This window comes from Triturus cristatus, chromosome 7 (genome assembly GCF_964204655.1).
Source record: "Triturus cristatus chromosome 7, aTriCri1.1, whole genome shotgun sequence".
NCBI lineage: Eukaryota > Metazoa > Chordata > Amphibia > Caudata > Salamandridae > Triturus > Triturus cristatus.
The window spans coordinates 1,480,480,705-1,480,624,883 of NC_140590.1; the positions used below are offsets into that span (position 1 = coordinate 1,480,480,705).

General features: G+C 43.7%; 1 protein-coding gene across 1 annotated transcript; it reads right to left on the reverse strand.

The window, feature by feature from the left end:
* Nucleotides 1-18,716: 18,716 nt before the first annotated feature.
* On the reverse strand, nt 18,717-108,525 carry LOC146812217 (protein-glutamine gamma-glutamyltransferase E-like). The gene is made up of 13 exons (XM_085619246.1): nt 108,400-108,525; nt 84,402-84,575; nt 82,488-82,730; nt 71,785-71,897; nt 69,883-70,011; nt 66,440-66,614; nt 47,240-47,372; nt 40,744-40,847; nt 39,592-39,834; nt 35,318-35,632; nt 31,848-32,005; nt 27,510-27,643; nt 18,717-18,996 (listed from the first exon to the last, which is right to left on the reverse strand). Exons 1-13 carry the CDS (start codon nt 108,404-108,406, stop codon nt 18,846-18,848), a joined length of 2,079 nt encoding a protein of 692 aa, XP_085475372.1. The 5' UTR covers nt 108,407-108,525; the 3' UTR covers nt 18,717-18,845.
* Between the last annotated feature and the right edge of the window lie 35,654 nt (nt 108,526-144,179).

Below are 144,179 nucleotides of genomic sequence, written 5' to 3' on the forward strand. Positions count from 1 at the left end.
TCAGCCACCTAGGGTTCAAAGTGTTTAACAAGGAGTTCGAACTTACCAACAGATGCACTTGTTCGAAGAGCGTGAGGAGTTCGGTCCAGATCCGTTGGCATGATGGTACCTGAGGGGGGAGCAAGACTGCACGCTTGGAGCAGTCTTGGAGGTAGACCAGAGCGGACCATTTGTAGAAGCAGATATTGATGGTCACCCTACCACCTTTTTGGGTGACACTGGTGCTACCCGGTCTACTGTCAGATCAGCAGTAGTCCCTAGTCTACCCCTCTCGGGACAATCGATCCAAGTCGTTGGTGTAGCAAATAAGAAATTGACTAGCCCATTGACAGAGCCAATTCCTGTGAGAATAGGAACTTTACGAGATCGACATCAGTTCGTGGTGTGTGACTCGAGTCCAGTTTGCCTGTTAGGAAGAGATCTGTTGTGCAGGCTGAATTGCACCATCTATTGCACACTGAAGGGAGTTGGAGTGCAAACAAAGGATGATGATGCGACCTTTAAGGTTGCAAATCAGCGCGTGTGTATAGAAATGTATCCGGCGCTAACAGTGGAGGAGCTTCCACTCGACTTGAGGGATTCTGTGTCAATCGATGTGTGGGACCTCAGTGGAGAAGAGATCGGATTGGTCAAAGGTGTGGAGCCCGTGAAGATTCAGGTCAAGCCAAATGTAGAATTTCCTAGGACGCCCCAGTACAATTTGTCACCTGAGACAATTGCAGGGATCAAACCTTTAATTGAGTCTATGATCAAGCAGGGAATTCTGAAAATGATCATGGGTAGCCCATGCAATTCACCTATAATGGGACTACAGAAACCGAGTGGGAAATTCAGGATTGTGCAGGACCTGCAAAAAATCAATGAGATAGTTGTTCCATGTTGTCTGGTGGTACCGAATCCATCTGTGATCCTGTTTCAAAATCCATGTGAAGCTGAGTGGTTTTCAGTGATTGATCTGTGTCAAGCATTCTTCTTGATACCACTCCACGAGGAAAGCCAATTTCTTTTTGCTTTCCGGCTGGAGAACCTGGGTTAACGTGGTGTCGTATCCCACAGGGGTATACAGAGAGTCCATCGATCTTTAATCAGATCTTGAAGAAGAATCTTGAAAGTCTCGTGTTGCCGCAGAACTCCGTTCTGGTGCAATACATTGATGATCTGCTCGTTGCTTCAGAAACTGAAGACGCTTGCAGAATTGATACCATTGCTTTACTGAATCATTTGGCAAAGAATGGACACAAGGTGTCTCCGAATAAGTTGCAGTACTGTCTGAGTGAAGTGCAGTATTTGGGTCACAGAATTGAGAAGGGCAAGAGAAAGGTGTCACCAGATCGCATTGAGGCTGTTATGAACATGCCTGTGCCCACCACTCAGAGAGAAGTCAGAATGTTCTTGGGGATGGTTGGTTACTGTCACCAATGGATTCCCAACTTCTCCTTTGAAGCGAAGCCTTTGCAACGGCTGACGCACAAGGATGTGAGTGATCCGGTACCATGGGACAATGACTGCTTAATGTCATTTTTGCGGCTGAGAGAAGCCCTGTGTCGCGCACCAGCATTGGGGATGCCCAATTACAACAAGGCATTCACATTGTTCTGTGGCGAGAGGGAAGCTTGTGCATTGTCAGTCCTGACTCACAATCATGGAGGTGTCCGTAGACCAGTTGCCTACTTTTCAGCTACTTTAGATCCAGTAGCTTCTGCGTTGCCTGGATGTCTTAAATCCATTGCTGCAACAGGTGTCAGTATTGAAAGATGCGAGAGTATTGTAATGGGACATCCACTTACAGTTTATGTGCCACATTCTGTTGAACTGTTGATGACAAGGACTAAAACACAGCACCTCACGAACAACAGGTTGACCCATTATGAGCAAGTTATACTTGCTGCAGAAAATGTGGCTTTGAAGAGGTGTTCTGTTTTAAATCCGGCAACATTGATGCCTTTTCCAAATGCAGATGGTGAAGATTGTGAGGATCATGAAATTGCTCTGTGCTGCTTTGAATGTGGATCAGAGATTGCATTGCAGTTATCGACCAGAGGCTTCTGGGATTTTGGAACAAGTTAATGGGACTTTGAAAGCGCGGATGGCAAAAGTGTGTTCTTCGACATCCCTGACATGGCCTGACGCACTGCCCTTGGTCCTCATGAGTCTTCGTAGTGTTCCTGATAGGAGAACGGCGTTGTCACCACACGAGATCCTGATGGGGAGGGCAATGCAGTTACCAGCGATACCTGCTACTGCTTTAATTAGCATCACTGATGACTTGATTCTCGACTACTGTAAGGGACTGGCTGACGTAGTCCGTTCTGTGTCCCAGCAGGAGCAAGCAGCAACTGTTCCAGCCGCAAGTGACCTGTGCCACGACTTGTGCCCGGGAGACTGGGTGCTTGTGCGTAAACACGTGAGGAAGAGTTGCCTGGATGTTCATTGGCGTGGTCCATACCAGGTAATACTGGTCACAAACACGGCCGTGAAGTGTGGGGGACAGCCAAACTGGGTGCATGCCTCCCATACCCACAGAGTTCCAGCACCTTTGGAAGATACAGCCCCTCTCGTGAATGAAAATCCAGCTGAGGTGGCAGGGCCATCTGAGATGGCAAGCCAAGCTGTAAGGGTTGCTGATGCAGTTGGTTGTGCACTAGACCGAGCTGAAAGGGGTTGTGCAAACCGAAGCCCCGAATTTGACTCAGACGGAGAAAGTATTGCTGTGGGAGGAGTAGAGTCAAATTCTGCCAAAGAGGGAAGTAGTGCACAAGGTACCCAAAAGGAGAGCAGAAATGCCACGGAAGCAGAAAGAGTTTGGCCCGTGAGTCAGAGGCGGCTGAATTTGAGATTGGCTCCTGAAAGAGATCTTGCCCCAGTTTCTGAAACATCTGAATCTGAACCAAGTGACGAAGAGCAAGCTTAAGCTAGTCTGAGAAGATCCAGGAGAACGAGAGTGCTGTGTCAAAGATACACCTCACCAGAGTGAACATACGCTTTGACTGATGCCAGGAGTGTTTAGCTCAGAGAGACTGATGTCTTTGACGCTGGTCGGCAATTCTCCGAACCTGAAAGTGGATATGTTGCTGTTGGTTCCAGGGGTGGAGATCGAAGGAATACTGACTCTCAATATTCCGAATCCACCACTTCTGACCAAGATTCGTAAGCTGATTCTGGTGGGATTGGTCTTTCCAACCTTTGGTTATGTACCACTCCATCAGGAATTAATGGTACTTTGTCTTGAATTTTTCAGTGTGTTCTACAGATATTGGGAGCTGATGTTATTTTGGACTGAAGGTGAACTTTGTTGTATATAAAAGTCTAAAGAAGATAACCTAGGCCCGAGTAGAAGAAGAATACATTTATGGACTTTCCGTCAAGACGACGAAAGAGGGCTAGGGAAGTCTTTTTGTGGACTGTGTAAATAAGGAACTGAAAGTTGCAAGGGGATTTCCAGCTTTTGAAGCGTCGTTTGAACTGGTTGACAAGCAATATCTAGCGGAGAAAAAGACTCTTAATTGTTGCTGAAACTAAGAACTTTGAGAACTTTGCAAAGATGGCAAATGCTGGAAATACTCACCGTAGGTCTAAGTTAGTGATAGGTACACTTATAGGGTTGGTGATAGTTTCTATAGTCGTAATAGTTGTAGCCTCATATATCGTTTCACATGAGCAGGAGGGGGAGGTACAGGGAACACCTACACCTACCACTTCTAGCCAAAAGGAGGTCTCTGTAGGAGCTAAAAGAGCTTTACTAATCGAAGAGAGTCGTAGATTTCACATAGACATATCTAGAAGGGATTTTAAGCTTAATGCGCATGCAAAGCTATTGTACGAATATGTGGATGCGATGGATGCGAAAGATTGCTATGTGTACATGCAGTTACCTTCTTCTGTAGATGAGGGTATTAGATATCATCACCTTCCACTAACATATGGAATTTCTTGCAGTTTGTTGCTTAGTATTTTCTATGAAAGAGGTCAGTTTGAGTATTTCTTTTCCAATTACGATGCAGTACTTCCTGAAGTTCCAGCTTACAGGCATTTGAATAAATACGATTATTACAAGTCAAAGGACAGGCTCCAGAAGTATTTCATACCGTCTTCAGAATTGGATACGGCTTATGCTCACCGACATAATTTGACATGTTTATTGTCAGATACAGAGAAGAAGTTTGTAGGCCAAATAGAAGATAGATATAGAAAACTAACACAGACACAAAATACAGGAGATAGTCCAGTAGATTGGTCTGACGAGGAGAGATTACACAGATCTAAGGGGAAATATGGACCCATAGCATTGGACCAGGTGCAAAAGGGGAAGTTGTGTGTGAGACGTCCTCAGACCTATTATGAAAAGTTTTCAGTAGGACAAAGTACGTGTGATCATATCTTTACGATGAAAGATTCAGCTAAGAACTTTTTGCAAGGCTCGGTGCAAGTGATTCCAACTGTGTATTATGTGTGCGGAAGGAATGCCTATGTGAGGTTGCCCGCGAATTTGTATGGTACATGTTATTTGGCTATCATTTTTCCGAAAATCTATCATGCGGAAGATTTGGAGCTATTAGAGACTGGACATCATTCTAAAGCATGGAGAGCTGTGAGTGCAGGAGCAGTGATTGGTGATGTCTTTGGAGCAATGATACCGAGTTTGGGTGTGGTTTTGAATGATGTGAAGATAAGAAGGTTGGCGACTGTGGTTGATGAGTTGTCAATGAATACAGCAAGAGCATTGATATTGGTAGATGGAGAGATGTTATCGATAAGGACGATGGTTTTGCAGAATCGCCTTGCTTTAGATGTATTATTGGCAAAAGAGGGCGGAGTCTGTAAATTATTGAAAGTTCCGGAATGTTGCACGTATATTCCAGACAATAGCAAGGATCTGGAGACATATATAGACAACATTACTAAGATTCATCAAGAGATTGAGGATTTGACTGAAGAAGGTGTGTGGGAAAAGATTGGTAAAGGATTTGGTTGTGTAGGAAGTTGGTTTGCGAATTTGGAAAAGGGGTTCCTTGGGTTTGTGCTAAAACCCCTCATTCTTGTTGTGGTTTGTGTGATCTGCTTGTTGGGTTTCATTATGGCTTACAAGTGGTACAGAGGAAACAGAATTGAAAGAGCTCTCAGAGCGAGTGAAATCCGAATGGCTAGACTGCAGGACAGTCAATATCAGAATATCAAGAATATGGAGAGGTTCCGACGGGGGAGGATTAAAACAAGTACTGTTTAGGTCGGTTCTTTCTTCAAGGGAGTTAATTGTGTGATGGTGTGATGACATTTGTCATCAAAGGGGGGAACTGATAGAGCGTCATGTTATTCTGAAATTTGTAGGGGTGCATTGTATTCACCGTTAGTCAGCACCCGCATATTAATCGATGTAGGTTAAGTGTGCCATAGAAATGTATTACTAGAATTGTTTAACATAGAGGTGATTAGAAATGTAGCCATGCTTTTCATGACAAGTAATGCTGCAGATTATCGTGTATGTATTTTATTAAATGCATAATGATTAGTTTCATGTAATGCAATGTACTAGGTTAAACGTGTGCCATGTTAAAGTTGTACGTGCAAGTTTGCTTATTCACGTATAAAGAGTAATGAACTAATGCTTAGAGCGTGATTTAGTAATGTGTTTAACAGTGTAAAGGCCTGATCACATATACGTTTAAAGAGAAGGCCTGTTCATTTCCTTATGTTAGCTAAACGTTGTAGGCCGAAAACGATTTCCCTTGGTAAAGGCTTTGGGTTACAGGATGAAGGAAAATCATAGAGAAGTGAAACGTTTTTCGTTCCCATGTTTCTGTCGCAGGTGCAGGGACATTTAGCTCCTTAGTGAGACTAGGTCTTTGTTTTAGGAGTTAGGATGGTACGAGAAGCCAACAGGGGAGTACATTGGAATGTGCGGATGATACTTTCAGTGGAGAAGGTGCCTGGGACCCAAGGTCAAGCTAACTGTCGTTGGATGGGATACAAGTTTTAGTGGAAAAGTACTGGAAGAAGACCTGGCTGAAGAGGTGTGCCGAAGGGCGTGTTCTACGGTTTGGGGATTTTGTATTAGGGACAGTGCCCCGGGGGTTGAGCAGTTCAGTTTGAGATGGGGAGCTAGAAGGAGCATCTTAGAACGAGCTCTGACTAAGTGAATGTACTTCTAAGGAAGTCTTCACTTCTGACACCATTTTATTCTCTTGCCTGGGAAGGGAAATGTTAAGTAGGGATGTCATGTTAGAGATAGAGTAGGGAAAGATTAACTGATTTTCTTTTAGGCTAATAGTTTCAGATATAGAGATTGGACTAACCATTGTTTTATTAATTCTTTTGGAATTGATTATCCTTTTTAGTCGCATGAGACTCTTGCGTAGGATTTCTTTTGTATTAGTGCCCATTTATTTTCTTCACCTTGTACTGAGGTGTTTGTATGTGCATTTATTTTTGGTTGTAATAAAATCTTAAAAATCTAGATTCTGAGTCAGTGGTCCTTTAGAGAAGAGATTTGATATTGTTAATTATGTATTGAGATTTGAATTTCCTCCCCTCTACACTATTTAGCAGATAAAAAGAACCTGGCGACCTGAGAGGATTCTTGGAGATAATCAGGTAGACAAGAATCCGGTCCTATCAAGTTTTAGGGCCATATTATCATTAACGGTGATAACATTATCACCACTTTAGCGGCAGGAAACTGCAGTTAAAGCGGCAATAAGGGGCTTGATAATATGCCCTAGAGAATTCCAACAGAAGCCCAGGTATGATGTCCTTCACACCAGAACCTGGCCTTCTGTTGGAATTCTCTAAAATATGGGCGGGGAAATGGGCAGAGATTGTATGCCTAACCTTAATATAGCATGCCTGGCAGCAGCACATGCGCTTCGTAGGCTCGACCTAAAAAGGAAAGAAGTGTATGTCTTTTGTGTATGACCAAAAGCGAATGTACAGGTTACATGAAAACACATGATTAATGGGGTTAGTCCTACCATTTTTTCACTTTTTACCTGTAGACATTGTCTGGTAAGATAGGAATTTGAGGGACTGGCCCAGATTTCATATTCACCAACAATAGCTCCTTCCACTGATCTTAGATGAGAAACAAGAATTGGCATAGCCAATAGGTCTCGCCTTTGGGACCTTATAAGTGTTTAGCCATGCAACAGTTGCATAACTAAATACGTATAAGGTCCCAAAAGCGAGACCTATTGGCTATGCAAAGCGGCCGCGAAAGTGAAAGTGATCGCGATCACGATTAAAACATCAAAGCGGCCGTGCCGCCGCAAAACCGAAAGTAATCGCGGTAAAGCATGGCGCGCGCAGCCGCACACATGCACTGTAGCTCTAGGCTGGCCTGGTAGCACTTTTTGGAGCCCTCTCAATAAGTCTTGCCAGACCAGCGCATGCGCTGGGTCAGGCGAGACCTAAAAAGATACAGACATGAATTGGGACAAGGATTAAACAGACAAACATCTCAAGCACAGATATGGGGCAAGGACAAAGAATGACACAAAGAACAAAGCAAAGATCACGCTAATTGGATATTAGTGTGCATATGTCGATGCAGAAATTATTGCCACGAACACCACTTGGTGCCCCATACGTAGCCTTAATGAGCAGCCATTTGGGATGAAAAGGTTTATGTTTAGGAGACACAAAGTGCATTCAGTGTGGACTTAAAATGCAAGCAAGCGCTGAGTGAAGGGTGTTACAACAATGTACTAAAACAGGGGCATCTGCTAGCAGGGAAAAGTGGTGGGGTAGCGCAGGGGCAAAAGAAATAAAAATACAACTTACCTGCCGCCTCGCCATGCTCTTCATCTCTCGAATCCCGATGCACACAGGTTCCCAGAGTACCCTGCGTTAATCGAAACGCTGCTCTCATGCTGGTATTACCCAGCAAGAGAGAAGCACCGGGATTGTGCTGAATGGGCTGGTTTCACACTGCAGCAGGGACTGGGAGCCTGTGTTCCTGAGCCCTACTGATATCTCCAAGCAACAGCCTGGAGATATCTAAGTGCTCAAGTCGGTTTGGACGTCCTAAGATGGCCGGCCAAACCGACATGCACACTTGCTGCCCTGTTCCCACCACTCCTCCTTCTGCTGATGGCCCGCCCTCAAGATTTGGCTGTGGCTCAGGCTCCTACAAGTAAATTAAAATGATAATAAAGCAGCTTTACCAATTGCTTTATTATCATTTTATTTTGCATATTTTGACCTGGGGCGACCCTCTTCTGCCATAATGGAGGAACCGCCCATGACTATAAACCTTTTTTGTAAAAATGAATTGATAATTGTCATATCTCTTAATACTCAATGTAAACAAGCTTGACACTGTCATCACAGTTTCACATACAATTCCCCACCAATCTGAAAACAATAGAAGGATGATGCTAGGCAAAGTGGATGAGCTTGGACAGGAATAACTCACTGTCTGTCATCATCCAAGTTAAACTGGCACAGAATGCCCATGCAAAGAGATATGGTACCATGTGTTTTCCATATAAAGGAATATGGGAAGGATGTTATTAATGGATGGAGCACCTCTTGATGGTAATAATGCAATTGTAAAATTTTAGGAGGAATTATGAAGTTATCCTAGAATATCAGTGCCTATATTCATATAAATAACACTCTTATTGCTAACTGGACAGGCATATTATGAACTGCATATTAATAATTATAATACTATTAATAATAACAGAGGCTATTATTGTTAGTATTAATAATCAAATTATTAATAATGGTAAACACTGCACTTAAAGCCTGATATAGATTTTGGCGGATAGCGGTAAATCCGTCGGTATGGTGGAGTACTTTCCTCCTGCCATACCGAGTGTCCTTCACGCATCAAATTTAAAGATGTCACCTGGGCAGTTACATCTCTTAACGTTGGCGGGATCTGCTGTGGCAAAGTTTCCTGTCACTGTATTAAAAGTTTGACTGACAGTACCATCAATATAATGGTACAGTCAGTAAAAGTTTTATTTACGTTTGTATTTTCGAAAGCAAAATCCCAAAGCGGAATTCAGTTTTTTCAGTTACACATAATGGTGACCCCCCCCCCCCCCACACACACACATCAAGGGAGTTGTCTCCCATGGTGTGGGGGTCATTTTGCAGTTTTCACTGCCCCTTTCCGCAAGGGGTAGTAAAAGCTGGCCATTCAACCAATCACTCTGATTCGGTGTCAGGGACGGAGGTTGAGTAGTCCCAATCAAAGACGCATTTAAGGTCGCGCCGTATGTAAATTAGGCACGCAGACCTTCAGTTTGGTGGAGAGGGTACTCCATCACTTTTGTGACAGAGTACCCTCTCCTCCAAACTCTAAATATGGGCCTATGTGTACTCTACCATTAGACTCATCGCTTGGCACTGGGTATCTCACCTTCACAAATATTGGTGGCTTGCAGGCTTTGCTGCAGACCAGGTAAACCCGAGGCACAAAACTGCCACCATCCTTCGAGCTGAATTACCTTTGAAACACTGACCCCACACAGGTGTGCCTTGGATCTCTTTCAACATGTGCATCATTATTAGAAGCTGAGGTGACGGATTGCACAGCGTCAGGGCCTTTAACATTGGCCATTAATTCAGATGTTACAAAGAGCATGTTTTCATTTCATTTTGAGTGAGGGAGCGTGCCCGATCATCCACGCAAGTCACAAATTCTTAGGTTTTCCGGTGTATCTAGTTTGAAAAAATTCTGCGTAATTTTTATGTTTCTTGGGGTGCCTACCAAACCCAGAGCTGAGAGCTATATTCATACCCTTAGCCAAATTTTAGTTTAAAAAAAATCAAAAGCAGCTAACGTTCATACTCAAATTGTTGGCCTGATCCTCTGTCACGCAGTACGCCTGGCCACATATGTGGGGTGCAGTACACCTATCCACACATGTGGGGGTGCAGTAGGCCTATCTGCACATGTGGGGTGCAGTACGCCTATCCACACTTGGGGTGCAGTGTGCCTATCCACACATGTGGGGTACTGTTTTTATCAGTGGTAGTGTAGGAATGCTGATTGTGAGTACTTTTGCCATTGAATTTGAATTCTGGTGTTTACAGCAATGTAGATGTGGGGAAATACTGTTTGTCCCCAATCTTGAAAGATCACTTGTTGTTATGGGTAAAGAATGTTTGTGTGATGCCTCTAATTCCCCTCCTAAGAATCTCTTGGGTTTCTAAGTTTCAACAATGTTTATACTTGGTAGCTATGGACTGGCTCAACAGCACAGCTGTTGCCACACAATTATATGAGCATCACTAGAGAAGGGCTTTGTCTCTCTCAAATGTTGGGAGCAAGGTGTACATGGTTTGATTGGACATAAATTGTGTGCTTCTCCCAAAACTTGTTAGCCCTCCACACAGCTGTGAACATTTTGTTTATTTATCCTGTTGCCGGTGCTTGAACAGACATGCCACTTAAATGCAATTAAAGTGTCTTAGATAACTAGATAATTTATGGTGCTTTTCTCTGACGCAGTGCAGATGGGAGGAGAGCAGTCATTAACCTACTTTGATGTTTGGATCTGGTCACCTTTTAACTTTCAACAATATTATTCTACAGTTCTTTGCTTGCACACAAATACATATCCGGTTCCATGCTATTTTCTGACCATGCCTTACTTTCCCATACATTACTTTAAAGCCAGACCTATTGGCATAGCGAATGCTTGTAATGATTTGGCTTGACAGTGCAGCAGTCGCCAGACAATTATGTGAAAATCAGCAAGAGAGGGGATTTGACACTGCCCACATGTTGGGAGCCAGGAGTACATGTTTAATTGGGCAGAAGTTGTGTGCTTCCACTAATAAAAAGGGCTTGCCCTCCACACTGCTGTGATCATGTTGTTTATTTATCCAGTTGCCCGAGGGCACACCCATGACATTGTAATGCATTAAAGTGTCTTAGATAAATAGATAATTTATAGTGTTTTTCTCTGGCTGCAGCAAAGATGGGAGGAGGGTAGTCGTAAACCTATATAGATTTTATGTCTGGCAATCCCGATCTTTTAACTTGCACCAATATTATTCAACAGTTATTTGCTTCTACACAAATATATATCCATTCCCATGCTACCCAACTGGAAAGCTTGACAGTTCCATACAACATTTGTTTAAAGCCAGACCTATTGTTTTCTCTTGCTACCAGGTGACCCAAATTCCAGAAACCACCCTCTGTTCTAGGAGTCAAAGGGCCTGTCCTTCCACTACTGTTGCATTGCTGAGGGCATGACCTCCACAGGACCTCCATGCCCTCAGCATTAGAAGGGCCGGAGATCCACCTTGAAACAGAACCAAATACTGTAATTTCACTCATATGAGCATATTTACAAGGGCATTGCGCCACAGGAACGTCACTTTTGAAGGTGTTTTGTTGGAAATGGCCCTTTTTGCAGGGTTATCCCCAAACTTTTTGCCTCTTCCTCTTTATTTCTTCTGACCCGTGGTTGTTGGCAATAGGACTCTGGGTACTTTACCACTGCTGATCAGTGCTAGAGTGTATATGCTCTCTGTATAAATTGTTATAGTAATTGGTTATCCATGATTGACATATTTGTTTCACCTGTCAGCCCCTAGTAAAGTGCACTGAGTGTGCCAGGGCTGGTGATTCAAATGCTACTAGTGGGCCTGCAGCACTGAGTGTGCCACCCACTTGAGTAGCCCTAAAATGGTGTCACAGGCCTGCCACTGCAGTGCCTGGGTGCAGTTGATAACTGCCATGCTGACCTGACCAGTGTCCACACTGGCCAGGCCTAACCCTTCCCTTTCTGTACACATCGGACACCCCTATAGAAGGCCCTAGGTACCCCCCTGGGCAGGGTGCAATGTATGTGAAAGGCAGAGCATGTATTGGTGTAGGTGACATGCTCTGGTAGTGAATTACAGCCATTTTCGTTTTTCACTATTGAAAGGCTATCTTGCCCATAGGCTATAATGGGGAATGCTGAGTATAATGTTTACCTGCATATCTTCCCGTAGGAGCAAGATAGAAAGCTAAAGTCTGGTATCCCTGAATTCAGAATTTAATAACCCATCTTTTAGGAAGGATGGTTTTTAAATCCTGTGTGTGAAAACAGCACTTTTTAGAAGGTGGCTGTTTTCCCTTTCTGCCCTTTCTGTGTGCCTGGGCCTGTTTGTGAATTGACTGTCTGGTTTGTGAGTGACAGGGACAGGGGTGGCTCCCAGAGGCTGGATGAGTCAGCCCAGGGCTGAATAGGGAAATTCCCCTGTAGATGGGTGGGAGGAGTAGCGCCTGGGCCTGAACAGGGCTGTACCTGCCTTTCACAATGCTGGCTCCACCCCCTGCTGGGCGGCTGACGACCCTGCCCCTCTCTCTCAAAGGAAAGCAGAAACCAAGTAAACAGAGTGCTCCAGGACTGGCCAGAACTGGTTCTGACTAGGCCAAGGCCCCTCTGCCTGCAGAGGACAAAGGATTTTGGGGTATAAGTATTGGGACCCAGACTACAGAAAATTAGATCATCCTGGAATCAAGAAGGAACCTCTGCCAAGAAGAAAGCTGGAAGACTGAAGAGGAAGGACTGTCCTGCTGTGTGTTTGTGGGCTGACCTGCAGTTGCTTTGCTGCCAAGGAGAGGGGAAGGACTTTGCTGTTGCTGTGTCCCCTTGCTTGAAGAGATCTCCAAGGGCCTGAGAAGAGCTGGCTTCCTGTTAAGAAGTCCCAGGAACAAAAGGGCTTCACCCCCAGCTTCTCCCTGAACTCTGCTGAGTGAGTTCTGCCCTTCCTAGAGTGCTTGATCCAATTGTGGGGCCTCTGGAAGTTGTGCCTGCTGTTGGGAAGCTGACCAAGAAGAAAGAAGCAAAGGATCTACACTTTTTCATGCACAGCCGGCTTAGCAAGAAAATTTCCGTCGCTCCGCTTGTTAGCGGGCAAACTTTTATCGCTGCGAACATCGTCGCAGAGCCTGCTGCCGCTGAGCCGGATCATCGCTGGTGAAATCGTCGCCCCGCTCGTTAGCGGGCCAAATTTTGTCGCTGCGAACATCGTCGCAGAGCCAGCCCAGATCCCCGCTCCGCTGGTTAGCGGGCAGAATGTCATCTCTGCGAACTTTGTCGCAGAGCCTGCCGCCGCTGGGTGAGATCATCGCAGAGCCAGCCAAGATCATCGCAACGCTCGTTAGCGTGCAGAATTTTATCGCTGCGAACATCGTCGCAGAGCCAGCCAAAATTATCGCACCACTCGTTAGCTTGCCGAATTTTATCGCTGCGAATATCGTCGCAGAGCCAACCTAGATCATCGCTGGTGAAATTGTCGCCTCGTTCGTTAGCGGGCCGAATTTTGTTGCATCGTGCCTTAGCGAGTAAATTTCTACCGGAAAAGCTACGCCTTGAAATCCATACAAGTATCGCCTCACTCCCCATACAGACCAGATTCGTCGCCCACGCCCGCTGTGTGCAGCAGGGTTGTCGCCACGCCTCCCCAGGGTCTCAGGACTGACGCTGTTGCTTGTTTTTTCGACACCTGAGCGCCGCTAAGAACTTTTATCGCATCACCAGGTACTGTTGGCTAAAATTGACGCTAAGGTGAATGATTTTGTCGCTAAGCTAAGAACTCTTTTTGAAACCATATTCTTGAACTGTGTATGTTGGATTTTTGTCGTTTTGTTCTTGTGTAGTTTATATAAAAGTACTTTATTTATCTACACTGGTGTGGAGTCCATTTGTGGTGTTTTCACTGTGTTACTGTGAGTGTTGGTACAAATACTTTACACATTGCCTTTGATAAGCCTGTCTGCTCGTGCCAAGCTACCAAGGGGGTGAGCAGGGGTTATCTAAAGAGTGTATCCCCCTTACCCTGACTAGAAGTAAGGGTCCCTATTTGGACAGTGGTACCTACCTCTGCCAACTAGAGACCCCCAGATCTAACAGTGTTCCTGTGGTGCAATGCCCTACTCCATATTTACAAAGTGGCGTTAAGCCACTTTTTTTTGCTTAACACCGCATTGTAAATATGGAACCCTTTCACGCAGGTGACAGGGGCATGCAATGGGTGTTGCTGTGGGTGTTCCTCAGCAACATTCCATTGCTTTTTGATGCTGTCCTAGATTTACAAGGATGTGTAAATGTGAGGTAGTGCCAAAATCTAACGCCATTTATGAGCAGGCATTAGAATTGCAAAATGAGGAGAAATACTTTTGTTTCTCCTCGTTTATGCTTTTTCTATGTTTGCTGCATTCTGCAGCACACATATAAAGGGCAAAACACCATTAATGATTGCTTATGTGCAGGAAGGTGTCCCTTCCTACTCATCAACAATCATTAAATAATGATGATTTGCTACTTCTGTGTGCTGCATTCTGCATGCCAAATTTGGCGCCGCTCCGCGCTCCGACATTTCATGTGCCCCATAGTGTACAAATGTGGACAAAATCTATTCCCTCTATTTTATTCAATGCAATTTAATAATGTACATGCTTTAAAATTAGGTGAACACACAATGTCAAAATAGCATGTTTTAATACAGTTTCAAAATACTAAATTGGAAATCACAGATCATGTAACAGTTTTAACAAATGCACCTTAAAAGGGTGCTTCACTCAGAGTAGAAATACACATATGCCTACATCAGTCTGTGACTGTCCAGAGAAGTGGCTCATGAGATAAACTGTTTTTCTGTGGATGGACACTAATTTTGTGGGGGTGGGTGGACAGCGATTTTGTGATGGTGGGTGGACAACGATTTTGTGGGGGTCATGTTTGGCTGTGTTGCTGTTCCAAGTGGGTATTTAGACATCAATGAGAGATGTAGAGTGTCAATACTCAAGTCAGCATTATCTGATCATCCTCCAGTGGTGGTGGGATGATAAGGGGTTAGTGGATGTTTAGAAGTGTATGTATAAGTGTAGTATTATACAGCGTTATCCTAGCTGAAAAGGCCATACATGGTCAAAGGCAAGCATACAGACAATACGCAATAGGAAAGACAACTGGTTATTGGATTGCTATTGCATCTTGAAGAAGTGTTGGTTGAAGAGGTGAGTCTTCAACTCTTTCCTAAATGGCGTTTCGAGCGGTTCTGGTGGATATGGGGACATTGCTCCAGATCCTTGGCGCATAGGTAGGAAAGACCTGCTGGTTTGTTTTTTCTTTCAGGACAAAACAAGTAGGCTTGGCTCGAATGATCAGCACCAGTTCTTTTACCCCATCTATAGGATTTGTGTAAGACGTATTCTTGCAGTCCTTGCTTTGGTCACTTTGAAATCGGGCAAAATAAATCAACTGAATTGTGGCCTTCAGTTGTGGAGACCACTGACTTTTAGGAACTGTAGTTTCAAAATGTACCATTCAGACTACTGGCAATAGCTAGCCAAAGAACTGAAGCAAATGCAAGCAATTTCACTAGGGTAGACCTTTAGGTTTCCAAAAATCATATTAACTTGTGTCAGGGAAATAGCTGACAAAGTGATTCTACTAAACAATGAACAATGGTTTCTTATACTGTATGGCAGAGTTTAACAAGGTGGGGCAAATGGTCATTGGTAGAAGTGGAAATATAGGACTACCTGTTTAGGCGCAAGCAACAGTTGTGCCTCTAAGTGGAGAATTTAGTATAGGTAACTGGTGTCCTTCAATTCCATGCCCTGGAAGTAGATTGAAAGATAGTAGTCTCTGGGTGCAATGAGAATAATTTCTGTAAGTGTAGCTCTGACAGTGGCTGAATGGGCCTCATGGTGGACGCCTATGTTAGTCCTTTAAAGATGGTACTTTTAGAGTATGAGTATGTCAAAGTAAAGAATGCTAGAGAGAGGTCTTCCGGAGAAGGCCATAGTTGCAGAATAAAGTATGGAGGTGATGTGGGTGTTAGTCGACTAGGGGATGGGTACAGTCAATGTGGGATTTGGGTGCAGAAATTGCTGACATAGAGTAGGTGTGTGTGAAATACCATTTGCTACTGAAGCTTGTGCACATATGTAGTTGTATATTTACATACTTATTTCAGTGAATCAAATCAAATATCTTTATTCGGTTATAATAGACAATAACCATAAAAGCACAGTAAAATACATAGTTAAAATAGTTTCTGGGCCACCAAAGTACATAATTACAGATCACATTATCATAGTTTTCCAGAGATTAAAAACATTTTTAAGAAACACGATAACAGAGGCAATGGCATATTCATTTTCCAAAAGTTGCAGTACTAAAAATGCAAGTAGGCTATGTCTCAGTCCGAGATTCTTTAAGACAGGAATAATCCATCTCTTTCTAGGAATATCATAATATTTGCAGAAAAACTTTATATGGATAGTTGATTGTACTGAGACATCATCACACGGGCCTTTACACAAATCTCTAGACCAGTCATTTGCTGCAGGAAAACTTAAGGATCTATATAAAATATTCAATCTAAAACGTGTCAGCAAAAAACGGTCACAATCGCCTTCAATTAATAATATGTACGGCTGAATTGTTGGGGTCAAAAGGGTTAAGTGATGGGCTTGTGCCTTAGGCTTTCTCATTTCATTAGTGGCTCTAATTTCGCCCAGGAGACCCATACAGCTGGTTTTAAGGACTTTTCTGGGTACACTGCGCATACTTATTTCAGTGTTTAGGAAGGTGCATGCTGACAATATGAAATTAATAATGAAAGCATAATGATTTTTCTGTTCATAAATTGTATTTGCGTTCTGTACAAATTCACCATCGTAGTGCAGCACTCCACTTGCTGCTAAAAATTAAACACCTTTGAGCCTAAGTTGATAGAGTTGTCAGCTCCTCTCAAAAGGCACCTATGTAGTTGAGGGGTATTATAAACAAAAGTCCTCTCAAGCATTCCGAGAAAGGAAGGGAATGGCAATGCTTAGATTATTTAAAGTGGGCTTTGGAATGTGGTTTGTACATTTCATTTATCGAGGTGGGTGAGCACTTTTAGTTTAAGCCAGGCTCAAGCCAGAGGCCTGACTCTGGTGCAGCTCCAGGTCCTCTTGGACCTTCAAGCCCAAAACGAGCAGAGCTTTAGTGGGGCTTCTGCCTGCCACCCATGCTGTATCATCAGGCACAAAGAATTAAAAACACAACATAAACCTTTGGCGGAAAAATGGAAAGAAGGAAGAAGACATCTAGGGAGAATTGCATAATGTGAAGTCCTGGCTTCATCGCTTGTCCAAATTGTGTGATCATGGGCAAATATTTTATTTTACAAAACCTCCTTTTTCTTCATTTTCATATTTGAGTCCACCTTTTAATATGTGAGCTTAGGGTGTACACTGTATGAAAATAATCTGATGTGTTATGGTAAAGTGCTTCTGTGCGTTAAAGAAATAAGTTTTACTTTTTAGGTGATTATGATATTTTCACATGAGGTTTGATGGCAAATATAGAGCCCAGCCTCGGCTCTCCCTGGTATTTTGTTGGCTCACCCATCTTTATGCATTGCATGCTTCCATACGCAACAGAGAACGATTAGACCATATTATATATTATAAATAGTATCAAACATGTATGGAAGGCTCCGGCATCCTGCAAGGTGAGTGCCAAGCTTCCTGTCTGGTTGTGTAACCATTGTCAGTCGGGATGAATGCCAACTCTCTGCTGTGTGGCCTTTTGCACACGCAGATCTGTCTCTTCCTTTGAGAAGGAACAGGATGATTGACCTTGGATGTGTTGGGCTGCTGTGTCTTGTCTCTGGCCTCATCTGTAATTCTGTGGCAACAGCCGATGAGCATTGACTCCTACCGAGGCGCTGGGGTTACAAATCAGGCCCCAGCCAGGCCCTAACCTAAAAGCATGCCACTTGATCTATGCCTCTTCCCTCCCCTAGTGTTACAGTACATTCCAAGGACCAGCCTGGACTTTTCAAGACCCCCAACCCTATATTTGCCCCATAAAACCCAGGGCACAAAGACTCTGATGGGGTCAGCTTTCAGTAAAGGGCAAGACACACCTCTACATGGCCCAAGCGCCTCTCCAAGCGCGACAGAGCCCACACTCAAGCATAAGTAAGTTAGAATATCAGGAATGGAGTAAAGCTGCTTGTGTCTGCTCTGTTTCGGCTCCCTAAGCCCTAGTGCCAGACCCAGAAGGCTGGTATGTAGTCACATGCTCTAGTCGCAGAGACTAGGTGTCAACCCCTATGATGAAGCATGACACCTAGATCGGTGTGTGAGGATCTATTTAACCTTGTTTTGTTGTCATTATAGTATTGGGAGGCTGTTACCCCAGGTAGCCGTATCCTCTTCTTCCCTCATAATTATTTTTTGTAATAATTCCAATTTTAGCCAAAATAACATTTAATTGATTTATTTATTGAATGACCTCTAGTCCAGCTGTCCTTCCCTCTCCTTTACCTCTGTCCTGTTGACAACTCTCCATCTTTCCTATGTCTCCATCCTGTGCGTAGAGGTAACATTATGGTTGCGTTAGACGCTTAACGAACAACCTTTGACAGACCCCTAATGTTTCTAACCAAGGTTTTTAAATGATGTGTGGGGGCTTATGATTGGCTTCCGCCACTCTTTGAGAATGGATGCATGCGCCCTCAAGCTTAGTAGCACATACCACTGAGGGAACTCTTTAAAGTACATAAATGACCATCTCAACCACATTCCAAGTCCATGTGAATCATAGTTTAATTTCAATCCAGTGTTTATGCACCAGGATGTACCTGTGACAAAAGAAAAGTCTTCTGGAATTTCAAATGGGCTGCTCCTATTAGCCTTTGATATGTGAAATACATTTCAACCATTGACCACAGGCACAACCATTACAAAGAGGCGCATGTTTAAAGTAGGAAAATGTTTTATTTTGATACCCTTTCTAACATAATCAACAACATTCATCAGAAATTTACATAAAAGGTAATATTTTACATTCATATCGGCCAATCGACGTCAACGCTATAAGACAGACTTAAGCCTCAGATACGGTGATTTTCTGTGATCCCTTCACATCACTGAATTTGTCTGAAGAAAAGTCAACCAGCAGCTTCTTGTCCCCGCTCTTGTAGGGAAAAATTTCAAACCGGGCTACAGATCTTTGATTCTGCTTCAGAGGGCTCAAGCTGCAAAACAAGAGGACAGCACTGTTGGTTACTGCAGTTTGACTTTTACTAAATAGCAAAATTCAGTTTTAACCTAAAAGTGCAGATGAGTCCTGCCTTGATAAGAAAGTAAGCAAAGTATTTTAGATACATACATCTAACAGTTTTTCTTTTCATGTTTGTTCTCAGGATCATTAACACGACAAACGGAATCCTGGCCTAATACCTAAACTAAGTACTTTGCTTGTCGGGTTTTAGGTGCTGTTTGATGCAAAACATATTTTGAATTTGCCCATATTTATTAAATGTGTAGTTGCAAATGGTATATGAAAATAAATTATGTTATTATATGGGAAGAAATCTTAAATGTTATATTTCTCTACTGAACCTGACAAATTATAAACAAAGAGTGCTATCAACCAGAAAACCTCCATCCATCGAAGAAACTCACCCCCATTAAAGACATTATCACTCGCCCGAGATCCTGTAAAGGTCTAACTTATTTATCTAAGTTTTTGTTGAAGAAATGAATGTCATTCTTTCAGTAGAGGGATGCCGATCCCGGTTGCTAACCCCCAGAGGATCCAGTCTGGACCTCAGATCAGAATCATGGCCCGCCTCATCTGAATCCTCAGGATCCGGACGCCTCACCCGTGATGCTTGAATTTTGGCCATCACAGCCTTGGGTTAAAGTTCTCCTCTACACTAGCCTCCGGACGCCATACTTGTGGCGCCGGTTTGGGGCTGCACATCACACTTGAGCCAGCGGACCTCACTACACTACTGGCCTCAGCTTCCGGATGCTCACAGCCTGATGTCGGTTTTCCTTGCCTTGTGTGTCACACACAAACATCTGTGTGCTGACCTCCATTGATGTTTTCCCCACGCTGTTACTAGATACTCTGGCAGTGCCTTGTATACACTCCTGGGACTTAGAGCGGGCAGTTAATTCCTACGCCTATGCAAAATACAACCTTCCGCCGATTCTATCATCCTGATCCCGTCCCACATCAGCACGAACAAACCGGTCCTGAAGATGAACCTAACCAACTACGTGTCGAAACGCTGTTGACTTCCCAGCGCAACTTTTGGCGCTCTACTCTGGTTCACAAATTGCTAAAACCCTTCTGTAACTTGTGTAAATATTCATTTGGGAACCAAAAGTACCTTGTAAATATCTTCACTTTGCTCACTCTGCGCTGTTCATCGCTGTGTCACTTCCCATTTACGCCATCCACCTAATATGCCACGAGCAGATTCTTTCGGGTTACACCCACATTTAATGAAAACAGTGATGATACTATTGTTTCTTCTGTTTTTCCCATTACATGTTTTTTTGAATATATAGTGTCCTAGCAGAAACCTTCTCTATTTTGTGATTGTCTCTAAGGGATGAAGCCAATGACTCAATGAACAAGTAAAACCGAGATTGAGAAATTATGCACCATGTCTAGTTCCTCTCGCGAACAGAATTGACCCGTTTGCAAAATACTCATGCATTGTTCTCATAAATGTTGTTTGTCCCCCTCCTACAACCCAATGCCTTTTCAGCATCCACCATGATCGCTGTGATCGTCATGAGTGGATGGGAATCGGCTGAGGGAAACATCAATATCTGCTGTGAAATCCGCGGTCAGCCAGCTGTTGTCGTGCCAGAAAACCCTGCTGAACGATATGTATTAATGCTAGCAAGACTTTTTGAAAATATTTTCTTGACTGTACCTAGACGAAATATAGGTCTATATGAATTGCAAGATAGGCATCTCTAAATGGGTTTATTCCGAGTTTCACCTCAATCCCAGAAGGACCAGATGGTTTCCCTTTCTTACCCCGTCAATCATATCTGCCAGTTCATCCTTCAATAAGAATGTATCTAATTCCTCCTTATCTGGAGCAGTAACACTGGAAAAAAGTGACAGCCTTTCAGCACTTTATCTATGGGCTCTTAATAGAGCAAAGAATAGAGGTTGCTAAATGGATGTTCTACTCTCCTCAAACTTATATGTAATTTGACTTTCTGTACTCAGACACGTATATTAGAGATTTTGCTAAACATAGGACTGATGTACAAGGAGGTTCCCTGTTTTTTTTTAATGATCGCATATATATTCTCTCTTGATAAGTTTGTAAATCAATTGATCATTTATTTTAAGTCATCTCATAACATTCATTTTAATCCTTTTACATCCCTTTTTCTAGGTTTCTTGACATCCCCCCATTTGTGCCTCGTGATTTTCCATCTGCAGCCAGTGTTCAATATGCAGATAATCTCTTGATTTTTAGGAGCAGTAGCCGGGCTGTGTCATACAGGTGACAGGTATCGTTAATAGATTTGCCCAATTCATGGAGTACAAATTATTGTTTTACCAAAAAATGAATCAAATTACTCAGGATCGTTCTGCTTCACAAAACGTTCACTTTCTGTGCACGTTAAATATAATGGATTATTGTGCCTCCAAATTTAGATCTCTAATCGTTTAATTCCTAGAAAAAATGGGAAGAAATCACGAACTGACTGCACCAAAACAAAAATCTACTATCTCTTCTGATTGCTCGTGTTAACTATCTAAAAATGCTCCTTTTACATATGTTATTGTCCTTTGTTCTGTCTGGCTTCTACTTTACAAAACTTGAATTGAGAACTGATACTTCCTTCTGCCGATAAAATGTATCTAAACTTTCAAGGAGAAAGCTGGTTAGTCTGGTTGAGGAAGCAGGTCTCTCGTGCCCCACATTTTCATACTGCTAATTAGGCAGAACAGATGCTAACTGTGAAATTTCTACTAGCACTGAGTAAATGTTACACCTACTAGGACTCTTTGGTGGTCCATAAAGCCCCAATAGATAGCATACACAAATAAGTCTAAATTCTCTAAAAAGATTGAACTAAAAAAATGGTGATACTGCAGTGGTCTGCTGCAGCATTAGAGGGTATGGTCACAGAGGTGGGTGCAAGGGTAAAGGCAGAAAGTGGTATTACAGTAGTGGACACAACACCTCTCCCACTTGAATTGGTAATTTGCCTTTACTACACACCTTGCCAACCACTCCTTGTAATTTTGTTAATGCTTAACACACCCACTGCCTAAAGTCCCCAAATACATTTTACCCAGTAACAGTGAACTGCAGGCACCTAAAGACTTTATAGGAGATCATCCCGCTAAAAGATGTGGTGGCATATTCCTTACATTTCAGTCTATGGTGCAACCCAACACACATTTAGCAAACACATTGGTTGCATCCAGATTAAAGCCCTCTGCAAATGGAAAAGATAAGTCTGTGGCACTGACATTCTCTCACATTAGATAGACTCGACAAGACTCTAACACAATATGACTTTACAGCCTTCATTCAAATGTTGGTGGTCCTGACCACTCTCCTACTAGACTGATTTTTGTAAGATCTGGGTGTTGTTCATTCACATCAGGGACTGTGACTGACCACCAGTCAGCATATGACGAGACTACACCGTGGTAGCCTCCACAATATAGCAGAGCTAGCATCAGGCACCCTGTTTTGAACCACTCATCAGTTACTTAATGATAAATATTTTAGGGGATGGTAGAGCCAGTTTAAGAGAGACTCCATGATTGGGGCTGCGATCTTCTAAGTAATATGAGTCCATTTAAATATTTTTTATATCAGTGTGCATTGCCCTCTACTGGATTGTTTCATGTCCATTACTTTGTATGTGGTCCTGAAGGTAACAATGTTATGGACCTTGTACATGAGAACAGGCTCTCTGGAAGAGGCAAGTGTAGTCACAATTCAGTGAAACCATATTAGAACCACTCACCTTCAACAACTCTAGCACCTCTTTTGAATTCATAGGGCCCAGCATAGAGCACGCCCACAAAAATAGTCAGGCAAGTCAGGCAAAGAAGGGCATGCAACTCTTATCATCGCTACTTTCACAATTCTCATCATATACAACCACGTTCTTATCCCAGGAGATATTGACTTCGGGCTTGGAGATGAGTCTACCACCTCGTCAAACAATTTCTTGACCTCTGCAACAGTCTAAATATAATAGTCATGCCTACCAGGTCTTCAAACACAAACGAACATCGCAAGCATCCTTCACCACATATCAACATTTCTGCAAACTGGTTATTAAGTCTGATCACAAAACACTACCATTCACCCTAGCAGCCCCTGCCCAAGAAACACCACATAAAGAAAAGATAATTCAAAACCTACATCTTCTGCTCATGAGAAAAGGATCCCAAACACATTCAGATGGAGCGTAGCAAACAACCTCAACAATTTCAACATGACAGCCCATCCCAAATATCTCCTCGTTTTCACAAATGAAATATCTCAGACAGTGGTTAAAAGTGCATTTCCTCAATAGAGCAAACACTTTAAAAGCAGGCAGGATTTCTTGTCTCACAAGCCCACTCAACAGTAATAGAAGAGTTCTGGCAAAAAGTATATGGATGCTTGAAATACCCCAACCCTTCAAACATGCATGCACTGATTAACGCAAAGCCATCTATGAAGCCAAAAAAGACCTTCACTGAAAAGGTCACACATGCAGCAAATACTGCTGATAGTTCTTCGTAGTTGTAAAACACCTCATCGTCTCTCCTTTTCTTTGTGGAGTTCTTAGACAAAGTCTTGCAGATCTCCAGACATGTAAATATGAGTTTTTGGTAGAAAAAATGTGACATGGGTCTGGGGAGTGGTTTGACAAAGGGGATTGCTTACTATAAAATAGGAAGGGATTAGGGGTGCTCAAGATAGGTTTTGGGGGGTAGATGATAATGCAAACACCCACCCACAAAGAGTAAGCCCATTGCTAGTCACCAACTGCAAATCTGAACTTAGTACAGCCCAAAAGGCCAAAATTAAGTCATAGCATACTGCTGCCTAGCCTTGGAGTTCAAGTAACACACACAACCACTCACAGGTACTTTAGCACACTCCCATAGAAAGTAATGGAGGTAGGAACTTAAAATAGCTAATAGAAAATAATGTTCAATTAATTACATTATTTTGACCGTAATAGGGGCTTTGAGGAATGGAGTTAAATTTACTTACACAATATCTCAAGTGACTAGTACCATATTCGAGCTAAATATCAGTCTCTACTGGTCACATTATGAAATTGCATTTGCATTGTGTTGTGTATTTTGAAGTAAATTTAACTCGGTTCTTCAAACCCCTTACAACGAGAGACATACATTTAGCATAGTGGTCATAGCCCTCACTATAATGCCAAACACTCAAGGTACGGCGAAATCCAGCAGCTCTTGAGAAGACATACATGGTACTTGCTTCATGATCATTCCAGCATTCAGCAACCTAGTCATATCAGCATGATACAAAAGGATAGACGTATCAAAAATTAGCAGTGACGTAAAGTGTCGCAAAGTCTTGATATGGTATTCACTTTCCAGTATGAAACTTTTTTGAGCTGTAAATGTGCCCATTTTGTAGGATAAATAGCCCTTTGCATTGCTTTGACCTAACTTGAGACAAGTGGACATTCCATTAGTGGTACTTGGGCCTTACAGGGAAACCACCTATGGTTTTTGATGCAAAACCCTACCTATGTTTAATCCGGCTTTGTACCAAAAAATAATGCCTCCTTGAGGCACGCACAAAGTAGGAGAAATGTTTCAATTTATCCTAACATTTCACACATTGTTTGTTGCCTTGCTGTGCTGCATGACTGGGAAAGGGTGGGAATGCACTGTATTTCACACAAAACGGCACATTCATGCCTTTTCCCAGTGCTGGCCCATGATGTGCTACCTAGCGCCAACACAGTCACTCTTGCACCATGGTGCAGGTCTGTCTGTGTTGTACGCAGGATTGTTTTTGTGCAGGTGTCAGGATCCATCGGACTGCCCACCATCTTCCGCACTCAGGCAGCAGTGGGGGAACTATTCAGGGTGAACCTCATGGAGCTAGGTGCATTTCACTCACTTACATCCTACCTAGGAAGACTGCTTGTCAGGTGGGGGCTCCTAGCAGGTTCTCAACACATGCCTCTCGGCTCATCCCCTCTTTTACTCCCCGTATTCCCTGAGGAAGAAAAGTTGACATATTTCTTTAATTCTCTGCTCCGGTATGTGGTGGTGTTTTCTTTATCTTTGTTACCAGGCCACGCCAGAGCTTGACTCCTCAACCTCATGACTCAGCACCCTCCATGACTCAGCAAGCTTCTGTGACTCAGCAGCCTCCATGGCTCAGCAACCTCCATGACTCAGCAGCCTCTGTGACTCAACAGACCTCCATGAATCAGCAGCCTCCCTTTACTCAGCAACCTCCGTGACTCAGCAGCCTCCATGACTCAACAAGCCTCCATGACTCAGCAACCTCCATGACTCATCAGCCTGGCAAAAGGTATTTCACTCTCACCCAGGCTCTTCTTCAGTGCTTCGCATTGAGTTTCCTGTTGAAGATCCTGCAGCGTGATGACTCTTCTCTGCTGGTGCTGGTCAGACAAGCCCTGTACCATCCTTGCTGCTGCTACTCATAGATAAGTCTAAATCCTTTTTGGGCTACATTTAACTCTTGTGCTCAGTGAAATTCCATTGTTTTGACTCCCGGCTCATTTCTGGTTATCAGGGAGGCCTTGGGTAACTGCGCACAAATCTCTTCGCTGTCAGAGACTTCCTGACTTCATTTCCTATATCACAGTTCCCTCTTGTTCCCACTCAGCTTACTTTACGCTACTTGACTGGATTTTGGTCATTTCCTTTTCATATCATTTATGTAATTTGTGCATAGTCCTTGTTGATAAAAGTGTATATTAATATTACAGTATTTATTATTATCCTGTTAGGTCTCTGTTTTTTCTCCCTGAAAGAAGGTCTTAGTAACGCTCTCAAGCCTTGGACATACTTCAGCTGAAGGATACAGATTATGTCTTATCTCATTGAAATAAGAATGTATGGTGTGCTTATATGTAATCTTCGTTCGCACAATATTGTGTGAGTGTGTATTTATCTTTGGCGCAATATTGTGAGTGTGTAGTTATCTTTGGTGCCATATGGTGTGAGTGCAGTTCCGATTTATTCTAATCATTATTTTATCGTGACCCAATGCAAAAATGTATGCATGATATATGTCATTGATTATTTGTATTCTTATTGGTGTATTTTACTACTGCTGCAGCAGCTGGTCTCCATACTGATTCCTAGCTTTAGGACAGATGTCCCAGATTGTTCTGTGACCCAGAGTTTGCTTCTCCACTGGCACAAACGTGCACCCGTTGTTTCTTTATTTTAGCTTTTTGTTTTAACTATTATTTTAGTTTATTGTTTGTTCCCAAACCGCCTTCCCTTGAGATTATTGGATGAGCACTGGTGTCTCTGGTTTAGTGTTTGTGGGATGATTTCTGGGGATTGTTGGGGTCCAGCTGCCTCTGAGTGTCCAGCAGAGAGAACTCGTTCCAATGTTCATCATCCCAGATTTGTTCCAGATAAGCAGAAAGGGATACTTTCCTGCACAAAAACAATCCCCCAATATATTTTCCTCTGTGAGTTGCATTCATAGCATTTTGGCGCGTTCCCAGGTCTACCATCAATGGTAAATCTGGTAATGATCAGGTTTTTATGGAGGACACCAGTTACTGTCAATGCCTCGCCATATACTGCTCACAGCTGGTATTAATTACTTCCTTCGCCAGGTTCTTCGGCGGTATCATTAAGAATACAGTTCAAGGTGCATTTATCAAGAGGAGAAAATGGAGCACAGTCAGGGTAGCAGGGCGCTTTAGAATTCAACACGGCGCATGTACTGGAGCACAGCTTGAAGTGTGGTAGACCACTAGAGGTACGATAAGGACAGGAAACCCTGGGAGTTATCCCCAGACACATGCAATAAGTGAGATGCTTTATCTCTCAGAAATAGGCACTTTTCGCACATAAAGTTGGTGAAGTGGGGCAGGTTCCGTGCCAGAGACCAAAGGGTGCACTCGTGGCATTCTGCCAGCAAACGCCTTTAACATCAATGTCAGAACACCTGCACTGGCAAACAGTAAGGCACATGACGAGGTTCTTATCGGCTAATGCATTGGACGGGTGGCAATCCCCACAGAATACAGATATTATGGACCCAGCCTCTGGCAGCAGTGCTGTTTACTACAGATGACAAATGTATTTAGCAGAAAAGCAATCCACTAAGCAGCTTCATTAGAAAGCAGACACAATCTGCAGTAGTTAGTGGTGTGAGATTTGGCAAGTGAAAGTTTTGGTTGGCAAATAAAAAAGTGAAATAAATGATTGAGGCCAAAAGGCATTCAGAAAGGTTTACTATCATTTAGCTTTGCAAATACCTGGTTTCCCAGACGGCAGATTAGGCAAAATTGTTAAACAATTGCCTACATTATTTAGAAGTGTGTTGGATTCTGATTTGCCCAAATTAGAATTCTGAGTAGTGGCATTTTATACATGTATTCCTTAGGAGAGCACCTAATTTACCATCTACCCCACCTCCCCACCACAATGATAAAAGCTTCAGTGCATCAGACTCAAGGATATACCTTACAAAGCACAACAGCAACCAATAAACTTTGTTACCTTATTTTCAGCGGCTTCTCTAGTAAACCACTGCCTTCTATCACCAGCTCGCATTTGCTCACATTCTTCGCAAGAGGATTGGTAAATGTGACCTCCACTTGTAAAGGCTGGCCCACCTTGGCCTGCCCAGAAACCTGTAAAAAACAGAGGTTTTATGACATTTATTAAGCATGCTATTTGAAATGTCTAAGTCAGGATGCGGTGGAGAGATAAGAGACGTGTGGTGACCTTAGAAGGAGGCTAAGGGAGTGAAGGGAGAAATGGAACATGTTAAGACAAGTGTCATGAAGAACTGAAACTTAAGAAAGAGATGTGAAGACCTCACATATTAGTACTAGGTGCCTTCAACCTACACCTTGAGTCCAATCATTGTATCTCCACTGTTAAATCTATATACCACTCTCTGTATATCTGACCACCCTCTTGACCTCACATACTCTGATGCTCTTCTAAAGTTATTTTCATGTCTTGGTGTGTCTGTGTGTGTGAATGGGATGGAGGGCATGATGTGGATTGTTGAGTGTGGATGCTATGAGAATGCATTGATACATGGGCTGTTGGGGTCTATGCACTTGTGCTAGCTTGGCATTTAATCAGAAATGAAGGAAGTCGCTATTGGCTTACCTACTAACTAAGTCTCTCCTGAACTAAAGTGACAACCCTCCAAATACATTTACCTTTTCCACATCCTCTCTATCTCATGTTTTCTTTCTTGCCACTCAGTGCATCTGGCCCTCACCTTCTCACATTCAATAATTTACTAGACAGCCAAACATGTTCTGTAACTTCATAGGATCATTTAATTTTGATTTTTAGAGATTTGCGTGCTGATTTCACCAAACATTATAGCCCACTAGGCTGCAATTCATACCAATTCATGTTGTTTCATGATGCTTTGAGAAACTCTCAGCCTGGCTATTCAATCTGATCTTGAGAGGAATGTCTTAAAAACATTGAGGCTTATTGACAAGCCCCTTGTGCCGCTAGTGCACCCCTTTTTATGAGGCTCCAACGAGCAGAGGGCAGACCAATATATCTACGTGGCCATGCAAAGCCACTTTGTGTGGCTTTTCATGGCCTCCTAAATGTGGTGTAAGAAAACACAGTTGCCTTACACTGTGTCTGGGAGGTGTTTCATGGGCGTTGCAATGGGAGTGTCCACGTAACACACATGGGTTTGATGCATTCCCAGATTTTTAAGGATCTGTAAACATGGGAATGCATCAAAACTGTACGCCTCCCCAGGGCAGTTGTAACGGGAAGAAATTTGTTTATTTCATCTCTTCCTATGTATGCTGCATTCTGCAGCACGCTTAGAAAAATGAAAATACCTCCATGGATTGTTTTTGTACAGGAAGGTGTCCCTTCCTGCACAAAAACAATCTTCCCAACAATGCATACTCCCTTGCACCATGTTGCAAGGGTGCCTGGTTTGGCTATAGGCACCATATTGTGTGCTGGCTGAAAGAATAGGAATGCACCATATCTCGTAAATACTGTTCATTCCTGCCCTTTTGATTTGGCGTAGGGCAGTGCAGCAAAAATACATGAGGCGCTCCCCTAGTCTTAATTAACCCTGGGCGTAGTTTGCGAAGTAGCGCTACGCGAAGCTACGCAAAGTGCACTTCGCGAGCTACACGTAGCACTTCGCGAACTGCGTGGCACCCTGTTCGCACAGTGCAAGATGCCTTTTTCAATGATTGCACAGGGCGGACAAGCATCCGGCACTGTGCAATCATTGAAAACGGCATGTTGCACAGTGCGAGCTGTAGTTTTCTGCCGCTCGAGTAGATTTTTACTCGAGCGGCAGCTTTCTCAACGCGGACTAGTAGTTTCTCATCGCGAGCGGTCGCGAGCATACGCGACCACTCGCAATGAGAAATGTGACCTCCCCACGTTGAGAATCTTGCCGGGAGGTTTATTTTCCACGCTTGCGATCGGCAACTTGATGTTGCTGATCGCAAACGAGGAAAAAGTCTCGCCGGGATGTCATTTTGCTTGCTCGCGGTCACCAACTTGACGTTGAGGACCGCGAGCAAGCAAAAAGTGACCGCTGCACTATGCTATGCATGTTTGCACTGTGCAATTCGCGTAGTGCGAAGTAGCGCAAACTTCACAAACTGCGCGAGCGTAGAGTAGTGCTTTGCCCAGGGTTAGTCTTAATCATTGGAAATGAGGAACATTATGTGTAATGTCATACTTGTTTCATGTTAATTGCAGAAAGCAAATCATTGTTCATTTGAGGACAATTTCCAATTAATGCGAGTCTGATGATACATTAAATTATTCTCTTAATTTAATGACACGAGGGGAACTTCATGAAGTTCAGAACAGGTTTAAGATCTGTGTGTTTAATTTCAAGACTTTGGGGTACATTTCACTGCAGGATAATGTTGACTCTTTTGTGTGAAAATGTACACTGAAAAGCCACCATTTGCCTTTTTTACCCGAAATTTATTTGGTGAATGAACTCACAAAAACTGTTTACAATTGCTTCGTCAAAAGATTTTTTAAGGGTTTTACGCCAAGTACTAATTTTTTATTACGTCTCTGTAATGTACACTATGATATCAAAACACTGGACTATACATTCGCAGAAATACAAAAGTGGGTCTGAGGAAGAATAGCACTTAAGAAAGAATTTTATAAAATATCTAAGATTTCACAACCCAAGAGTGCCAGGTCACTTAGTGGAATATGTGCTACTCCCTGCCAAGGTTCACAAGACATAATTTACACATAATGTATTTAAGTTCTCCCTAAACATATGGGTTAGTGCCCAAGGGAATGGTAGGCACTGTTGTGGGCTAATACAAAGACCTGATTCTCAGTTGCTTCAGAATATTTATCAGGTGTGGTAAAAAACACCTATTATTTTCCTGATAAAAATGAGGCATAACATGCAAAAGTGTTATTTACTGCTCCGAATTTCGAAAGTTTTGTCTTTTCATCGGACATTCTTTCACAAAAACTGAGAACACGTTTTTGCTGTCAATATCTGTCATGCATAAAACAGCAAGGATATGATATTAAAAAAAACCAGGTACGCCAATCTCTGCACTAACTCCCATTTGCACAGGGACTGGATTTTACTCCAAAACTCAAATTAGGGGCCTTAGAATGGAGCATCTGTACTTCTGCATGTTGCAATTTAGGTTAAGCAGCAGGGCCTGGTATACTCTATAGCAACGGTTCTTAACCTGTGGTCCAAGTACACCTGGGGGTCCGCAAAGCCTACTCACGGGGTCTGTGACTGGTTAGAAAATTAAATAATATTCATAGATTAATCAAGTGTATAGAAATAAAGAAGCAAAATGTAAAGATGAACATTTTAAAATGTTTTGTGAACATGAAGGAACTTTATATTGGAGGCTAAAAATTAAGTTAACATCCTGAGACTGATTTGTGGGAGCAGTGTAGGTTCATCAAACAGATTGTAGTATGGACAATGTGTGCCCTAAATTAAATTTAAGAAAGCTCCAACCTTCAGTTTAAAATTAAAATTATGCTTTTTAATATATTTGTTTGTGAATTAAATAAAATATTTCATCATTTATGTATTTGCTTGATGAATACTTTTTTCATTAATATTTTTCTGTGGTTCAAATCATCTTAAATGCTTAGGCCGTGGTGCCTGGCTTCCATTAAAGACTCAGTGGTGGTCCCTGGATCCCAATAATGACTCAGTGGGGGTCCCCGGATCCCAATAATGATTCAGTGGTGGTCCCCGGGTTCCATTAATGATGAAGTAGGAGTCCACAAAAGTCAAAAGGTTAAGAACCACTGCTCTATAGTGATCAGGACTAACATGATGTGCTTTCATTATGTTACTCCTTGTTTTGCGGGTGGCTTTCACAAAGGATCATATTCAAATGCAGGAAGACAGGTTTGAGACGTGGAGCCTCTCACCACTGGACTAATTTTCAATGTCATTTAGTGATGCTATGTGAGGGCTCAGTAGTGTGGCTCTGGTGAGTGGTCGCACCCTTTTTTGTACTCCTGACAAGCCTGTTCCATACTAACCCGCCGGGATGTACCCTTAATCAGCCTGTTTCATGCAAATCAGCAGCGAGTGTACCATACTTTTCCCAGAATCTGGAGGATTGTTGAAGACAGTATTCCGGGTGATGAGGGGACGAGGTATTGGAGGGGGTCCCTCACCCTAATAATCAACACCATTGTTTTATCTGGATGTCTGCTTTCAGCAGTAACTACAAGTGAACTCTGTACCACTGTTGACACACAATGGATATGCATTGTTAGGGCACTGCAAAGTCTTACACATGAAAACGGTGTGATGCATAGGTAGCGGCCAATAGCCCATCTTCCTCTCGTTACCTTCACAATAACTGGCGGGTTCTTCAGGGTAATGTCTGTTTCCACCAGCAGTTTTCCACCGTTGTCGTCATTACACACAGCATTTACTTGGATCAGGTTGTGCTCGGTCAGACGCCCTTCGTACTGGGCGTATGTTATAGCCAGTGGAATACGTTTCTCTGAAAAGTTGAACATAGTCTGTCAGAATGTAATGATGCCTTGCAGTAGAGTCATATTTAAAGAGATGAGTGAATGTTAAATACCAAGCTACATCACATGCATGTTCTCTGCTCACTACAAGATCACATTAGTTTTTTTATTTCTCTTGTAAGCCTCTCCCACATTTTTGTTGTTTTGGGTGACCTTGGCCCAGATGTGATATTACTGGTCACAAAATACTGGTTGCAACTTACAACCAGTAATTTTGCAACCAGTAAAGAATCTTAAAAAACAACCTATGTAGTAATAAGTCAGTACTTAAACTTCTGAATTGCAATGGGTCAAAATGTAACCTACCTCATGAATATTAATGAAATGTGCAATTCACTAATTTGGAGGCCATCACATGTATGGTGAGGTGCTCAGGTCACTGGCAGACCATCAGGTGTGTAAATACTTCTAAAGAAAACAAACTTTTTTTTAACTGCGCCCCATTTCTCTAAAGGAAACCCTGGACCACTACCTACTCTTCAGCATTTATTTTACATTCAGAAAAGGGAATGGGTCTCAAGGGAACCCTTCCCTTTTGCAAATGCATTACCATCTCCTTTACATTGTCTGTACATTTTCAATATTTTGCAGCCAGATTTAGGTCTCAAAATATTGATACATATAATACGATTAGGTATTTGGTTAGGACGCCTGCATCAAGCTCCTTCTAGATACCAAATAGTTTTCCATTTGGAGTCCCATACTAGAAGTCGAAAAATCTTTTCTGATTCTTAGAACATGATTAGTACATAGAAAAAAGTTTTTAACAATTGCAAACTCCAAATTGAATGTTTGTGTCAGGTAAAATGCTTACTTCATCTGGCCCTTTATTACCAATTTAGGGGCATATCAGCAAGGCGAGGCAATAGAATTATCTCCGCTTTTGCGTCCGTTTTCGGCCGAAAAGCGGTGATAATTTTATCACCTAATTGGCAAGCTCACGGTAACGTGTGAAAACGTGCGTTAGCGTAGGAATTCCTAACGCCCAGCTTTGCATCTCTAATGAGATGCAAAGTGGGCGTTCCTGACCTGACATGACAGGAGAAATGTCGCTAAGCGACATTTCTTCTATCATCAAGCCCCACGCTATGAAGCATAGTGGCAAGAAAAGTAGCGATAACCCCTGTTATCGCTACTTTCCTTACGCCTGCTTCAGGACTGACTTAGCCATGATATCCTCTGGAAGGTGAATATCATGGCTAAGTTTGTGGGGCCCTATCAACAAGCTAACGCCACATTGCGTGAGATTATCGCTGGGTTTCCAACGATAATCTCACGTTAGGCAGTTAGCGTGAGGATTTTTATCGCTTTTAAGATAAGCGTTGCTAATAGCACGCTATCTCAGCGATAAAAATCCACGCTAGCCGGCGATAATTATCCTAGCGCTAAGTGCGCTTAGCGATAATTATCGTCGGTTGTTGCTGATATGCCCCTTAGTGAGTTCAACTATCAAAAATTGTTTCCGCAATCATAATTTTTAAAGGAAGCGGTTGTGAAACGAAAGGTAAAGAGCCTTGTCTTCTCCTATGACATAATGGTTACCTCATTGCCTTGAAAATGCCACGCAGTTGTGGCACTGACGTCTTAATACTTACTGATTTGTGCACAGTATTCGGCACCATAACAATGTTGGCCTATCCATATTTGTGTCCAATACTTCATTTAATGCTGCAAGATAGCTCCACAGGAAATTTAATAGACCGACTTTTCATGTAAAGAGTGATAACTTGGGGGAAGGCCTAAGCAAACAAACGTCCATAGAAATAAGTAGAAATAGGGTCCATATCTCCTCTAGCCAGCCGCAGTTCCCCTATTAGGGCAGAGGAGCATCACCCCCCCGCTGCCAGTGCAGCGAAGGTGAAAACTAAAATGGTGATAACATAAATTACTATTTTATTTTTTTCTGGTGCTCCCAACGTGAGCAGTGTTTGTGGGCAGGGCTGCTGCTGACTGCCAGCAGGGGAGTGGTGTTCACTGCACTAGTTTACACTGCACTTATCTCTTTGGCCGGCTGCCTTGCAACTGCCAGCCTGACATGTGCAGTGTAAACCTCTCCACTTGCTTGTCTTAGACAGCTGGGTGGAGAGCAGGTACACACCCCCTGTGCCCGCTGGAGCATCGAGGCTGCCCGCTTCAGCCAGTCCTGGTGCAGCTCTCATGCTGCACATCTGCAGTATGAGAGCAGCGTTGGAATAAGGAGAGGGTTGGCTGAGGCTCCAGGAGGATTCGAGGTGACGTGAAAGAGTAACTAAGTACGTTTTTAAATTGTATTTGTTGGCCCACTGACAGGCACTGTGAAAAACTTGCATTGCCTTCAGCCTTAATTCAAGAGCTCTCAGTCACTGCCCATTATAAAACCTGCTAGCAGATTGGGAGCTTTGGAATATCAGCCTAAAGGCATTGTGATTAATCATAGTGCCTGCCACCGGTTTTGGCATTGTCTCAACGACTCTCCACTTTTGAGGGTCACCAACCGCCACAGCGGTTGAGAAATAGAGAAATAAGCCCCCTTGTACCTCCAAACTGGATGCATATTATAAAGGAAACTCTTAAAGAAGAACAAGGCGACGGGCAGAAAAAACCTTTTACCTAAACATCCAAGATGTAAAAAGCATATTTGGTAAGAGTTGCCAATGCTGCATTCAGAGATCTCATACATGCGGTTAAATAGACTGCAAACAAAGTTTGTGTTAGAAAGTAACTCAACTTCATTTGAGGTTTAGAGGGAACCGAACATTTCCTACTATTCCAAGTCATTGGGATCAGTTTTTAAAATACCAAATTTCACATGTTTTGCCTTATTTCTAGGCCTTCTTCCCCTGATACCTTTCAGCAGGTTTGGCCTGTAGGATTTTATCAGTTAAACTGTAAAGGTGTAATAATTATCACACAACACATGATATTGGAAACTTTGCAAACACGCCTTTAAACAGGGATCACAATTTAGCCCTTAACTTGTTGTGAGGGCCATAGAGCTTCCTCCAGGAATTAGAGGATTTACAGTTCCCTCCACACTATAAATGAGTCCCTCAGTCTTTCAAAACAGCTGTAATAAAACCCTCATTATCTCCTGGAACTGTCTGGGATCCAGTCATATCTTTGAGGTTTCTGTCCTAATATGCTGAGGAATGTAACATTGATCACTGCTTTCCATTTTTACTCAAAGTTTGCTAATTTATTTGAATTTCATATTTGTTGCCTGTTGCATTCCTGTTATCTTTGGAACTGAAAATGACCAACAGGTCTAGTGCTCAGATAGTGGGAGACTGTAGTGATTGTACCTTCATTTGGACCCAGGGTGATAGCCTGGGTATCCGACATGACCTCCTTCACAGGTTTGCGGGTATAGGTGATGGCGGTGGCACTGGTCTTCACGTCAATTTTCAGGCTGCCCGAGCTGTCGTTTTTGAGGGACAATGTTAAGCTGATCTCTTTCCCAACTTCGGGGGTGCCCTCCACCAAAAACTTTCCAGAGAATTGAGGCTTTTGTGCGGGTGCCGCCTCCTCTCTTGCAAGACTGAAGGCTGCCATTCTGCTTGCGCCACCAAACAACTTGCTTCGGGCCTTGTTGAAAATCTCTCTTTCCTTTGCACTTCCTGAAAAATGAAACAGTGTAGCTCAATGTCGGCCAAAGCACAAGCAACTAAGGTATTGAAGTCACAATATAGCTTAGCATTCCCAACAATCAGCTTTTGCTGGCAATGTGTACATCTAAACATCACCATATCTAATTAAATAGAGCACTGTGAGATAATTTTCTTGCTCTGGGTCAAAGTGTGATGATGATAAATAAGTCCCCATCTACAAAACTAAGTACCTGTGGGCCCCACCTACAACCATGTGCACCCATTAACACATACTATAACCCTCTATCTTGAATTTTCTGGGAGGCATAGGAAGGCGCCTCCCATGAATACCTAGTCTTTGGCGTCTACAGTCAGTGGAAGTTGCCAAAGTTTTGTCCACATAATTTAGTAGGTCTCACAATTATAAATTCAATTGGAGAATCTGGTGTGAATTGTAATATAACATATCAGGGACTGACATTGACCATGTATCAATGAGATGAGTGTACTGCATTTATTTAAGCACTGCTTTCTGCCCTATGTTCTATATATTTGTCTCTAGTTCCAATGATTCTATTGTTTAGCTATAGCCTGTTGCCTTAAGCTGCCAATGGGCATGTATTGCACCCAATGTTAAAGTCAATACATGTAAAGTGGAGTTCATATGCACAATAAAGATGCACTCCTTTAAATAATACTACATTACAACAACGTAACTGTCCACCCCCACTCTCAAAACCCAGCTTCCTTCCAATCACTGACCAACTCTATGTTTGCCTTTAACCCTGTGAGGCACTCCACTGACTTTTAGCAAGGTTTTCACTCAACAAATACCAAATACATAAATACATACAATGCCATCACATAGTTAAACGTGTTCACTGCAAGTAAAAAGTTTTGTTGTTGACAAAAACATAACATGATTATGTAGTTCAAAAGGAATGTGTGCAGAGGGGGTGTCAATGCAGTTTATGATGTAAGATAGTTTAGAGTAGAAGGTCCCAGGACTCTTGGGATGTGGCTATTGGTGTGAAAATAACTGTTGGAGTTGATATAGATGATCCACCAAAGTAGAGGTGAATGGCTGCAGGATGAGTTGCAAGTCCCGTGGGGGCTTCTTGTGTCAATCAAGGTATCCGAGTAACTTATACATATGTTTCCCCAAGGAAACACAGACTGCTCTTTAGGAACCTACACCCAGTGTCGTCTACCACATGCTGAGTAGCCAGCACGCAATCCTGCCCATACCAAAAATGGGACTAATCACACTGTCCCAAATAAGTTCTTTACAGAACTCACAACCTCTGTATTCTTTGAATGGTAGGGGCATTCCGCTCCCCAAAGGATACCGTGAGCCCCTGGAGAGCAGTGGACAAGTGAACCGGTGTGAGCCTTTTAGGCCCTCACACCACCATGTCCATTGAATTATGGTGTACTTCTTCTGATACAACATCTAGGCAAATCATTGGTTCTTGGGGGAAGCGATGAGGGTTCTTCAAGCCCCTAGCCCACAACCTGCATTATAGCGAATAGATTGTAGCCTTTTAAATGCTCACTGAACATTTCAACTGACTTGACACTTATCTTGAGAATATTTGGTGTTAATATTAGAACGTTCCGAAAGAGCTCTGCATTCCCAGTAGGCTGGTTTTTAGGTAAATTCACCAATCCTTTATGAAAATCACTGGTCAATGTATGTGCCCGCCTCAGCACAGTTGTACACATTCACAACATGCCCTTCCCTTCTGCTCAATGTTGGACATAGTGACATGTTGAACACAGAGGGCCTCATTTATGAAAAGTGACGCATCGCTGCGTGAAAATAGAGATGCGTCACTTTTCATTGTGCCCTCCTTGCGACATGCTGGATGTGTCATATTTACAGTATGATGCATCATGTTGCAAGTAGTTACAGATACGTCAGTATTTCTAATGTATCTGTAGGCGCAAAAATGATGCATTGCTGGAGTGTGTCAAAAAAGTGACACAACGGTAGCAATGGGTCATTTCACATGGGCAAGTCCCATTTCAAATGTGCCTGCGTCAGTCTTATGCCTGCTGTGAGGCAGGCATAAGATATTGACACATTTGCGTCCTAGAAGTGGCGCAGTGAAATCTCGTAGATTTCACTACGTCACCTCTACGAGGCTTACTTGCATCAGAACGCCCACCCTGCATACATTATACCTGGCGCAGGTATAATGTGGCGCAGGGGTTTACAAAGTGACGCATCTACCTAGACGTGTCACTTTGTAAATATGATGCAATATGGTGCATTTATTACGCTAATGGTGCGTAACAAAAAGTGACGCACCAGCAGCACAAAAGTGACACAAGGGCTCATAAATAAGACCCAGAATGCCTAGAAAAATGCTTGCTTTTGAAGGAGACTTCGAGCACATAGAAGAAAAAAAACAATTCTCTTTGCCAAGTCCAGCAGCTCTAAAATTCTCCAACAATAGGCATTCTAGAATGTTGCTTGTGTGATAATGACAGCTTGGGTTTTCATATCTATTGTGACACTATTCACAGAATGGCCTCTTTGACTGCATCCTCGCACTGTAGCGCCTAATTAAACAGCACTGAAGCTGTAGTTTGACATATGACCATCGGAAAGGTGGGAAGGAAAGCGGGGGCATGTGGTGAGGGGGGACCCACAAAAAAATAGAAAGCAACAATCACCACAGGGCAAAATCCTGCGTCAGTGTTTGCCCTGTGGTGCAATGTCGGAAAATTCTTCTCTGTAACTTTCCATTGTAAAGACAAAGGATCTTTAGAGTAATGGCCATGGTACTATGGGGCAGTGCATTCTGACTCGTACCTGATGGTTATCTGCAATATACCTTATGATCGTTGGTGTGTATCATGGTTGTTTGCAAATTCTCTGAAACACACAATGGTTCATACTCCTCAGGATGCAGGCTACCTCCTTCAAATAGGATTTGCAATCTATTCTGAAACGCAACCATGGTGTGATTTAGGAAAGACAGCTCATAATGGTAAACAGTGGTTACCACGAATCCTTTTCAGTGCATGTAATTACAACGCGGTTGTTAGAACGACCACATTGTAACAAAGCATACCATTACCCCGCAAGTCGTAGCAATGACTTGTGGAGGGGGCAGAAGGTGTTGGATTTAAAATCCAACACCTTCCCTACTGTTGCACATACTGGAGTTGGAATAGTAAATTATACTAATCTAACATCCAGCACCCCCGCTAGAGTAAGTCGTTGTTACGACTTGCAGGGTAATGGTATGCGTTGTTACAATGTGGTTGTTGTAATTGCATACGGAGAAAAGGCATGTAATGTAAGGAGGCATATTCGCTCATAATGCTCCATAACCTGTTTATGAATGCTTACTAGCACCACCTGAGCGAAAAGGGTTATATTTGTAAAGTTAAATAATATATAATGTCTAGGGATGCCTGCAGGTGTATTAAATTGGCCCTGGCACAGTGACCTGCTTGGCTAGGTGTACGATGGGCAATGTAGTACGCTTTTCTTTAGCAAGAACAGTGGGTTAACGGAACATGGGATGCTAAAAGTGATATACATGCTGAGGGGTAGAATGTTTAATTTGAAGGTGGACTGTTGATGCTCCAGCGGGACGAGATGTAGATTGTTTTGCATGCCAGGTACACTAAAAAGCAAAATGTTTGTTGGCAGGTTTTGTTTGAATGAGCAAAGGGATGTGTGTTTAGGTTACTGTTACGTCACTGTCAACATAGACAGCCAACATATGTTCAAGGGAAGCGTACATTGGAAAGTACAAATGTATTATTCTTAACTCAACATCTACTTACCAAGATGATATCTTGTAAGTCATTATTATGGACTTGCCCTAAGTGCAGGTCGACAAGGTGTTGTGACAGGTTGACTGGCAGGCATTGTGGATTATTATACAGGTTTGCTGGAATGAAGACTGTTTTTGTGACAGATTTGTTTGACCACCATTTTGAAATTGGTGCTCAAATCACGTGCTTACCTTCTGCGTATTTATAGTTGTTGGTGACATTCACACGTGCATCACTGCCCACGGCCTTGGTGCTGGTTCTCTGGCCAATTGCCTTGCTATCAGAATAGATCTTTTCACGCCTGCCATCTTCATACTCAACCATCTGAACCTTGTCAGCATTCACCTCAGCAAACACGAAGGGGCAATCATAGGGCAGGTCAACATCTCCTTCTTTGATTGCAAAGAGCGCGGTGGGTCCCAGGCGTAATATACCTAATGTAGAAAAAGAGTATTGACACCCTTACCTTGAACACAATGATCTTGCCTGCCCCTAGTGTCCCTCTTCCTCCTATTCTCTATTGTGTATACACTGTGTAACTGAACTACCCTCAGAGTAGCAAATGAACTGCGAAGCAATGCGATGGATACTTCAAGAACTTTCACACCACCAGCGATTAGGTGTCCACTGCCTAATAGCTATATAATGGTGTAATGTTTCTGTCTTTTATGTTTTATTTACCAGTTTGTCACAGTAGTGACCAAAACGTCACCAGACCCCTCTGACATTTTTAAATTCAGAATAAGAAAAGGAAATCTATAGAAATATGAGACCGGGAGTCAAAGACTCCCAATAAATTTCAAGACTCTTAGGAAATGGATATATTTACTAAAGTTTTGCACAGGTGTATGTATACCTTGTGCGCTGTTGGCGGGATGTTTAAATCCATACTGTTGAAGAGAAAGGGATGTTTATGTTCTCCTTGTTATAGTCTTCATTGATGCCCATCATGGCAGCAACCTATATTCGAGGGAGTATTTTCTGCCTTCTCTAGCGCAGCTTAAATCCATAACATTTAAAAACAGGCAGCCAACTGGGCTGAAAAAGCAAGAAAATCTTACTTGTGGCATCACGGCTACAATCAATGTATATTAAAAAAGGAACATTTTCTGGAGGTTTATGACTGTAAATTAATACCAAAAATGTTCTTTAATGCCATATTTGCTAACGCAGGTATACCGTTTTGCTCCACTGTCGTGTCTTACATCACTCTGAGGATGTAAATTATGAGGCCATTGGATCTGACTATGGTGTCAGGGATAATCCATAGGTTCTAATTTGAGCAAATCAAGTACTTAGCCTGCCCACCAAGGTCAGCACCTTAGCATTTAACATATAAGTACCTTCACTTTCCTCTTGTGGAGTTGCGTCTAAAACCTGCCATCCATTGTATTTTGATCCCAGGTCATCTCGGACGAACCAACTTTCATTCCATACATGGAAATTCCTACAAGGAAAAAGAATCCACAAAATATGTTTGCAAGCAAGACTAGTACTGTAAAAAGCACCATTCTGCAACCAGAGCATGAATGCAAGCAAACCTCCTGAAGATCACCACTGCTCTGGAGCAGGCCTGACATCTGTATTCAATATGAGAGCATAAGCCTGTAAGAAAACCTGCTCAGTGGCGTGGCTAGCCCTTTGGCCACCTGTGCAGGGGGTGGGAGTATCCGCCGCGAGACAGCAGGTTAGAGCGGTGGGAGGCCACCGCCCCCAAAACTCATGCTTCACCGGGCAGACCCCCCCTTCTCCCTCTTGCTACGCCACTGAACCTGCTGTAGAGCTTCTTCACCCTTCACCCATGAAGAACACTGATTTCTAGTGCGCTAAAACATACGGTCTGGTTATTTGTGTCTGGGAACTACTTGTCAGGAGTGGAATTGGCCTGCAGCAAGTATGCACCTCAATTATGCTTTAGACTGAGAATGTTTTCAGAAGAGGATTTTGAATAGTATGTTCTGGTGCTCACATTATGATTGAGGTCTTTCTGTGGGAATGCTGAGTGTTCAATCACTGACGGGACATTGCAGGGCCGGCCAAAAGCTGCACAGTGTCTGTTATGTTATTATGGAATGTTGAGGCAGAAGGTGATTGAGTCCAGTGTTAGGTAGTTAGTGAGACAGATTGCGATGCAGCTGAAACCTAGAAGGAGCAACACAACCGCCTCCCCCCCCCGCCCCAGGTCCCTTCATTTGAGGAGGTCACAGGGTGGAGCTTTGAGTTCTGAAACTTTCAGAAAGTCATAAAATATTTTGGAACGGATACTCTCAACAGATTAATGAGTATATTTGGTTTAGGTTACAATGCAGTTTAAGCTAAACTCTCGCTAAGCCCTGGTAGATATGGCACAAGCAGCAGGCAGTTCCCCAGAGAAATATGTGCTACGTTCAAGCAGTACAAAAGAACATTAATGTTAAGAGCACAATACAATTCTCACACTAATTTAGAAACATCAGAAAAAAACTCATAGGAAAAAAAATGCAAAAACTATTAAACTCAGACAAGACAAATCAGAAAATAGTTTTTTAAAGTTTTACAGCAAAGAGTACTGAGACTGAGAATGCTCTTGAGAGTTGAAGCTGAGGTGGCAGTCTTATCCTGTGCAATTGCCAGTGTAAGGTAAATTCCCCACTCTGAATTCTGGCAACTTTCCCGCCTCCATTTACAGGATATTCTTACCTAAAATACTGCACACATTCCCAGAGCCCCTCATCCTAGATGGCCCTGGCCTTTGTCCCGTGTTGGGGGTGCAGAAGAAGGTCTGAGTTGGCTTTCAGATGAGAGATTTCAGTTATTGAGATGCCTACCTGTGATCCCCACTACAAAGGAAGTACTGTAGTGGCAGTCCTTTGTGTTTCTGTTTGTTCCTATCCCCGCCACAGAACTCATACCTGCTAATTGGTGACTGTCGAAACCACTTTAGCCTGCCTGCTCTTCATCCGGCTGGGTCTAGTGGCTTAGAGGACTAATGCATCCACTGAAAAGGCCTGTGTTTGACCTCATGGTTCCAGGTTCAAATCCCAGTGGGGACACTCATCCTTCTGAGGTCAATAAATTTAGTACCATTTACTTGGGTAACAATAAAGATCTGTTTTTCAACGCCAAGATACCCTTGGGTGAATGTGAGCCTTACAAATACACATGTCATTGTCTCTCGGGGCTTGTCATTAACACCTATTAAGGGATGGGTATTTTAGTCACCCCTGTGGGGCTAACAGGCAAACTGATTATTGTTTTCAAAAGTTAATTTGCCACTACCCTTATCAAAAGTCCATTTTCCCTATTAAATTAGGTTTTTAACAGCGGCAGCTCATCTGCTATGGCCTAAACGTACCACCCCACCCCCCCCAAAAAAACATCAGGAAACGATAAATAAAACAACACTTGTTGTATTTCTCCTTTTCTGACCAGTCTTGGGGGTGGGGCCAGGGGGGTGACAGCACAGACAGGAGTGGTAGTGCTCTCCCTTCACTGCACATGATGGTTTGGCCCGCCGTGTCAGGCTGGCCCAGCTCTCATGCTCAGTTAATCTCTCTCCAACCCCAGATGCATTGCTGGAGCTGGCGAAAGCAGGCACCAACTCCCAGGCTGTCCTGGAGCTCTAATTGAGAGCACTCAGGCTAATACTAAAGCTGCTCTCATGTGAGAGCAGCTTCATAATTGGTTGCAGGGCAGGCTGGGGGCCTGTGCCTGAAGAAGGGGAGCAGAGGAGTGCGACACAGGACGTGGCCAGCTAAAGGTAAGGTTTTGAAAAATATATTTTTTTGCCCCCCTCCTTTCCCGACCCCTTTGCCCCGCCCTTACCGCCTCTCCACTCGTAGCAAACACCGACCGCTACTGGTTTTTATTAACAAATGGAAATCTTGTAAATATTTCTCTAGCAATATGAAATACATGTTTTATCCACAATTTTGGTTACCCTACACAATGGCAGCACCTATTTTTGTCAGTCAGCTAACTAGCCTTTGGTTTTAGCACCCGCTAGACAGAGCTCAATGGTTCTCTCCGTAGCCGTACACTTTTTTCATGCATCTGAGTGATGTAAATGTATATTGCAGGCCACACACAACATTTAACTCCCATGCCACTGGTGAGTTTCTTTTCCAAATTACCATGGTCTTCCTGGAAACTTAATAATACAGTTGATTGTAACTAATGTAAAAGTGTATGTGTATGGATAGAGCACACTCTCTGCCACTGAATGGCAATGTCACAAAGCACAGTGTCAGAAAAGGTGAAAAGTCAGTCAAGTTGCACATGAAAAAGCAAATTGCTACACAACCCTGCTCTGAAACCAACTATGGACCCCTCTCATTTTAGATCATAAGAATGCTCCGAGAATTTTGAACTGAATTAAATAGAATCAAGCACTCACATTAATGGGGTGCTATGCCAATAAGTTGGCAGATGAACGCAATGATCACAGGATTACAGGTGAACCACCAGAATCCCAAATAAAGCAGCATTAATAGAAGCTACACTCCTCCTTGTACTGATAGAAGTCCAAGCATGTAGCACTCAATGAGCATAGGGGAGAATGAGTGTCATTTCTGTAATTTATCTCTGTAAAACCCAGTGTCATTAATACCAAATTATATGATGTGTATGAGCTGACTGCTGTCTCATTTAATTATTAACCCTATAAAAATGAATTCTGGGAAAGGATTACTTTACATCACAGAATGTTCCCTTAGTTTGGTTGCAAGGAATTTTGACAAGGAGATGTCAATCCAACCATCTTGAAGAACTGGTGAAGTGTTCAATATTAGGGTAATATTATTAGGGTAATTTACACACAGCAAAATCTCATAATGAAGTAAAAAAGTTTTGAACAAATGTCTTTAAACAAAGTTACTGAATGGTCTTTTACAAATACATTGATAGACTAAACTAAGCTCATGCCAAAATGATTCATATTACGATATTTGAGAAAAGGCACAACTACCAATAAATACCTCAGAATGACAGTGGACTAGGCCTTTTTGTGGTGTGAGGTTTCCATGAATTTTTAGAAGTACTAGTCTACTTTATCTGATCCAGTCTTGCCAAATTCTAAGTCCACTAAGGCTACACAGCTTAACTAATGCTATCAGTATCCATTACATGTATAAATGAAACCAAGATGGAGTGAGAGGTGAGACTATTTGGCTTTGCCAATGCTTGTTTAAAAAGTAATCAGATATTGCTTGGAGGAGCAGATCACTCGTTTTAATGCTGATCATATTAAAAAGCCCCCAGAAACACATGGAGGCCACCATACACAGTAAACGTTCATAAATATTGTGTCAAATAACACTTATCATAAAGGATAACTCCTAGCTTTAAACTATGAGGACATCTTCCCTTTAAGAACCTTATAATGTTTTTTTATTGCAATTTTTAACATTGTGAGCTCCACTAAAGGTATTGGAGCTTTACGTGAGCACCAGTTACATTACACGAGGTCACTGTCAATTCTTAGTCACAGGGGGATCATAGATTCGCTCAGAATCACATGATGTTAAGCTAACGCCGAGACTCGAAGCTGGTTCCCCAGTTCCAAAGTCTGCATCTCGATAAATACTAGTTCTGCATATTATGCATTCTTCTTTGGGCAAAAACCCATAATAGGAAGTATTTCCAGCATCCAGTATCTAACCCGCTCTGGAGTACTGTTCTTTGCTGGCTGTTGTAGATATGCATTTGTATTCTGCCCCAGTCATAGGCAGGCCTGTTGCATTTGAATTTATATTCAAGCCCACTGCAATTATGCTGAAGAAGAGGACGAAATTATGCGGCAGTGTTAAGCAAATTATGCAGCAAGAAAAGGCAAATTAGGAGCCATAATGTGGCACATTTTGAAATAGCATTACTTCATTACTTCGTCATTTTTAAACTTGGTAACATTGTCTGGGCATTGTTTGCACCTCATTAGTACCAGTTTAATACCCAAATATAGCAAAAAAAACAGAAAGAGATCAGCTTTGCAAAGGGCCATCCACTGCACAGTAAAACATGTTGCACTTTTAGCAACTTTTGAGCCGCTTGAGCTAGAAATTAAATATATTTTGTTAAAATCTGAAGATTATGCAGCAGATGATGGATTATGGCACAACCGCATCATATCTAAAACTATGCGAAAATCGTTGCGGCCTCACAATCGCATAATTCCAGTGGCTTATAATCAAACCTCAAAATCTCATGATTTTTTTAACCAAAACTTTCCACGGCTATTATTTTCATTAAACATAGGAAACAAGCCTAATCTATCTGTGCAACATTTGAAATGACAAAATCACATTCCTGCAATCAACTGGGTGGCAGTTCAGAGTTGGATCTTAACTAGAAGTATAACTGACAAACTAAAATTGCAATATACGTATATCTAGAGTAAAATTATCAGAGAAGTATGCCTTATAAATGGAAAAGACATTGCCAGTGCAAGATACACTTTCCTGATTATTCTTTTGTACCAGCAGAGGTAGCTGTACCTTCCCAAGCTTATACACTGGTGCTTGGCAAAAAAGAGATCCTTTCTAACTCTAGAGGCAAAAATAGTCAAAATGTGTCCTGAAGAGGCAATCCCATACCCAAGTATAGAACTATGCAACCTCTAATTCAACTATTTTTCAATACCAACACTTTTTCTCTTTAAATGATTCTTGTAAGTTGTCTTGTGAGTTTTAAGGGGTCCATATGGCAAATGGTGTCACTATAGCTCTGAAAACCCCAGCAGACGTAAATAAACAAAGAAACATTATAGGATGTCTTTTGTTGGGGATTGATAGGGGTAACTGGGAATAATGAATTGTGGTGTTGGTCTATAATGGACGGGCCCTTTAATGAATGAATGAAATAAATCACTGGTTTATCAGCAGAGCACCATACCAATCTTACGATTTATAAATTAGTTACACTTCGGACGTATGACAATATTTTGCATTCTCCTGAGCATACATGGGGGCATATCAGCAACAACCGGTGATAATTATCGCTAAGCGCACTTAGTGTTAGGATAATTATCGCCGGCTAGCGTGGATTTTTATCGCTGAGATAGCGTGCTATTAGCAACGCTTATCTCAAAAGCGATAAAAATCCTAGCGCTAACTGCCAAACGTGTGATTATCGCTGGAAACCCAGCGATAATCCCACGAAGTTTGGTGATAGCTTGCTGATAGGGCCTCACATACTTAGCCATTATATCCACCTTCCGTAGTATATCATGGCTAAGTTAGTTTCAAAGCAGGCGTAAGGAAAGTAGCGATAACAGACGTTATCGCTACTTTTCTTGTCGCTATGCTGCTATGCGTGAAGCTTGATAATAGGAGAAATGTTGCTTAGCGACATTTCTCCCATTATCCTGGGGAGGAACGCCCACTTTGCATCTCATTAGAGATGCAAAGATGGGCATTAGGAATTCAGGCGCTAAGGCAAAGTTTCACGCGATAGCGTGACCTTGCTAATTTCGCGATGAAATTATCGCCGCTTTTTGGCCGAAAACGGCCGCAAAAGCGGCGATAATTTTCTATTGCCACCTTGTAGAGCTAAAATCCTGACTAAGCCACCCCTAACATTGGGGGTGGATTATGCTGATACGACCACAGGGTCATATCAGCAAGGTTATCGCCCTTTTGCAGAAAACATCGCTGGAAAACCAGCGATGTTCCCTGCAAAACGGCAATAACATCGCTATCTCTGGAATTTTTATCCCCCTGGAGCAGCGCGTTGATGATAACGCGCTACCAGGGCGATAAAAAACAGAGATAAGAAAATTATCGCTAAGCACGGCCAGCGATAATTATCGCTAGCCATTGCTGATATGGCCCTTAATAAGTATTTGGCAAAGGTAGTCATATTTACCATACACTGTCGGGAGAGTCAATAGGTTGGCCACTTTCGTTGTATATTTCCTCGATTAACAGGTTTCTGTTGGTATCGTGCGCCGACTGGAAGTTTGAGACCACTCGTGAGGGAATTCCAAAACACCTGAGAACTTGGTACAAAAAACAAAATTGCAAATTAGTTATTGAACAAAACGCCATTGAAGTATGAAAGAAATCGCCAACGAAACAATCACTTTTGATTTTCTACTTACATTTACTACAAGGCACTTTTCAAGTGTCACTCTTGATGTCTCTCATCTAACTATCATCCCTTAAAGGCCCCCGCACATCCAAACATTTTGTGCTTGAATCTCTCAGCATCATATCAGAGAAACATTTAATTGGTGCAAAAAAAAGAAAAATCAATTTCACACAATGTTCCTATTGTGATATAATGAATGGGAGCAAACACATTGTGCTCCGTCCATATTACTGAAAGATGTTTGCAACTGGGAACTAAAATCGACGAACTAGATTGTATAATCAAGCCATATAAAACAGAAACAATGGCAAAGCCAATTGGACCGACTTTTATTTTGAGACCTGACTAAACCATTAAAGAAAATCCTACAGCAGTAAAAAACAATGGAAGATGATTGTTTTCTGCATAAAGTGCATCTTAGAGAAAAATCATTTAATATGTGATGATTCAGTGTACTTTTTAGTTGTAAAATAGTCCATTGTGGACTGCAATGCAAGCACTTCTTAGGAGGTGGAATGATACACTACACAGGCAAATAGCATAAGGGGACTCCTCTGAAAAGAACCTTAGCATATTTTATATAGTTAGCATCAACAGGTATGCAGACAGCAACAATGTCAAGTCATTCCTAACAAGTATCAAGTGTAAATTAGTTTCGGTCTGCATTCTAGCCTTTAACAATTAAATTATGAAAAATATTTGACTATTTTAAAAAGAAAAGTAGAATGAACTAAGTTTTCAACATGTTTGCTATTTGAGTAGCAAGCATTTGCAATGCAATAGGTCTCGTTTTCGTTGGAGTTGGAGCTATTGGCATTGTAAATGGCATAGTTTTTTTTTTGGATTCAATACAAATAAATAAATCAAGTAAACAATGCCTCTAGTTATGAGATGTTTGTTTGACGTAGAACTAAAAGTCTCAGTTAGAAAAACACCACAAAGAACCTCTCTGTCACACATGCACCAGGTACAAGTAGCACTCTTTGTCAGTTCCATACAGACACACACACATATCTTAGATCTAAAACACACAAAGTACACCTATGAGTAGTAATGCCTCATGTTCTTATACATGCGCACACACATGCGCCCTCTCACACACGCCCAGTCTCTCACACACGAGGTATACCTATAAGTAGCAACACTCTCTCACACCCACATGCATACAGCCTCTCTCTGATATATGCAAGACACACCAATGAGTAAGACTCTCTCACATTGTCACACTTGCCACAATCTCTTTCTCGCACATGAACAGCCTCTCACATTTGAGGTATATATAAGAAGCCCTGCCTCGCAGTCTTAAAATGCTCTCTCACACACCTTCTCTCACCCACAAACGTAGCAGCAGTTTCCCGTCAGCGGTGTAGCTAGTTTTTGGTGCATCAGGTGCAGTGGCACCAACGCCCAGAGGGGTCCATTGAAGCCTGATAATTGCTATATGTCATTCCCCCAATATCAGTTAAGGGTCCGTTTGCCTCGCTTGCACTAGTGCCCATGGTATCCGTGTTACGCAACTGTGCTCCCACACAAGCGTGTGGCCTCTCTCACACTTACTCCCACGCAGTATATATATAAGTAGACCTCTCTCATAGCCTCTCACACATGGGATGCAGTCACCGGGTGAAGCCCTCACCCCGCACTGAGGCGTCCTCTCACTCCTCTCACCCAGTCCTGGGCTGCCACAGCCAAGCCCCAGGCTGCGACTGAGGGGGAACCATCGGAGCAGCCTGCAGAAGATGGATTTTCATTGAATGCCCGTGCCGTTGGGGGCCCACGACATTCTCCGTGAAGCACTGACGGGCGCTAATAAGAGGCACCCACTGGAACCAAAAATTCATTTCAACGGAGCTGGCAGAAGGTGAAGCTGAAAAACTGCTTCCCCACATCAACACAGCAAAATCTTTTTTATTCATAGCAGAAAAAGCGTGCTCGTTTACCAGCTCTGCAATATTTCCATTTGTAAAACTATTTTCAAAAAAAGAAAATGTCCTGCCTGTGCTGATGTGTTTCTGTTTTTTTTTTTGCTTTGTTATAAATGACTTGGATCTGAGAAGTGTCAATTAACATGTATTAAACAGCTTTATGTGCACGGCATGTGTTAAACACATCGGGGCAGATTTACAAGCCCCCTGCGCCACCACGTCACTTTTCGTGACGTACTGATGGCGCAGGGGGTTCCTCCATATTTACATGGAGAGGAAAAGCCACCCTGCGTGACTTTTCCTTTCTTCGTAAATATGGCCCCTTCCCACGCAGCACTGTGCGTGGAAGGGGCGTTCCATGGGTGCTGCTGTGGATGTTCCCACGCAACACCCATGGAACAAAACACATCTCCAGATTTACCAGAAATCGTAAATCTGGAGATGCGTGTTAATGCAACGCCACCCTAGAGGTGGCGTAGCTAGGTGCAACGAGGAGAAATGTTTTCATTTCTCCTCGTTTTTTCCTCCCTGCACAAAAACAATCTCCCCATGACGCAGGCATCCTTGCACCAGCGCCGACGCATGGCTGCAGTTTGTACGCCAGCGCAGGGGAAGCACAGAGATGCAACATATTTTTGAAAATATGTCACATCTCAGTACTTTCCAAACTAACGCAGCACGGCACAGCAAGATGACTTGCTGCACCGTGCTGCGTTACTTTGTTGTAAATCTGCCCCATCATACCTTTGTCTTCTACTAAAGCTTCGCCCATTGTGATGACATTTTATGTTGTGTATTTTGTAAGTCTGGGGTTAACTGGCACTGTGAAATGAGTGTTAAAGCCATAGGCACACACAATGCAATTACTTATTGAAGATTGAAACTTTTTTTACTTTTTTTACATACCTGTGCTACATATTGATGGGAATTGTTGGACTCGGAGAAAAAGTATAAAAGAGTAAACATGCAGGGGGCTTGGCAAACAACTGAGCACGGCGGACGCATAGTCGAGGGGCTCCTGCACCCGGGCCCAGTAATCCGGCTCTAATTTTACTGTCCAGCAACCATTGACAGCAGCGTGGACACCTGGGGACGTGCACCTGTACAATAAAAACCTGCTAGGGTGCAAGGTGTGCAGTAACGACCGCCGAGACGGGCCGACCGGCGGCCACACTGTACTACCAAGATGGCGGGCAGTGTCTGATCCTGCAAACCTATGGCAGCTGGCCCTCCCAAAATGAATGTTGCCGCCGCTGGCGGCGGCCAGCAGAAAAGGCGAGGGAGACCGAGCTACTGGCGGCTTGTGTGCATGAGAGTCTGTTAATTGCTGCACTGGCCACCACACAGTGAGACCAAGATGAAGGGCAGAGTTCCCTGATGTATGGCCGGCCCCAGAATAAAACCTAAATGGTGGGCTCCTGGTTGCATGAGAGGCCAAGCCCGTCTGACGGAGCGGCCTGGGAGGGCACTCCGGGCAAGCCACCTGTAATAATAAAAAGCAATCCAGGTGGTATTTTCAAGTATGTATTCCAGTGATGCAGCACAGCAATAGCACACAACTGGCCATCAATGAGGAGCAGTGCAACTGACCAATTGGACTGGCAGCAGCCACAGGGTTCCAGGTGGAATTGGAACACATATTATAAAATGCACAAAGCAGTGAGGTAAATATACAGGGGAAAGGAAAAACAACAAGCATTGAAAATGCAATATAAAATGACCAATGCAACACACCTCCCTTTGTCAAAAAATAAAGAGAAGATGTGCAGGACTGGTGAAATCACCTAACAAAATCAGACAGCCTTCTGGGTACCCGTCTAATACGATTTGAGTCCTTGACCCTAGAAGCAACTGTGTCCTCAGAACAGTCACGAGTAACGGAACATGAGTTTGGCCTGCATTCTTGATAGTGTCTAAAAGCAGACTCAGCAATATTGAACAAAGAAGAACAAAGTTACTTACCTGTAAACTGTGGTTCTCCAGTATTGGTGTCTTTCATAGATTCACATGCTTGAATATTCCCCGTCGTCGAAGTGGGTTTCCCACGGTATATAAAAAGCAATAAGTGTCATGTATATATATACATACATAAACCACATAAGAGCATCTACATACCCAAATAAACTTGATATATTTCAAAATAACATATCAAGTGCAAATACCATAGGATAACATTGATACATAGGAGAGCATTGAGAAAAAAGAATCACTTTACTGACATATCCCTGTCGTTTTATAGTCCAAACTCCAGCCAATCAGGCGTAAGCACCCTCTTGAACCTTCTCCTCAGAGGCTCAGGCCCTCAGATTTTCGTAGCACAAGAGTGACATAGAGTCTAATGAGGAGAAGAGAGCCTCTGAGGGGAGGAGGGTGGGTCGCATGTGAATCTATGAAAGACACCAATACTGGAGAACCACAGTTTACAGGTAAGTAACATTTGTTCTTCTCCAGTATTGGGGTGTCTTTCATAGATTCACATGCTTGAATAGATTAGTGACCAGTAAGCAGCAGCAACAGGCTGACAAGGCCGTATTAACATTGCATGAAAATAGTGACATTGCATTCAATACGCAATTGATAATACTCAAGGAGGGAAGTAGCAGAGGCTCACCTTATTTAAACAGATTCCGAAGAACTGCTTGTCCCACAGCCGTGTCCGCTTCATTAATCGACTCCAGGTAGTAATGCTTTGTGAACGTGTGCCTGTTGGACCACGTAGCTGCCCGGCAAATCTGATGGATGGGTACACCAGCGAACAGGGCAGTGGAAGAGGACATCGCACTCGTAGAATGAGCCCGTACTCCAGAAGAAAGAGGCTTGCCAGCCTTTTGATGGCAAAAGGAGATTGCTGAGGAAACCCAACGTGCAATCGTAGGTTTGGTAACCGACTGACCTTTACAGGTGCGCCCGTTGGCCACAAACAGCTGATCAGATTTGCGAAAGGATTGTGTTCTGCTGATGTAGAATTTAAGACACCTCTTTAAGTCCAAAGAGTGTAGACTCTGTTCCGCTGGAGATTGCGGATGCGGGAAAAAGGTCTTCAAGATTTCTGGTTCCTTGAGATGAAAATCGGACGGCACTTTAGGCATGAAAGCAGGATTAGTGCGGAGAAGTACACAGTCCGATCTAAATTGAAGAAAAGGAGGTTGTATTGTAAAGGCGTGAATGTCACTTACTCTGCGGGAGGAAGTCAGTGCAAGGAGGAGGGCCACTTTCCATGTTAAGAATTTGAAATCCGCCGAATGGATTGGCTCAAAGGGCGCCTTCATGAGCTGAGCCAATACGATGTTAAGACGCCACGTGGGTGGAAGACGCCGAATGGGCGGGAACATCCGGAAGAGACCCTTGAAGAATTGCTGTATTACTCTAGATGAATAGAGAGAGGACGAGCCGTCCTGACGAAAGCGAGAGATTGCCGCTAGAAAGACTTTTAAGGTGCGCCAACTGCAGGAAGAACGGCAGAATTTGTTCCGGGGAGGCGCGCACTGGATGGATGTGGACCGACGCACACCAAAGACAAAATCGCTTCCGCTTCAGCTTATAAGTCTTCACTGTGGAGGGCGCTCTCGCCCTAGCCAACACCTCCCTGCAGGCCGGTGGAATGTTCAAATGAGCAAATTCAAGGTGCTCAGGTCCAAAGCAGACAAGCTGAGAGAACTGGGATTCGGATGGCAGATCCGACCGCCGCTCATTGTTAGAAGGTCCGGCCTCGGGTGAAGAAGGACGGGTTCGCATTGGGAGAGGAGGAGCAACTCCGAGAACCATGCCTGTCGAGGCCACCGTGGAGCTATGAGGAGCACATGGCACGGTTGTTGCCGCATCTTCCGCAACACTCGAGGAATCAGAGGGATCGGCGGAAAAGCGTAAGCAAATATCCTGCACCAATCTATCGAAAGGGCATTTCCGCACGACCCTCTGTGGGGAAACCAGCTTGCGTAGGACTGGCATTTGCTGTTCTGTGGAGTTGCAAAAAGATCGATAGTCGGGCGACCCCAAAGTCCGAAGACAAAATCTAGAGTCGGCTGGTGCAATTCCCACTCGTGGGTCGATGACATTGACCGACTGAGTGCATCCGCTAGAATATTGGAGATGCCGGGCAGGTGAACTGCAAGGAGCGTAATCCGATGGAGTATGGCCCAATCCCAAATCCTCTGAGCCAGCCGGGAAAGCAGCGGAGATCTTGTCCCGCCCTGCTTGTTCAGGTAGTGCATGCTGGTGGTGTTGTCCGTCTGAATGAGGACTGACTCCCCCTGGAGCTGGAGTCGGAATGATTTCAACGCCAGGAAAATGGCCATGAGCTCCAACCTGTTGATATGCCAGTAACGCTGAACCAGTGTCCATTTGCCTTTGACGGACAGATCTTGCAGGTGTCCGCCCCATCCTTCCATGGATGCATCCGTGGTAAGAACGAGCTCTGGGGCTGTCGTCAGAAAAGAAGTTCCCGCTGCGACGTTGGAAGGACAAGTCCACCAATGTAGCGCTTGAGCCATGCGAGCTGTCACAACAATCTGGTCATTGAAAGAACCGGAGACCTGACACCATTGCTTGTCCAATTCCTCCTGAATGGTACGACTCTTCAGTCTGCAATGTGGGATCAAACCGATGCAGGAGGACGCCATCCCCAGAAAGGACTTTAATATGCAGACTGAAAGTGACTGCTTTGCTGCGATGGAGCCTGCGAGCTGCCGAATTCGTGCTTGCCGATCTGCAGAGGCGAAGGCCATAGCCCTGCCCGTATCGAAGGTGGCGCCGAGAAAGGTCTTGTACCAAGCTAGCGTGAGCTGGGACTTCTGCACGTTGATTGACAAGCCCAGAGATTGAAACAGAGTCAGACAGCGCTGAGTATCGAGGGCCGCTTGGTGAGAGGACTGAGATTTGATGAGACAATCGTCCAAATATGGGAATATTTGAATACCCCTCAGTCTCAAATGGGCCACCACCGGGGCCAGGATCTTTGTGAAGACTCAAGGAGCTGAGCGCAGGCCAAAGGGCAGAACCCTGAATTGGAAATCCCTGTGGCCTACACGAAAACATAAGTATTTCCTGTGGCGTGGAATTATGGGCACATGGAAGTAAGCATCCTGAAGGTCGACTGTTGTCATGAAGTCGCCCTGAGAGAAGAACTGAAGTATGTCCTTTAGCGTGAGCATGCGGAATGATTGGTCTTTGAGAAATTTGTTGAGAGACCTCAGGTCGAGGATGGGGCGCCACTCCCCAGATTTCTTGAGTATGAGGAAAAAACGGGAATAGAACCCCAACCCTTTTTGTGATTTCGGAACCACTTCGATGGCCCCCTTCTTGAGCATTATCTGGATCTGATTGAAAAGTTCCTTTATGTGAGCGGGAGGAGGTCCAGATGGAGGGGTGTGTGGAGGGATCTTTACAAATTCTAAGGCATGGCCCCTTGAAATAATGTCCAAAACCCAACGGTCCGAGGTGATTAAGGACCAATTAAAAAAGAACTGGGAGATTCGTCCTCCAACTGGAGAAGGGGGAAAAATGGTGAGAGGGGACTCTTGATGTACACGGTCATTGTTTTTTGGAGGCGTTTCCTCTGTAATTGGACTTGCCTCTATAACATTTGCCAGACTGTTGCCTGTAAGACTGTTGAGGCTGTGAGGAGTAACGTTGTTGTCCTTGGTTGTAGGAGCGGTACTGGGAGGAAGACCCATGAAAGGAAGAGGTGGTGCCGCGTCCGCGAGCACCCCGAAAAGGCTGCTTCCGGAACTAGAGAGTGCTGAGGGAGCGAGCCATCTCCGTATCCTTTTTTATGGCCTGTAAAGCGTCTTCCACATGTTGGCCGAACAAAGATTCCCCATCATAGGGCATATCAAGAATCTTGGCCTGGACCTGTTGTCGGAACGAAGTGGAACGAAGCCAGCCCTGTCTTCTTAAAATAGCCGCTCCAGCCAACTGATGAAAACCCGTGGAGGCAATGTCTACGGAGCAGTCGATGATTTCGGAGGATGCCCTCGCACCCTCTTGCAGGATCTTTAGAGCGTCCGCTCTAGAGTCTTCTGGGATAAGCTTAACAAAAGCTGCCATGTCTGACCACATTTGACAATCGTAACGGCCCAGGATAGCCAAAGAATTTGCTGCCCGGACTGTTGTTGAAGCCATGGTAGAAAACTTTTTACCGATAACATCCAGGCGGCAGCCGTCACGGTCAGGAGGCGACGAAAGTGGAGACGAGGGATTTTTGGAACGACGTTGTGCCGCCTGGGTGATCACCGAGTCTGGCTTAGGCTGAGACACTAAGCAAGCTGGAGAGGAGTCTGGGGCCTTGTACTTCTTCTCCAATTGCGGGAGCACTGCCGGGATGGAGTTAGGAGTCTTCATTAGCTTAATCCCTTCATTCCAGATAAAGTCTATAATGGGCACGGCCCGTACCTGCTTCTGCGGCTGGGATTTGAAGTCATACAGAAAGCAGTCCTCTTCCCTGACAACCATGGGAAGGTGAAAGCGTTGAGCCGCTCTTTCCATCAGCTGATGGAATCCTGTAATGTCGACAGGTGGTGAAATCACTGGTGATGTTGGAGGCGATGAGGGCGAATTAATTTGATAGTCATCCCAGTCAGCCATAGTGTCGTCATCTTGAAGCTCTCCCTCCTCCGTATCCTGATTATCCTCCGCCGCACCTGCTGCAGGGGGGTCCTGTAAAGGTGCGGATGGCGCCGGCACCGTTGACACCACAGGAGGAGACGGAAAGGCAGATGGCGTGTCACGTGGAGATCCATGAGAGGAAGGTGGAAAACGACGATTGTAATCGTCCAACATAAATTGAAGGTTGGAGATGAGCGATAAAGGAAGCTGCGCCATAGGACCTTGCGCGGGAGGGTGTTGCTCCTACTCCTGATTGTAATAGTCCTGCGAATAGTCATCGTCCTCGAAATCTTGGCACTTAATATGAAGCTCAGAAGGACTACGAGCATCCCGAAAATTGGACTGAACATCCTCATCAGGATCCGAATCTTCCCCATCACCAGAAGGGAATAGCTGATGAGGTGGCCGAGTGACCGGTGACATCATGACAGAGTCCAGCACGGCATGACGACGCTGCAACAAGGATTCGTCCGTCGACACTGGCGCTGGTGTAGACATGGGCACCAATGGCATAGTTGCAAAATTTGACAGAGTCGCCGTCGACGAGGCCGCCGTCGACGAGGCTGTCGCCGACGAAGTCGCCGTCGATGAGACCGCCGTCGACGAAGTTCGCGACGACGAGACTGCTGTCGACGACGAGGCTGTCGACGACGAAGAGGCTGTCGTCGACGATGTTTTAATCGCCGGCGGCGATGACTTCTTCTTCTTCTTTAATATCGTCGACGAAGCTTTAGACATCGATGAAAGCACCATCTTCTTACTCGACGAAGAAGATATTGGAATCGTCGACGAGACAGCCTTTAAGGAAACACAGACCACCGTCGATGGTGAAAACGTCGATGAAGTCGTCGTTGACGATGCAGGAAATCTGCAGGAAACTGTCGTCAGAGTCGTCGACGAGGTTGAAGAAGTGGCAGATCTCGTCGACGGAGGGACCGTCGACGGGCCCGTCGACGGTCTTGCATGTTTGTGACCAGAAACATGCGCTGACGGAGTCAGAGACGCCTGAGAGCTAGATCTCGGGGGCGTTGGCGTATCAGAGACTTGGCCTGCAGACACTTCCACAAGTTGAAGTCTCTTCTTTTTCAGAAAGGGAGACGGCAAGTCCTGAACACTACTACGCTTGGAGGAGACTCCTGTTCGAGCAGAGGCCACACTTTCCACCTCAGAAAGGGGGTCATCCGTATCCTTCAGTTTTTTGAGCCACAACAAAAGGCGACCCTCCCTGTCCTTCAAAGTCTTTTGTGAGAAAGTTCTACAAATCTTACAGTTGGCTACCTTATGGTCAGGGTAAAGACAGTAGATACATTTTTCATGAGGGTCCTCAGAAAAAAGCCTTAACTTTCCACAAGAGGCACAGGGACGGAAAAGAGACTTCTTACTTGAAGACATGATGAGAAAACTCAAACCAGAGCAAAAGACTGAGCAGAGCTCAGGGAGACTCCCTTCACACGACGTGCAGTAGAAAATCTGAGGGCCTGAGCCTCTGAGGAGAAGGTTCTAGAGGGTGCTTACGCCTGATTGGCTGGAGTTTGGACTATAAAACGACAGGGATATGTCAGTAAAGTGATTCTTTTTTCTCAATGCTTGCCTATGTATCAATGTTATCCTATGGTATTTGCACTTGACATGTTATTTTGAAATATATAAAGTTTATTTGGGTATGTATATGCTCTTATGTTGTTTATGTATGTATATATATACATGACACTTATTGCTTTTTTATATACCGTGGGACTCCCACTTCGACGACGGGGAATATTCAAGCATGTGAATCTATGAAAAACACCCCAATACTGGAGAACAATCAGATGTGTCATCCTCAACATTAACCATGTCTGAGCCAGCAGGACATTTGGCAACGCGCATAACATTCCACAACTTACCATCTTGAGTGAGGACACTATTGTCAAAGACTTTAACAATCTTCATAGCTTTGCTAAATCTATCTGAGCATTTGCTGATGAAACCAGGTTTTCTAATTCTAACCTAATTACCAACTCTAAGAGAATGAGATTTAGTTCTCTACTTACAGTTGTACCACAATTTCGCTTTAAGCTGCTTTGCTTCCACTCTATGAGCAGCGCAGTTCACACATTTTTCAGAAAGGGTATTATTTTTGCACTTCTCCTTGAACCACCAAGGACAAATCTTGGAAGTGGGAGCCCTACCTTTCAACAACCAGAAGGGACTGACTTCAGTGGTGGTATGGGGCGTGATATGATATAACCACAACTTTTCTACTATTGAATTTCTCCAATGTCCACCCAACTTCATGACATCGGCAACATAACCCTTTAAAGCATTCGACCTAGCCATTCTCATGTGGTTCATATTCAGAAGTTGTAACATGTTTAATATTGTGGCATTTGAAGAATTTTTCCATTTCTAACGAGGTAAGCTGCACTTCATTCCCCGTAACAAGGACTGAAGGGCAAACTTCTCTGGCGAAAACTCCCTTAAAAAATTCCATAACAATGTTAGTAGTAGAATGCGATACAAATTTCGCTTCTGGACACTGTGAGTGGTATTCCACCAGTACCAACGCATAACGTGAATCATGTGGTAAACACATGAAAGGACCTGAAATGTCAAAAGCCAACTATTTCCAAGGTTCATCAGGCCACTCAGAATTTTTTAAAGGTGGAACATTAAGTTTTAACATTTTCTCACTAGACATGCAAGTGACACATTCTCTGACCGTGCGATCAACCATGTGATCCAAACCTTTGCCACCAAAAATAATTCCTGACAAGGTGTTTCATTGTAGACATTCCAGGATGTGTTTTGTGTGCCAGTTTTAAAATCATCTTTTGCACACCAAAGGGAGGCTCACATTTCCCACTTTTGTACATAAGTTCACCCTCTAATTCTAGTTCATCAGCAACCTTAAACATGGCCATGACCTCAGCACACAAATTCTTTTTCTCAGGCCAACCCTTAAGAATGTACTCCTTAATAGTCTGCCATAAGAGGTCTTTCTTTTCACTCAGTCTCCACATGTCCTCAGAAATACCTTCGAACTCACCAGAAACAACATCTTGAATGGTGGTAACCACTTCAGAATCATCAAGATTGTCACAAACACTTTCTGGACAAGGAAGGCGAGACATGAAATCAGCTATAACATTTTTTTTCCAGGCACAAACTCTGTCTTAAAGCAATACTCTTGCAGTCTGGATGTAAGTCTAGCTATGTGCGCTGTGGAATTCCATCCACCACCTGGGAATAAAATGTTGACAAGGGGTTTGTGGTCAGTTCTCAAGATGAATTTGCTGCCCCAGACATAATTCCGATAATGCTCTATCGCCTAAACAAATGCCAACAGTTCTTTTTCTATCACAGCATATCTGCGTTCTGTCTCAGTCAAGGTGCGGGAGGCGAAACACACATTCAACTCCTCTCTTCCACACTTTTGTGACAGAACACCTCCAATTCCATAGAAACTTGCATCCACCGTAATGACACATTCCTTGTTCATAGAGAAAGGTTTAAGAGTGGGAGCTTCAAGAATGTCTTTTTTTGATAGATTCAAAAGCATGTTGTTCTTCTTCCCATTCAAAAGTAGTTCTATGCCTTAATAATTTTCTCAAAGGCTCCATTTTAGAAGCGAAATTGCTAACAAACTTACTATAGTATTCGAACAAGCCTGCGAAAGACAACAATTGATCCTTGTTGGTGGGGGCAGTTGCATTGACAACTCCATCTACATTGGATTTTTTTGGGAACTACACCATTATCTGTCAACGTGTGTCCCAAGTATTCTACAGTGCTTTTGAACATTTTACATTTACTAGCTTCAAGGGTCAAACCACCTTTCCTCAATCTTTCACATACCTCCACTAAATGCTTCAAATATTCCTCCTCATTTTTGCAAAAGAACAATAGATCATCTTGAAAGCACCTTACAAACTTGTCTGCATCTCTAAAGATGTAGAACATGACTCTTTGGAAAACTGAGGCTGCAGATGCTAATCCAAACGGCATCCTTGTCTATTGATATAACCCCTGCGGGGTGATAAATGCCGTTAGCATCTTGGATTCCTCAGTCAAAGTGATTTGGTGACATGCTGATCTCAAATCTAAAGTTGAAAACACTTTTGCACCTTCTAGCATTGATACCACTTCATTATTGTTTGGGAGAGGGTGATAATCCACCACAATTCCAGGGTTCAACGCTCTAAGGTCCACACAGACTCTCACTTTTTTGTCAGGCTTTCGAACTAGAACAATGGGAGAAACCCATTCTGCTGAATCAATAGGTTCAATGATGCCTTCATTGACCAACTCATCAAGCATATTTTTCAACTCTTCTCTGACATTTATCGGTACACCCCTCAGTCTTTGTTTGACAGGCATGATGTCATTTTTAAGTTTAATTTTGTGTGAATAGTCTTTTAGTTTGCCTAATTTGTCAGAAAATACATCCTTACATTTTTCCTTCATAAAAGTTCTTTTTCTTCAATAGAAATGACAGCAATATTATCAACATCTGCATTTTCATTCAACATCACAGGCTCTACTGAATGGGGATTGAGGATGATGCCCAATTTCCATTGGTCCCTCCATCCTAGAACATTTACACCCTTAACAGTCACATAAAGTGAAATAGATGTCACTCTGAATTTGAATTGCAAGTTAGTGTCAAAATAACCTTTCGTGTCAATATTGGACCCATCGTAACTCTCTGCTATGATGTCAGATGGATAAATCTTCCAAAAATCCAACACATCACTTAGTTTTTCCATAAAATATTTTAGGAAACAATTGTCCATGGCGAACCAGAATCTGCCATGAGTTCTAAATGCACACCTAACACTTCAACCATACACAAAGGAGGTTTCTTAATCATTTTGTACTCAGGATCATTGACGTTAGAAATACTTATTTTCTTCATTACCCACACAGCATTCGTACATATGTACTCTATCACATGTCTCTGCCATGCAAGATACCTCACCGCCTGTTTGAACTATATTTCTTCTTTGATCCTTACACACAGAGGAAAAGTGACCTATTCTCCCACCTTTCCTACACTGTTTGTTTATCGCAGGACATCCTCCATAGGATGCCATGTGTGTTTTGCTGCCACACCTATAGCATGCACCAGATCTTTCATTTCTATGGAATCTTTTAAACCCCCCATAATTATTGGGACCAAATGTGTTCAATCCAGAAACCGAAGCTTCACTGTGCTGGACTTCGTCGTTTAATGGCACACACACCTCTTCACTTTGTTCAGTCTTATTGTTCACATTCCTCTCTGTATGCATCTATTTTTCAGACTGTTCTAAAGCTTTGGCTGTAAATATTGCTTCAGAAAGTTTCGGATCTCCCAACACCCATAGTTGTTCTTGCAATGTTTTAGTTTTAACTTGAACAATTATCTGATCCCTAATAATATCCTCGCACATGTTCCCAAAATTGCATTGTAAGCTCAAGGATCTTACTGCAGTTAAGATTCATCAAAAGATTCATTTTCGTTTTGGTCCCTATTATAAAACTTGTATGTATTAAGAGCAATGTTGGCGACAGGTTTAAATCTTTGTTCCATTTTTTGTAAGGCTTCTTTATACACATTGGCATCAACCTCACCCTGCGCAGAAAGTATTTGGGGCAAAGCCCTAAAAACAACCGTTGGCCTTCAGAGCCCAAACAGTGTAACAATATGCTCTTTTTCCTTTCTGCCCCCATGCGCTCCCCATCAATTGCTTTCATGTAGTTTAAAGATTCTTCCTTCCACCGTGTCCATGGAATTGGGGTATCTCCTTTGCTTTGAAGAAATTTATCAGGTGGATTAAATTGCATGTTTAAATATAAACAGACTATACAAATCAAGTTAATGAAAGTACTTGCTTTCCTTGTCTTTGTATTTAGTAATGCTCAAGACAAAAATGTACTACCAAACACAACTTTTTTAAACGTACTTGCACCCCAATGAAAGTACTTGCTTTTCTTGTCTTTCTAGTTTTCAATGCTCCAGACAAATCTGCACTGCAAACACAATTTCCTAAAATGTACTTGCATCCCAAAGAAAACACTTACTTGAGTGTGAATAAAATGCTGAACCTGATAGGGAATTACACTTAAGTGCTTAAATTCCACTTTTATCTTCAGCGTGTTACTGCAATATCGATAACCTTTTCACAGCGTTCAGTTCCGTGAAGTCTGTTGCTGTGGTGACTTGTACACAATGTGATCCAAAATGGCCTCCACATAACATGTCGTGTCACCGCGCAACATGCGTGACGTACATTGGTTCTCAAACCAAACAAGTGGAACACTGTGGTGAGAGCAGATCTGGAATCCTGCGTCCGACTTGCTCCCACTTTCGGTGCTTCCCTAGCAAATGGAACAGCATGGTGAGGGCACATCTGGAATCCTGCGTCAGGCTTGACCCCGCGGGTCGGGTGCCTTGCTCAGCAACAGGTATTTACATTTGAACGTCCTTAATGTTCACTCGTCGCTGATGGCCGTGCAGCCAAAATTTTAAAATTAAGAAAGTTTTTGCAGCAAACTCACACGAAACTAGGTTTTCATGGGATGGCTTCATGCATGTGTACAATTCTTTCCTTGTAGTCCATCACTGGAGAAAGCGTGAAATAAGTCCAACCTGGGTTCAGGAACACACAGCTCCTGTGCTACTTAAAATATGTTGACAGGGGTGTTCCTTTCCTCAGCTCGTTGCCACTTGGAATAATAAAAAGCAGTCCAGGTGGTATTTTCAAGTATTTATTCCAACGATGGAGCACAGCAATAGCACACGACTGGCCAGCAATGAGGAGCAGTGCAACTGACCCATTGGACTGGCAACAGCCACAGGGTTCCAGGTGGAATTGGAACACATATTATAAAATGCACAAAGCAGTGAGGTAAATATACAAGGGAAAGGGAAAAATGACATGCATTGAAAATGCAATATAAAATAACCAATGCAACACCGCTACAACGGGACATGCTGCTTGGGCCTACAAGCAAAGAGAAACTCAACAAAGAAAATAATGCTTACAAGAGTAAATAACACGTGCTGTGTAACAACCGAAGTAAAAGGGAGAGTTGCCAAGGGAGGTTACAAATGATGACAATGCGGTAATAAGGAGGGACTAACAAGCCTATTTACCAATCAGAAGCCACCATTTACGAAGGACAATGACACAAGCCAATGACAAATATGGGCGGAGAGTGGGCGGGGCTTTATTCTATACTCCAGTACAGCAAGTCTCGCAGAGCAGCGCTTTCGCGCTGACTCTAAGCTCGACCTAATAAAAATCACAGATTTAGCATCAAATGTAGTGATACCTATCGAGTTTTGAAAATGGAGCAAGATATATGTTTGCCAAGTTTGAGTTGTTAATGCAGCAAAAATAGTATAAGATCAGTTTGTTCATTTTGTGATGGTAAAAAACATCGCTTTGAAGCTAGTACCATTCTCTCCCTTTCCTATTTCAAAAATGTCAAAAATGAATCTAACCTGTTTTTTTTTCCACCAGTGTGAATGTTATGTAATATGTCTCAAATTATACAAAGACACGTTCCATGCCTGTGTAGTAATACCAAAATAATTAGAACCTTTGCATTATCAAAGATGTTCCAGCAGATACTCATGCAACAAAAGCTCTAGGTAGGTATCAATGAAAAGAGTCAGGGATGAAATAAACACAGCATGCAAACGCATATGATTTGAAATATGATATTAAGCTGTCACCTGTTTTGCAGTTCAACATTTAATTTCTTTCTATTTTCATGAACGAGAAATCTTTGATTTTTCAAGAACATTATGCTTTATGAACTGAGATAGTATTCTGTATTTACTGAATACTGAATAGATCATACAGATGATACATTTATGACAACAATTTGTGCAGTTTGTCATTGCACGTCCACTTGACCAGGTGGAGTCCGATTAGAATATACTGCTCCCTATTCAACCCATCTCATGCTTTTGAGTACATTAGTAATATCTGTAGGAAAGTGCTCCATGTTGTATGGTCACCCCCCACTTCTTGATCCAAATGCTGATGGTTATGAGCCAAAACAACTACTGACAGCAGGCTTGCCATTGCACACTGCAGGAGCAGAGCAAACTGATCAGACTCAACTATGCCCTCGCCATGTGTGGCACAGTCACCTACACTGCCTTTAATATATGTAAGGCACCCCTAATGTAGGCCTCCTCAGCACAGGAGGCAGGGTGCATGCATTATATTAAAAGTGTGGACATATAAGTACAAGCCTATATGTCTCTATAGTGGCAAACCCCGTTGGGAACTACTGTATGTGTTAGCAGTCCAAAGGATAACATGGGCTGCCAAACTGGCACTCTTGAAAGTGTCAGCTCCATTATGGTACCACTAAAATATGTTGTGTTTGGTATCAAACAATGTGTCTTCTCACCCCATACATGATTCTCATGTCCTGGGTGACATGGCATGCATCCAGTTGGCACCTTAGAGGTTGCCCACCTGTTTGCCCCAGCTTCACTGTGCTCTAGCTGACCAGCCCACGCTTTCCTGCACATGCTGCTGCCAAGACAGTATTGTGACCTCCTGTCAGGCAGTGCCATCACTGCCTGAAGTCAGAAGCAAAGGCTGGGTAGGAAGGCGGTCACACCTCCCTCGTGCCCAGGCTAGTAAATTGGCATATAAGAATGGTGAGCTTCAAAGGCTGCACCACATCAGATATGCATTTGGGCTGTCCCACTGAGAAGGAAACCGCCCTCACCTTGCCCCGGCAAGCTTGCACATGGGTAAGGTTGGAAGTTAGCTATGCAGGCGGTGTACACTCCCAGGAAGGCTGGCCAGACCTCTGGTTTGGGCAACCTGGTCTATACACCTAAAATTGAAAGCTGCCATCTTTAGGAGGGCAGAAATAGTGGGTTCTGTGTAGAAAGGGTGACCTACACCACCATGGGGTCACCTCAGAAGTGGACTAGCTGTAGGGACTAGCTGCCCATTGACTTCTGGCTCCCACACCCCTAACTCCCCTCAATCTTAGACACCAAAGCTTCAGACCTGAGCATCTTACTTCAAAGAAGGACTAAGAGGAGACCTATTTCTCTGACAACAGGACTTTGCCCACTGCACACCGCAAACGAGGGATACTTTGACCCTGAGGCAACAGACTTGGAAATGAGTGAACAGCCCTTGCCCTTGACCAAAACTGAACACTCCTGAAGAGAGGGAGCCTTGTGGAAGCCAGAAGCTCCCTCAGACTCCCCTGGACAAGTGGCACTAGTCCCTGCAAACTGCAGGTAAAAACACTCACTGGATCCAAAGAATCGCTGGCCATTGGGCCCTCTGAGCGGTTAAGTACAGGTGGTCCAGTCAATTATGAGAGTTGTAGTCTCACCTGCCTCGAAATTTCAGGCTGCTACATTACTCCCCTGGACCCAGTGAAGTTCTATAGGCTTTCTGCTGTGTTTTCTGCTGTGCTTACTGCTACCACGGCTTGTTGGTCACCAATTCAGAAACCTGACCCCCACACGTTATGCTGCAGCTACAGAGAACACTGTGCAACCATTGTCTGACATTAGCAGCTATTTACCTGTTGGGTTTTTGCATTTTGTTTCTTTCAGTGCAGTGTAAGCGGTAAAAAAAGCACCGTTCAACACCAAGGAAAGCCAGAACAACTCTGCACCCTGTATGTAAAATTGATATGACTGTTGTGGCCTGGTCCTGAGGCCCTCATGACCGTATCCCCTATAAGGGTTCCAAGTAACTAGACCTGCAAGTGACAGATTTTTGCTAGTGGATTTTGCCATTAACAGCAATGTTATTTTGCATATGTATTTTACAGCACTGATTTACAATTGCTTCAAAATCTATAACTCCAGTTATATGTATGCTAGTCCGTTCATTTTGATGTTTAAATTAAATAAAAATAAGGTATATTTTTATAAATTGGTGTCCGGTTTTTCTTGAGTCATGTCAATTATGGGAAACATATGAGGACTCCTCAGCGCAACTGACGGCGCCCTAACTCCTTGTGGTTCAAACTAAATCGCTCAATCGTTATTCACGCAATCATTGTAAATTATTTTGTGCTGAACCACACAGTTTCTTGTATATATTTTCACTATTTAGTCACCGTGCACCTTTCGCCGTTTTCACTTTGTCACTTGCGTCGCCACTTATATGTGTCATGAGCACATTTTTGCACCAAGTCCAATTCGGGCAGCCTATGCATTCTATGCCTACAGTGCTGTTACACCTGTACCATTTTTAAACCTTGAGCCTAAATATATAATGCCCTGTGCACATTTGAAAAACTTGTAGTGAGTCTCCCTCTTTCCTTCCTTGTAATGTATTTTACATACTGGTTGAACTGACTCCCCTAATGATGCCAGTTGAGATATTGTTGTTTCTTTTCATACGGTGGTTCTAATCATAGTCACGCACCCTTCAAATAAGAATGATACCACGCTCCAAAGTTATTGCTTAATATGTACCTGTGTTCAGCACTCCAGCGAAGACCCAGCATTGAGCGTATTTTACAGGTCCAGACTGATCCCACTGGCGGAGGATGGCAGTGCTTGTGTTCCACTTGGTGGGCACAACCCCATCTGCGTAGCTTCCACTCCATCTCCCCACCAGGACTCCATTGTCCTGGTCATTAACATTGATCTGTGAAGAAAGAAGCAACATGTTTTTCAGATAAGAGCACGGTGTCTCATTTCACTGTCGTATATTAACATAACTGGACCTCCATATAAAGGTTTTTATGTCGAAATATCAAGGTCACTAATAGCGATATACAAAAAATTGACGGCAGAGTATTGCAATTCAAAGTAGCATCATAGTACTAATGCCTTGCTACGTATAGATTTACTGTGCATACCTCTACATCTATGTACCTTGAAGACATATACAAATCATTAAAGTATATCAAAAAAAGCCAAGATGCACCACACATTAGTGAAAAGCAGTCAGATGAAACAGTATATGTGGTTCAGATCCAATTAAAAAGACAGATAAATATTCCTTAATTTGATCTTTTTATTCCAAGTTCATTAGGCAGTGGACATTACAGTGCAACACAGCCTTCATGAAAGTATGTATATTTAAAAATAGTAAATCTATCTGTAAATCTATACTCCCACCTTGAAGATATAGGGATACTCTATATTCTGAAGTCAATAGTTTTGTAAGTCGATGCGAAAAACTTGATATTCTGGTAGTCAACTGATGGAAAAGTGGTCTAGCCAAGCAAGGCTCCAGCCTGTCTCAGGCTGAATTCTTGGCTCTGGCCAGTCACGTGTTCCATGGGACAGATAAGCTGGTAACAGAGCCGGTCCAAGCATCTCAGACACTGTCTATCTCACTTTCTAAAGGTAAAACATCTGTAACTATAAAGCACAGCCGCAGGCAGAATAAGGATGTCAAAAATTAAGTGTTAGTGGCAGATGCAGTGAAGCCTTGCTGTAACACTTGTGTTATCCTTAAAACCCTTTCCCCCTTTGTCCTTCTTAACCATTAGCTACCATGCTGGCTGTAGAAAGAAGTAGTCTGAAGTGTTTTCAAACCTGTTCCATTATTATACTCAAAGAAGAGGAGTATTGGTTGCAGTCGTACTGCTTCCATCTCACAGACATGTTCTACCAATCCCCAGTTCACTACCTCTTCTCTGAACTTTCTCTTTGCCATGCAGGTGATATTACGTATCCTTGAGATTCACTTCCGGATCTAAAATGGACACTCTTCTACCTCCAGAAAGAACTGAGATACACAGATGGCACATCTATTATCATTTGGACCTGTGTTCTAGTGTTACAACTGGTGCAAATTGAATCGGCACTAGTTTTTAGCACTGGTCCCTATTATCACATTCTCACATATTGTGCTCTCTCTGATATTTGCATGGACCCTTACCACAGGTCCTACCTCATGCTGCTTCACTACGGATAATAACACTTCCAAAGGGCACCAATAACTCTTACATAGATTATTGACAGTTTTTCTCTGATCTTAACATCAGGTCCAAAACACAGAGAGCACCCTGTGCAATTGTAACTTACAAAGAGGAATTCTTTCTCCCATTGTTGCAGTATCCCCGCATTTGTAGGTCTCACCTAAGGTAAGATCATACACTGTTTCCTACTGGACCTATGGTTACCTTACATGGGGCTTAGAGGCCACCCAATTGCTTACAATTGGTTGGTTTCATTGTCACTCTCATTTGCTTGCTCCTTATTCAGAAGGTTCCATAGGCTTGGCTCTTATTCGTATGTTTGACCCTCCCCTAGAGCAACAATGCATTACTTGTGTCCTTCCACTGTTCACTTTTTCAGGCACTACGTTTTTTCTTTTTATTTAAGCACTCAATGAGAGTGTTTGTGTTTTTCAGTTATCTCCCTCTTGTACTTCTTCCCCTCCATTTTCCTCGCCAGCCCCATCCATTCTCTGTGTGCTTGTCTCATCCCTGCTAACACTGTTTTGTTTGTATGCTTGCCGCAGCACCTTCCGCCCATCCATTTTTGTCCATGTGCTTGCCTCCATCCCCTCCTGGCAACCCTCTGTTGGCCATCTGCTTGACCCCAGCACCTCCAGATCACCCTCCATCTGTTTGCCTCAACCCCTCTGCCCACCCTCTGTCACCTGTCTGCTTACACCCAGCCTCTCTTGTGACCCTCTGTTGTCCATCTGTTTGCCCCAGTCCTTCATGACACCCTTTGCTGTCCTTATGTTTGCCTCCAGTCCCTACTGACTACCCTACATAGTCCATCTGCTTGCTCCATGTAGTTGCCCGTCCCTCCACATTGTCCATGTACTTTTCCCAGTCCCTCCTAATATGACCCTCTACTGTCCATCTGCTTATCCCCAGACACTCCCTTCCACCCTCTGCTGTCCTTCTGTTTGACTCCAGCTCCACCTGAATGATGTCTGTTGTTTATCTTCTTGACCCCAGCCCCTCTCGCCCACCCTCTGTTCATGCAGTTGCTCCGACTCCTCTTCATTGTCCATGTGCTTGCTCCAATCACCTCCAGACAACCATCCTTTGTCCGTGTACTTGCCCCCAGCCCTCCCACCCACCTTCTCTTGTCAATCTGCTTACCCGAACCCCTCCCAGCAACCCTAAAATGTTCAGCAGCTTCCCAGATGCCCTTTCCACTGGCCCTCCATTTTCCATGTGGCTGCCCCAGACCTCCCTAGCTCACTCTCTGTTGTCCATGTGGTTGCTCCCAGTCCCTTTTACACACCCTCCATTTTCTGTCTGCTTGTCCCCAGCCCCTCCCACCCATCTTCCGTTGTCCTCTCCTGCCCTTTGGTGTCCTTCTCTCTCCCCCCTTCCACCCTTCCTCCCTCCATCTGTATTGCCTCGGTAGAGCAATGGCCATGTCATAGCATTGTTTTTATTAACTTTTGTTACTCTACACATCAGTGATACTGTTGAACCGCATGGCTACAAAATATTGCCAAATCCTATTGCTCTTGCACGCGAGACCTATTAGCTTTGCCAATGCTTCTTTTTATCAGGCAACAAATCCTCTAAGTCATATCAGGAAAACTTTGTCCTTGGACTCATCCCTGCAATTGTAGTATTAAATGTGAGAATCAGTGCAGAAAAAACAATATCTGCATGTTACTATCTGAACATTAGGGTATAAACTACTAAGTCCCTCCAACAAAGTAGGGATCTGATGAACCTAATACCCCCAGCATTGGTAATATCAGGTGTAGTATTCCCATTCCAACATTCCAGGCTACTTTACATGAGGCCATAACACAGGAGAACCTTTCAACAACTCAGCCACATCCAAAGCATTGACAAACTAGTCAGCAATATAATCCATCAGTACCACACCCTGAGAAGATCAAACCTTACTGCATTGGCCCCTCGGATTGCATACATCTTGTCAGGCTGTACTGTATAAATAAACCTCTTATTCCTTACCATTGCGCTGAGCACCCTTCCTATGTATTTTGGGTCGTTCCTCTTGGAAACATGTTCTGCCGCATTTTCTCTGTAATCTGGGCTTTTATCGAGAATTTTGAAGCAGATTTCCAGAATATTTATGTCAAACTGCAAAAATAAGGCAAAGCCTGTGAGAATTAGGTTATTCCTAGAATGTACATGTTAATATCACTCTATTTACCAGCATTATGTTGTTGGCATGTGGGATAGGGCAATGGAGTGTATCTCAACAGTGATACCCTCCTCCTTAATCGCCTCACTACCTTCCATTTAACAAACAAATGGCTATGATTACACTCACTGCAAAACAACGACAATGTAATCCAATTCAAATGTCCCCAAGGTATGTCTCACAATAGCTGACAGCTGATTTGTGTTCCCAGTCCAGCCCTGATTCCAATTCAGGAGAGAAGTATCCCCAGGTGTCCTTCACTGTACAGGGCTTCATTCCCTACAAGCTGATTTAGGCCCACACGCCGCTCAAATTAGTGAATCTGGGTTCTTCCTCTCAAGTGTTAATGAAAGAACCTTTTGCACCTGTAGCCCTATTATACATTGTGCCCTGCTAGTGAAAAGAGTGTGTGTGCCTGCCTTGTGTAGCTCTGAGGTACAATGGTATTACAGAAGGGGCAGCAGACGCTTGTGGGGCCCCTTCAGCAATACTGATAGCACAGGTACTCATGTAGCACCAGCGCTTTCATGAGAGGTTGTTCACTTATTTGCACAGGGTCGTGGCCTTATGCAAATGCGGGAATCTCCTTGCCTCTGTGCGTGAGCTGTATTACAGTCATATACAGGCCCTTAGGAGGCACACTCCCAGTGTACCACAAGAGGTGGCGCAATGGACCACCCATGAATCCCCCTGCAGGCAAGGGCAGTCACGCACTGCACTTACCTGCACCGGATCTCTCTTTCCTCTTCAAAGTGCAGATTGGGTCCACCTGCACTGTGAAGGATGGAGTGGCTGATTAAAGCAGCCAGCTCCATATTTCACTGAATGCCGGAATTTACAGCTGCCCTGAGGCAGTGTATTCATAATAACAGGACGTGCCTTCCCTGTTTGCATCCAGCACACCTGTTTAAAGCTGCGCCGTGGCGCAAACAGTTAAAATGCACACTGTCAGTAAAACAGGCCCCGGTCTTTTGTTCTCAAATTTGTATGTTGCATCAGTATTTACATTTCACAAACTGAATTGTTGAGTAGGGTAGTGGGGTTCTGGACTCCATATGCCTTCCCAGAGAATGGAATATCAGTGTCCCTAACATTTTGCTTTAGATCACCACAGCACTGAGCATGAGGCAATGAGTCAACCAACTGTAATATCCTTAAATTGCTAATGTGAAATATCCTTGAGATGTTAACAGTGAAAAGCTGCTTTAATGAAGTTCACATTACTGTCATGTTGATTATGCTTGAAAGTGCACCATTGTGATAGAACCTGGTGCACTGATGACTGTTCTGTTAATGGTCAGTTGTACCTGACATCTCCTGCTGGATGGATGGGATCACTCTACTAGAATAAACTTATTCTTGCTTTCACCTTTTGGAGTCTCCTCATCAACCATAACATGAATTTTACACCCACTTCAGCAATTGCTCTGTGAGTGAGGGCAATTTGCCTGAACCCCTGAGCGAGACGGCAGAAAAATGAGTGCCCCTCACTGCCAGGGCGGGTGTGCCTTGCTTTCTGGGCCTTTTCTTTACTTTTTGTTTTGCCTTTTTGCATATTGCATATATACAAAAAAAGAAACCTTGCACTGTTGCAAAGGTCAGACCTATTAGCTTTGCTAATGTTTGTTTGAAGTTATTATGCAGTCTTATCTTAGGAAGCCAGCAGAAAACGTAATGTAAGACCCTTTGGATGGTAATTTTCACTTTACCTGTCCATAGTCCCAAGGTCTAGAAGAGCCATCAATATGCCAAAAGATAACTCCATTTTCATTCAGAACATACTCCTTCCTCTCAGCATCATTTGCCATGTAGACATCGTCCCCTAACGAAAGGAAAAAAAAAAACATTTACAGTTATTGCAGTGATTTCAAGAACCTTTCTAATATCCACCACACACGTCGTGGTTTTCCTTAAGCACAAACTCACTTTTCCACTTTTTTTAAGACCTTAGAATAGCTTCATTTGCATCCATGGTTGCCCTAACCCTGGGACCAAAGGAATTATGCTGCTCTACCCTGTTTTCCACATAATTAGGGATCCAACATCCTTGACACACAGAAGACCCTCTACTGCATTATATTATGTGTAACTGTTATCAAAAAGCAATATTGCTTAGAAAGCGAAAAATTGATGTACAGAACAGTGGCAGCGCAGTTGCAATTGTTATTTTTACCCCTTTTTGTTAATGATTGCTCCATTCAGGTGTTAAACTGATAATGTACACTCTTTGCCCAGTTACTCTTTTGTAATGTCTTTTATAATACAAAATATTGAATACTGCCCCAGAATGTATCGCATTGTGCCACACAATTTGCCTCCTTCTGTCACATAATTAAGGGAACTCCGCATCATTATTTTGTTTGTGATTTCCTTATAACTCCAGGGGCCCTACAAGTCACCAGTCTCAGGCCACGCTAAATAAGTGTAACTTCTGATGGCCAGACAGAATGTACTTGGCTACAGCAGCGAACTGATCCCAAAACTCAAGGGATGTGTGATCTGTATGACTGTAGTGATAAAAGGACCCACCCAAGGATGGTTCAAAGATCTGTAAAGCTTTATAAAATGCAACGGCGAGAGCCATACTAGAAACCTAAATCAGCCTTGGCAGATATGTTCAACCCAGCCCCACACTGACGGGGTTTATGACTAATATGGGGTTGAGGAGGGTATTATGTTTGGGTCATGGCAACTGTTAGGACTGTCTTCCTTATGGTGGTATTCACCTAAACCGTTGCCTGCTTGCCTCCTCTTTTAGCTGATTCTCTTTAGTGGCCTTAGGACTCTGAGCACTTTACCACTGCTGACCTGTGCTAATGTGCATGTGTTTCTCCCCTAAACATAGTAACATTGGTGTATACACAATTGACATGTTCTAGTTTACCTGTAAGTAAGTACCTTGAAAGTAATATACCAAACATGCAGGGCCTGTAACTTAAATGCTACTAGTGGGCCTGCAGCACTGATTAGACCACCCACACATATAGCCTTTCAACCCTGTCTCAGACCTGCCATTGCAGGACCTGTGTGTGCGGTTTACTGTCAGTTAGCATTTAAAACTACTTGCCAATCCTTAAGCTCCCCTTTTATTACACGTCGCCTCTAAGGTAAGCCCTAGGTAGCCCATAGGGCAGTATAATGTGCAAGTAAAAGGTAGGACATGTACTTTTAAGTTTTGCATGACATGATAGTGGCAAACACCCAAATAGTTTTTCACTACTGTGAGGCCTACTCCCATCATAGGTTAATAATGAGATTTCCTTAATACCATCTAAGCTGTAATCTCTGATTAGAAAGGAGTAGCTACATCATGTCTCATATCTTTGTAATGGTAATAATAAATCCTCTTTAATGGTAAAATTGGATTTAAAATTACTATTCTAAAAATGCCACTTTCAGTAAGTGGGCTTTTCTCTGCTCCTACAGCTCTGAATGCCACTGACATCCAGAGTGGGTGACAGCTAAACTTTGTTCAATACAGGAAGGGTAGTTGTGACAGAAAACTCATCTGCATTCTGATAGCTCTTCCAGAGCAGGAAGTGAGGGGGAGCTGTCACTCACACCTGAATAGGCAGTGTACTGTTTCCCACACGCAGGGCTGTTTACCTCCAGCCTGCCTACTGTCGCTGTCTGCCTGAACTTTGGATTTACCCCAGTCTAACATGACCAAATGTCCCTGGTTGGCGTTTTATGATTCTTAGTACTATAATTTGATTTGAACTTTCAATATTCATAACTCACTTCTACTCATTGGATTTTTGTTGTTTTGGTCTTGTTTTACTCATAAATGTATTATCTATTTTTCTATCCCTGTGTGGAGTATTTTGTGGTGTTTTCAATGTTTTGCTGTGTGTGTGTTGCACAAATACTTTATACACTGCCTTTTTAGATATGCCTGACTGTTCCGTGCCAAACTACCAGAAGGTGAGCACAGGTTATCTTTTAGTGTCTATCTATCTTACCCTGACTAGATTGGGGGTTCCTGATTGTACAGGTTGCATACTCTGAAAACGAGAAACCCCATTTCTAACAGCAGCCTATTCTGTTCTGAAGCAGGCCCATAGCCTGCAGTCAACTGGGAAATGCAAGAGTTGTAGAATGGCCAGTCCTGGTCTCACCAGTGAAGTCTTCTAAATGATTTTATGTCCTACAGAAGGCCAATGTATGCTTTATATGCTATAACATCCAGGACCAGACCTGCCGTAAGGGGCACTGGCCATTTTCTGGGTGGGCCGGAAGGGTGAGAGCCGGTTTTCGAGTGGTAGAAGCTGATTTTGAAGCAGTGCTGCAATATTGGCCCCCTGTAACAAAAACGGGAGCAGTGTTACTAAAGTGGCCAGCAGCAGAGCTTCCCATTAGCACCCCCCGGGTCATGTCAGCTGAATTGCCTGGGCTGATTTGTGTTCCCAGTCCAGTCGTGATAACATCACCAAGTTAGGGAGCATGAGGACCTAGTTCTGAACATGTGAGACAGGGAAGTTCATCTGTATTCATGCAGGCATGGATCTGTACAATATGTTTAGGCTATTCGAATAAAACACATTTACATCTAATTAAATTAATTTGAACTGATTTAAATAGTCAGCAGTTATCCTAATCCTCGGGATTGGATCAGCATTTCTAGAACTGTGATGGACACCTTTGGTGTCAAAGCAAAAGCAGATAACATGCCTCAGTGGTTGAGAATGAAAAATTTCCTAACTATCATAACGGAAAGTTTCAATTCTATTAAAGACTCGGAGGCGAGGATTATGCCTTCTTTCTTCACTTTATTAATACAGCAGCGTGAAAGAACTAACAATACTACGTTTCCCATGAACCATAGGGAAAAAAGTAGTCATTTGTAAACAACCAATCAAGTAAAGGGACAACGTCCAATCAGGGTCTGCAAGTCTCCACATAGTCCCTTGTTAGTGTCCTGTTCTCCTCTTTCGGAGCGCGAAGACAGCCCAATCCTCATCTTTAGGAATCTTGTTCGTGGGTATCCGAACCTGCAACAAACGAAGGAGCATCACCAGAGGAAATTACAACCCTAGAAGTCATTCGTATAGGGAAAAATTCAGCCAAAATGAATCATTACAGCAATTCACCAGAGCCGCAACCACCAACTGCCTCCCCCAAAGGGATGACCAGAAGACAAAATATTTACTTACTTCCATAGGGGGAGGGTCTCTTCCAAGAGCATAGGGCGGGATAATCCTCACCTCCGAGTCCTTAATAGAATTGAAACTTTCCGTTACGATAGTTAGGAAATTTTTCATTCTATGTCAGGACCGGAGGCAAGGATTATGCTTGTTTAAAGCTTGCCCACAACCAGATGAGCCATATTTAGAATTGGCTTGAAGTAAAAACGCGTGAAGGTGGAATCCGAGGACCAATCCGCCGCATTGAGGATATCCTCCAAGCGGGCACCCAAACCGAAGGCTTTAGATGCCATAGCTCCCCTCGCAGAATGCGCACCAAACAGTCTGAGGCTAATGCCTGCTTCCGACATCACTCAATGAACCCAACTAGCAATGGTGGGTGAGGAAACCACTTTAAAGGGTTTCCGGAGCGCAATGAGAAGCTGACGCTCTCCCGGAGGACGGTATTCCTCCGTCATTTCTTCGTACGCTTTGAGACAGCGAACTACACAAAGTTTAGGAGAGTCAGGGAATTCTGGGTAAGAGATGACCCTCGTGTGGCACTTGGTACGGCGTAAAAGGGTAAAAGTCACTCCATCTGGAGTGAAGATCCGCCCAGAAATATCCAGAGCGCGGACGTCAGACACTCGACGGCAAGACACCAGGCGTAAGAGCATTGCAAGTTTCGCTGACAACTCCTTACGGGATAAAAACCTGTTAGGTTGCCATGAAAGGAAAAGATTTAAAACTTGATTGACATCCCATAAAGCCGGTCTGACGCAAGGCACGCCAAGAAATTCACAACGTGGACCACATCCGCGACCAAGGGATCGAAACCCCTTTGCATACACCAACGGGACCATCTGCCCCATGCGGACCTGTACCTTTTAACTGTACTGTCCACTAAAGCTTTGGAGATGAGATCCTCAGCCGCTTGCGAAAGACCCGGGGTTTGCCATCTACCCCTGAAATCCTCCAAGCCATGAGACACAGCGAGTTTGTGGATATCAGAGGATGAGGTGAGCCGTCCGGACCCCTGAGAAGTAGCGGAAGCCGGGGGAGTAGGATTGGAAAATCCCAGGAAAGTTCCAGAAGAACTGGAAACCACACTTGAGACCTCCACAGAGGGGTGATTAAGACTAAATCCGCTTGTTGCCTGCGGACCTGAGCGGTCGACCGGGTGATCATCGCGAAAGGAGGGAACGCATAGCTCAGTTCCTTGCTCCAATCTTGGAGAAACGCATCCGTGGCCGTCGCCCGAGGATCGGGCCTCCAACTGAAAAACTTCGGAAGCTGGTGGTCCAGGCGGGACGCAAACAGGTCCACCGTTAAAGGACCCCAAAGGTCGTTGAGGGAAACAAAGACTGAGCGGTCCAGCTTCCAGAGACTGGAATCGCGAAAGTGTCGGGACTGGAAGTCTGCCTCCACATTGTCGCGGCCCGAAAGATACTCCGCCGTGACTGACACCTGGCTGTCCAGGCAATTTTGCCAGAAACTCGCCACTAGGTCCGACAGAGCTTTCGACTTGGTGCCTCCTAAATGGTTGATGTAACGGACTGCTGACACGTTGTCCATTTTTAGGAGCACACACGACTGCATTGAATCTTTCGTCCAACATTTTACGGCAAATGAGCCTGCCAGAAGTTCGAGACAATTTATATGTAATTTCTGTTCTTCTGAAGACCACAAGCCCCCTGTGGAAAGGTCTACGCAACGTGCTCCCCAACCAAGTCTGCTCACGTCGGATTCTATAACCAGATCCGGAACAGCCCCGAAGATCACTCTTCCATTCCACGCCTCCATGTGGGTTAACCACCATTGAATTTCGCTCCGCGCTTCGTCTGACAAGTTGACCCTGTGGGAGTACGGATATCCTTTGCGCAGAAAGTACGCCTTGAGGCGTTGGAGGGCCCTGTAGTGGAGAGGACCCGGAAAGATAGCCTGAATGGAAGCCGAGAGGAGCCCCACTACTCACGCCAATTGACGAAGCGGCACTCGCTGAGTGGCCAGAACCCGTCGCAACTCATGGCGAATCTTTGCAATCTTTTATGCTGGTAAACTCAGAGTGGAGGAGGTTGAGTCTATGACGAACCCCAAGAAGGTAATGGACTGAGCCGGTTGCAAGAGGGATTTTCTCCCATTGATCACAAAGCCGAGATTCTGAAGAAGAGTCACTGTCATTTGAAGTTGCGCCGTCAAAACATGTGGGCAGGATGCCATCAAGAGGAGGTCGTCCAGATAAACAATCAGTCTGACACCTCGAGCTCTCAGAATTTCCACTACCGGCTTGAGAACCTTGGTGAAACACCAGGGCGCTGAAGAGAGACCGAAAGGGAGAGCCGTAAATTCGTAAACCTGATGGCGCCAGGCAAACTGGAGAAAACGGCGATGCAGTGGAAAAATCGGGATCACCAGATAAGCGTCTTTCAGGTCCAAGCGGACCATCCAATCCAGGGGGCGCAAGACATCTCGCAGGAGGTGAATCCCTTCCATTTTGAAATGGCGGTATATCAACCATTAGTTGAATTCGCTTAAGTTTATAACTGGGCGTTTGCCCCCGTCGGTCTCGTCGACCAAAAAGATGTTGCTGAGAAACCCCCTCGGGTGTAGCGACGTGCGCGAAATAGCGCCTTTGTCGAGAAGTGAAGACACTTCCTCGTCCACCAGGCCTGTATCGTGTAGTGAAAACTGAATGGGCCACGGAGGGGCATGCTGCACTGGGTTTCCAACAGATTCTATATGGAACCCCCTCACTGTTTGAAGCACCCACGTGTCGTGTGTGATGGATAACCATGCCCCGTAACAACTGGCCAGCCGCCCCCCTATGTTTTGTGGGGAAAAAGGGTGAACACTCACCAGAGTTTGTGCTGGATGTTCCTCCTCCAAAACCTCTGCCTTTGCCTCGGCGACCTTTGGTGGGGTAGAAGTTGCCAAATGTTGACTGGTCCTGATACTGTCCGGGGCCTCTCTGGCCGGTTTGGTAATTCAGCCGACTGGTCGAGTGGCCCCTCCCTCGACCGGCCCCTTGACAAACACGAGGGAGGTAAAGGTGTTGACAAACTTGCCCAATTCCTTAATGAAGGGTTCACCGAACAGACCTCCCTGGGCAATGGCACCCGCCTCCGAATCTGCAAGGTCACCGAGTTTCGGGTCTATTTTGATAAGGAGGGACCTACGCCATTCGGTGGAAAGGGCGCAGTTGGCATTGCCCAGAAAATCACTACCCGCTGAGCCCAGCCGGATAGCGTCTCGGGAGAGATCATGGAATCCAAAGCTTTTGCTTCCTCTGCCATGTCCAGGATTTTAGTGGCTGGACCTAATACATCCAAAAGTTTATCTTGGCACGCCCTCCAAGATCTATCAATTCCCTTTTTTGGATCTCTGATAAATTTCTGTAAAAAAGTAGACATTCTAGGGTCAATCTCCGGTGTAAGCGCTACTCCAGGGAAGGACGCGGACATTCCGCTCGCAGGCAATTTCTCGCCTCTTTCTCTAGAGGACGTCTAATATGCTTGGCGACATACGACGCTACTTTTTCGGCTGGCACCCAGTCCGATGAACGGGGGTGCACCATGTCGTTAGGATCTAACATATCTGAGGTTGTTGGAGGTGGCTGCGAGTCCGAGGGCACAGAAGAATCCTGAGGAACCTGGGAAAGTCGGGAGGGAAGCCATGGTCGAGACGGACTGGAATCGGGGTCCCATGAAGGGCCTGGCAACCCCAGGGAAAGGGTTGGCGACGGGGAGACCCCAGAACTCCTGGCAGGGTGACTATCAATAAAAGCCTGCTTGAGGCGCTCAAAAGCGTCTACGTCCACCCCTGGTGCACAAGGGCGTTTAGTTGGGGGAGGGTCTGTGTTATCCGAACAAGTAGGGGACGGGGCAGGTAGGGGAGCAGGTCTACGCTCCAGGCGCAAGAACGCTTGTACTATCTCCCTTGTTAGCCTGTCCTCTAAGGGTGAAATCGCTTGGTCCACTGCCCTGTAGATTGAGGTATCAACAGCCTCATAGAAAGCATCACCCCTAGGCATTTCCGCCATGGGGGTCCTCCTCCTCCTCAGGGAAGTCGTCATAATACTCCATTACGACCAGGGAGGGATAAATTACTAGTTATGCCCCAATGGCAATCGTTACAAAACTGGGATTCAGTTTAAAATATATTTTCACGTGGTCTAACCACAATCATATAGGGTGACTGGCCGTAAGGGGACAAAAGCTGGTAAAAACCTTTTCAGAAGCACAACAGGATAACAATCTGGGCTGGAAATGTCCCCTCAATGGTAGGCCTAAAGGCCAATACAAGACCTCCCAGGGAGGTGTCAGCGCGCTGATGCGCAATTACCAGACTCTTAAACCTTTCACATGAAGGGACGAGCGTTATCAATGAAAGAAATGGCCGCGAGCAACTGCCTATGGCTCGCGTGCCGATTACGGACTGTGAAATGGCGTCTACCAGCATCAGGGCTCCATGTAGGAATCGCGCGCGCATCTCTGGAAGACAGTTTGAAAACCCCAGAGACGCGTCACGCTAGTCCCTGCCTCCCACGCCCCCCAGCGGCGGGAGGACCGAAGCCTGTACACCAGCTCAATACCGTGTAGGAGTGAGGGAAAACCCTCGCTCCCGTTGTAGAATCTATCTTAGACCAACGCAATACGCGTTAAGAACATAAGCAACAGCGCGTCGAAAATATTTGAAGCACGAAAATCCTCAATAAATGAACACAAACGAACTCGGCGCTCGAGCACTTAAAAGCGGCGCCACCTATAAACAAATGCGCTTAACACGCAAGTCCATACAGGTGAAAAAATATCAACAATAGCAGTGAAAACCATTACATTCCAAGCCCCCCTCAAACCTGAGAAGAATGTGAGGGGACTTAACTGGCTTCGCAGCAGCGAAGAAAAGAGAACAGGACACTAACAAGGGACTATGTGGAGCCTTGCAGACCCTGATTGGACATTGTCCCTTTACTTGATTGGTTGTTTACAAATGACTACTTTTTTTCCCTATGGTTCATGGGAAACGTAGTATTGTTAGTTCTTTCACGCTGCTGTATTAATAAAGTGAAGAAAGAAGGCATAATCTTTGCCTCCGGTCCTGACATAGAATCTATGTTCTGGATTGCCTGGCGTCTTATAAGCTGAGCAGGACATTTTGCATAGACATTGTTTACACAGCATAGACACATGAACACAAAGCCTGAGGGCATAATATTCATTTGTGTCAGATATAAACTGGTTACATACATTTACTTCACTCTAATGTATTCCCTGCGGGCTATTTATGTATTCTTGTGACAGTTGGCTTCTAGACCTTTTGTCTATTTGATTAGCCATGAAATAAATTATAACATGTTGTTCTATTTCTATATTAGAACATAGATAGTATGTTCCAGTTGTACAGCCCATTAATTATCTTTAAAAGAGGACAGCATTTTGTAGTAATTGCCTGTCTACTAAAAATCTGAAAAGTTCAATGCAGCAATATTTAATCAGCCAGTCAGAATGCAGGGCCTGATGTTCAACATTTGAGTTGCTGTTCTTGCTGTGCTGCAACAGATGCACAAATCAATGGGGTGCAAAACAACCATTTGCAAGTTGTCCTGGCTCATTAATATGCATGAGGCAGGATTCTTTCTGCGAATGCAGGGACGAAAATCTGTGTTGTCCACAGTGGCGGCCAGTAGAGCTCACAGGTGGTGCGGAGGGCAGCGGGGGTGGTGAACATGCGGCACAATGTAAAATAAAATACACATACCTTGCTGCTCCTGCTCTCCTCCATCTCGGACTCTGTCACAGCCAGGCTTCCCAGACCAATCATAACGCTGCAATGCAGCACTGTGATCGGTAAGCACCCAGGCTCTCCTGATTAATCACAATGCTGCAATGCAGCCTTGTGATGGGTCTGTGCTCCGTGACACGGCGCTCATCCAGGAGCTGGAGGAACGGGCATGTTCTCCACGCAGGCTGTAATGCAGCCTGCATTGAGAACAGGGAAAGTGTTCATGACGGTTTTGGGTGGCCTGAGTCATTGCGCATTTAGGAGGGTGCAAACACTCCTTCCCCTGCTCTGCAGCCCGCCCCTCATGCAAAGCTGCCGCAGCAGGAGGACAAAATTAAATGATAATAACATTACGCTATTATCATTTTATGTTTTCCTGCTTTGTGGCAGTGGGGTGAGGATCCTCAGGTCGTGATTGCAGGAGGGAGGGAAAAAAGGTAATTAAAAAAAAACACTTACCTTGCCACCGCCCAGTACCTCATTGCTGCTCCTGCTTCCGATTTCAGGAACAGGAAGCAGGCAGCCAGGCTCCCTCCCCTAAGCCAATCACAAACGCTGCAATTGCAGCATTGTGATTGGTCTGAGAGCCATTATATGGCGCTCAGCCAGGGGCTGTAGGGGTGGCCTTGTTCTCCATGCAGGCTGTAATTCAGCCTCCATGGAGAAGTAGAAAAACAGTCACTGTACACTTTTAGGAGTGGGCAAACCACCCCTTCACTGCCCTGCTCACAGGGCAGCACCAGCCACCCACCCGCCCACCTGCAAAGCAGCCAAACATAAAAAGATAATAACTAAAAGGTATTATCTTTTTATGTGTTCTTCTTCTGCACTGCTTGAAAGCAGTGGGGCTATGCTCCTCCGCCATAGTGGAGGAACCACCCCTGAGAAGATCCTTGCACTTGACTGCAGAGCTGCACACTCTTAATACACATGGTTCTTCTCAAGGAGCTCCAGATAGGAATTCGCCTGAGCAGAAACAAGTATCATATCAGTTAGGGTGATGAAATCAGGATCACATAAGTCAACGGCTACTTGAGCCAGGGACTTCGAACTCCACTGACATGGCAAACTAATCCACATAGTGAGCTAAACTGCTGATAGTAGTTTGGAAACCGAATGTTATATTCAATTGCTCTGTTCTTAATGCCAAAGGAAACTTTGGTTAAGCCACAGTTGTGTGTGTTTTGTGAGTAGCTACATATAGACACGTACACCAAATTATTGTGTAAGGTGACACTGATAAAATATCTGCTTGTGAAAATGTTCTGGGACTCAAAATTGCAAGACATTGAGGAAATGTCAGGTTAATGTTTTAGAGGATTAACTCATAGTGATTTAGAACAAGGGATCAGAAAACACGCCTTTGGTAGTGATTATATTTATGTGTGGTAAATTTGAATGCTTCTTACCAACGTTTTGTAACCATTTGTGGTGAGTAACAAACTTTGACATTGAAATAGAGAGTACAAGAAGACCCCAGTCTTAAAAATAAAGATCGAAGGTTGTACCTGAAACCCAAGGATTGAAGAGTAGCATAAAGTTTCCAAATGGTGCTGAAGATGTTCTGCCACCGGAGGAGGTCTGCACGCTGAATTTGTAGGAACCGATGACGGCTTTGGCCGGGCTGGTAATGTTGACCATCATGGAGGTGGAGCTGCTTGAACCTTGAACTGCGCTCCAGGTACCGCTGCTTGCATTTCTTGAGAGTGGAAACACAGCTTTTGTGTTTTTTGCTACTGATGGTGAAGGACCTTCAGAAAAGAAATGTGAGCAATGTGTTTTAGTACCCTCTATGGAATCCTGGGATTGGCTAAGCCAATCACATTGCTTATAATGCTGTCATTAACTACTGTTGTTTGCTGAATTCTAGGTTTAGTGGCAGGAGCATGCAGGAGAAAGAAGACGGACAGAAACAGTGAAGTTCTTTCTCTATTTGACTCTCTTGGTTGATATTAGAGGGTCTGAAATCAGGACCTCAGATTTACACTGGTAGTCATGTGTGTGCGTCTGGAAAAATCCCACCCACATAATAAGCATTGTCACGTTTGGCTTGCACTGATAATTGCGTGTCGAGCACGAACTAGTAGGTAATGCCAATCCCAATCTTGATTTTTTGGGGGATCACATTATGCACTCTGGGTGGTGTAGTCTTGCTTTGCTTCAGTTCAATTAATTAAATCAATACACCTGAAAATAAGGATTTATTGGTGAAGAATTCAAGCTGGACTGTATTGACCTGGATTGAGGTGGTCACTCTAGTGCACATAAGTGTGGCTGACATTACTAGTTATCCAGGTTCCGATGAGGGATGCCTTCTTCCAGGGCAGTGTGTTTTGGAAAGTTTCTGCCTTTGACAGGGGTGTGTGATGCCAGTCAGGCGACGATGCATCAATACGTTATACATATTGTTGATTGTTTCTCTGTGATGTGGATTGTAGTTGGATTGGCTTTTGAATGTGAGCTTGAAAGAACAAGCTTTTCTTTTTATAAAACAAACACATCATTGAGATGGCTAGTCTGTGACTGAGTGTATTGAGGGATTACCCCAATGCCAAGTGACTATGAACTGTGATTTCTTGTTTGTGAAATGAGTAGACAATGGAATACTTGGCGGTGAAAGCCTGAGGAGCCAAGTAAGATGATTGTGCAATAGTGGGCATGTTTGCGTGTTCAATGTGTTCTCCAGGGGCAATATATTCAGTCAGTGCAAGCGTGAAGAGTGGATGTTGATTCACCAAAATGCCTGGGTTAGCGGAAGTGACATATAGTAAAATTTGACATCACAGGGTTGACCACTTGCACCACCCTTAGCCTCTCAGCAGTCTCTTAATTACATTACTGCAAAGCACCTAGATGAAGGCTCCTGAGAACCTGTTTACTTTATGTTCCTGCTGCTTCCTGCAAAACTCCAGAAACTAGGTTTGAAAGGGCAAAGCCAGTGATAGCAGAGGGAAAAACAATGGGCACTGATTGCTACAGCTGGTTACCCCTAAATCCATGGAATGAAGAAAGTCAAACATTTATGGCACCCTTTGGAACCAGCAACCCTGTAAGACAAGTTCAATACACAAATTCTAGGTTCATCAGAGATGTTTGTGAGTATGATCAGCCTGCGAGTGTAGAGTATAACAAAGTCTACATGGCAATGATGCAGTTTGTCCTCTACAGATGTGGCCCAGTAGCAACAATGATAACTACATGTGTGGACAGAGATTAAGAGAGCCTGTAAATCGAGAGTGTTAAAGATAGCAAAGCTGAGATTGTCTCCTTGCAAATTTCCTATGGTATACAGAGAATTTGCTCGTCAATCAGGACTTTTTTATGTCTGCATGATGTGCATTGTATGAGAGGCTGCAATCTGACTACCAGTCATGCACGATTACCTTGCTGTTCTGTGTGATTGATGCATCACAAGTAATTACCTGTTTCCACGGTAAACCCAAGGGTGTCTTGAGATCCGAGAGCTCTGCTTAACTTCAGACTTATGTTGAATGGCTGGCCTCTTCTCACAATCAGGTTCGTGTTGCTAAAGTCTTTGGTATTATGGGCCGTCCTGTTTGCAGATAGCTGAAAATCCACACCGGTCACCCGTAGCGCTGTAATGGAAGGACAGCATTTTTAATAAAAGCAATCTGTTCATCAAACGTAGACTTGCATGATTGATCCTTCACAACGCCCTCTCTAGCTCATTGTGTTCTCTGTATTCTGGGGGCACCCCTAAAATTCTTCTAGAGAACACTAGTCAGACCAGGTTTCTTTCCTTACTATCCTTCATTTTTCACTTGTGATCTCAGTTGTATGTTCATCTTAACAATTGTGTCTTTGGGAAGGGTTTTGGAGGGGACAGATGAGGCCCATGACACAGCTTAATTTATGCAGCCTCCCTCCCCCTAACTCCACACTTTGGCCCCAACACTACGAGGGCCTTATCTCCGCTTTTTTGGCTTTTAAAGCCAAAAAAGCGGAGATATTCTTTTCACCCTATTTGCAAGCCGGTACTGACATGCATTAGCGCATGTCAGCAGCCGTTTTGCCGACGCCTCGCTCTGCATCTCTAATGAGATGCAAAGTGGGCATCACTGGGCGTACCCCTGATGGACTACCTTGTAAATTATCGCTAAATGCACATCACCATATTTACAAGGTGGCCCTCAGGATTTTAGCAGACGTTAGTTTTTGGTAAAAACCGCGGTTTTCACCGAAAACTAACGTCTACTAAAATCTTGACTAATGTATGTTGACAATGGGAGGTGGATTGATGTGTTACGACCACAGGGTCGTATCATCAAGCATATCGCTGTTTTGCAGGGAACATCGCTGGAAAACCAGCGATGTTCCCTCCTAAACGGTGATTTCCCCGCTGTCGCTGGATTATATATCGCCCTTGAGTTATGCGTTGATGATAACGCGCTAACACGGCAATTTAATTCAGCGATAGCCGGCGTTAGGGAAATCAGCGCTAGGCGCGCTGGGCGAAAATTATCGCCGCTCTTTGTTGATATGCCCCCACATCTTTTGAATGCAGTCTCATACAGGGAGGCAAAACAGACAGAACACCGCCTGACACATTTAATAAGCCCAACGACATTTCACTGCAAAGTAGCAATCAGTCAAAGCAATACATAAGCCTACAGGTTTGCTTAATATATTTAATCACAGCTTTCTTTGTATGTTTGTAGAGCTGTATCAGTATAATTCATGAGCTCAGGTGTTAGTGGTAGCTCAACAGCACTCCGGAAGTAGCTCTCCAGAGTGAAACTCAGCCCAGTACATCATTCAGAAGGTATATGCACTTTACAGAAGACAGTCATGCTCATCTGAAGACTCTTAGAGTTCAGCAACCCAAACCAATGGAAGGGCCTCATGCTACAACACAAACACACACTGTGTTGGCCTATAGAGGCCTGCAACCTATGGGGCCTGCATTGTGTTGGTCTATGAGGCATGTATCAACTCCAAACCCAGTAAGGTCACACACAAGGAGATGTGACATGTCGTAGGCCTCGCTCTATCAGTCACTCAATGTGTGTGAACGATGGGCCAGGAAAGAAGAGTGTAATCAGTAGCAAGAGCTGGACTCAGAGTGGACTTACTTCAGTGTTGGAGATCAGGAGCCAGAGAGAAAGTGTGGAGTTAGGTGCATGATCAGCCCAGGAGCCAAGGTGGGCAGGAGTTGGATTCAGAGCTGAGAGTCACCTACAAAGCTCACTGAGCATGCCTCTTTGTGTGCACATTTATGTGTCTGTCTCTCTGCATTTGTATTTGGCATTTTGCTTTTTCACGATAAACAGCATTGCTCCCTTGAAGCTCTACCTAGTGTCAAGGGGCACCAACACTATACATTGCTTCATGCCATGCTGGGCTCATCTGTGGCAGAGTGGTGTCCTTTCTTGGCATATTAGTGTCCCTGGCATTATAACTGTCATCATTGACATATTTTGGGCATTCTGGCAGCTATGACAAATCGCAAGCCTGAAAATTCACTTTTCTCCAACTCTGACATAATGGTGGCCATGAATGACGTACTCTGAGCATTCTGGCCATTATAGTGCCCAGCTGTATGACTGTGAATATTACTAGCATAATATAGGTATTCTTGGCATTCTGGGAAACATCAATTGAATGTGATCATAAAGATATTTTAACAAGATTTTGTCCATGTGAAGCAACGGGTTTAGTTTGTGATAGCCGGTGTTCTTTTAAAAGGGCCCCTGCTAATTGATTATGCCTTAATACTAACAGGTCCATCTGCGGCTTCCAATTCATTCTTTTGCCCATGGTGACGCCCAGGTATGTGAAGGAGTCAGTTTGTACCAGTGGCGCGTTGTTCATTTCTACTCTAGCTTTCACTATCTTATATTTTTGTAAGACCATGAACTTCGTCTTGTCAACATGTACTACAAGGTCATGGTCATTACAGAAGAGACTAAATCTATCAAGGGCTCTTTGCAGACCAACTTGTTAAAGTGTCATCTGCAAACATTAGGAGAGGGACCCTCGATGCAGCAAGAGTAGGAGCGTCCGTAGGATATTCAGTAAAATATGGGAAAACATTATTTATGTATAACGAGAAAAGGGTAGGGGCAAGAACACACCCCTGCTGAACTGCCCTATCCACAGAAAAACGTTCAGTTACCTCACCCTGTTGACCCCATCGGACTTGGGCATAAGTAGATTCATGTAATTTTATAATAAATTATAAGATCTCAGCGGGCATCCCTACTTCATTAAGACTGTCCCACAGCTTGTTGCGGAGGACTAAATCAAATGCAGATTTGAGATCTATAAATGCTGCGTAGAGGGTCCCCCCTGCTAAGATCACTGTATTCCAATATATTAACATGAATCTAAAAACTTGATCAATAGTGCTAACATGGGAACGAAATCCTGCTTGATAGGTGGATAAAATTTCATTATCATCAATCCACCTATTTACCCTGCCTAGCACTAATCTAGCCACCAGCTTTTGCATCGTGTCAATGAGACTTATGGGCCGATAGTTAATTGGGCTGGCTCGATCCCCCTTTTTATATATCAGGATAATTTCAGCCCCGCGCCAGGATTCCGGGATGGGGGCACCTCTGACCAGACTATTCGCAAAAATAAAAATATATTTGACCATTTCCTCAGGTCAGATTTAAATAAGTCCGCCGGGATGCAATCTGGGTCCGGGGCCCTACCTACAGCTATCCCATCAAGAGCGCGCTCAATTTACTGCACATTGGTACTGCCCAATACTTTTTGTAAGCGATGAAAATTGGGTCTGATAATGTGCAACCCAGGCTTCAGGGGGACATTGTCAACTGGTACCGGACCGGCATTATCACTTCCCCACTTAATTAATTGCCAAAATCGACACCAGTTTTTCCCATTACTAGCGTCTAACAAATCCCTCCATCTATTTTCATCAAAGGCCTTCTTTGCCCGTTGTTGAGTTGCCTTATATTCAGATCTTAGTTTCCTTACCTCCTGCGTTGAACCTGCCCTTATGGCTTTAGATAAATCCCTGTATACTATCCTACAAGCCCTATCATACCATTTCGCTGATTTATAGATAGGGTACACATTAGTTCTTTTTTTTGGTTTTATAAAAAAGGATCTCAGCTTGGCAAAAAAAGCCTCATGGGCTATTGTAAGGGCTGGAAGAGTGGCCTCATTATGGTCAAGTTGCGAGAGGACTGTAAGTGAATCTGCAAGTGTTGACTTAATCTGGGTCATGATGCCTTCATCCTCGAAAACCCGTACCCATTTTAGCCTACGGTAGTCATGAGACATAATTACATCTGCTGTTGCGATATCTGTACTACCCCTATGGGGCATACAATACTTTGCCTCTAATGTCAACATCAGGGGATCATGATCACTCTCTGGTCTTTACAGGACCTCCATGTCCCTCATCCTTTGCCAGAATTCTAATTTAATAAGAAAGTAATCAATCCTACTGCTTCTTAGCCTGTTAGAATAAGTATGATTACCTTTACAATCAGATATAGATCTTCCGTTTGCAGCCCGAAGCCCCCTCTCCAGTGTTACACTTTTTAACTGTAGGACAGCTTCTGTCCATTTCTTAATAGGGACGAGCATCAAAGACGGAACACCCCAAATAGCATCCTCATCAGAGGTAAGGCTCCCATCTTCTAAGCCAAGTGGCTCAAATGTACAGTTGAAATCATCCGCAATAATCCAATTACATGACCCCTTTAAGGATTTAATATATACGTCCAGGCTAGAGACGGTCGGTGATGCCCTTCCACCCAACAACCCTCTAGCAAAGACATTTATCAATATGAACTCGGGTTCAAACTCAGATTTTATTTTATTGACCTGAATATCCGGATTATTAGTCTCTAATTCTTCTCCCTGGTAACCTGCCTGTTGTTTTACCCAAGTGGTTAATCCACCTGACGGTCGGCATTTAGTACTCGCTATTGCTGGCTTACCAAATGCCAAATATCCTGGCCGAAAGATGGTACTGAGAGACCAAGTCTCCTGAAAGACAATAATATCATAGAACTCTATGAAATTAGACCAATCGGAAGAACTAGTCTTTGCTTGCAAGCCAGCAATATTCCACGATAGAATACTTAATGTGCAGGGATTTGATCCTTCACCGTGGTCTATCTGTGCCAATTCCTCAGCACACTGTGGTCCGCTAGATGTTACTAGCTGAAGGGCTGGATCTATCACATGGAGAGTAACAAATTGATTGAGAATGTCATCTGTCCCTGTTACGTCTACCGGTGACAGTCAATCACAGGCATCTAAACTGGACAAAGGGGCAAACAAGATTAAGGTCAAACGGTCGTCCTAGGGCCCTATAATGGACATTGTGAACCCCCCCTCCTAACTGGGAATGATAGTGAGGTCTGTAAAAAAAACCCGAGGTAGGAGAGATATTTTTCCCGGGCAGTGCCCTTCATTTCTATTCCCTAGGCACTCCAATAGGAGTCTGACTACATGCTCATTGTTAAAATTGGCAACCACACAGTCACCCCCCCATCCTTAACGGAATATCCAACCCAAGGTGAACGTCTGGCCATTATCAGTTGGTTACTAATATCCCAGACCCAAACCCCTGCTTCCTTCAAATGTACACTTAACCAGTGCAGTGTTTTTGCCATTAACTGGTCAGTAGATTCACTCTGCCCACCTCGTAAGGGCAGTACATTCCTCAGAACCACCACCAATGGAGCAGCAGCAGGGGGAAGATGTAGTATCTTATGATCGCTTCTGGCCAAGCTAATGATCAGCCCATAGTGTTCTGTTAGAGAATCACGACCAGAGCCACATCCAGAACGCCCAGGGACCATAATTTGTTGGCCATCTAAACCACAAATAGGCTTGTTAGGTGGAATATTAGGTGGAATGCTACTTACTATCCTAGCACAGGGCCTACCTCCCTCCACCCTAGGGGTACTCGGAATAAACTGGGCACATTCACTAGATAAGTTCCCCAGCTTACCCACACATCCTCCCTGGGACACTACACCAATATCAGAAGCAATACCCGCCCCGGCATTCCCTTTGGTGATGAAGACATTGAATTAGATAATAGAGGGATGGCCAAAGGGCGATTAGAGATTACAGGGTTATACAACACATTTGATGTCGGTTCAGAGGGCGATTGTTTTCCCCCCAATGAGGCCTTTATAGAACCAAGATTAGACACAACAAACAATTCAATATTTGACAGTTTTTCCTCAATTAGTGTCCATCTCTCAAGGATTGGGGATAAAGACGCCGATAATAAGGCGCCCAAACTGGACCACTAGCTCTTGTCAGCTTCAAGCGCAGGAACACCAGCCGAGTCCAAATCTGAGGCACCCAATATGGGGGCGATAGACTGAGGCTCGATTATCGTTGTCGCAGTTAAAGTCGGTGTTAAAATCACAGTCCCACCATTCCTGTTCATTTTTGGCATTTTTGCATTTTTTTTCCTTTGGGGGGCCCCCTCCTCGCTTCTTCTTTATCGATGGCTTCTGAAGTGGTTAAATGGCTAGCGATTTAGATTTGGGCACAGACCTTGTAGTAACGCGTGGAAATGGACTACACACTAAGCCCTTATGCACCAGCTCATCAGGCGTAGAGCTAATTGGAAACTTCATTATTGTTGAAATGTTCGGCGGTGCAGATGGAGACTGGCTAATAACTCCTGCCGAGTCGAGAGGATCCATGCTTACAACCACACAGTGTTCGGGTGAGCGTACAGACATCAATCCACCCAGAGACGATCATTTAGTTTGCAGGGGGTCTAAAGATAAACGGCGCTCAGTCAGGTCAATTTCGTGGGCTAAGACCAAACTGGCCCTGGTTATAAAGTGGTCCAGGGTCCCAGCCACACTTCCACCCATATGGCCATTTCTCCCCTTGCTCTTACCCTTGCGAGTGCTCAGCATAACTGTGCACGATGACAGCAATTGGCCCGTGCAATAATACCGAAAAGGGGCAACAAACAGTAGTGGGCTCACCTTGGTCAGCCGGTGGGTTTAGAGGGGGGGCCTGGCCTGGCCTCCTGTGGTCTCTAACGGGCTCAAACGGGCCAGCCCTTGGCCCGGGCTTCCCTCGGCTCGTGCCCGCGCGCATCCCGCGGAGCGGAAGCCACAGCAGCCTTTTAGCGCCTCCGGGCCCGGGTGAATGGCGGCGCCGCCTGGCGCGAAAACGGAAGCCTGGGATCTGAATTCCCCGTGCGAAGCAATCAAGCGGTTCCTGCAGAGTGGGAGCCGCAGCAGCCTTTTAGAGCCTCCGGGCGCGGGTGAATTGCGGCTCCTCCTGGTGTGAAAACGGAAGCCTGGGATCTGAAGTCCCCGTGTGAAGCAATCAAGCGGTGACTCAGCAACCTGGTAACATGAGTGTGTGTCACTCTGCCTCAAAGTTGCAGCCTTGTGGGCCTGACATTTTATTACATACACGCATGGAATAGTTTATCTTGGCTTGCACCTTTCACTCACATAAAATGCCTCTGCTTATACTTCTAGAGTAGAGCACAAAGGTCCCTCTCTTGAATAAACGTATCTAAAATGTTACACATTTTATGTCATGTACTCTCATTATTATATATGGTTAAATATGTTCAGAATTTGGTATTTTAGGAAATGAGTGATTGCATGTGGCTTAGCTTCAGCCGATTGTTTTCCAGTCAACTATCACCCATAAACTGTATTTCTATGGGTTCTGAAGCCAAAATATGGCTTTTTGCAGCCTATACACAGCCTATTTATTACTTGAGCTTTCCACAAGCTTCATTAAATTCTTTGCACCTATGTGCCCCATGAATGGCAGATGATAACATTTGAAAATGGTGGGCTGCAAAAGTTAGGGATGACTTTTAAGTAGCGAGCAAACCCTGCATTTTCTTTTACTTTTGCCTAGTCATTATTTTGAAAAAAGTGCACCTCCATCACACCCATTTGCACAGAAACACAATTACAACTGAAATACATGACCACTGCTGTGTGTTCTCAGCAGAGAGGCGAAGGATTGGTTGGACTTCATAATTTCTGAACACCTTCTTCACTCACTAACAGGCACTGAGAGAAACTCACAGTGCCATTGGCCTCAGTTCCAGAGTTCTCAATCATGGACCATTATAAACACCTTGTGCGGCTCAGTTAAAAGTATGCACTGTAAAACAGTAATGTGCTACATGAAAAAAATGCAGAAACAATATCCTTAAAATAGCTAACACTTTTAGGATATGCAACTATGCAAGATTAACAAACGTACTAAAAACAAGGACTGCATCGATGACCTTAAAGTTTTCAAGGTATAATTAATTAAATGTTAAAAATGTTGGCATTTACTGACCTCAATGCAGCTGCACAAGGAGCTCCCTCGGTTTGCCATCTCTTCCTGTCTGCCCTCACTTCAGTAACACCTGTATTTTCTTTCCATGTGGTTCAATGCACAACGTGGACTGAGCCACACACATCACTTCAGTTCACTCTAGACTTATTCTCTTTTCTGTCATGTGCTGGTGTGGGCCTCATGTTCAGTAGGAGAGTTCTGGGGGCCATGCACAACAAAGTTTCAGATGTTGTTGAATTGAATTAAATTGTTCAGCTGGATGCAGGGACAAGATTCAGTCTGCTCCAAGGGTATACACAGCATTTCAGACTGTCCTGTTTTCTGTTATTCTTGCCTTTTTATGAGCTCTACCAGAGCCTTGATCCAGATGATTGGAAGTGACACAGAGTCTGGGATCCACAGACAGGAACACGGGAGAAAACTAGTAATTAAAAACGTATTTGGACATCCGACCGTGACTTTGAGAATGGGTCCCAGAACAGAGCCCTAGTGCCAACCTAACCAATCCAGGAGCTGCCCTCATGCTTGTAGTAATGTGTAAATGACACTATGATGTCATCAGTTCCAAAAGAATGTTAAGACTGAAGGAATGCTCAAGAGGCATTCAATGGATGTACTGGGATAGATGTGGAAGCTGATTTACAAGCTCCATTAAAGATATTACTAAACATCTTGGATTGTGTCTGGAAAACTCTTTACATTGGCGACGAGCGGGATTAAGACATAGATGTGGAAGCTGATTTACAAGCTCCATTAAAGATATTACTAAACATCTTGGATTGTGTCTGGAAGACTCTTTACAATGCTGTTTATAATAGTAATCAACCTGCAAGAAGCACAGGATAGGTTGGAGCAGGCTAAGCCAGTGCTCTTTTGAGACTGGGGGCCTGTGTCTGCACTTTACCCGGCTGTCTAACAGCTCGGATCAGAAAGGTCTGAACTGCGCATGTTGGGCTGGCCATCGCACGGCAGCTGTCCAATGTGACATGCACACTTTAAACTTTAGGCAGCGTTATCCATGCTGCGAATCAGCAGTAATAGCTCCACCCTCACACTCTAACCTGCACCTGTGAGCTTTATAATAAAATGTTAATAAAGCTATTTTATTGCATTTTATTTGTGTGTACTGCTCCCACAGCAGGAGGCGGGTGAAACTCCTCTGATCTAAAGAAGACGCCACCAAGAGGTTTCCCTCTGCATGGTGGTGCAGCCAGTTAAAGGAAAATTTGCCATTTCGCATATTCTCCCCAGCTTTTTTTCCTTTGTCTTTTTGGACTGATTTCCCGGCCTTTTTAGACCTCTACTTAATCGGACACGGGTAAGCGCTTCCCTGTACCTCCTAAATAGTGTCAACTAATTAGCTAAACCCAATTGACTTTCAGGTAACGCCACACTCAAAATGCGCACAAATTTGACAATTGATATGATAGTCAAATGTTGCATGCGGCTTTTTACCACCCCTGTGAGAGATGTTAATGTCAGAATAAGCCTTTTTGAAAGCCTACTTATACCACCAATATAATGTAATTCTTGCCAATAAAGGTTAGGTGCATAATTTATTAAAAATAAGACATGCCTAGTATGTAGCTGGCATGTCTCTGCAGTAGTATAATTTATATTTTTACTTACTGCATATGCTGAAGCAGCATTTTCATTTTCAAAGGCCTGCCTTACCGTATTTTTCCAGTGACTAAAAAAGTAATTCATAGGTAAACTCCGATTTTTAGTCTGTCATAATCATAAGAATGATTTTTAGAATATGTATTTATCTCAGTATAAGTAATGGGAGCCCCCTAAACCTCTTCTGCCTGGGGCAGCCAATACCCATGCAGTGATTTAGTAAGATTTCCTTCGTCCACATCTGACCTGGAGTAGATGTGAACAATCTTCACAAAGGTTCCCACATTTTCATTTGCCATGTCATGTATCAACATTCTCTTTGATGTATAGCTGGACAATTTTTACTACGACCATCAAAAAACATCTTCTTCTCTTCCTGTAGGCCACATTGCCCTACACCCTCATATCCTCACAAGCAATATTTGTATGGCTCCCAGGGCAAAGTGGCCATGAGGCCATCTGGATGTAAGTTGGTCTTTCTAAATCCCCTTCAATAAGAAAAAGATGAAAAGAGACTGACAATACACAGATAGAATTTCAACAAAAGATTTTGTTCCAAATATATAATAAGAAGTCCACATAAAGCAAACCATATTAAAGGGAATGGTGTAGCTTCAGAAATTCTATAGGTACGAGATGCATAATATCACCGACTTTGTGTTCCAAAAAGGAGAAAGATAATAGGTTGGATTAATCAACGGTTTGTAAATTCTTCCTAAACTAGGGTTAACATAAAAACGGAGGAAAAAAGGGAAGACATGGAATTAAAAAAGGTGAAGGCAAATGGAGCAGTGTTTCCATTAGTCGTCCACAATTCTTTCTAAAATCTTGTGCATTCAATAAACAATAAACCGTTCATCATCCATCAGTTATCAGATATATTGGAGAGAGGATGTGGTCTAATGGATAGGGCGGTCGACCTCGAATCTGGGAAACCGGCTTCGAGTCTCGGTAGGGATGCCCAACATCCTGTGATTCTGTGCAAATCACTTAACCCCCCTCCCCCCCCCCCCCAACAAAGATTGCATGTCTCCTGTAATACAACTGATGCTCATGTAAAGCACTCTTGATATCTTCGGGACCAGTTCGCGCTATATAAAACTCCCAAATATAATATATATATCTCTAGACTCTATTCTATAACATAAATTGCATACATTACTTTTCTATCACATTTGCAGTTCTACATCTAACGCAGAAAGGGCAGTCAAGTAAGACAAGCCCATTTCACAGAAACATTGCACTTGTCCCAAAAAATAGCTACAACTACAGGCCTACCTTTTCAACATTTATTTATTTATTATTTATTTATTTAGCGGTTTGTAAAGCGCCTGGTGACCCGAAGGCATCCCCGCGCTATGTTGTTTGTGGAAACCAGAGGAGATAAGAGGAAAAAGAAGGGGACTTTATTTTGGGAATAGGAGCGTTTTCAGTTTTTTCCTGAAAATCCGATAGCTGGGTTCCAGCCTCAGGGTGCGAGGGAGTGAGTTCCACCCGGCGGATGCCTTCACGGAGAAGCACCGGCCACCGGTACGTGTCTTCCTGTATCTGGGAATATTGGCCAGATGCTCATTCTCCGAGCGAAGGGACCTAGGGGCCTTGTAGGGAGTGACCAGGTCACTCAGGATAGCAGGGCCGCAACCATTCAGCAGTTTATGTGCCGTACACAGGGCCTTAAATTCGACCCTTTGACGAACTGGGAGCCAGTGTAAGGCCTTAATTGCTGGTTTGGCTGATACTCTGGAGGGGAGGTTCATCAGTAGTCGGGCGGCTGCATTCTGTGTGCGTTGGAGTTTAGCCATGGTAGCCTCTGGAGCTCCCAGGTATACCATGTTGCTGTAGTCCAACCGCGCAAGGATCAGACCTTGGACTAGGAGTTTCCTAGATAGGGGCGGAAGTAGTGGGAAGATCCTGCGAATGGTGCGCAAAAGACCGAAGCAGGCACCTGCTGTTTTGGATGCTTGGGTTTTCATCGATAGCTCGGGGTCTAGCCAGACTCCTAAGGTCTTAATTTCTTGTTTCGGGGTGGGGATTTCCCCAAACACTTCTGGCCATAACGATGGGGGGATGGTAGCCCATTGCTTACCCATGAGCATGACTTCGGTCTTTGACCCGTTTAATTTAAGCGATGACTCGCACATCCAGTTGTGAATTTCCGTGAGGCAGTTTGACAGATTATCCGGGTGGTTGTCCAGTTGGGAGAGTGAGACGACCAACTGCGTGTCGTCCGCGTAGCTCACTATTTTAATCCCGAAGGGAGTAACCACATCTTCGAGAGGGGCCATATAAGCATTAAACAGCGTAGGGCTTAGTGACGACCCCTGGGGGACTCTGCTCGTAAGGGGGAGGGTGGTAGAGTGGTGATTGCCATCCCATACCTGGACTGAGCGCCCTGAGAGGAAGGACTCTATCCACCTGAGCGCCGAACCTGCGAGCCCTGCCACAGCCAGCCGATGGAGTAGGACACGATGGTTGACTGTGTCGAAGGCTGCACTAAGATCCAAGAGGATCACTGCCACTGACCCTCCTGAATCCAAAATGCGCCTTGCCTCCTCGATGACGGCGAGAAGGGCGGTGTCTGTGCCATGGCCCGGGCGAAACCCAGTTTGGGACTGCCGTAAGATGTTATTTACTTCTAAAAATTGTGACAATTGCCCATTGACCAATTTCTCGGCCATTTTGCTTATGCAAGGGAGGAGTGAAATTGGCCGGTAGTTCGCCATGTCGTCTGGGTCCAGCTGGGGTTTTTTTAGGAGTGCCTTAACTACTGTACTCTTATTTAATAATAATAATCTTATTTAATAATAATAATGCAGCAGGTGGATTTTGAATCAGGCTAAGCAATTAAACAATATTTCCGTCAAGTATAAGGAGTGGGTAAAGAAATCTCTTCTGCCAGGTTGTTAGTTAAGCATTTTTGAACTCTTATAAGAAGAAAAATCTGAAATGTGGGAGCATTTTATGAGTCAACCAGCTGTGCTGGTTGCAACATAAGCAACTATTTTACAAGCAGATATTTCATGCACCTTGGGTGTGGACCACAGGCAGTGTGCCAATGCTGTAAGGTGAACTGGATCTGGTTTCCATCCTTACAGGTAATGTTGAGCAATCGTTCATAATTACTACATCGAAAGATTGGAGCACTACCCTACCCAATGGCATCCCAGAGGGCAAAAAATGGCTGGTCGAAGCGAACATTTAATATTTGGTTTTAAGACAATGTCATAATGAAAAATATCGTCCTGTCAATATATCAGCTACCAAAAAATCGAACACTACAACAAATTGTGAATAAAAGTAAATATAAGTAATTAGAACATTGGAATGTTGGTAGCTCCATTGAAAACAATGGAGTGCTCCGGGCTTATAATGGCTGGTATAAGCCCGGAGCTCCAACATTCCAATGTTTCTTTGTTCACAGCCCTGGCTGTGAACAAAGGCTTCAGGGAGCCCGAGCGGATTTCAATCCCCTCGCGTTCCCTGACGGCTTTATTTGTTAGAACATTCTGCCCTCTAGTGGCAGAATGTTCTAATAGCCTTATAGCCCTTCGTAGCAGGGCTATACCGGCAATTAAAGTCCCGCTGCTTTGTTAAAGTTCCTCGCCTTCGGCTCGGGCCTTTAACGCTGCAGCGGGCCTTTAATAGCCGGTATAGCCCGCTACGGCGGGCTATAAGGCTATATTAGAACATTGGAATGTTGGGAGCTCCATTGAAAACAATGGAGTGCTCCGGGCTTATAATGGCTGGTATAAGCCCGGAGCACCAACATTCCAATGTGTCTTTGTTCACAGCTCTGGCTGTGAACAAAGACTTCAGGGAGCCTGAGGGGATTTCAATCCCCTCGCGCTCCCTGAAGGCTTTGTTTTGTAAGAACATTCTGCCCTCTAGTAGCAGAATGTTCTAATAGCCTTATAGCCCTTCGCAGCAGGGCTATACCGGCTTTTAAAGTCCCGCTGCTTTGTTAAAGTCCCTCGCCTTCGGCTTGGGCCTTTAACGCTGCAGCGGGCCTTTAACAGCCGGTATAGCCCGCTACGGCGGGCTATAAGGCTATAGTATAGATTTCCTCTTCTTAACATCATATCTATGTACCTTGAAAATGTGTAGAGTATGCAATGCAGATGTGGAGTTTAGAATAGTAAATCTATGGTCACCTACATTTAGGTACCTTCATGATGCTGTAGTAGTCTGGATTTTGGCCACAATAGTTTAGTCGTTGTGCAGTGCTTTGGTCCTCGTTTCTCTTTCGGTGTTGGTGGCTTGGCGCTCTCCACTGCCCCACCTGTGCACACTCTTCTTCACAAAATACTTCCTTTCTGGCCATCTTACAGTTACTGGTTCCATAAAAAACATATCCAGAGAGCATTTCTTCAAGACACCTGACAAGGCACGCCTTTGTCAGACTTGCGGCACTCTCTGTTTATACACCTATGATTACTTTGCCTTCTATAAACATGTTACAACTGCAGAGTCCCACACGCATATTCACAAGAAATTGTGGGAGCGCAGTGTTATGCCAAAATTGGTAGCGCCACACTCCAGCAGTTTGACAACACAGGGATGCGCCTTATTTACAAGAATGCAGTGTACCCCTGTCTTACCCCTAGCGCTGGCACTAAAAAAGCTGCTTTGCGCCAGCCCAGGTACCCTAGCGTCATTTTGTAGGGATGCCTGTGCTGCAGGGGCAATTGTTTATGTGCAGGAAAGAGCATCTTCCTGCACAGAAACAATCTTTACAGGTGATTTGCTGTATCTATGTGTGCTGCAGAAAGTGGAAAGAGCAAAATACGAGGAGAAATAGACCATTTATCTCTGTATCCCCTGCCTATGACCAGGTATTCCCTAGGGGTATTTTTGGCATTGTCCCATACCATGTAAATATGGGGCTGCGCCAAAATGCAATGGGTGTTACGGTGGAATGCACAATGCAAAACCCTTTGTCCCCCCACTCACGCTAAGTGCTGCATTTTATTTACAAGGCGGCTTTAAGCCAAGTTAAGTGGCTTAATGTTAAGTGGCATAACACTGCCTTATGAATAAGGCAAAGGAGTTATCGCCACCAGAACATCGGGAAAAAAGTGACCTTCTGGTGGCGTTAACTCCTTGTAAATAGGCCTCTTAGTTTCACACAAAAATTGCAATAATATCACCTGTTACCACCTCAGGAGGCCTTGATATTACAGTACATTTAGCTTTGAATAAGAAATAACTTGGGACACAGCGTTCTGTGTTTTCCAAAATTTTTGCGGGATGTTAACAGGCGCAACCTTCCATGAGCATCAATATAAGTAGCGAAAATGTGTGAATGCCGAGTAATCCATTGATGGCACTTTTAAGGCTACCTTGGTGCAAATCCACCTTTCTCTAAATGAGAGTCTGAGCGTTCATCCAAAATGAGTGATTGGGAGCAGGCATATATGTGGTTAAGGCAGTCAGCGGTCTAGATGGGCGAATGAGCGGGGAGAGGAACAGGAGATATTTAGGGCTGGATGCGGATTTTAGGGCTCAGGGCGGGGGTGGGTTAGTTTTTAGTGCTAGGGCTGGGTTTTAGGACTCAGGGCAGGGGTGAAGGGGCTGTTTTCATGGCTGGGGGCTCAGTTTTAGGGCTCAGGACGGGATGGGCTGTGGTTGGGGTCATTTTTTGGGCAGGGGCCGGGGTTTAGGACTCAGTGCCGGAGGGTCATGGTCGTTTTTAAGACTGGAGACCAGTTTTAGAGCTCAGGGCGGTGGAGGAGTGGCAGGTTTCAGGGCTGGGGGCAGTTTTCAGGCTCAGGACAGGGGGGCTGTTGACCAGGTCTTTCTTTGGGCAGAGGGCCGGGATTTAGGTTTGGGGTCGTTTTTAGGGCTGGGGCAGGGTGGATTGCAGGACTGGGAAATCATTCTTAAGGGCACTTTACCGAGCATATCCCTTTACCAATCAAGCCTTTACAACAACATTTGTTGTAAAGGCATGCGTGGTAGAGGCATTCGTGGTAAATTTGCTGTTGTGGTTTAGGCATGCGTGGTTGTATTATACAACCAGATTCTACTGATCCATAAACAACAATACGGGGAAGCAAGGCCCAGTCCACTAACGTCATTGTCAGGTGTCATTGAAGGCCTTTTTGAAAGGCGAATGATAGATGGCAAGAAATACGATAACTCAATATAGGGAATATATTAGAGCAGGAAGATGAAGAAGTGAAGGAAGTGATCATAGATTTCCCAGTTGTTTTTTTTTTGTTTTTTTTTTTTGCAGTTGTTATGCAGGTCGAACTAGGCCCAAGATCATTACTACTGAAGGTCATTAGAAAAACCAACAGAGATATATAAAGTGAGGAAATTAAGGATTTTGAGGGGATACATACGGCCAATAATATATGGCGCAAACAAACACCTCTGTGACGATCCATTATGAGTAATCAAGGGAAAACGTGTGCTTGGAATACTGATTCCCTTAACGACAAACATGAGTTCAACTTAAATGTGAACATTAAAGAGGGACAAGTATGACTGCTGGTAAATAAAATCAAATAGTCCACGTGTAACCTGGTTAAGTTGATAAAACACTGCAAAGGTTTTAGAATACAAAGGCGAGAATACTTCTTAGACAAGTGTAATGAATTTGCCCAAATATGACATGTGTATGTGATTTATATGTAAGGTTACCAGATAACTCTATGTCACCACAGATGCAATGCTCCAGTTTAACAGCCTCTTGAATTCTGGGAGTTGTAGTCCTCCCTCTAATCAGTTGATCGAATTGAAATAACAGATATTAAATATTTTATTTTTAAAACAAAAGCGCAGGTCCACAGCATTGAGACCTTTGTGACATGGAACCATCTGATAAGTTTAATTACGTGTTAGAGTTTTATATAAATAAATGCACTTAATTCCAAAGATGCCAATGTTTCTTAAACATAGTGGAATACATCTGATGATAATTGAAGAGATATTCATTAACATTTTGCTAAAATAATTTTGTTATCCAACTAGACTGCATGCAAAACTCCAAACGCAAGCACCAACTGTATAATGGCATGAATATAATTTCCCTATACTGTTACAATACTGAGTAGGATTAAAATGAAAAAATGAGGACTCATGGAGACATCCTTCTGTTCATGAGTCTGGAAATGATACATCTTGTTTCTCTCCCTATGCCTCCCACTGGAGGCTCGGATGTCTGCATGTGCTTTGGGGCTTGTGGAAAGTATCAGTGGTCACCTCTACAAAATGAAAATCCTGGTCCTAAGTTGGCGAAACGAGGAGAAATGCATTAATTCTCCTCGTTTTTGCTTTTTCCATGTGTGCTGCCTTGTGCAGCACACATGGAAAAAGCAAAATGCCATGGACTGTTTATGTACAGGGAGGTGCCCCTTCCTGTACATAAACAAACCTTTCTAAAATGCCATTTTGTAACTTTCATGTGTGCTGCATGAAGCAGCATACATGAAAGTTACAAAATGGCATTTTAGGATTGTTTATGTGCAGGAATGGACACCTTCCTACACATAAACAATCCTCCCCTGCACGTAGACACCCATGCACTATGGTGCAAGTGTGCCTGCATTGGTGCTAAGTTGTTAACGCCATCGCAGAAGGAAACATAAGGCTGCACCACATTCTTGTAAAATTGGTGCAGCCTTGCGTTTCCGAAGTGGTGGAGCGTATCGTTAAGCCCAGGAGGCTAACAACACACTCTGACACTTCTATTGTACATATCACCCATAGTTTAGGTGATGAGGCAAGGCAAAGGTAAAGCAGGATACAAGGATAGTGAAAGATTTAAGGGTAGGAAGGTAGGTCCACAGAATTCAAGGCAGAAGTTAGGAGGAAGGCCAAGGTAGAGGGATAGTGAGCAGTAGGTCAGCGAATGGAGAGCTCTGGGTCGGAGCCTTCAAGAAGATAAGGGATTATGTGAAGAGAACGGGCAGAAGTAGAGTAGCAGTGATGACAGGCAGAGCTGATGAGGGAGGGTTTAAAAGGTGGAACTAGGAAGCAAAAAATAAGTGAGGGGTCGGTGAATCAAATTAACTCAGGCAGATATTAATGAATTGTTTTTTTGAGGTAATGATCTTGAAGTCCCATCGGATCTTTGTATTACTGCAGAGACACCATTCGGGTGAAGCCGTTCTAGACAGTAAGGGGCTGATTTAGAGTTTGGTGGGCAGGTGTATCTCTGTAGGTATGGCGGTGTAGTTTACTACTGCCAGACCTAGGGTCCTCCACCCGCCAAATTAGAGTGGTACCCAGGAAAATGGCTTCATTAAACCATCTTATGATCCATGTTGGATATTGAAGTTTCTGTTCTGCAACAGGGTTTTCTTAATGTACTTTTAACAGGGGTGTGTGGAGGTTTCATTTTGCAAGCACTGACCTGCCTGTTTGCTGCTTCTCCTACATAATGCCTTGGTTTGATTTTTTTCCCCTCAAACTGGCAACATTGCTTCACGAATGATAGTTAGATGTGTATTTCTACTTGTGAGTTAACTTTAAAACCAGTTTTCCCCTCAACTTTCAACCTGGATTGGTGCTGCAAATTAATTTACTCAAAACAACTTGACATGAGCCCAAAAATCCAGATTTTACTGTTAAAACCCACCTACCTACAGGAAAACTAACAAACTTCAGAAATAATCATAAAATTCACAAGAATTATGTGAAGTTGGCAAACGAAAAATGCCACAACTTTGCAAACCATCAGTTGTTAATCTCTTTGTTAATGCCGCGGTGGACAGCAATGTAGGCAGTTTAAGAACCACCAGACTTCTTATCAAACCTATAAGCATTGGCAGCTGAGTTATAGGGCAGTTTAGGAATCACAGTCCAACTGTTAAAGCCCCTTTTGCCCCAGTTGGGCCTCTGTACTGGGATTTAAGGCTGTCGAGGAGGTATTTTGCCTCAGTTGTCAGCCAAGGCAGGTACTCTGGCAGGCATTACACTAGCCAGGCAGCTACAGCTGAAGGTTCTGCAGGAGGAAACAGTTAGTGATCCTGATCCGGTATTCATTACACATGCCACTTTGTGGTGCCATTCAGAGGAAGACATTAGCCTCCCTGCCTTCTTTCCCAGTCGTGCCTCGAAGCAGGGTGTGGCGTGGCACACCGCGGATGTGTCTCACTATCTAATGATTTATCTGCAGCAGTCTTGGTCCTCGTTGAAATCCGTATTTGACACAACGAGGCCTCCCTTTAAAGGCAAAAAACCCATGATCTAACTCTTAGCCAGAGGTTTCTGGAAGCAATCATAAAAGCATAGGAGCCCTGGGAGTTCAGGTTCCCCCAAAGAAGTCGGAGAGTTGAAGCATCTTAAGTGGAATCTAAGGGCCCGATTCACAGAACTAACTTAAGACAAAATCCTAAATTTACCACCATTTTGGTATTCACAGAAGGCACTTACTCATTTCGGTATTCATAGAAGTTAGGAGTCCTAACTTTAGGACTCCTAAATGCCTTCTGTGAATACTGAAAGTCTTAAAGTTAGGATTTTTCTCAGTTTAGGAGTAGTAAAGTTAGGACTCCTAACTTTAGCACTCCTAAATGCCTTCTGTGAATACCGAAAGTCTTAAAGTTAGGATTTTTCTCAGTTTAGGAGTAGTAAAGTTAGGAGTCCTAACTTTAGGACGCCTAAATGCCTTCTGTGAATACTGAAAGTCTTAAAGTTAGGATTTTTCTCAGTTTAGGAGTAGTAAAGTTAGGACTCCTAACTTTAGCACTCCTAAATGCCTTCTGTGAATACCGAAAGTCTTAAAGTTAGGATTTTTCTCAGTTTAGGAGTAGTAAAGTTAGGAGTCCTAACTTTAGGACGCCTAAATGCCTTCTGTGAATACTGAAAGTCTTAAAGTTAGGATTTTTCTCAGTTTAGGAGTAGTAAAGTTAGGACTCCTAACTTTAGCACTCCTAAATGCCTTCTGTGAATACCGAAAGTCTTAAAGTTAGGATTTTTCTCAGTTTAGGAGTAGTAAAGTTAGGAGTCCTAACTTTAGGACGCCTAAATGCCTTCTGTGAATACTGAAAGTCTTAAAGTTAGGATTTTTCTCAGTTTAGGAGTAGTAAAGTTAGGACTCCTAACATTAGGACTCCTAAACTGAGGAACTTGATGAGGAAGACTGTGCCTCAGAGGGGGAGATTTAGCATTTCTTTACGTAGCGCACTGCAGCAGCCGCAAATGCTGCGCTGCATGAAAAGGAGAGAGGAGGGGAGCACCCAATTTACTAAAATAAGGCACTCTCCTCCCCTCTCCCTTGCGACTGCGCTGCGCAATGGTGCAAGGGTGTCTCCTTGAGTCCAGAAAAGGTTTTGTACTGAAAGAAAACCCTTCCAGTACAACATACTATGCTTAGATTAACTTGAAGGGCCTTTTCCCACTTTGTATGTTCGCTGTACAGTGCAGCACACATGCAAAGTCGGAAAAGGAAAGAGAAATTAAAGTATAAGGAGAAATGAAGGCATTTCTCCTCCCTTGCGCCTATTTCAAAAGAGCACAGTTTTCTAAGGCTAAACCCTGTTTACTTTGTTTAGTAAATTGGGTTTAGCGTGAGAAACCTTGGGTGGTTGAATGGGAATGCCCATGCTCCACCCATGGTACGCCCTTTAGCACTTGAAAGTAAATCGGGAAAAAAGATTTCGCGCCGATTTGCGTCACTTTTGTGAGACAAAAACGGCGTAACATCTTAGCAAATCTCCCCCAATGTAACTTAAGATCACCAGTAAGTAATCAGATCATTTATGAAAAAGCAAGTGACTAAAGCATCCCTGAAAAACACAAGCTGCTGGTGCAGAACCAAAAGCTTCGGTTCACACAGGGCCATTCAAATTTGAAAAACTATTTCCGAATTAGCTGGCGATGTTTGTTCACTGTGAAACAATATATAACTATGCACTGGAAAGGTATGTCTTAAACCGCCCAAGGCCTGATGCTCATTAAAACAGGCATCAGTATGAGCGGGCGTAGCTGTAGTTACAACAGCACGTGCAGTGCTTCAAGGCTTAGATGGGCTAGGGAAGCAGAGCATTAATATTACAATTGGCTTTTACTACCCATCTGAAGGCAAGCGGCTCATTTTCCTTTTATTAGGATCCATGGCACCAGTGCTGTGCCACTGGCAACAGAAGCATCTTTTGGCACAACTCTTGGTGCACTTGGGGCTCTTGGCAACAGTTACTCCTGAATATGGGTGTGCAAAGCATGCATGAGGCAATCCAAGTCTTGCGTAAATCCTGATTATTGGTAGGCCTGGGATAAAATTTCGTTCCGTTTGCGGAAATTGCGATAATTTGACATTTTCGCGCTCCGCGAAAAGCGCGAAAATGTCAAAATTTCCGCATTCCGCAGCTTGGCGATAATTTGTTTCTTGCTCGCGCTGTAAAATAATACATTCTCGCGCGCACGATCGCCTTACCTGGATCCCTGCGTTCGCCGACAAGTTTTCTTGATCCGGTCGCGTTCTCCATGAGATGTTGTATTGTTTTTAGCCATTTGCGCTGTCTCGCGACAGTTCGCGCCCGCAGTGACGTCATGCGTCGCGCGATCACGTCTTTCTTCTCGCGATCATGCACCGCGAGACAACTGAAAACAAGATGGCCGCGCCCGCGAGCAACCACATGGGTAAGTTGGCGAGCCGCAACCATGCAGAAAATCTCGCGAACATGCGGGAAAAAAACTTCCGCATCTTCGCGATATTTCCGCGTGTTTGCGATAATTTTTAACATTTTCGCGATAATTTGCGAAAGTGGATTTTGCAAATTCCGCCCACCCCTAATTATTGGCCAACCCATTGATCACTGAGATTTTTGCTTCTCATATGTTTATGGCCCAACTGAGTTTTTCTTGGCAGCATTTCCTCGTGAATGACAGCTTGTAATGGAAATAGATGAGCCCTTGTCTCACCAGTTAACTTTAAAACTTGTTTCTTGGTGACCGAAACTGGATGGATGTTGATCTTTTTTCCTTAAAACAACTTAAAATGGGTGTGTAAGTTATGATTGTAATGTAAAAGCCAACATGCAGATCCAGTTGATAACTCCCTGATTGTAATCACAGTATTTGTGATAGTAGTTGTAGTACTGGAAATAATTGCTGTAATTGTGCAACAAAAACCCTTCCCAACTTGAGCTGTTCCTTTAGCAGAACTGAGGGAGTCTCTGCTTCCAGCTGGGGCTTTCAGCAGAGCAGGATTTAAAAAAAATCTTAAAGGTTAGTTGCTGTTTTTCAGTTACTTTGACTTCTATTATCCACCCATGGAATCAACTTGTTACAGGTCTGTCAGATATTCTAATAGTTTGCTGCACATGGGAATATTTTCATTTGCCTCACCTGGAACTTTGTCAATCACAACATAGGGCATTGTCTGATCGGTGGTGGGAAAATGGTCTCGATTACACCAACATTTTAAAATCCAATATAAAATAATTTATGTTCACAATGTGTATGATCCAGTTTTTAATCTAAGTACCAGGAAATCTCCTTCACCACGTTTACAACACTCCAAAAAGAACAGTACCAATAAGAGATAGATTTTGTGATTGACCAAAATAAAGCTGCCTGTTTCTGGGAGCCCCTAAGATTGAGAGACATCACCAAGCACTACTAGGAATGCTGATTCCACATCTGTGAAAAGAAACGTATTCAATGTACCACCACAGGGTTGTTTGACACTATAGCGAGGTTGAAAACATTGACTTACAACCACACATCGACCCCTCTATTGCATTATAATTCGAGGTAAGTTGGTGTGGAGGGAAGACTCGGAAATATATTCTTACCCTGTGATGTGGTGGTAGGCAATGTAGAGGATTTGATATTTTTGTATGTTGATATTTTTGACCTCAATGAGGTGACATATTACACTATGACAATAACCTTCAAAGTGAATACAAATTTACACGATCTGCAAAAACCTACAAATATTAACACACATACTCTGGGAATGTTAAAACGCTGCACCATATATTGAGGGGAATTGTTGAGACATGAAAAGTTCAAACATTAAACAAACCTCAACATGTGCACACAGGCATCAGTATATTTACCATTGAAGTACCATTTGTTTTATAAAGAGAGTGCTACTTACCTACTTACCATGAGTTACGGTTTGCACACTCCCCTTGCACAGCGGCAAGTGTCTAATTTATTCAGAAAGAAAACAGCATTGTTTCTGGCACAAAGACAGCAAAGTAACCAAAGGTTGTGGTAGATTAACCAGTGTAACAAGCAGCTGAGCACCTGCCACACAAAAAGCTTTACAAACGCCAACAAGCCCTCAGATGAATCAGTCCGCCTACATACAGACGCACACGTGGCATTCCTTGATCGAAACGAGTCTCCAAACCGTAGCGTATAAATAGTTTTCTATTTGTTAAAAAAAAGATAAATGAGTGCAAATGACAAAGGGGCATCTTTACAAGGGGATATCACCACTAGAACATCACTCTAAGCGACTTTTTGGTGGCGCTATCTCCTTCTTATTTACAAAGCGGTGTTAAGCAACTTAACTTGTCTTAACGTGGCCTTGTAAATAAGGCACCTTTTCACGCTTTACTTAGCCTAAAGGGGGTGTGCAATGAGTGTTGCAGTGGCCGTTCTGCCACAACAACCACTGCTTCTTGACGCTGCCCCATATATACAAGGCTGGGACAGCGCTTAAAACTAAGACCAGGGAATTCCTGGTTTTAGTCTTGCGATACGAGGAGAAAATATTCATTTCTCTTACCATAGAAAGAGCAAATCGCCTTTCAAGATTATTTATGTGCAGGAAGGTGGCCCCTATTGCCCCTGCAGCACAGGCACCCTTGCCACATATAGCGCATGGGTTCCTGTGCTGGATCTAAACAGCTTTATTAGCGTCAGCACTAGGGGAAACACTGGGGTGCAATATATTTTGGTAAATACGGCGCATCCCTGCATTTTACAAATGTCAGAGTGCGGCGTTAACAATTTTGGCATAACACAGCGGTCCGAAAGTTTGTAGTAAATATCCAAAACTTTTCAACAGGAGCCTGACAGCAGTGCTGCTAAATTCCAGGGCTGCTGAAGGCTGGAAATCTTCTAATCCATCTCATGCCTCTTTCTTTCACCAGCTATGCTTCCTTCTTCTTTATCTCACTAATAAAAGTTCTTCTTCATCCCTTCTTTCAACCCCAGTCTTCACATCTGTTTCACTTTTTTGCCTTTCACTCTCATGCTCTGGGTCAATGTTTGGTGATACAAAATCAGAAGAGCTCTCCAGAAATGAGCACTGCTGCCCATCACCTGCAAACATCACCACCACAAATTAAGCAATGTTAATAGGATAATCAATACATTTGATTATGTGTGTGCAATCTGCCACCCAGAGTAAGGTTGCATTTGAAAATATGAGCTCTCCAAAAATGAGTACCAGTGCCCACCACCTCCAACCACCTGCACAAATTAAGCAGTGCAAGATCCATTTCATCCTCATCGACTCATAAGAAACACCCTTTGCTTGGTCAGCAGGCACTTGGATGGCATTCTGAAAGCTTCTATTTTACTCACCTGTCATATTTGCTGTCTCTCTCTGGCACTTTCTAGCACAGTCTCTTCCTCCCTTGCAGACAGGATTGGGCGCAGTCTGATCACAAGTGGGGCGAAGCTGTTAATATTTATAGACCAAAATCTGAGGCCTCTCCTCCTATGTCATTTAACATGCAAACGAGCTAGATCCGGGTGTTGCCGAATTGTTTCCCACAGCTGTGATGATTTATCACACAGTTGCATGTCATTTCAGTTGCACAAGTTTTTGGGAGAGGCTGGGCCACTCCTACCAGCCAGCATTCATGTACATTGAAGAGTTTGTGATTTTGCTTAATAGCGATGACTATCATGTTATATGCCGGAAGAGGAATACTGCATTTAAGGTTCCCTCACCAGGGTTGGTTTTCCCATATGAGGAACAGCCTTTAAATTTCTGCTGAATTGCCTAATGGATGTTTTGCTTACCCAATCAATATCCTTTCTTGGGAATTTTTGAGTGTCATAATGTTTCATTAACAGAAAGTATTAGATTTGGCATTAAAACGCCCAGGAAAATAGCATTGGTGTCTGGTATCTGATCGGTTTCTATTTCCATTTATAACTTTTGAACCATAAGAAGACAATAATGTACAAAGTCAGCATTTGGGGCAATTTTCGAGCAGTGTTCACTTTCATCGCAATTTTTGTGTACAGAAAATGTCTAGAGGACATTGCAATGCAAGAACTGTGGATTGAGTGTAAATCCATTTTGCAACAGGCTATACACTATATCGAAAATAGGTTCTTTGATGGCCCATTACAATAAAGCTTTACTCCAGAGACCAATCACAAATTTATGTGACTGGAGTAGCATATTTCCATATTGTTTTCCAATTTTTGTCATTTTAGGATTTTAGGGCCAGATGTACAACGATTTGCTTTTGCGACTCGCAAATTGCGAAAAATTGCAAGTCGCAATAGCAAATGTACAACAGTGTCAGAGAGACTGTTAGCGATTCCCAATGGAGTCGCAAAAAGCAAGGCTCATGAATATTAATGAGCCACTCGCAATTTGTGACCCCATTGGGAATGGCTGGTCCTCCCAGGGATGGTGGCCATGTCTGGGACTGCTTTTAAATAAAGCAGAAAACGGGATGCATTTACAAAAAAAAATGAAACGTTTTTGTTTCATTTTTTAAGGGAAGGCAGTGGTCCCTGGGACAACTGCCTGCCCGTAAAAAATATTTTCCCATGCAGTCCCAAAGGGGTACGAGTCCCATGGGGACCCCTTCTTGTTTGCGAATGCTTTACCACCTACTTGAAGTAGGGGGTAAATTGCAACTGTTTTGCGACCGCAATTGCGGATGCAAAACAGTCATAAACAGGGCTCAGACTCACTGTTTTGCAACCGCAATTGTGGATGCAAAACAGTCATACACGGGGCTCAGACTCGCGTTTTAGGATGCCCTTGATACGCCCCTTCCTAATAGCTTGCCGCAAATCCTAAAACCTAAATAAATTATGACTCGCTAATTAGGGTTTGTACATGGCCCTTAGGTATTTTTGCATGCGCAACCCTATTTGCGCATGCAAGAATACTTCATACATCTGACCCTGACATTCAAGGCCTACTTTAAAAACAGTATCTAAATTACATGTTAATTTACACCTGTATGTGTACATGAACTTTCACTGATTGGCTTATTTGTTACCATTTCCAACCAACACATGCAGTAATTTATGCATCATGTTCTCTGGGATTCTCATTAAAACTACTACGTCAATCCCAATTCAGCCAATCGGGTCTCAGAGTATTTCGGTAAAGCTGTGCTGCCGAGCCTCCCTTCCCCAAGCAGATTTCACTTGAAAAAAAAAAACTATTGAAATGTGCAGGAATAAAATGAGCCAAAACAGAAGAAAAACGCTGTAATTCGTTCGTAAAAACAAAGGGGTAGATTTACAAGAAAGTGACACATCTGTAGAGATGCGTCACTTTCCCTGCACCAACTTGCCAGATCCTTGCATCACCGTGGATGCGCCGTATTTACAATACGGCACACCATGGCGCAAAGATTGACAGATGCGTCAGAAATTCTGACGTATCTGTTTATGGAAAAGTCACGCATTGCTGGAGTCGTGTCGCAAGCACGACGCAACTCTCACAATGCTCAGGGGCGCTCTATGACTAACATGCTGCGTCACTCCTTACGCCTGCTTCAAGCAGGCGCAGGGTTTTGACGCAGCATGGACGTAAAAGTGACTCAGTGAAATCTTATAGATTTCATTGCGTCACTTTTACGGGGCTTCCTGCGACGGAACGCCCACCCTGCATACATTAAACCTGACGCAGGTTTAATGTGGCTCAGGGCTTCACAACGTGACGCATCTCCCTAGATGCGTCACGTTGTAAATGGGCCACAACTTTTACGCTGCCGCAACGTCACAAAAGTGACGCAACCACGGTAAAAAAGTGACGCAAGGGGCTTGTAAATCAGCCCCAAATTCCTTTGTAAATTTTTAAGTCACAATTCTCTTCATAGTCCCCTATTTCTGGATTGCAGTACCCCATGAAATCAGTAGTTCCTATTTCAGGATTCTCAATGCAGAGTTTTTCTGCACCTCTCACATTGAGTAGCTAAGTGTACGGTATTCACAAGCACCGCTGGATTGCTTTTTCTAACTGTAAGTGTGTATAGTAAACACTTGTTTTAACAAGAGCATCTCTCCTTTTCACACATAAAATCGGAAAACTCAGATAACTGATGTACTTCCTCACGCTTTTGGTGGTGAGTAAAACACAATTTATATTTTTTCCTGGGAGGCTTCACTCCCCTCAACCGATAAGTCATATTTTAATCTCAAATTGCAATATGGTGCAATTTGCTGCCCCCCGCTTGTGACCGTATAAAGTTTCGGCCTACTAAACCCAATAGATGTGCTATCTGTACAAACATGTTAAAATTTAAGGGCCCCATTTATGAGGTTTTGCAGTAGAACAGCGTCGCAGGCCTTCGTGCTGTGCTGGCCTACGCAAAAGAAAGGGCAGGAATGTGCCAGAAACAGCGCATTCCTGTCCTTTTCCCAAACGCCGAGGCACAATGGGCTGCCGTGCACTAACAAAGGCATCATTGCACCGTTGTGCAAAGGTGCCTGCATTGTGGGGATGATTATATTTGTGCAGGAATGGAAACCTTCCCGCACAAAAACAATCATTAGAGGCGTTTTCCTCTTTCTATGTGTGCTGCAGAAGGAGAAATATAGATATTTCTCCTCGTTGTGCCTCCCTTACGCCTTCCCTGGGGAAGCATACGTTTTTGGCGCTGCCTTAGATTTTTGATTTCTTGTAAATCTGGGGCAGTGACAAAAAGCCATGGATGTTGCTGGGAACGCCCCCATAGATGTTGCTGGGAATGGCCCCAGCAACACCCATTGCAAGCCCCTTTAATGCTGAAAACTGGGTTAAAGGGAGCAATATTTACAAGACAGCATTAAGGCAAAAAAAAGTGGCTTAGTGCTCCCTCGTAAATATGAAGCAGGCCCTTGCGTCACAGAACGTCACAAAAAGGCAGGTTCCTGCAAGCGATCTTGTAACTGAGGCCCTAAAAATGATCATAATATTTGCACATGATGTCTACATTGCTCAGACACACGCTACAATGACTTGTATTACACGTGTAATTTTCAAGGAATGAGTCAAACTGTCCAGGAAAGGATTAGTGAACAGCGGGCCTGATTGTTTTTTTAGCTGTTAAGCAATGTGTGTGTTTTATCCTAATTCCTCATGCAAGGCCAAGGTGCCAGCAGAAGAGGTAATGTAATCATAAGAAGCTTTGGTGTTGAATAGCCATGATATCTCTCTCTATCTCTCACTCTCTCTGTTTCTCTCTTACTCTCTCTCTCTCTCTCTCTCTCTCTCTCTCTCTCTCTATATATATACATATATATATATATATATATATATATATATATATATATATATATATATATATATATATTACCTACTGGCAGTCGCCAGTAGGTAGTTATAGTTTGGACCTATTTTCCATAGGAAATCAGCAACATTCTGTTTGGAATAACGTTGGCGCCGATTGACGAATCTTCGCGAAATTTTCCAAACGTTTGGCCAGTTCCGGTCTGCTCCAATCCTGAAAATTTCACGTGATTCGTCAAGCGGGGGCCAAGAAAAAAGGGGGGTTCCAAAACGCGTTTTCACATGCATTTTCCCATAGGATCTGTTGACGCAGCTACAGCCCAAACTGCTGAACGGAATTACACCAAATTTGGCAAAGAGGTAGTCCTCAGTTCTGACTCGTGCCTTTTGCTTAAATGGTGTAAATCCGTTCAGTAGTTCCTGAGAAAATGAGAGTTAAAAAGATAGATAGATCTGGGCAGAGCCTAACCACACATCTCATCGTGAGATCTGATTGGCTGTCAGTACTTCATCCAAGAAGTGTTGGCAGCCATCTTGGGACCAATATACATGATAGCACCTCATTAAAAAGCATTGCAGTTAATAGAAGGTTTTAAGACTTTAGTTACATTATAAATCATTTGTTGATGGTACCGTACTCATTTTAGGAATTGTGGTGTGTTCTAAGGTGATTTTACCATGTGAAAAAGCCTTCTGCTGTGATATCATGAATCATGTTTGAGAGAAAACTATTTTCTCATGCTTTTCCCACAGAGGTTTGGAAGGTGATCTATAAGCTAAACTGAGAGCATATTTTCTGTAACTTCACATTATCTTTCTCAGTCATGTGAGAATGAAGTCTGACATTCTCAGTAAAACATGTACATCCAACAAGGGCAGAGACTGTCAGTTGATTCCTTTGTGTTCTACTGCAGCTTCCCAGAGTGTTCTAAAGAACAACTAGAGCGCTAACAGTCCTACTTATGACAAATGTATTGCACACCTGAAGCCATCTTGATTGGAATAAAGTAGTAACTCTTAAAACATTTAATTTAAAAAGGAACACAATGAGGGGGTTCATTTTGCCATAGAAAGCATGATTAGTGCTGCTGAAAGAAAATTTAGGGCACATTTTGAGTGACTTCTCAAATCCTCTTCTATTTCATTAAAATATTCTGACATGCAGACTGAAACATGCACTTCGAATACCAGCAGCAGACTTCTCTGGTGAGCAATAGCATTACTACAGTGATCTAATCAGCAACTAGAGTGCTAACATTTTGAATTTATGGCAAATGTGTGACACAGCTGAATGCCTTCTTGATGGAATCAAAGTAAAAAACTGAAAGTATTTCCTACTGAGGAGACTGTAGTAAATGAGGAAATTAGGAAACTTTATAACAAATAAGTCTCCCAAAATGGCCACCAGAGACAAAAGAGCCCAAATGTAGCCCAAATATCACCCAGATGTAGCCCAAGTATAGCCGAATGACAGAATGTCCCAGAGTGTTCTAACGAACAACTAGAACGCTAACAGTCTTACCTATGACAAAAGTATGGCACACCTGAAGCCATCTTGATTGGAATAAAGTGGTAACACTAAAAACATTTACTTTATATAGGAACAAAGTGAGGGGGTTCATTTTGCCATGGAAATTATGATTAGTGCTGCAGAAAGAAAAATGAGGGCACATTTTGACTTCTCAAATCCTCTTCTATTTCATAAACAAATTCTGACATGCAGACTGAAACATGCACTTTGAATACCAGCAGCAGACTTCCCTGGTGAGCAGTAGCTTTCCTACGGTGATATAATGAGCAACTAGAGTGCTAACATTCAGAATTTATGGCAAATGGTTGACACATCTGAATGCCTTCTTGATGGAACCAAAATGAAAAACTGAAAGTATTTCCTACTGAGGAGACTGCAGTAAATGAGGAAATTAGGAAACTTCATAACAAATAAATCTCCCAAGATGGCCACCAGAGACAAAAGAGCCCAAATGTAGTCCAAATATCACCCAGATGTAGCCCAAGTATAGCCCAATGACAGAATGTCCCAGAGTGTTCTTAAGAACAACTAGAGCGCTTACTGTCTTACTTATTACAAAAGTATGGCACACCTGAAGCCATCTTGATTGGAATAAACTGGTAACACTTTAAACATTTAATTTAAAAAGGAACACAATGAGGGGGTTCATTTTGCCATAGAAATTATGATTAGTGCGGAAGAAAGAAAAATTAGGGCACATTTTGAGTGACTTCTCAAATCCTCTTCTATTTCATTTAAAAAGTCTGATATGCAGACTGAAACATGCACTTTTAATACCAGCAGCAGAGTTCTGTGGTGAGCAGTAGCTTTACTACAGTGATCTAATGAGCAACTAGAGTGATAACATTCAGAATTTATGGCAAATGTGTGACATATCTGAATACCTTCTTGATGGAATCAAAGTAAAAAACTGAAAGCATTTCCTACTGAGGAGACTGCAGTAAATGAGGAAATCATAACAAATAAATCTCCCAAGATGGCCACCAGAGACAAAAGAGCCCAAATACAGCACAAATATCACCCAGATGTAGCCCACATGTAGCCCAATGACAGAAGTGTGCGTGCAAAACGCTTATTTTTTGTGTATTTGCAGTTCTATATAGTGCAGACTTGTCAGGTATTGGAATGCTTTACATGAACATTGGTTACATCACACAAGATCAAATTCATTTTGGTTGTAGACATGGGGAGATTAAGTGATTTGACCAGAATCACAGAATGTTGAGCTGAAGCAGAAACTCCAACCTGGTTCCCCAGTTGCAAAGTCTGCAGCTCTGGAAGTAACAACGCATCCTCTCCCCTAGGTGCAACATTTAATCAAGTGGTCAACTGGATAAAAAAACATAAAGATTACAAGTAATTTAAAAGTTCTTTGTCGCTATTTGAAAACTCAGAAAATATGTCCTCATTTTCGTTTTTTAGAGCACTAACCATAATTTTGATGCAAATAAGACCCTCTCATATATGTAATTTCTAAAGGAAATGCTCTAGGTATTACAGTTTTGATTACATCAAGATGACGTCAGGCGTTCCACACTTTTGTAATAAATATAGAATGTTAGCAATCTAGTTGTTCATTGGGATACTGTTGAGAGGCAGAGGCCAGGGGCACGGACTCTGAAAAATGTAATGCCCGTGAAAATGGTATGTGGACGCAGTGGTATATAGAACATAGTCCTAAGAGCACAATTGAAAATGAAAACTAGATATAGTATATGATATAAACTATGCACCAAAAAGTGTGATATAAGATGAACCGGGCGTGAAATATAATATGCAATACATTGTGCGCAATGACAGATTCATTGGAGAGCGCGAGATAGCACAGGCACTAGTGTGTGCTATGCGATATGCACCTTGGAATGTAATATGCACAGGGCAGTGTATGTAACCTAACTAGTCTCTAAAGTTGTAATATAAAATATGTGCTGGGGAGTGTAATGTTGCATATGCACTGTGACAAAGATATGGATCCCAGATTGTAATATGTATGGCATAGCACTGTGCATTATAACATAGGCATCGAGGAAGGCACGTTAGATGGGGCAATATAACCCGTGCGAAGGCAAGTGTGGCATGACATATTTACGGGGTGGTGTTACAGTGCACATGGGCTAGACAGTGTCATAGCATACGCACTAGCTGGTGGAAAACAACACAGAGGTGTGTGGCACTCGGCGGCACTGGTGGGTGTAACACAGCATTGGGCTCAGCCAGGAGCACGCTGTGACTCTCAAGTGAGGTTCGTCTCCTTTCCAGAGAGTAAAATAAAAAGTATTACACATCCGGCGGTGGATGTGTGTTTTATTAACCGTGAGGGGGGTTTCTTGCATCGTTTGGTCGAATTTTTGTCGAATCCCCTGTGAATGGCTTGGTGTGCGTGTGTATTAAATGTGCCTGTCAATAGCTACCCATGTTTGTATAAATAAACGACAAGGGTGTCTACTTGGAGAGTACCCACCAGCGGGGGCGCCGGGATTATGCACGATAGGGCGTCAGACACGTCAGAGCTTCACTAGCGGTGTAAATATATTCCACGTGGATTCATTGTATGCATAGTCACCTTTTAATGAATATCAAGCAAATCGTCATGGTGATAGGTACATACGGTTTGTCCAGCATGTCCTAGGTGTTTCAATACATTTTTATTTTTTTAAATAATAAAAAACAAAGGCCATGACCCTGGGGTTGGGGTCCCCGGGCCGATTAAGGCCTTGGGAGGGACAAATTAATTTTTTTCAACAAAAAAAATGAGGGTGCATGCTCTGGGGTATGGGGTCCCCAGGGTCAATAAATTAGAAAAAGAAGGGGGGCCACACTGCCCTCCTTCTTAAAAAAATAAAAAAAATAAAAGACCGGCATCGCGCCGGAGGCCACGCCCCCTCCTTGCAGCACTCTGCAAACGCGCCCCCTGGTCAGTTGTAAGTTGGGGAATTAATTCCCCTTTAATACTGAGGGTCCCTGAGGGCCAACTAGCCCAACAGGTATCTCCAGTATGCGCCAGGGAGCTGCGTTGCAGACAGGTGTTCTGAGGCCATGCCCCTTTTTACACCTCTATGCAACGCAGCTCTGTGGCGCTTACTGGAGGTACCTAGTGGGCTAATTTGACCCTAGGGTCCCTTAGGATTCAAGGGGACTTAATCTCTCAACTTAGAACGGCCACAGGGCGCGTTTACACAGTGGTGAAGGGAGGGGACGGGGCCTTAGGTGACGTGTGCAAACACGCCCGTTGGAGCGATTTAAGTTGGGGAAATAATTCCCTTTCAATCCTGAGGGACCCTGGGGACCAAGTAGCCCACCAGGTGCTTCCAGTAAGCGCCACTGCTCTGCGTTGCAGAGAGGTGGTGCAGGCCGTGGCCCTTTTTACACCTCTCTGCAATTGCGCTTACTGGACGTACCTAGTGGGCTATTTTGCCGCTAGGGACCTTCAGGATTCAAGGGGACTTTATCTCCCAACTTAAAAAACGGCCACAGGGCGTGTTTACACAGTGGGGAAGAGAGGAAACGGAGCCTGAGGTGACGTGTGCAAACACGCCATATGGCGCGTTTTAAGTTGGGGAAATAATTCCCCTTCAATCCGCAGGGCCCCTGGGGGCTAACTAGCCCACCAGGTGCTTCCAGTAAGCGCCACTGAGCTGCGTTGCAGAGAGGTGGTCCAGGCCGCGCCACTTTTTACACCTCTCTGCAACACAGCTCTGTGGCGCTTACTGGAGGTACCTAGTGGGCTAGTTGGACCATAGGGACCCTCAGGATTCAAATGAACTTAATCTCCCAACTAAAAACGGCCACAGGGCGTGTTTACACAGTGGTGAAGGGAGGGGACGGGGCCTGAGTTAACGTGTGCAAACAAGCCCTGTGGCACGTTTTAAGTTGGGGAAATAATTCCCCTTCAAACCTGAGGGACCCTGGGGGCCAACTAGCCCACCAGGTGCTTCCAGTAAGCGCCACTGCGCTGCGTTGCAGAGAGGTGGTCTAGGCCGTGCCCCTTTTTACATCTCTCTGCAACGCAGCTCTGTGGCACTTACTAGAGGTACCTAGTGGTCTAGTTGGACCCTAGGGACCCTCAGGATTCAAGGGGACTTAATCTCCCAACTTAAAACGGCCACAGGGCATGTTTACACAGTGGGGAACGGAGGGGACGGGGCCTGAGGTGACATGTGCAAACACACCCTGTGGCGCGTTTTAAGAGGTAGTTTTAATCTCCTGCCCTATTATATACTAGGGGCTTACAGAGGAGGTCATGCTAATCACAGGGGGACCCCAACGCATAGTGTTCCCTAGTGTATGTAGGTGTTTTCACTGTATTCTGAGTGTCTTTTAACATAGCACTGGCTCTAGGACTGGTAAGTCAGACTCAGTTACCACCAGTATCCGTCTGAAAAAGTTGAGGGTACAGGATGATTTTGCAACAAGGCTTCTTTCTGCTCTTCTGTTTGTTCTTTCTGCACGTTATCCTTCTTCCTGCACTTTTCTTCGTCTTTGAGGACTTCTGTTGCTTCTTTCTGCATTTCTTTTTTTTCTTTCTGTGCGTTTTTTCTTCTTTCTTCACATGTCCTATCTCTGTAGGCATAGTTAGAAATTAGCATTTAAAAAACCTTTGAAATTCACTGAAAAAACCATAGGTTTCAGGCACGTTATAGTTAGGAATTAGCATTTAAAAAACCTTAGAATTTAACTGAAAAAAACATAGGTTTCAGGGGCGTTATAGTTAGCTGGACTGTTCACTCGTACAAAACCATTGAAATTCCCCCGTTATAGTTAGTTGAGCTAACTATAACTCGCGTGCCCGCAATGCACTGCTGATGACGTCATATATTACATCACTCATGACAGGGTCAGTGACATCACTCATGACATCACTGATGACATCTCAAATGACATCACTGATGACATCATCGTTGTGATAGAGTAGCAGACCTCCTCTCCCCCTAATATAACCTTTGATACACACATTCAAAAATAGAAACTATCATTTTCAAAACAATGGACATACCAATACCAGTTACAACAACCTTTTCAGTAATTCTAAGATCCACATACACATCCACTCATTCACCAACAGTCCTATACAGTTACTCATACATGTACTCACTCATCATATGTACTCATACACCTATACATCCTGTTACACAACGCCACTCATCCATAGAGTTACACATCCATTTACTTGCATATACAGTTATACACACACCACCACACTTGCTTCTACAGAAACTTACACATACTTAGTCTTTTAAACAATCACTTATAGAAACAAATACTTATTCATACAGGAACTCTTTCAATATCTCATTGTCACATATACTCACTTATATACACCAATAGTAACATATACTAGTTTAAAACATATGTAGTTACTCATAAAGAGGGAGAGGGGCTCATTAAAGTCCAAAGGGACAGAGCACCGGAAACTATGTAGTTAAAAAGATTTTTCTCTTTGTTTTGAGATAAATATGTGTCTACTAATTGAATATAGACATAGGTTTTTGCCTCTTAGTGACTTATTTTTATTTTTATCTTTATTTTATTTTATTTTCTTTGTTTGTGCAGCCTACTCAATAATACTGCTTGGAACAGAGAACCATCCTCCTGTTCAGCAAGATTCACAATTTCTTAGATGACGCACGGCTAGCCCAACAAACTTGTGTGAGGGATTTTTAAATTGCGGGTAAGTGGTTGTGATATACCTTACCCAGCCCCTAATACTTAGTATCTACATTCCTAATACTGCATATTTTGGACTTATTTTTCGTTAATATAGGTCGTGTCACCTTCAGGGACCAATTGATCAAAACAAACCATTATTAGGATTGAAACCCCACCTGATTATAGTAAGGTGAGAGTCCACAGAGAGACCAGTCCCCCAAATATATTTTGGGAGAAAGAATGTAAAAGGTGGCCCATGAAATAACGAACTAACTGAGATATCTCATCCTTTCTTCTTAATTAATGATAGGAATAGACCATCACCACAACTTTGGCCGTCTTCAATCCCAGAAGTCCACTGCCAGTGATTCTTATTATTGCAGCATGATAAAAGGTACTAATATAATCATGATTGAGAATTAGAATGGTAGACATGGGCAGAGAGACTTTGGAATAATCAAATAGCTCTCCATACAATAAACAGTTATGAGTGTGGTATGATGTATGATGTGTAAGCTTCTTTGATTAATTATGTTAGTATGATAGTGTGACGAATGAGGACTTATTCTTCTTTTATCAGAGCTTCCGAAAGGGATGTTGGAAAACCAAGATTAGGACACAAGGAGCGAAATTGACATAGTGTTAACCTTAAGACTGTCAGTTTTGTATGTTTAACATTGGATTTTTTTAATCTGCTGGAGGGTTTAGATAAATTGTATCTACATTGTTTTTATATATTTTTTCTGTTTTTAATTTTCATATTATGTTTTATGTTAGGAATGATCATTATATTTGTCTAATGGAGGAAACACATTGCCAGTCCTGAAGAAGGTGGTTTTTATGATTCTACACCACCGAAACGCGTCGACGCAAACGTTTTTGGTTTAATTTGTTTTGGGACATAACTTCAGAAACGAGGGTGAATTTTTCCCAGTTGCTTTTGTCCACATACGCTACAAATGTCAGTTGTTGCTTTTCCTTCTGTATAAATGTCTAATTGTCATTCCTGTATGAGAAAAAAAAAATCTTTGTTTTTATGATCAAGCTTTGTTTTATGATTTGTCTGTTTGTGTACACTGTGTTTAGAACATTATTCTTTCTGTGTGACCCACTGTTATAATGGGACTTTTAATATGCTAATAAACTCAATATGATGCTTTTTAACTAAATACAAATCTCCTTAGTGGTAACTTTCCAACATTTAATTTGGAGTGATAATATAGAGTGTGATAGTTTGTATTTGGCAGAATGGCATAAGTGGATTATCTAGGGTGCAATTTTTTATTCTAGTCCAAAGAGAAAATCTTTTTAACTACACGTTACTCATAAAGACACTATTGAGACAGTCATTCACTCACTAACACGCCCATGCACACACTCATCCACCCATACAGTCCTGCATACATGCTGTCTTCAACACATACAAACAGTGAGTCACTCATTCATGCACCTATGCACTACGTAATACCCCCCACCGAACCATACAGACACTCAGACACTCATACTGATACTCAAAAAACCAACTAATAACCTATATAGACACTCATGTAGCTACTCACCAACCCATGCAACTACTTATACACAAAGTGAGAGACTGATACAGATATTTACATATTTAAACATTACTCACTACGCCATGTATTCACTAAGATACACTTAATCAGTCAGTTATGCAATACATTTTTCAAAAACAAATCATCCATTTAGACACTTATATACCCATTTATTCTTCCATCGACCTTGAGATATACATATATAAAACATATGTAATTTTCAGAAAAACACACATTCACTGGATGATGTCATCAGTGGTGTCATCAGTGATGTCATTTGAGATGTCATCAGTGATGTCATGAGTGATGTCACTGACCATGTCATGAGTGATGTAATATGTGACGTCATCAGCAGTGCATTGCGAGCGCGTGAGTTATAATTAGTTGAACTAACTAAAACGGGGGAATTTCAATGGTTTTGTACGAGTGAAAAGTCCAGGTAACTATAACGCCCCTGAAACCTATGGTTTTTTCAGTGATATATATATATATATATAACCTACAGATGTTTGCCAGTAGGTAGTTATAGTGGGGATTTAGTTTCCATAGGAAAAGCGTTTATTGATTTACCAATAACTTTGGCGCCATTTCACGAATCTTCACAAAATGATAAAACTAATGGGCTAAGGAAAAAGAGAAAAAGGAGGGTGCCAAACTGCTTTTTCTCCATGTTAACGCAACATCCCGAACTGCCAAACGGAATTACAGCAAATTCGGGAAAGCTGTAGCTCTTGGTCCAGAAAGCACTCTTGTTGTTAAATGCTATAAATCCGTTCCTGAGAAATGTAAAGCTTTTTCAGATATACAACTGTGGCCGTGGTGGAAACATGCATTTCAAACCAGGAAGTTTTGTCAGCCATCTTGTGACTCAGTTGAACTGAATCACGAGCACAAAATGTGAAAAACAAGAAAAGGGGGCAGGGTAGAAACACCCTGACCCCCTGAGCCTGTTCAGGGGGTCCCACAGGGCCAAAAAAAAGCATTATAAAAAATAAGAAATTCGGATAGATTAACTGTGGATCCCTGAATCCGGCTGAATTTTTTTAAAAAATGAAGTGCTGGCTCCTTCTCTTCGTTTACTTTAACTCCTCAGGTGGACCATCCCATAGAAAACAAATGTGCTCGGTTTGACCAAGTGAGAGCACTTTGCTTTCCTTGAAAAAACCAAAGGTTACAGGGACGGTATAGTAAGGATGGAGGTTGAGAAGTATCCGGATTGCCATGCTGACGAGAAACGCGAATCCGCGGCCAGTGGGCAAGCAGTCCAGGACTATTCGAGGTAGTACACACCTACCTATACCAAGGGTTGAGGTATGCTGAAAGTGAGCAACCCTTACGGTACAGACAGATAGAATACTGGTCAGAACTAGCAACGCAGAGAGGCCAGTCGACCCTAGCCCTGAAGAAGTTGCCGCTAATTTAAACAGGCAACGAAACATGTTGGTTTTATTGGGCAGACACACAGCACAGAATAAAGTTTCATATAGCCAGTGTAGTCTTGCCCGGTTTTAATTGGGAGTGACGTGGGTCCTGATCAGACTCAGTCTTCCTTGTTTTGGGGTCGACACTCACATCATTATTATTTTTGGAACATAGACACAGATTAGATTATTAGTTCCACTCGACACTAGTTATTAGGATTGACATGAGGTTTTTTTATTTATTCCTTTTGGGCGGCAGTTGCTTATGATGAGAACGTGAGGTAGCAGGCGAGTACCTGTCTGCGCATCCTCGTTGGGGTTACTTCCGTGAGGCACTGCTGGCCCCCACACTTTTTTGCACTTCTTTCTCTGTGGCATTTGAACAGGTACCACACTATATGGTCCTGTCGAGTTTTCCTTTTCACACATATCATTTGGGAAACAGATTACCAGGGAAACACCTTTGTAAATACACCTAGACATTTAGGAGTCTCATGAGCTAGTGATACTAGACCCGTTTGGCGAATGGCAAATATTGCCGTGCACATGGTGTAAAACATAATAGGTTTGAAAGAGCCAGGGTCTTTGATTAGGATGTGTTCACTGTGCTTATAAAAACAAAAAATTATTTTTCAGGGCAGGTCTTGTTGTGTATACGGTATAGTAAGGCTCAGATTTCACTTACACAACACCAGTTAAATTCAGCAGTTATAGATACCTGAGCAAACTGTAACTTATTCCCTTTACTGCTTATGACCTCACCTTTCACATCACTCATGACATGGTCGGTGACATCAGTCATGGCATCACTGGTGACATCTCAAATGAACTGTTGACAGCCAATCAGAGCTCTGCAGATCTCTGCACAAGCTCGTCATTATTTGCAAAGGCTTTGCGATCATAGCTATACAAGTTGAGATTTCCTTTCAAATCAAATAAACGAAAGCAGGATCTGCGACCCAAAAGCAACCTTTCTGCCGAATTCAGTGTAATCCTGTCCAGCCGTTTGGGCACCAGCCATGTTTAAAGCCCCTATGGGAATTGACATGGGAAACGTACACTTTTTTTTACCCCTCTCTTTTACTCGAAGTCAGCTGCCGCTTAATGCATAACCCTGAAACTTTTCATGCACAACTAGAACCACCAGGGGACCTTTTTCGGAAAGCTTCTTGAAGATTTGGCAAATGGCACCAAGGATATAGGCAAGTCAAAAAACACTTTTCCTAATGAAACATGGTCATAACTATAACTACTTACTGCCAACAGCCAGTTGGTAATATATATATATATATATATATATATATATATATATATATATATTACCTACTGGCGGTTGCCAGTAGGTAGTTATAGTTAGGACCCTCTATCCATAGGAAAACCGTAACATTCTATTTGGAATAACTTTGGCGCCGGTCGACGAATCCTCGTGAAATTTTCAAAACTAATGGGGCGCTACGCTTCGCTCCTACCCTGAAAGTCTCAGGGGGATTCGTCAAGCGGGGGCTGAGATAAAAGGGAGGTCCCAAAACGCGTTTTTCCCATGCATTTTTCCATAGGACCTTTAGTCCGAGCTACAGCCCGAACGGCTGAACTGAATTACTTGAAATTTGGCAGAGAGGTAGTCCTCAGGTCAAGGAAGTCCCTTTTGTAGGTTTGGTGTAAATCTGTGCAGTAGATTCTGAGAAAATAGCCTTTAAATCAATATATATATCTGAGCCAGCGTACGGTGCGCTTACGGTGCGCTTACCGTACGCGTACGGTGGCGTGCGCGAGCGCGATTCTGATTGGCCCTTAGATCTTAGTAAACATTTGAATCGGTCGAAACCAGGAAGCGGCGGCCGCCATTTTCTCTCTCGCACTCTGACAGGGGGTTGAAAAACAAAGTGCAAATCATGTAAAGGGGCTGTTTACACAGCTCCCAAGCACCTAGCCATGTCGAGGGAGTCCCCAACGATCCCCCAAGTGAAAAAAGGCAATTTTAATTTTTTCGCAAATTTCGCCGATTACGCTTACCGTACGCGTACGGTAAGAAATAATAAAAAAAAAAAAAAATATCCACATTCTCCCCACCCCGTGTGCAAAAGGTGCCCGAAGGGCACCTTTTGTGCATGGCACATCAGAGATAAACAAAACATATATTTTACCTGTCACAACGATGCTCATCATATGACCTCCATGTGCGCACGGTGCGCGAAGCGCATCGTGCGTCCATGGCCCATCTAGCGTAACGTGGGCACGCGGTGCGCGAAGCGCACCGTGTGCGCACGGAACGAACTGCGTTAAGTGGGCGCGCACGCCACAAATGGCGTAAAGTAACTTAGCATTTAAAAAACCATACAAATTGACTGAAAAAACCATAGGTTTCACACACGTTATAGTTAGGAATTAGCATTTAAAAAACCTTGCAAATTCACTGAAAAAACCATAGGTTTCACACATGTTATAGTTAGCTGTACATTTCACTCGTAAAAAACCAATGAAATTCCCCCGTTATAGTTAGTGCAGGCAACTATAACTCACGCGACCACAATCCTCTGCTGATGCTAATACTGTATTTAGACACTTATTTGCCCATGTCTTCTTCCATTAAATTTTAGCTATACATATATTACATATATTTTTTTTTCATAAAGACACATATGTCATCAGCATAGGATTGCGGTCGCGTGAGTTATAGTTGCCTGCACTAACTATAACGGGGGAATTTCATTGTTTTTTTACGAGTGAAATGTACAGCTAACTATAACATGTGTGAAACCTATGGTTTTTTCAGTGAATATATATATATATATATATATATAACTGCATAGTTATGTATCTCTTATATTGAAGCTGCACCACCTTCCAAATATATATAATCAGATCGTTTCACATTGAGTCCATATTGAAGAGATGAATGTGATTCTTTCTTAAATGCTTTTATTTTTCTTTATGATTAAGCCACAGCCGACGTGTTTCATTCTGCGAACAGAACTTCTTCAAGGCATTCATAGATCTCTCGGAGCAAATATAGAATATGGTGCCCTGAGATAATAATTTCCTTTTTATAAGGAATATTGATGTTGCGCTTCTAAATCTTATGATAAATTTGACGTCCTTGAGTAACAATCCATAAGCTTCGAGTGAAAAATGATGATGTGATAGTCAATTCAAAATATCCAGTCCATTACTTAAATCGGACCCAGTGTATACCATACCGTTTCGACGAGGCATATACGCCCAAAAATGATCTCACAGCGTCCCGATTCCCACCCGTGTTTGGGGTCAAAAAATCAGTTTCACTTTCTTTATGCTCAGGGGGCTATATGAGCCCAATGAGCATGTAGAAAGTCAGGAGTGGTATCGTTGGAAAGGGGAGAATCTCCCCCTTCCAATTGTACCCCTCCCTAGTGGATCCCTGCTTGGGGATTGCCCCAGGAGGGCGATCCCCAAGCAGGGATCCACCTCACTAGACACCACAGAGGAAGGAGCGGCCCCTTGGGCAAGGGCCTTTGCTCCCCCATTTTATTTTGGGCAACTTAAGTCTTTCTGTCCCCCCTGGGGGGCAGATGGGGCAGTAGCCCCCAATTTGCCCCCCCGGGGGGGGGTCGAAAGCCCACTAGATAACAGGGATTTATGTTTATTTTTTATAAAGTAGAGGTCGGGGCTTCCCAGAATGGGCATGATAATGCCCCAAACCCAAAGACAATTACCACAGTCTTTCTGCCCCTACCTGGAGACCTATTGGGGCAATAGCCCCTTATTGGGGGGGGCAGAAAGCCCACTAGGCCTCAGGATATTTTTATTTTTGGTTGGATGGGGGCAGTGGCCTCTGATCTGCCCCCGGGGGGCAGAAAGTTCAATAGGCGCCAATGTTTTCGCTGGTTTTTTTTATGCGTGGCGGTGGGGACTGCCCAGAATGGGCATAACAATGCCCCCACCACCAGAAAAATAGCCACAGTCATTCTGCCTCCCTTGGGGGCATATCGGGGCAACCCCCTCCCTGATTTCCCCCCAGGGTGGCAGAAAGCCCACTAGGCACAGGCTTGATTTAGCAATGTGCCTACCTGTGGATTTTGGGCCCGAGCGCAGCTGACACAAAGGGAAAACTAGTAAACCTGTATATTTTTGAAAACTAGACACCAAGGGAAATCCAGGTTCTGTTACCCAGAATCCCTTGCAAACCTCAAACTTAGTTAAAAAACACTTTTTCTTCACAATTCCGTGATGGAAAGTTCTGGGATCTGTGTGGATCCACAAAATTCCACCCATCCCGCATTACCCAAAGTCTTTCGAGAAAAATGGTACCTCACTTGTGTGGGTAGGCCTTTTGCCCGCGACAGGAAACGGTCCAAAACGCAATGTGGACACACCACATTTTCATAGTGAAAACGGACACTTTTTTTGCAAAGTGCCTAGCTGTCGATTTTGAACCCTAGCTCTGCCGGCACCTAGGGAAACCTAGCAAACCCAATCCATTTTTGAAAACTAGACACCCACGGAAATCCAGGATGGGGTGACTTGTCTGGCTCTCACCAGGTTCTGTTACCCAGAATACCTTGCAAACCTAAACTATTGTCAAAAAAACACATTTTCCTCACATTTCTGTGATGGAAAGTTCTGGAATCTGTGTGGCTCCCCAAAATTCCACCAAGGACGCATTCCCCAAAGTCGTCTGAGAAAAATGGTACCTCACTTGTGTGGGTGGGTCATGTACTCGCGACAGGCAAGGGCCCAAAACCTATATTGAGGCGACATCAAAATTACCTATCAGAAAACAACCTGGTTTTGCAAGGGGGGTCCCATGAGTTTTTGGCCCCGGACTCGGCGGCCATCTAGGGAAACCTACCAAACCCTCAAATTTCCAAAAACTAGACACCCTGGGGAGTCCAGCAAGGTATGGCTTGCATGGGTCCCCCAACGTTTCCCTACCGAGGATCCCCTGCAAATCTCAAATTTAGATGAAAAAATCACTTTTTTCTCAAATTTCGGTGTGGGAAAGTTTCGGAATCTGCGTGGATCCACAAATTTCCTACTGCCCAGCATTCCTTCAGGTCTTCCGATAAAAATGGTACCTCACTTGCGGGGGTGGGTCAAGTACCTGCGACAGGCAAGGGCCCAAAACCTATTGAGGCGACATCAAAATGACCTATCACAAAACAACCTGGTTTTGCAAGGGGGGTGACTTGGGTTTTTGGCCCAGGGCTCGGTGGACATCTTGGAAAACTACCAAACCCACACATTTCTGAAAACTAGACACCCGGGGAGTCCAGCGAGGTATGGCTTGCGTGGGTCCCCCAATGTTTTCCTACCCAGAATGCCCTGCAAACCTCAAATTTAGATGAAAAAATCACTTTTTTCTCAAATTTCTGTGTGGGAAAGTTCTGCAATCTACATGGATCCACAAATTTCTTGCCACCCAGCATTTGCCCTGGTCTCCGATCAAAATGATACCACACTCGCATGGGTGGGTCAAGTACCCACGACAGGTAAGGGCCCAAAATGTATTGAGGAGACATCAAAATGACATCATAAAACAACCTGGTTTTGCAATGGGGGTCACCTGGGTTTTTGGCCCCGGGCTCGGCGACCATCTTGGAAAGCTACCAAGCTGAACATTTCTGAAACCTAGACACCTGGGGGAGTCCAGCGAGCTATGGCTTGCGTGCATCCCCAATGTTTTCCCACCCAGAATGCCCTGCAAACCTCAAATTTAGCTGAAAAAAACCACATTTTCCACATATTTTTGGGTGGAATCACCGTGCCGGCACAAATGTCCTACCCCACAGCATTATCATCATCATCATCAGTCTTTATTCGATTTAAAAACAATCATAAAAGACACAAACATAGTACATAAAACATGAATTTCAATAAATACATTAAAATACATTTAAAAAAACATTAAACACTTCAATGGACTGGCATGTAGTAATAAAAACACTTTTAAATAATCCCTAGGTCAGGGGTTGAAAGGGAAAACCCAGACACAGAATTCATTGGAGCCCATCAAGGGTACGCTTAATTGTTTTTCTCCGCAATGCCCATGCCCAGCCCAAATATTTTGCCAATGCGACAGAAACTATTGTTAAGGAGCTAGTGCGCAAAATGCGTAATGCCACAGCGCAGCTCCTTGTGCCGAGAGACTTGCACATGGGGGAAAGCCAAACGCGCCTTGGAATGGTAAATGCCGGGCAGGCAAACAGAAAGTGGGGAGTTGTTTCTATTGCAGCCCCGCATGCAGGGCACTGCAATTCCGAGTTCCTGGCCCACCTTCCAGTCAAAAATCTGAGAGGCAAGGAGCCAGCTCTAAACTGAAAGTAGAGTTTCCTATCACCCACATTAGTCACCAAGTCCCAGTATAATTCAAGGCTGGGGGAGTCTTTGAACTCGAGAAAATTCCCGGACATCCCTGTAGCTCTACTCAATACCTGGGAATCAATTCTTTCCCAGTATGCTATTTTAAGAGAACTTTTTGATGGAAACTGGGCAGTCACTGGGTCATTCCATATCCCTTCCATACCCATGTCTTTTAAAGACGCATGTAAGTTCTTCAGCCACTCAATTTTATGGAAGACATCAGTTTTTATAATGTCCATGAGGCCATTAGCATAGTGGGAAAGTTCAAGAGTAGTCCAAAGCCTCCGCCAGTATAAGACCGGACGGAGCCTTGCAATATCCTTAATGGACCTCCTGCCCAGATCATACCTAAGTGGGATCAGAGGGGTGCTCTGAGAAAGACCAGTTATACTTCGAAAAAATTTATGCTCCACACTTGTTAAAGTCGCTAGCTGATCAAAACCCCAGAGCTCCGCCCCATAGAGGACAGAGTTTAGGGCCTTCGCTTCATAAACTTGCAATACCGGGCTTATTGGTTTTGTGAATGACCTGCTAAATTCCCTGCTCAGTGCACCAGTTAGCTGTTTAAATCACAGGGAGGCCAATTCAAGATGCTTGCGCCAGTTATTACTACTTGAGATTTGCAATCCAAGATACGTAAAATTGGTTACCAATTCTAGAGGCTGCCCATTCATGAACACTCTTTTCCCTCGGAAGCTGCTATGAGGGTTAAAGGCCATAAATTTCGTTTTTGCCACATTGACCTCCAAACCATGGTCGAGGCAAAACTCATCAAACATGCGGAGGGCTTTTTGCAGACCATTAGATGTTCTGGATACGATAAGCGTATCATCTGCAAACATTAATATGGGGATGGAAACACCAGCCAACCTTGGTGCGTCGGTATTGGCAGAAAGCATGAGATCAACTATCCCATTGATATAAAGAGAGAAGAGCGTGGGTGCCATAGTACAACCTTGTCGCACACCACGCTCAACCGGGAACTCAGAGGTTTCCTCGCCTGCCCCACCCCACTGAATCCTGGCATAGTTGGACTCATGCAAACACATCACCATTGTCAAAGTTTCTTTGGGGAGACCTAGCCTCTCAAGGACTGCCCACAACCGAGGGCGGGGAACAAGATCGAAGGCAGCTCTTAGGTCAACAAAAGCTGCATAAAGACTGCCCTTCCCCAATGTCACCACCTTCCAATGGAGCTGGACAAAGCAAAAGACTTGGTCCACCGTTCTGGTTAATTTCCGAAAACCTGCTTGGAAGGGTGACAGAATGTTGTTATCATCGATCCATTCTTGGATTTGGTTCAAGACCATCCTCCCTATCACCTTCTGGATGGAATCAATAAGGCTAATTGGCCTATAGTTTCCTGGGAGCGTCCTATCACCCTTCTTAAATACAGGTATAATGACTGCCCCCCTCCATGATTTTGGGACTGGTGCGCCTGCAGCCACAGCATTAGCCAATAGGGTTATATACTTGCTCCAATTATCTTTATCATGGAGAAAAACATCCGAAGGAACCCTATCCTGGCCAGGGGCACGTCCACTGGTGACTGAGCATAGGGCCCTTTTAGCATCTTGGATGCAAAAGGGATCCTGGGAGAAAAAAGCATAATTTTGCACCCATGCAAAATTAAACGAGTTATTGTAAGCATATTGGGGTTTAAAATATTGGACCCACTCAACCTGTGAGACATAATTAGAAGGACTATCAGGCCGCCCACCTCTGTCCCACTTAAGGATGTTCCAAAATAACCGGGAATCTCTAGTGCGACAAGCACTTTTTAAATCCAGCCAACGTTGCTCGTCCCAGTTCTTTTTGGCCATTCTTACAGCTTTTTTGTATGCTAGTCTGGCGGAGCGGACACAATCCTTTCCTCCATTAGACAGAGCTATCACCAGGTTGGCCCTGGATTCTCTGCAAGCACCGTCATACCATCTATTTCTCTTAGTTGGAGCCATATTCTTGTTCCTCAAAGGCTTCATAAAATAAGAACCTATTTCAGCAAACAACTTGTCATGGCATTCAGTGACTTCAACACTGCCTGGGACATGGATTAGCATACCCTCAAGCTCAGCAATAGAATCAGCTAATTTCTTATCTATATCGGCAATAGCCAGGATGTTATGCTCGAGCTCCCCCCACTTAAGTCTGCGCATATTGTTCGTTAGAATTACCTCAAAGAGGCACGGAACCATCTCACCGGCTAATAGGCGATTACTAGACCACCATCGGTGAGTTACACAGATAGGGTTATGGTCACTCTCAACTCTAGCCTCAACAACCATGTCTAGAACAGATTGCCATAATTTCAAGCTACATAAAACATAATCAATCCTGCTGGAATGCCGACCATTATCGAATGTATTAGCCCCTTGTTTGTCACCTGGCGTCCTCCCATTCAAGGCCCTCAGGCCATACTCATAGCAGAGAGCATTAGCCTGGACAATAGTCTCAGTCCACCTTTTAATTGGACTGAGATCAAGCACAGGTACCCCCCATAATTGATCTTCCACAGCGTCAACGCCCCACCCAGAGTCAGGGTCTAAGAGTGGTTCGAAGGTAATATTCAGATCCCCAGCAACAAGTATTCGCCTCCCACCTGAGTGCTGGTCTATGAGGGAAACTAGGTGAGCCAAAACCTGGAAGCCCGTCCTATTGGGGTCTCTCAGATACAAGTTGTAGATATCCAGGTCACCCAGAATCCCAGGTGACACCCTGACTAGTTGGATATCCTCAGACCCAGTAGATATTGCACAAGCCTCAGGAAATACATCCTGTCGAACCCAGATTACCAGGCCTCCCTTTGGGCGCCCCCTTAAACCCTGGGTTGCGGGGACATAAAAATTCAAATAACCCTGTAAGAACTGGGGCTCACAGGACCAGGTTTCCTGGAAGAGGCAGACATCAAAGTTGACTATATAAGCTAACCATTCCGGGGAGTCCATTTTTGACTTTAAGCCTGCAATATTCCAAGAAACCATTGATCCCCCCTCCCTTCCTTGGCCTTGAACATGTGCAGTGTCAGCACACGACTGCTCACGTCCACGTTGCATTTCCCCAGTCAGTTCGGGGGTTATTACATCTATTATCTCATCCGTCCCGTTAACAGGGGAATAATATACATTTTCATTAAGCTTAGGCTCTCCGGCTGGAATACTTGGATTGAGGGATGTAATAAGTGACTGTGACCCAGATACCGGTCAGGCAAGAGCTACTGGGTAGCACAGGTCATTCGCTTCCCAATTTTTCAGAGCTGGGCTAAATCCTGCAGGAATATTGGGATTAGAATTGTAAAAATACCCTAAGTCATGTACCCCAATTTTGGACTGGTCACAAGCCAGTCGAGAATCACAGATATAATGCACTATACGACTATCTCCAAAGTTGACAATAATGGAGTCCCCAGGAACATCTTTGGGTCTTGGGCCTACCCAACTAACCCTTCTAGCAAAGAGGATCTTTCCATCCAAGTAGTTTGGGAGCGGTCTGTTCCTATTTAGCCAGAAGGTGACTTTGTTTTTAATTGCTGGTACGATTCTAGTACACCTTCGTTTAATTCCGGGACTCCTGTCAGTACAGCTACATAAGGAGTACAAGCTGGGGGCAAATGTATGTGAGCCCTAGACAATGTACTGTTTTTAACCCCAGATTCCAAAGTCCTTCCCTTGTTCACGGACTTATTCCCAGCCTTGGTACTGGACACACTCGTAGAGTTGTCTCCCGCATGGCCGACACGTTGATTAATAGAATTGTCAATAACCTGAGCCTTGGGGAGAGCAGCTTCAGGTGTAGCCCCGGACATTACTTCATAATTAGAAGATACCAGCGGGAGAATAGGGAGGGTAGAAGACACCCCTAAAAGATTATCCCTTTTCTTGTTAGCTAGTTTGATAACATTTTTGAGTGAACAAAAATTGTCTAAGACAGTTTGTTCTAATCGATCTACCTTCTCACTAACCAGCTTAACCCTTTCCAGCAGAGGTAGTAACAGAGAACGGACCATTTTCTCTATCTGGGGAATCATATTACTCGATTGGGGCTGGTCTATATGCCTAGTATCATTCCCGCTTGGAGATAAATGATCTTCGTCCTGAGTCACCCCCATTGGAGATTTTTCCGTAACATTAGGGTGTTTGGCCTTTCTCCCTCCCTGGGACATCCCTACTCGTTTCCTCTTAGGGTTGGGAGGATTTACAGTTTTTTTGCTAGCCCTTGTCTGCGGGTAGGTTAAAGCAGATTTAGTAGTAACGGGGGGGCTGCATGTTGTTATGGCTATGTCACCTGGATCACCAGGAACATCGCACACTTCACTACAGGTCTGCGATATAGAAATACTAACCCCAGAATTCTCCCGTGGTACTAAATCAACCCCATCCTGTCCCACTAGCTTCGAAGGAGATTTAGCCAGTGCCAAAATTCCCAGGGATGAGCGTCTGGCTTGCGCTAGCTCTGTGGACAGGCGTCGCTCAGTTATAGCTAGTTTGTGCTCTAGAACTGATACAGCTCTAGTAATGAAATGGTCAAGAGTACCCGTCACAGACCCACACCCACCGGTACGTTTCCCTTTGGTTGCCATCTTACACTATACACACAATACTAGAGCCAATATAGTCGATAGCCTAAATGAAGTCAATTAGGAGATAATTTTTTACACCACCAGAGCAGGATACTAGCAACATGAAATATTCGCCTGTGGAGCAAAACAAGGAAATGCAACAAACACTTTCGAGTCCAATCAATATAAGTGCACCCTTCTACCTTTGGTATACTGCCACAGCAGCAGCGTTAGAGATGTGGCCCAGTCCAGTCAGAGTCGGTCAGAGACGGGCAAGGACGGGCCCGCCCTTGGCCCGGGCTTCGCCCGGGCGCTGCCCGCGCGCGTCCCGCGCTGCGGAGCTGTCAGGGGACTTAAATATCGCCCCGGCGCTGCCTGATGACACCTACGGCAGGCGCCGGGCGCTAGGTATGCTGGGAAGTGTAGGCAGCCCAGCCGTTCCCCTCACGGCAATGGTATCGGCGCAGAAGTTCTGATACTGCCGATTTTTGCCCCACAACAGTTGGCGTCCTTTAAGGTGAGTCCAGCTTTCAGAAACAAAGCTTTCAGGAACTATGCAACCTGTGTCCTGGATCGCGTCCCGCGCTGCGGAGCTGTCAGGGGACTTAAATATCGCCCCGGCGCTGCCTGATGACACCTACGGCAGGCGCCGGGCGCTAGGTATGCTGGGAAGTGTAGGCAGCCCAGCAGTTCCCCTCACGGCAATGGTATCGGCACGGAAGTTCTGATACTGCCGATTTTTGCCCCATAACAGTTGGCGTCCTTTAAGGTGAGTCCAGCTTTCAGAAACAAAGCTTTCAGGAACTATGCAACCTGTGTCCTGGATCGCGTCCCGCGCTGCGGAGCTGTCAGGGGACTTAAATATCGCCCCGGCGCTGCCTGATGACACCTACGGCAGGCGCCGGGCGCTAGGTATGCTGGGAAGTGTAGGCAGCCCAGCCGTTCCCCTCACGGCAATGGTATCGGCGCGGAAGTTCTGATACTGCCGATTTTTGCCCCACAACAGTTGGCGTCCTTTAAGGTGAGTCCAGCTTTCAGAAACAAAGCTTTCAGGAACTATGCAACCTGTGTCCTGGATCGCGTCCCGCGCTGCGGAGCTGTCAGGGGACTTAAATATCGCCCCGGCGCTGCCCGATGACACCTACGGCAGGCGCCGGGCGCTAGGTATGCTGGGAAGTGTAGGCAGCCCAGCCGTTCCCCTCACGGCAATGGTATCGGCGCGGAAGTTCTGATACTGCCGATTTTTGCCCCACAACAGTTGGCGTCCTTTAAGGTGAGTCCAGCTTTCAGAAACAAAGCTTTCAGGAACTATGCAACCTGTGTCCTGGATCGCGTCATACGGAATGAGGGTATAGCACGGAGAATTCTAAGCGCTACATTTTTTTTTAAAATCCACTTTTAGCCAATTCTGCATTGGACACCCACACAAGTGAGGTATCATTGTACTCGGGACACTAAGGAGAATGCTGTGGGGTAGGACATTTGTGCCGCCACGGTGATTCCACTCAAAAATATGTGGAAAATGTGTTTTTTTCAGCTACATTTGAGGTTTACAGGGGACTCTGGGTAGGAGAATGTTGGGGGACCCACGCAAGTCATACCTCGCTGGCCGCCCCAGGGTGTCTAGTTTCCAGAAATGTGTGGGTTTGGTAGGTTTCTCTAGATGGTTGCCGAGCCCAGGGCCAAAAACTCATGGGACCCCCCTTGCAAAACCAGGTTGGTTTGTGATACGTAAAGTTTGATGTCGCCTCAATAGGTTTTGGGCCCTTGCCTGTCGCGGGTACTTAACCCACCCACGCAAGTAAGGTACCATTTTTCTCGAAACACTTTGGGAAACGCGGGGTAGGTGGAATTTTGTGGATCCACGCAGATTCCAGAACTTGTCACCACAGAAATGTGAGGAAAATGGGTTTTTTTGGACAATTTTTTAGGTTTGTAAGGGATTCTGGGTAACAGAACCTGGTGAGAGCCAGTCAAGTCACCCCAGCCTGGATTTCCCTGGGTTTCTAGTTTTCAAAAATGTATAGTTTTGCTAGGTTTCCCTAGGTGCCGGCAGAGCTAGGGTTATAAAACTACAGCTAGGCACTTTGCAAAAAAAGGGTCATTTTTCACTGTGAAAATGTGGTGTGTCCACGTTGCGGTTTGCGCCGTTTCCTGTTGCGGGCACTAGGCCAACCCACACAAGTAAGGTCCAATTTTTCTTGGAAAACTTTGGGGAACGTGGGGTGGGTGGAATTTTGTGAATTCACGCAGATTCCAGAACTTTCCACCACAGAAATGTGAGGAAAATGTGGGTTTTTAAAAAAAAGTTTTAGGTTTGCAAGGGATTCTGGGTAACAGAACCTGGTGAGAGCCAGTCAAGTCACCCCATCCTGGATTCCCCTGGGTGTCTAGTTTTCAAAAATGTATAGGTTTGCTAGGTTTCCCCAGGTACCGGCAGAGCTAGGGTTAAAAAACTACAGCTAGGCACTTTGCAAAAAAAGGGTCATTTTTCACTGAAAAAATGTGGTGTGTCCATGTTGTGTTTTGGGCCATTTCCTGGCGCGGGCACTAGGCCTACCCCAACAAGTGAGGTTCCATTTTTCTCAGAAGGCTTTGGGGAACGCGGGGTGGGTGGAAATTTGTGGATCCACGCAGATTCCAGAACTTTCCACCACAGAAATGTGAGAAAAATGTGTTGTTTTTTACAGTTTTTTTGGTTTGCAAGGGATTCTGGGTAACAGAACCTGGTGAAAGCCAGTCAAGTCACCCCATCCTCGATTCCCCTGGTGTCTGGTTTTCAAAAATGTATAGGTTTGCTAGGTATCCCTAGGTGCCGGCAGAGCTAGGGTTCACAAACTGCAGCAAGGCACTTTGTAAAAAAAGGGTAATTTTTCACTGTGAAATTGTGGTGTGTTCACGTTGCTTTTTGAGGCGTTTCCTGTCATAGGCACTAGGCCTACCCACACAAGTGAGGTACCATTTGTATCGGGAGACTTAGGGTATTTCAGATTTGTAGAGCAACTTTTATTACCTATTGACTTTTGATGCATTTCTGCATTCCAAATGAAAGACAATGTGTAAAAAAGAAGTCATTTTGAAAAATGACCGATAATTCTCATGCTAGTAGGAGTATTCCCAATTTCGGAAATGTGCAAATATCTACTGTTTCTAAACTCTATATTTTGTAACGATTTCAGAAATACATAGGTGTCTTTCATACCGATTTTTCCATGTATATATTTTCCCAGAATAATTGCTATATACCCCGTACATAATAAAAAACCATTGCAAGTCGCTGCTCAGTTTTTGGCTCAGGGTTCGTCGGGCTCTTGGTGAACCTACAAGTCCTATATATCCCCACAACCAGTAAGGTCCAGCAGATGTAATGGTATATTGCTTTCAAAGAGCTGTCATAATTAGAAGAAGTTACAGGTGAAAAGGTTTCCACAAATGGCTGTTTTCTTCAACTAATTTTCAATTTTTCCTATATTTAACTGTTAGTTTATATAAAGAAACCTTGAAGGATCTACACAAATGACCCCTTGCTGAATTCAGAATTTTGTCTACTTTTCTAAAATGTATAGCTTTTCAGGATCCATTATTGCTTTCATACCCATTTCTACCATTAACTGGAAGGAGGTTGAAAGCACAAAAAATAGCAATAATAGGCTATGTCCCAGAAAAATGCCAAAACTGTGTAAAAGAATTTGGTTTTCTGACAAACGTCTGTCATTCCCTAAAAGCTGGGAAAATTGTGATTTCAGGCCCAAAACCCCTTTTTTGATACCATTTGCAGGGAAAAAACCAAACGCTTTCATTTGCAGCACTTTTTCCCATTTTTCCCCAAAAAAAACAATTTAGCTGTATTTTGGCTAATTTCTGGGTCCCCTCCAGGGGAATCCACAAACCCTGGGTACCTTTAGAATCCCCATGATGTTGGAAGAAAAGGACGCAAGTTTGGCGTAGATACCTTATGTGGTCAAAAAGTTACAGGGGCCTAAGAGCGAACTACCCCAAATAGCCAAACAAAGCTTAGCACAGGGAGGGAAAAGGCCTATCAGCGAAGGTGTTAATATACTCACTCCTTGATAGAGCCAATAGGCTTAACTTTTTTACTTTAGTACTGTAGAATGCCGTGCATGGCGTAGGGCAGGCTGGTCAGAGGAAAAGCCCTGTGGCCAATCCCACGCCATGCACAGAGAGTTGGCTGCCTGTGGTAGGGAGGGAGGGGGTTGGCTGCAGGGTCTGACCGCTGACCTGGCCCTGAGGGCCCACCCCCACCATGCAATGCTGAAGGAGGTTGGCTGCCCACCTGGGTTGGGACACAGGGCCGGGGCTATGCTCGAAGGGTGTGAGCATGAGGGGGTTTCTTTATGTATGGTAATGAAATATTGCTTAGCTGTAAAAACCCTAGAAATTCACTGAAAATCCCAAACTTAAAGTGACTTTATAGCTAAGTGAAGATTTCATTTAAAACGTTCTGTTTTAAGCATACACAACTACTGACATTCACTAGTTATAGTTATCTCAAGTAACTATATTCAATATCTGCTTAACAATTCATAGAGTGAACAGGATACGTAGGCTATGTGTGTAGCCCTACACTACTGCAAAGTCAGTAAATGCCTGGAATTCCATTGAGTGTCTACACATTCAAACCAGGAAAGAGAGAATACCCATGCTCCAACACAATGTGAGGGTCACCAATTGTCACTGTGGTGGAAAACAATACAATGGATGTTGATGGATAGATCCAAACAGCCAACAGAAATATAGTGCAAATAAAATACTCCAGTGGGTTGCTCAGAGACGTGATTGACATTGTCTGAAGCTGGTGACTGCAGGTTCCTGAGTCAAAGAAGCCAATGACTGAGCCGAAGCCCCTTAAAGTATGCATGGAGTAATTATGTTTGCAGATGACTAGCCCATGCTCCATTATACATTAAATCTAAAAAGTGATCTTGCAAATGTATACTCTTCCTTTCTTCATTTTGAAGGTGCATGGAAGGATGTTTCCAAGGTGGACCCAACATTCATCTCTTAATCTCCATTTTGAATCAATTGATCACATCCTATGTATCTGACCACTTGCACTCCACCTCTGAATTAACTTGTTTAAAGAAATAGGTTGTTGGATAATGAAACCAGCAGTTGTCATGAGGCCTTCTTGGGCCCATGTTGGTTCTCCATTTTAGTTTTATATTTTACATATTTAAGGCTGACATTGTTTTACGATGTTATTTTTACGTGTTTTGCTTGCACAATATTATTCTAAGAAGACGCTGTACATGATGCTTGTTTTTAGGCAGCTTTTCTCATCATGTAATCTGTACATTCCATTCAAGGCTAGGAACACAGAACAAGATATCCAACTGCTTGCATTGCCCTTCCAAAGTTAGTTTCAAACATTTAGACATATCATTGCATCAGAGCTTTACCCCGAACACAGTGACTTTTATTATATAAGCAGTACATCTGCTTGCACACGTCAGAGAGGAGCACTCTGGTCACGGCTGTCCTGGAATGAATCACGTGTTTGACAGGCACCTCTATTGACCCTGATCTTCAATCCTGAAGAGAAGGATTGCCAATCCTATTTTAGGCCAATTCCCTGGTCCAGCTATCCAGGTATAGGGGTTCAGGTTAACCTAAGAGATAGGGCAGAGAGTACACCTACTATGCTCTGAGATTAGGGGTAGTGATAGGTATAAATATATAGAAATCAGACTGCCATGGTTGGACTGTTTATTCTTTTCACCATGCTCATAATGCTGGTTACTTCACATTTTTTTATCTGCCTAATAATCCCAGCTCCTTCTTTCTATGCAAGACTACGATTGTTTCAATAAACATATTCCCTTGTGGATCAGAGTGTCATGTTCGAGGTTGCCAAAATCACCTGCTACCCCAGGAAGGTTAGGTGTTCGGGTAAGGCACTGTGACCTAGATAGGAATTGGGCAGACAATCTCTGATAGTGTAGATGGACTCAGTCCCACCATTCTGAAGTTCTGTTGTCCTAAAAGGCAGGTCTACATTTTCTAGAGGGAACTGTAATACATAGCATCATTTTTGTTTTGTGGTTTTTTGAAAACTTTACAAATTAGAAGATTTAAGTTTTCAAATTGGGAACAAATGAACTGAAGCAAAACAACATGTTAGACATGTAATCTTATTATAGTTATATTAGACTAATTTTTAAATTGTAAGGAATTTTTTCTTTTATATTTTCTTTTATTTGTAATTTAGCTTTAAAAGTTTGAAGCTGTGATTACCTTTATTTTGTTTTCCATCTTATAGAGGCCGACTTGGAAGCTGTTCTCTTGTCTACTCTTTTTTGTTGATTTTAACAATTTTTTTGTCAAGACAATTAAAAATCCCTACTACTATTATTAGTTAAGAAGATGCCACACAATAAATTACATGTTTTTATTTTCAAAACACTTGATTGTTTTGTTTTTATTTCAGAAAAACAAATATCAAAGACCAGACATAAACATGACAACATGACATTACATGGTCATGCATTGAAGCCTATCCTCTATGTTCGAATAACAAAAGAGAGTCCCTTCTGTCAAAGAAGGAAAAGCTAACCTCTTAGTAGGACTGGAAAGAACAAAACATTTTTTTCAACTAACCCTCACCCACCCGGGTTGCCCCTTGGTGGCAAGGTTCATCATAGGGTTCATCTCTGCCCTCTACGGACAGGGGCGTGCTGCTAACTACGGAGACACAGGAGCACTTTATGAAAAAGGGTTGTGCCTGTACACCTACACACCTATGTGGTTCATTAGGATGGAGTGGGTTAAACTGTATGAGAAAACATTAAAAATGTCACGATACTGGGACAAAAACACCGCTTCATATTACTCCCTGAGTTGATATGCAATATCTTGGGACAGATGGGAAAAACTTGAGGCAAAATACCTGCTGTTTTCCTGGTTGGTCGACTAGTTTCAAGCCCTACCACAAGGCTTTTCTTCTGGACCTAAAAGAGAAAGATTCTCCCACTCCTAAAGTTCTATTCAACTAATAATGATTAACAAAAAGATACAGCAATTAAAGTTTGTACAGCACCTAATTGGTCTGTTTAAATCTCAAAAATCCTGTAGAGTTTTGGAGAGACAAAAATATAGTTTAAAAATGCACGAGCTGTCCGGTCTACAATTATGTAAAAATCATTGGTGAATCAGTAGTCGTAGTGGTTATTTGAGAGATTTGTGGAGGACGAGTCCCACTTCTCCTACCCCTTTTCTCCCTATTTTGATGTGATCTATCCTCTATGTTCATCATCATTAACACATATATAACATAGTCACTCACTACTAACTGCATATCTCTCGAATCCAGAATATTTGCCAGTCTTCTGCAGTTTGTGTAAACCTTTGTTTCACCAGACCATTCAGGTCTACCGAGCCAGGTCCCAGTTGTACTCATTGTCACATCAATTCTTCTGCATTATATCCATCCTTCCTATATTTTGGAGTATTTATGTGTGCAGTCCCTCATTTCGTATATCAGTATCTCCCATGCCATTCAGTGGTCCACGTCTCATGTCCGAGTCTCCAAATTCAAAGGCTTCAACTGCTGCCAGCGGCTAGCAATCTAGCAATAACCAGATCTAGGTGTAGCAATGTAAATTTGTATCTTTTGGAGTCAATGTTGGCTGAAAGGTGAATCAGGGATATTATGGGATGACTCACTGGTTGCCAACCTACCCTTTTACTAGAAGTCACTGGACCCCTTGTCATGTATTTGAGGTGAAGATAGAAGAATTGAAAGAGTCTGAATCATGCAGCAGTTAGGCAAGGGTGAAACTCAATTTACCCCAGCATACTTCAACTTATTTTGATCATTTAGTATTAAGCTTACTACGCAAAATTCCCGATATTACACCATTACGCTACATTGGATAATTACGCTGCCATTCATGGCAAAATTATAGAGGGGACCAAAGGAACATGAGCAACCAGATCTGAGTAGCAGTTGATAACAACAATTGTGTTTTTTGTGCTTTTCTTTATAGCAAAATGCATCCTCATGTCAAAAAAATTTCTTATTCCTATCTTAATTACTGTATGTATTTCTAGTATTTTATGAATTGTATCTTTGGATTGTTTATATTCTACAATGCTTTTATGGATGCTATAATGTCTCTGAATAAGGCTTGCATTGAATTGAATTGAATTGACATCAGAACACATATTGAGAATAATATATAGCACTAAATGCCAGATTTGCATTTAACATAATTATAAGCAATTTTATGTAATTTTCCCAAAACGTCACATAATTATGTGAACGTAAATTATGCAAATTTCACAAATACCCTTGTGGCAATGGTGTCTTTACTTGGTCCGTTTTGGCCTCCTGCCACTATTCTTCCTTTTAGGTCATCAATATCTTCTTTCCCAGGCTTGTCTCAGCATCTCTAAGGTATCTGGCATGTTGATCAACAAGGAGCTATATGTACATGATATCTTTCCTTGCTCCTAGTCCACCATCAGGAGTTTAGCTTCGAGAGGGCTGAAATAAGGAAGTTGGTGCAGGTCCATAATGTAGGAATGTTGCTGTGTGTCTAGTGCAGGTATTTATAAATTATGGGGCTTATTTACAAGCCCAGTGTGCCACCGGTGAGTCACTTTTTGTGACGCACTGGTGGTACATGTTCCTGCCCCCATATTTACATGGACCGGAAAAGCCACCCTGATTTGCTTTTCCTGTCCTTGTAAATACGGCCCCTTTACAAGCAGCACTTTCCCATGCAACACCCATGGAACCTGACACATTTCCAGGTTTGGGAGAAATTGTAAACCTCGAAATGCGTCTGAATGCTCATCTCCCCAAGGGAGGCGTAGGGAGGCGCAAAGAGGAGAAATGTATTAATTTCTCTTAGTTTTTTTCTTCTTTCTATCCATGCGGCATTCTGCAGCACACATAGAACGAGGAAATCACCTCTGGTGATTATTTATGTACAGGAAGGTTTCCCTTCCTGCACATAAACAATCATTTAGAAAAATTACGTTTTGCAAGCTCTATGTGTGCTCATAGAAGTTGTAAGACGCCATTTCAAATTGAACCCCTCCTGCCCATAAACAATCATCCCTGTGATTCAGGCATCTTTGCAACATAGTGCAAGGGTGCCTGCGTCGTCGCATAGCGGCCAATTGTGCGCCAGCGCAGGGGAAAGCACAGGGATGCAACATATTATTGTAAATAACCCCTAAGGTCCTCATTTATGAGAAGTGGCGCATCGCTGTGTGAAAGCAGCAATGCAACACTTCTCAGTACGCCCTCCTTGCGACACCAATGATGCATCATATTTACAGTATGACGAATCATGTCCCAAGGAATGACAGATACGTCAGTATTTCTGATGTTATCTGTTTGCGCAAAAGTGGCGCATTGCTGGAGTTGTGTCGGAAGCGTGATGCAACTCCAGCAATGTTCCTTTCACATGGGGCTAGCCCCATGTGAAACGGCCTGCTTCACCCTTTCTTCTGCCATGAGGCAGGCGTAAGCTTGTGACGCATTGACGTCCTAGAACTGGTGCAGCGAATACTCATAGATTTCACTGTGCCACTCCTACAACCCTTTCTTGCGGGGGAACGCCCACCCTGCATACATTTTACCTGACGCAGGTATAATGTAGCGCAGTGGTTTACGAAGTGACGCATCTGCCTAGATGCGTCACTTCGTAAATATGGCGGAGCATGGCACATTATTTAAGCTGCCACTGCATCACTAAAAGTGACGCAACTGCCGAGCAAAAGTGATACAGACCTTCATAAATAAGGCCCTCGGGGCAGATTTACAAGCCCCCTGCTCCACCAGTACATCACTTTTCGTGACGTACTGGTGGCGCATTCGGCTCCTCCATATTTACAAGGTTAGGAAAAGCCACCCTGCGTGACTTTTCCTCTCCTTGTAAATACGGCCCCTTCACATGCAGCACTTTGCTTTGAAGGGGCGTTCCATGAGTGTTGCTGTGGGTGTTTCCACGCAACACCCATGGAACAATACACATCTCCAGATTTACGAGAAATCGTAAATCTGGAGATACGTGTGAATGCTACGCCACCCTAGAGGTGGCATAGCAAGGCGCAACGAGCCTCTTTCAATGCGTGCTGCATTCTACAGCACGCATTGAAAGAGGAAAATGCCTGTAGTGATTGTTTTTTTGCAGCAAGGTGCACCTTCCTGCACAAAAACAATCTCCCCACGATGCAGGCATCACTGTACCATGGTGCAAGGGTACCTGCGCCAGCTCATGGCTGCAGTTTGTGCGCCAGCACAGGGGAAGCACAGAGATGCGACACATTCTTGTAAATATGTCGCATCCCTGTGCTTCGGAAGTGGCGCAGCCAAAGGGCTTGCGGTGCCACGCTGCGGCACTTCCTCGTAGATCTGCCCCTAAATGTTTAATTCCTGCTATATTAATGAAGGGTAGAGTGTTTCTGTCTGATGACCTGTGACTAGGGTCACATAAATTAGGTGATAGTGGAGGATCAAATTTTGTGTCAGTTTTTACTAAATTATGCAGCAACAACAGGACAATTTTGCGACACATTTTTTGATAGTATTAGTGCATTTTGTCTTTTTTTTATACATGTGGAGACTCGGTAAAAAATCCATCACATTAGTAGCAGTTTAACACTCAAATACAGCAATTGACAATTGAAAGATGGGCGGTCGACTATTGTTAGGGACCTTTAATTACAGCGGCACCACTTGTTTCTACGTTTTTATTAACTTTTAATCCTTTTGAGCTAGAAACAACCATATTTTGGGGTAAAAGGTTCCAACTCTGCAGCAGATGATGGCAAATGCGGTAAATTCATAATTGTGCGGGAATCGCTGAGGTCA

Bases quoted from the DNA above. Each gene is read 5' to 3' on its own strand.
- LOC146812217 (XM_085619246.1), bottom strand. The intron at 66,615-69,882 runs GTAAGGAATAAG...CTTTCTTCACAG, and splicing joins GAAGGGTGCTCAGCGCAATG to ATCAATGTTAATGACCAGGA. The intron at 40,848-47,239 runs GTAAATATGACT...TTTTCCTTGTAG, and splicing joins GACTCTCCCGACAGTGTATG to GAATTTCCATGTATGGAATG.